We start from the raw sequence: 138,067 nt of genomic DNA on the forward strand, positions 1-138,067 counted from the left end.
CTTGTGTTCATTTCCCACCTTCAGGTAGAGCACTGGTTCTCAACCTTAGTTCCTCATGCTGTAGTGACCTCAACCACAAAATTACTTTGTTGCTATTTCATAACTGTAATTTTGATACTATTATGAACTGTAGCATAAATATGCAGGATATCTGATATGATTCTTCTGAAAGGGGTGGAGACCCTTAGGGTAAAAATAGCTAAATTAGATGGAAGGGAGGTGGGAGGTGCGTTAGTGTTTAGGAGTGGAATTAAGAGGTACTTGTCTTAGCCATGCGGAGGTTGTGTTTTTAATCCAGCACTCAGGAGACCCTGTCTCAAAAAACTAAAGAAGAAAAAGAGAGGAACAGATGCTGTTTTAAAAAAGCATCCGTGAACCCTGATGAAGTTCTCTGCCTGATTGAACTGATCAGACACTTCAGTGGCCGCTTCAGCCACACCCTTCCCACAACAGGGAAGACAGAGACCCAAGGCCAGTCCCCAGCTTGGGAACTCCAGACAGAATGCTTTGGATGTCTGGAGGAACTGCTAAGAAATAGCTCTTTCTGGGACAGGGTTATTGGGTAGAAGACAGGCAAGGAGGGAGACAGTGTTGAGTTGGGAGCCGTCACAGTGATCAGTAAGGAGCTCATCCTCTGACTTCAGATCAGCGTCTCAGCTTGTCCTACAGTGGTGAAGCTTACCCGGGCGCAGGCTTAAGGGGCTGCTGACAGCAAAGCGCAGCCTGTTCATGTGTCCAAGGCAAGCAGTCAGCAGTGGGGCTGACAAAGTTGACCTTGTCCATCCGTCGGGGAGCCATTGTGTCCCAGTGGAGGGTCCCTTAGCACCACTTCACTCTACATTGTCATGCTCCAGGATGAAACCCTTCCCTTAGCCTCTGACAGGGCTAGTAATCAAATTAAAAAGAGAGAGATGGGGCTGGAGAGATGGCTCAGTGGTTTAGAGCACCGACTGCTCTTCCAGAGGGCCTGAGTTCAATTCCCAGCAACCACACGGTGGCTCACAACCATCTGTAATGGGATCCGATGCCCTCTTCTGTCTGGTATGCAGGCATACATGCAGATAGGACACTCATATAAATAAATCTTTAAAAGAGAGAGAGAGAAAGAGAGAGAGAGAGAGAGATTTGTCCAAATTCATTGTAACTCCCTGTTGGTGTAACGTCTACCCAAATTGGCTGTGTGCTTCAGGCCTTTCTCTCTACACACACATACAATGTTAGTTATGGCGAAGGTAGAGTTGAGGATTGAGGAACTTTGAAATGGCGTTGTCAGGTGTCTCCTAACTTAACCTTTTCTTTTTCTTTTAAACAGGTTTAATCTAATCAAGAAATTCAAGCTGGAGAAATGTAAACTTGGTTCTGTATAATTGATAGTCACACGTGTGGATCCTTATTGGCATTTACTGAGGCTTGTAGTGTTGGTTACTGGGCAAGTGTTTGGCTTCCTTGAACTAACTGTATTGTGATTGAGTTAAATAAAGTGTGTTATTCTCAAGTGCGTGCTGGTGTCCTGCTGAACATAGAGGCATCCGCATCCATAGGAGAAAAGCCATTAGGCCAGCCTTTCGTTCACCTCCTCAGTGGTTCTCAACCTTCTAATGCACCGATCCTTTAATACAGTTCCTCATCAAAAAGCACGTGTTTTTGGTCCAGGTCTTGAGGCATAGAGTCTATGAAAAGCTTAGGCCCAGGCAAGGTCATACATGCCTTTAATTCCAGGAGACATGCAAGCAGATCTCTGAGTTCAAGACCAGTCTGGGACAGTAAGTGTCAAATAAAGAGTAGTTTAGGTCTAGGCTCAGTACCGCACCCCTTTAATCCTGCCATGCCTTCTGCTGGAGGCCAACCTCAGGACAATAGAAGGCAGGGTTTGCCTGCATATACACTTGCCAGCACATCTGTTGGCGCCCACTTGAGGATTACAGCTTATACACAATGCCAGCTGAAGCAACTAGCCTTGTGGGACTGAGCAATGACTGGATTCCCATTCACAGCTGCCTGTTGCTGGCTTAGTTAGACTGCAGACTCATTCCAGTAAGTTCTGTGACTAGAAAACCTTGACCAGTGCGATCATATTTATTTAAACGCTTCTAGCTGCTCCAGTCCCAGGTTCCACAAAAGTGTTAACCTCTGCAGAAGAGGGTGCATAGCAGTCCTGAGTCCTTCAGACAAGCATATTCAGCTCTTTTTATTTGCAAAGGGGTCCTGTGCCTCTGGTCAGAGCATGGTCTCGTACTGTTAAGAATGGCACAGCATTGGGCTGGAGAGATGGCTCAGTGGTTAAGAGCACTGATTGCTCTTCCAGAGGTCCTGAGTTCAAATCCGAGCAAGCACATGGTGGCTCACAACCATCTGTAATGGGATCAGATGCCCTCTTCCGGTGTGTCTGAAGACAGCTACAATGTGTTCATATAAATAAAATAAAATATAAATATAAAAAAAAAAGGCACAGCACATGGTACAACCTTGAGCACATTAGTTTTTCAAAAATGCTATTTTTCAAGGGGTTTTGATTTCTGCCAGTTGGCTTTTTAACAAAACAATTTTTCACATTATATCTTTATCGGATGTGTTTGCCTAGGTGTATCTAAGTGCCCCTTGTATTCGTGGTGCCCTCAACAGACCCGAAGACATTAGATCCCCTGGGACTGAAGTTACAGTCAGTTGTGAGCAACCATGTGGATGCTAGAAGTAACCCTAGTCCTCCGAGAATAGCAGTCAGTGCTCCTAACCACTCTCTAGGCCCTCCATTTCCATGGGGGTCTTGGATGACTGGAACCGAGATATTCCTGCCTCTGCCTCCCAAGGCATGCGCCATGATGCCCTGCTATGGAGGGTCTTAACCCTTTGATGTTTTTTTTTTTTTTAACTTTTACTACATGCTAATTAAGATGTGTCAGGATGTTGGTGTGATACTCAGCGGCAGCAAGCTTGTCTAGTACTCACCAGACTCTGAGTCCTGTTTTCAGCCAAACCATGTGGGTAAGTGGTAAACAGGTAGACATTACTGAGGCCTCCTATGACCTCATACTGTGTGTCTGCACAGTGGGCAGAAGCTTTTGGGTCTCCCTATTTAGTCCAGATCTGTATAAATGGCCTATCCCTGCCTCAGCCTCCCAAGGCCTGTGCCACCATACCCAGCTTAAAAACCATACTGTGGCTAGCCAGGCATGGTGGTATACACTTTTATTTAAAGGTTTTACATATGAGTACACTGTAGCTGTCTTCAGACACACCAGAAGAGGGCATAGGCTCCCATTACAGATGGTTGTGAGTCATCATGTGGTTGGTGAGAATTGAACTCAGGACCTCTGGAAGAGCAGTCAGTGCTCTTAACCGTGGAGCCAACTCCAGCCCCAATGATGATGCACATTTTTAAAGTGAACTTTTTTTTTTTCTTTTTTCTTTTTTTTTTTCCGGAGCTGAGTACCGAACCCAGGGCCTCGTGCTTGCTAGGCAAGCGCTCTACCACTGAGCTAAATCCCCAACCCCAAATAAATCTTTTTTTTTTTTTTAATTTTTTTTTCTTTTTTTCCGGAGCTGGGGACCGAACCCAGGGCCTTGAGCTTCCTAGGCAAGCGCTCTACCACTGAGCTAAATCCCCAACCTGTGATGCACATTTTTAATCACAGCGCTCAGGAGGCAAAGGCAAGCGGATCATTTAAGGCTGGCTTGGTTTACAGAGAGTTCCAGGACAGATGGGGCTACACAGAGAAACCCTGTCACAGGAAAAAACAACCGAACAACATCAACAAAAACATCCTGACTTCAATTCCCAGCAACCACATGTCTCATAATCATCGATAATGAGATCTGGCGCCCTCTTCTGGCCCGCAGGCAGAACACATAAGTATTTAAAAAACAAGAAACAAATCCCAACAACATTGTCTCTATACACATGGTTTCCCTGTAGTATTTGGATATTTCTACTCGTGTTAAACAAGGCTAAAATCAAGCCCTTTTATTGCTTGGGCATCGAACCCAGTACTTCAGGAAAACCTTGCCACAATGCTCCAAACTCTACCCCTATTCCCTCAGGGGTTGCTCCAGGTTTAAACCAAGCTGGGCTTAGCAGTACATGTAACTCCAGTACTTGGAAAGCAGGCAGGAGGATTGTCACAAGTTTGAGTCAGTCAGTCTCACACATGGGTGAGTCAAACGTAGTTGTGAATCAGAAATAAAAGGTCATTGCCACCCTGGGTGTTACACACCTGAAATGCCAACACACAAGCAGGGGCAGGAGCTCAAGTGAGAAGGCATCCTGGTCTGCATAGTTCCTGGGTAGTCGGAGTTGTGTAGTAAGACCCTTGCCTTCAAAAAATAACAGTGCGTTCTTTCAAAGCTGGTATTGCCAGGCCGGGGAGATTCATGGCTCGTGTTAAGAGCACTTGCTGCTCTTTCAGAGGACCTGAGTTCAGTTTTCCATACTCCCATAGTGTCTCACAATAGTTATAACTCCAATTCTAGGGGATTGAATGCCCTCTCTGACATCTGAGCGTATAAGACAGGCACATACATACTCCCGGGAAAAGACTCAAACACATAAAATCTCAAAACATGGGGCTCATTCCTTAAGATAAACCGCTTTTCCAGAATTTGATCTCCAGCACCCACAGGTAGCTACAATCATCTCTAATTCCAGCTGCAGAGAGACCCAACACCTCTGGCTTAGGCAGGCACTAGTACTCGTGTGCACATACAGAGAGATATGCTGTGATGGTTTGTATGTGCTTGGCCCAGGGAGTGGCACTTTTTTTTTTTTTTTTTTTGGTTCTTTTTTTCGGAGCTGGGGACCGAACCCAGGGCCTTGCGTTTCCTAGGTAAGCGCTCTACCACTGAGCTAAATCCCCAGCCCCGGGAGTGGCACTTTTAAGAGGTGTGGCCCTGTTGGAATAGGTGTGTCACTGTGGGCATGGGCTTAAGACCTTTGCCCTAGCTGCCTGGAAGTCAGTCTTCCACTAGCAGCCTTCAGATGAAGATGTAGAACTCTCAGCTCCTCCTGCACCATGCCTGCCTGGATGCTGCCATGATCCCACCTTGATGATAATGGACTGAACCTCTGAACCTGTAAGCCAGCCCCAACTAAATGTCCTTACAAGAGTTGCTTTGGTCATGGTGTCTGTTGACAGCAGGAAAACCCTAGCCAAGGCATATGTACTTATATGTAATTAAAAGTTTGTTTTTTCTTTCTTTGTTTGTTTTGTTTTTCCAGGCCAGGTTTCTTTTCTTTTCTTTTTTTTTTTTTTTTTGGAGCTGGGGACCGAACCCAGGGCCTTGCGCTTGCTAGGCAAGCGCTCTACCACTGAGCCAAATCCCCAACCCCCCAGGCCAGGTTTCTATGTGTAACTTTCTGCCTGTCATGGAAATCACTCGGAACTCTAAAAATCTACCTGCCTCTGCCTCCACACTGGAGGCGCTTTCCTCAGCAAAAGCCATTTGCTTTGTCCCAATTCACGTGTGTTTCCCTCAGCCTCCGCCAGGTGTCACCCCTGATGTAGTTTTGCCCCAGGCCTATCCCTCCTGGACCTTGGCCTGCATCCCAGGTTTGCAGTTGTGATTTATTTTTGGCAGACCGGCCTTCCATCACCAAGTACCAAAGTCCCAGAAGAGGAGCAAGATAGCAACTCTAACAAGTGTCTGCTCAGGACACAGCTTCAATCCTCTGTGACAGTCCGCTGTCTCCCAAGGGCTCCAGGAGCTTTGGAATTCCTGTCACTTCCATTCAAGAGCCTACAAGAACCTAACTGTAAGTAGCCAGGCAGCAGTCGGGGAGCAATAGGGTTATGAGGCAAAAACAAGACCCCTTCCCCAGGTCCGTTTGACCCATTTCTCCTCAGACCTGGGAGAGCACAGATTCTCAGAACACCTGTTGGGCAGTTATCTACAGATCATGCATGTGGCTGTGTCCTCTGACTAGCTTTCTGGGATATCGAATTCCAAAACGTTGGACCATCTACTCATATTTAGAACTCCCTCACACCTCCAGGGAGTCTTGGAACAAGCGTAAGGGGCTAATGGAGCGGTCAATAAAGATCCATGGTTGGCTCTAGTCGGGCCTGAAAAACAGGGAGATCGACACACGTATATTCTCAGGAAAGGTGAACACAGCCAGATTTCGACCAGCCTGGCTCAGGATGGCATCCTGGTAGGGGCCAAGAATTGCTCTGTACCCACGCAAGGGGTCTGGTGTGGCTGGATAATGGGTGAGGGTCATACACGCCCATCTTGGGATTTTAGAATGGGCTCTCAGCAAACAGGCATGTTTTTTAACGGATACTAACAGGTTCGGGCTCTGCTGGCTGTTGATACGGTCAGTAAACAGGCCTGGTTCCTCCTATTGGCAAAGGAGACAGTTGTTATTCTAAACCTCCCTCTGGTAACCAGGCACCCAGTCGCTGGACACCAGGCCTCCTGCAAAGGCCAGCTTGAGGCAGTCAGAACTGCTGCTTGGCTGCTCAGCAGACTGGGTCCCTTGGGAGACCAGGCTTTCTTGGAAGTGGAGAAGAAGCATGTGCCCTTCGCCTGCTTGCCTCTTCTTATTGCTGGGTGATTTTTCTGCCTTTCTCAAACCCTGGGTCTGAAGCAGGAGTTCAATTTCCTGGCAGGAGCCTCTATGTTTCTGGAACAAGATGGGTCAGCTTAGCTTCTCCACGTCCAAACCGGAGCACGCTGACTCTGACCTGGCTTTGGGCTGAGGGTGTAACTCAGCCCAGTCCATAGCAGAGTGCTTGCTTAACATACTCAATACCCTGGGTTCTATCCCTAGCACCTAAAAATGAAATTAAAAGGGGAGCCAGAGAGATGGCTCAGTGGTTAAGAACCCTGGCTGCTCTTCCAGAGGACGTGGGTTCACTTCCCAGCCATGACGCAGCAACTCATTGCTCTCTTCCTCTCCAGTTCCAGGGGATGCGATACCCTCACCCAGGCGTACATGCAGGCACATAAAATTAAATTATCTTTTTAAATAAAATTGAAAGAAGAATAACTGACTCATGCCAGGCACAGAGAACCATGCCTTCAATGACAGCACTGGGGATGCAGAGGCATGTGGATCTCTTCTGTGAGTTTTAGGCCAGTCATACCGACATAGTGAGAGCATGTCTCAAAAACAAACAAACAAACAAACAAACAAACAAACCCTTACTGTATTGTCCACTCTGCTCCAGGACCACTGAGGTCTTCTTGCTGGTCATTGCTAGGTAGGATCTAGAGGATTCCAACGGCTAAGGTCTGTACAGTGCATCACCTCTCCATGGACTCACACCCAGCACTTGCCACACTCCTGTACTGGGCTGGGCAGAAGGCACAGAGACGCCTAGGTATCACGGTCTAATGGGAGGTAATAGCAGAGGTTGAGACCAAGAATCACTCACCCAGCTCTGGTACAGTGCTTGGCTTTTTTTGGTAAGAATATTTTGATTTTACATGTATGGCTGTTCTGCCTGTGCACCGCTTGTGTGCCTGGTCCTGACAGAGGCCGATAGAGGGCACCTCATAACCCGGAACAAGAATTAGAGATGGCCGTGAGCTGCTCTGCGGGTGCTGGGAAAGTGAAGCTGGGCCTCTGAAAGAGCAGCCAGTGCTGTAGCCACTGAGCTTTCTTTCCAGTATTCACACCTCCTCCTTTTTTATTAATACAAGGTCTCATGTAACCCTGGCTGGCCTAGAATTGCTATGTAGATCAGGTTAGCCACTAGGTCTGTTTTCTTTCTTTTCTTTTCCTTTCTTTTCTTTCTTTCTCGATCTCTCTCTTCTTTCTCAATAAACTGTCTCTATTGTCTAAAAAAACAAAAACCCTTCCCTCAAAAACAAAAACAAAAACAAAAAAACCCCACTAAGGGCACCAGACATGCATGTGGTACACAAATGTAATACATAAGGGCAAAACACTCATACTCATGAAATAAAAATAAATTGAGGGGCCTGGGTAGATGGATGGCTCAGAGGTTAAGAGCATTGACCGCTCTTCCAGAGCTCCTGAGTTCAAATCCCAGCAACCACATGGGGGTTTGCAACCATCTGTAATGGGATCAGATGCCCTCTTCTGGTGTTTCTGAAGACAGTTACAGTGTACATGAAATAAATAAATAAACCTTAAAGAAAAAATAAATCTTAAAAAAAAAATCAGGAAATAAAAGGCACGGGTGTTTTGCCATGTGGGGAGGAGCTAAGGGCTGAGAAATGGGACTGGTGCAAAATACAGCATGTGGGCGTGACAGCACAGACCTCAAGCCCTGCACTTAGGAAGTAGAAAGATCAGGAGTTCGAGACCAGTTTCAGCTACACAAAAGTTCGGTGGCAGCTTGGGCTCCATAAGACTCTTTTTTTTTTTTTTTTTTTTTTTGGTTCTTTTTTTTGGAGCTGGGGACTGAACCCAGGGCCTTGCGCTTCCTAGGTAAGCGCTCTAACCACTGAGCTAAATCCCCAACCCCTCCATAAGCCTCTTAAGCCGAAAGAAGAAAAAAAGTGGTCGCAGTCAGCAGAATGACAGCAAATACAGATGGGGTGGTGGCTGACCTGATGGACAGATGAGTGAGGAACGGTGTGATGTATGCAGAAGTTCGTCCCGGAAGGAGAGGCAGGAAGGGAGTCCAGAGGGATGGAAGAGTACCCTGGGGATGGAATTGTACCAGCAGGAAAGTGGGAAGCTATCCTTCTTTGCCACAAGTGCAGAGAAAACACAGAAGAAAAGCGAGGGTTGGAGAGATGGCTCAGCAGTTAGCAGTGGAAGCCCTTGCAGTCGCCAGAGTTTGGTTCCCAGCACCTGCATGGTGGCTCACAACTGCTCTAATCCAGTATCTCGGGCTCCTTCTTTATCCATCTTCTCTCCTCCGCAGGCATCTGCATTCGTGCGCACATGCCCACAGACAGCATTGTGTGCCTTAAAAAAAAAAAAAATATTTCAAGACAGTGCTTCTCTGTTTTAGCTCTGCCTATTTTGGAACTACAGCGGTGGCCCAGGCCTTTAATCTCAGCACCCAGGAGGCAAAGGCTGGCAAATCTCTGTGAGTTTGAGGCAGCCTGGTCTACAGAAATAGTTCCAGGACAGCTGGAAGTAAAACACAAAAAACCCTGTCTTGGAAAAAAGAAAGAAAGGAAAAGAAAAGAAAAGAAAAGAAAAAGAAAGAAAGGAAGGAAGAAAGAAAGAAAAGAGAGAGGAAAGAAAGAAAAGAGAAAGGAAAGAAAGGAGGAAGGAAAAGAAAAGAAAGAAAAAGGGGGAAAAAGGAAGGAGGAGTGGGAATTTGCCTGCTTCTTTCTGAATCCTTTTCAGAGGTGCTTGGGATCCCCTGAGATCCAGCTGACCATGACCCGGGATGAGGCCCTCCCTGACTCTCATTCTGCACAGAATTTCTATGAGAACTACGAGCCCAAGGAGATCCTGGGCAGGTAAGACTCGGACCACCCGGGAAGTCCTGACCGCACCTCCTGCTCTGATCGCTGATTGGCTCCACCCTCTGCTCTAACGGGATTTCTGACCCCTTAGCTCCTCCCCTTAGAATGAGAAGGGAAGTCTGTGTTACAACCCAGGGCCTTCGAATTCCTGATTGATTTAATTTCTGTTTTCTGAGTACAAGTGTTTCGGCCGTATGCATGTTTGTGCGCCACATGCGTGTCTGGTGTCCTTAGAGGTCAGAGTAGCTGTCGGATCCCCTGGATTTCCAGACAGTTGTTAGTAGCCATGTGGGTGCCGGGAACTGAACCCAGGTTCTCTGAAAGAACAAGTACTCAGTCTCTGAGCTTTCTCTCCAGTCCCTTTGGTAAGGGAGTATGGAGTATGGAGTCCCCAGGCCCTCTGTTCTCTGCCCACAAGGGGAGTCAGCAGCGTGGTCAGGAGATGCATTCACAAACCTACGTGCCAAGAATACGCAGTAAAAATCATCGACATCACCGGCGGAGGAAGCTTTAGCTCCGAGGAGGTACAGGAGCTTCGGGAAGCCACCCTGAAGGAGGTGGACATTCTGCAGAAGGTCTCAGGACACCCCAACATCAGTAAGTGTATCCTCCAAACTCCCCAACTCCCCTGGGCACAAAGCAGGGCAGCGTGCTTTATAGTGAATGATTCTGCCCTAATAACTTAGCAAGTCAGGGTGTGAGGAGTCACCTTGTGACCAGCTATACCCATTCAAGGGCTGCTCGATGGCTCTGCCAGCCCATTATTGAGGTTCGAGGCGCCTCCCTCGTTACTCTGAATGGGTACAGCCAGTGTTGGGAGGTGGGAAAGCAGAGTATGAAATCCCTGGTTCTTCCCACACCACAGCCATTGCCTTGGAACCCCATCACATTCCCACCCCTGTCTTTGAAGCCAGCCTGCCTGGTCTGTGTGCCTGTGGCCGGTACCAAGGCTCCTCTGCTCCTTGAGACCAGCTAGCCTTTTCCGTTTCAGTACAGCTGAAGGACACTTACGAGACCAACACTTTCTTCTTCTTGGTATTTGATCTGTAAGTACCCAACCCTGGAGCCACCATTAGCCCCGAGGCTTATAAAGCCCTCCAGCAAGTCCCACCAGGCTGTCAGGGGGCAGACCAACATCAGACCTCAAGGTGAAACACCAGGCAAAGTCAAGGGTTGATTAGGGCCATACTGCCAGGAATACCACTTATGGATGGAGTGTGTGTGTGTGTGTGTGTGTGTGTGTGTGTGTGTGTGTGTGTGTGCGCGCGCGCGCGCGCCAACGCATGAATGTGTCTTTTCTTTTAACTAAAAAAATTTTTTAAAGATTTATTTATTTGTTTATTTATTTGTTTATTTATTTATTTAATGTATACGAGTACACTGTAGCTGTCTTCAGACACACCAGACCTCATTACAGATGGTCATGAGCCACCATGTGGTTGCTGGGAATTGAACTCAGGACCTCTGGAAGAGCAGTTGGAGCTCTTAACTGCTGAGCCATTTCTCCAGCCCCCTAAAAAAATTTTTTGAGACGGTTTTTCTATGTAAAAGCCCTGGCTGTTCTGGAATTTACTCTGTAGATGTAGACCAGGCTGGCCTTGAACTCACAGAGATCCTCTTGCTTCTGCCTCCCAAGTTCTCGGATTAAGGGCATGCACCACCACCACCAGCTTTATGATCAGTTTTTATTAGAAAAAAAAAATTCCAAGCTGGGTGATGGTGGCCCATGCCTTTAGTCCCAGCACCTAGGAGGCAGAGGCAGGTCAGATATCTCTGTGAGTTTCAGGCCAGCCTGGTCTACAAAGTGAATTCCATCACATCAGAGAAACCCTGTCAAAGAAAAAAAACAAGGACACTTTTCTTTTTTTTTTTTTCTTTTTTTTCTTTTTTTTTTTTTTTCAGAGCTGGGGACCAAATCCAGGGCCTTGCGCTCGCTAGGCAAGTGCTTTACCACTGAGCTAAATCCCCAACCCCAAGGACGCTTTTCTAAGGTTGACAAAAAAACCAGTTTTCTAAGGTTGAAAGAAAAATTCTGGGGCTGGAAAGATGGCTCAGTGGTTAAGAGCACTGACTCCTCTTACAGAGGTCCTGAGTTCAATTCCCAGCAACCACATGGTGACCCACAACCATCTGTAATGGGACTTAATGCCCTCTTTTTTTTTTTTTTTTTTTTTTTCATCTTTATTATCTTGGGTATTTCTTATTTACATTTCGTATTCCCTTTCCCGGTTTCCGGGCCAACATCCCCCTAACCCCTCCCCCTCCCCTTCTCTATGTGTGTTCCCCTCCCCTAATGCCTTCTTCTGGTGTGTCTGAAGAGAGTGTCAGTGTACTCACATACAATATAAGCAAATCTTTTTAAAAAACTCCTCTGAGTGAGGCCATACATGCCTTTAATTCCGGCACTTGGGAGACAGAAACTTGGTGAGTTTGGGGCCCATCTGGTCTACACAGTGAGTTCCAGGCTGGCCAAAGTATATACAGAGACCCTTTTTCACAAGAAGGGGATGGGCGGGTGGGGAGTGAGAACAGGAGGGAAGAGAAGTGAGGGGGAAGAGTGAACTGCACTTCAAAGGCTGCCTGGGTGGTCCACATCTGCAGTGCCAGCCTCACTCTGGAGACTGAGGGGAGAATGTCAAAAGTTTGAAACCAGTTTGTGCCACACAGTTGCACCTCATCTCAGAAAACAAACCCCACCCCCAACCCCAAAGAAAATCAATCTTTGTCCCTTTCTGATCTAGAACATGGTCTCTGCTAGAGCAAACTAGTTTTACCCTGGAGGGCTTCCGGGGACGCCAGTAAAAATAGCTTTTCCAAGTCACCTCGCTAAAGGTTAAAGACATTTGAGCTGGCCCCAAAGGTTACCCAGGACGGAGGCCTTCGAATATAGCAGGATGGCTGCCACTGGGCAGGGGAAGGGGCCTTCCTAGGGCCAGCCCTGTGGTTAAATAGGAAAGGATAAAACTGGGCACCTTGGTACAGTCCTATAGTCCAACTCAGGAGGGTAAGGGAGGATGATTATTGCCACGATTTAAGGCTAGCCTGGGCAACAGTATGAGACCTTGTTACACATTTTTCTTATGTAAATTATGAGAAAAGAGGAAACAGAAAATATTGGAGGGCTCGCCAACTGCTATATGAAAAGTTTCAACACTACAAACCTATTGCCATAATTTCCTCAAGTAAACTCTCTCCTTAAATTAACTGTGATATACAGGGTGGCACATGCCTTTAATCCTGGCACTTAGGATGCAAAGCCAAGCAGATCTCTGTGAGTTTGAGGCCAGCCTGATCTACAGAGTGAGAGAGAAACCCTGTCTCAAAAAACAAAAACAAAACAAACAAGAAAATTGTGAGGTATGGAGAAGTCAAGACTCCCAGTATTGGCTAGTTTTATGTCAACTTGACGCAAGCGAGAGTCACAGGGGAGGAGGGAGAGCCTCAGTTGAGAAAAATGCCTCCATAAAATCCAGATGTTGGGCTGGAGAGATGGCTCAGCGGTTAAGAGTACCCGACTACTCTTCCAGAGGTCCTGAGTTCAATTCCCAGCAACCACATGGTGGCTCACAACCATCTGTAAAGAGGTCCCATGCCCTCTTCTGGTGTATCTGAAGACAGCTACAGTGTACTTATATATAATAAATGAATAAATCTTTAAAAAAAAAATCCAGATGTTGCAAACCTGTAGGGCATTTTCAAGTGCTGGGGCTAAAGGTGTGTGCCACTAGATCTGGCCTGTGTCTTCATTATTTAAGCCATTTATTTTGCTTATCTTTAATGTGTTTGTGTGCACGTGTGCGTGTACACACACAACCCTGTCTGTATGTGGGTATGTGCGAGCGTGTGCAGGTGCCTCTGCAGACCAGAGACTGTCTTGAATCCTCTGGAGCTAGAGTTATACACAATTGTTAGTGCCTTGACATGAGTGCTGGGAACCAAACTCAGTTCCTCCGGAAGAACAGTATGTGCTCTTAAATGCTGAGTCATCTTTCTGGCCCTATTTCTGTTTGTTTGTTTTTTTTTAAAGATTTATTTATTATATATAAGTATACTGTAGCTGTCTTCAGACACACCAGAAGAGGGCATCGGATCCCATTACAGATGGTTGTGAGCCACCATGTGGTTGCTGGGATTTGAACTCAGGACCTCAGGAAGAGCAGTCAGTGCTCTTAACCACTGAGCCATCTCTCCAGCCCTTGTTTTGTTTTGTTTTGTTTTGTTTTTAAAGATTTATTTATTATATATACAGTATTCTGCCTGCCAGATCTCATTATAGATGGTCACGAGCCACCATGTGGTTGCTGGGATTTGAACTCAGGACCTCTGGAAGAGCCACCAGTGCTCTTAACCACGGAGCCATCTCTCCAGCCCCTGTTTCTTTGTTTTTGTTTTTGTGTTTGAGACAGGGTCCCATGTAGCTTGAGCTAGCCTCCAGCTCACTATGTAGCTGAGGCTGGCTATGAACTCCTGATTTTCCTATGTCCACCTCCCAAGTACTAGGATCATAGGTATATACTCCACAGCTGGCTGTTAAACAAATGACGGGCAAACTTTGCTTCCCCAAAACTTATACTGTTGATGCTTTCCATTTGCTTTCTGGCAAATATTCCCAATACCCCTAGATCTGGCTTTAGGGGTCCTGGGCCAGAGACTCAGATGTCTAACTTCTGCCCCTAAGCACCAACAGATCCAAGGGTGCCATGTGTTTTCTTTTTTCTTTTTCTTTTTTCCTTTCGGAGCTGGGGACCGAACCCAGAGCCTTGCGCTTGCTAGGCAAGCACTCTACCACTGAGCTAAATCCCCAACCCCGCCATGTGTTTTCATAGGCAGGGACATCATATTTTCCCAGCTTCTTGTTTTTCTTCCGATTCTTCCCAGACAACTCCTTCACTCCCTTCACAGGTTCCTTTCCTCAGGGAACAGTCCACCTTGCCTTCAGCAGCAGCGGGTGGGAACACAGGTCTGGGGGGACAAGTAAGGCGCTGTTGGTCTTGGAAACGCTTTGTTCCCACAGGATGAAGAGAGGGGAACTCTTTGACTATCTCACAGAGAAGGTCACCTTGACTGAGAAGGAAACCAGGTAAGGCGCATGCGCCATCTTTATGCCGTCTTCCTGTACTAGCCCCGAAGCCGTCTGGTAGGAGGCTTGGCTTGCACGCTTTAGCTGACGACACGCTGCCTTCTGGGATCTCTCGGCTCCTTGGCACAATCTACACTCTAGATTCTAGACCGTCCCAGCCTATCGTAGCTCCAACATCGTGAGCAGTGTGGTTGGCATGTGTGCTTTGGCCTCCCTGAGTCTTCTCTCTGCGGAGTGGAAGAGGAGTAGGGAAATACTCAATCCTGTGGTATGGAAAAAGTTTTGCCTAATTCTAGAATCAAAAATTAAATTGGAGAGATGGCTCAGCAATTAGAGCGCTTGCTATTCTCATTTTTTTAAAAAATTAATTTACTTTAAAAAATATTTATTTATGTATTTTATATATAAGTAGCTGACTTTAAACACATCGGAGGGCATCAGACCTCATGACAGATGGTTGTGAGCCATCATGTGGTTGCTGGGATTTGAACTCAGGACCTCTGGAAGAGCAGTCAGTGCTCTTTACCACTGAGCCATATGTCTAGTCCCTTTGTTCTTGATCTTTTGAGACAGGGTCTTCCTATGTAGCCCCGCCTGGCCTGGAACTTGTTAAGAAGGCCAGGGTGGCCTTGAACTCACAGAGATCTGCCTGCAGGGTGTTGGCATTAAATACTTGCACCACCATGATTGGCACACTTGCTGTTCTTTCAGAAGACCTGGGTTCAGTTCCCAGCAGCCATACTGATGGCTCACAAATGTCTGTCATTCCAGTTCTAGAGGATGTGAGGACCTGTTGCCTTCTTCTGACCACCTTGGGCACTACATAAATACGATGGGTATATGAACACTCAGGCATGTACATACACATACGTTAAATAAACAAATGCATTCTATTAGGAAAAAAGAGCCAATAGGCTAGATGTGTCCCTTAGGAGTACAGTGCTTGCCTAGAATGTATAAGGCCCTGAGTTTCATCCCTAGTATCTGGGAAAAATACAAACAAAAACTTAGGGGGTTGGAGATTTAGCTCAGTGGTAGAGCGCTTGCCTAGCAAACGCAAGGGCCTGGGTTCAGTCCCCAGCTCCGAAAAAAAGAAAAAGAAAAAACAAAACAAAACAAAACAAAAAACTTAGAACAGATTGTGGTATGGTGATGAATATCTATAACCTCAATAAGAAGGGGCCTGAGGCGGGAGGATTATGAGTTCAGGGCTAATCTGAGTTTCATGTGACACCTTGTTTCAAAAAGTAAAAATAGGGGTCAGCCACAATTCAGCTGCCTAGCGTGCTGGGACATTTCACCTTCCGGCACTGCATGAACTGGCTGTGGTGGCACCTCTAATCCCAGCATTTGGAAGATGTCAACAGGAGGATCAGGAGTTCAAGGTCATCCGTAGCTACATAGTAGGTTAGAGGTCAGCCTGGGCTACAGGAGACCTTGTCACAATAAAATAAAATAAAATAAAATAAAATAAAATAAAATAAAATATAGAATAAAAATAGCAGGATATGGGGCTGGAGAGATGGCTCAGCGGTTAAGAGCACTGACTGCTCTTCCAGAGGTCCTGAGTTCAAATCCCAGCAACCACATGGTGGCTCACAACCATCTGTAATGAGATCTGATGCCCTCTTCTGGTGTTTCTGACAGCTACAGTGCACTTATATATGATAAATAAATACATCTTTAAATAAAAATAGTAGGATATGGTGGTATGAGACTTTAATTGAAACATTTGGGAGGCAGAGGTAGGCAGATTTCGGAGTTCAAGGCCAGCCTGGTCTGCTGTGAGTGTTTCAGGATAGCCAGGGTACATAGAGAAAGCCTCTCTGGAAAAACAATAACAGTAGCAACAATAATAAGACAAATAAAATAAGCCAGCGCCATGATCTCCCTCCAGAAAGATCATGCGGGCCCTGCTGGAGGTGGTCTGCACCTTGCACAAACTCAACATTGTCCATCGGGACCTGAAGCCGGAGAACATCCTTCTGGATGACAACATGAACATCAAGCTCACTGACTTCGGGTTTTCCTGCCAGCTGCAGCCAGGAGAGAAGCTCCGAGGTCTGGTACCATGGCCTTGGCCCACAGAGGGGCCTCAGGGATGGAAATTGCATGATGTTCTCCCTAGAATAACAATTCTAGCATGTCAGTGGCTAAGGAGATGGCTCACTGGGTAAAATGGGATACATGAGCATGGGGACCTGAGTTCAAATCCCCAGAGCCCACGTAACTCCAGCACTAGGCAGACAGCTAGGGGGATCTCTCAGGGTTGCTGGCTGGTCTACCTGAATCAGTCAGCTCCAGGCCAGTGGGAGATCCTGTTTCGAAGACAAGATGGAGGAGGCTGGAGAGATGGCTCAGTGGTTAGAGCACTGACTGTTCTTCCAGAGGTCCTGAGTTCAATTCCCAGCAACCACATGGTGGCTCATAATTATCTCTAATGAGATCTGGTGCCCTCTTCTGGCAGAACGGTGTATACATAATAAATAATAAATAACAAACCGAAAAAAAAACAAAAACCAAGATGAATCCCAGAGATGATGATGTGTGTGATGATAATGATGATGATGATGATGATGTGTGTGTGTATGTGTGTGTGTGTGTGTGTGTGTGTGTGTGTGTGTGTGTGTGTAGCCTTAGCTGTCCTTTGTAGACCAGGCTGGCCTCAAACTCAAAGAAATCTGCCTGCCTCTGCCTCCCACATATCCCACACGGATTCCTAGGTCCTTAAAAGAGCATGTGTTTATTGTTTCTTGAGGTAAGTTTTCTTCCTAGGACTTCACGGAGTCAGGTTCCCACCGCCTGAGCTCCATGAGCTCCATGTCTGGTGCCTAAAAGAACCTAGGAATCCACGGTGGCCCTCTGAGCCTGTGTATTCTGCTGTTACTACTGAGTGTAAAACAGCAGAGCCCTACTTTGTCGTTTGGCTTTCTTGGGTAATTTCTTCCAAGGGAGAGTCTCCCTGCTGTCCCGTCCTGAGAGCCGCTCTTCCTGATGCAGAGGTTTGTGGGACTCCCAGTTATCTGGCCCCCGAAATCATCCAGTGCTCCATGGACGAAGGCCATCCTGGCTATGGAAAGGAGGTGGACATGTAAGTGATATGGTAGGTGGGGGGAGTGGAGGGTGGGGTGCTCACAACCTGAGCCGAGTGAAAGTAGGAACGATGGCCCACCACTCCTGCATGCCTCCCCTACCCGTGAGGCTAAGGGCAACACGAGGCCCCGCCCTCCCCCCAGGTGGAGCACAGGAGTCATCATGTATACGCTGCTGGCTGGCTCCCCGCCCTTCTGGCACCGGAAGCAAATGCTAATGTTGAGGATGATCATGGATGGCAAATACCAGTTCGGCTCACCAGAGTGGGATGACTACTCAGATACCGTGAAAGACTTGGTGAGAGGCCATGGCTGCCAGTTCCCTAAGGAGAGGAAAACACCCCAGTACAGGAAGCATGTCTCAGAGTGGAGGAATCTCCAGAAGGGACCGGTCCACTGTCTTGTATCTGTCTCAATGGTGTTAATAAAATACCTAGCAAAGGGTTGGAGAGATGGCTCAGTGGTTAAGAGCACTGACTGCTCTTCCAGAGGTCCTGAGTTCAAATCCCAGCAACCACATGGTGGCTCACAACCATCTGTAAGGAGATCTGATACACCCTTCTGGTGTGTCTAAGACAGCTACAGTGTACTCATATATACTAAATAAATAAATAAATCTTAAAAAAAAATACCTAGCAAAAACTACTTAAGGAAGGAAGGGTTTGGCTCATGCTTTATGAGCTGCCTGTGTGGAACATCCGTGGTCAGGAAGCAGAGGGAGATTAATGCTGGGCTCAGTTTGTTCTCTCTTTTCCATCCCTAGTTAACTGGATCCACCCACATTTAGGGTGTAACTTTTCACCTTCTACTCTTTTTTTAAATATTCTTTTTTAAAAAATGTGTTTGTTTATTTATTATAAATTATTAAATATATATTATAAATTATATATATATTTATTATATATAAGTACACTGTTGTCCTCAGACACACCAGAAAAGGGCATCCGATCTCATTACAGATGGTTGTGAGCCACCATGTGGTTGCTGGGATTTGAACTCAGGTCCTCTGGAAGAGCAGTCAGTGCTCTTAATCACTGAGCCATCTCTCCAGCCCCCTCACCTTTAACTCTTGTAAACAATTTCGCACAGACAGGTCCACAGATCTGCTTCCATAGTGGTTCTAAATCCTATCAAGTTGGCAATCAGGACTGACCTCCACACCCCCTAGTTTTCCAGAACGTTGTCCTGGTAGCCTCAGGTCCCTTCTGCTCTCACAGGTATCTCGCTTCTTGGTGGTGCAACCCCAGGACCGCTGCTCGGCGGAAGAGGCCTTGGCGCATCCTTTCTTCCAGGAGTACGTGGTGGAAGAGGTGCGGCACTTCAGCCCTCGAGGGAAGTTCAAGGTACTGATATCGAACCTCCCCCAGGCTCTTGGGGGGAAGCTCCTCTTGCCTCCTGAGGCACTCTATACCTGCCCGCACCAGGCTCCCAGAGCCTTAAACTATGGCACCTCTTCTTGTACCCACTGTTCCAATTCATTTTCTGGCTGCAGAGAATGTCAGCTAACTGACCCTGTTAGCCTAAATCTTTGTAGATGCTTATAGCCTGGCATCATGAAAGGCAGCCCCAAAGCCATCTAAGGTTTCCCGACAAGCTCCGCTGCGGGCCGAGGGCGCTCAGTGCTGCCTCCTGCAGGTCATCTGTCTAACTGTGCTGGCCTCGGTAAGGATCTACTACCAGTACCGTCGGGTGAAGCCGGTAACCAGGGAGATCGTCATCCGAGACCCCTACGCCCTACGGCCATTGCGCAGACTCATCGACGCCTATGCTTTCCGCATCTACGGCCACTGGGTGAAGAAAGGGCAACAGCAGAACAGAGCTGCCCTCTTCGAGAACACGCCCAAGGCAGTGCTCCTCTCCTTGGCTGAGGAGGAGGACTTCTGAGGGGTGGCGGGGCACAGGGGAGAAAGCAAACAGGGTACGCGCCCCCAGAACTGTGAGAAGAGGATGCCTCAAGGAGGAGGCTTCTGCAAAGGAGCTGTGACCCTACTCTGCACTCTCAAAGGCTCGCCACTAGATGCGCAGGGCGTTCCCATTAAACAGCAGTAATAATAGCTGGAGCTGGGTGTGCTGTCGCATGTGCCTGTTGCCCTGGGACAGTGGGATCCCCGGTTCTAGGCCAGCCTGGGCAGCTTAGTGATGCTTATTTCAAAATCAAAACAGGGCTGGGAATGTAACTCTGGTGAGTGTAAGGCCTCCAAATTCAACCTCTGGTATGGCAAAAATAGATAATTAAATAAATCCACTGCGGATGAGGCTGTGTTAGGCAGGAATGAAAGGACAGAGAGCGCATGTATTCTGGGAGCTATAAGCCTTCTGGCTTCTCTGCTGTGCACCTTTGTCAAGGTCCCTAGTTTTCTTTCTTTCTTTCTTTTTTTTTTTTGAATTTTAGATTTATGTATTTTATGTCTGATTTGTTCGCATGTAACCCACATGCATGCAGTACCTGTGGAGGTTACAAGGGGACGTCAGATCCCCTGAACAGAGTTGTACAGGTAGATGGGACCACCTAGTGGGTGGTAAGAATTGAACCCCTTCTCTGCAAGAACAAGCGCTCATAACCACCAAGCCGTCTTTCCAGCCCTATTTCTCTGTATGGGCCCAAAGGTTATTGATAGTTGAGGAAGTGGATATATATATATATCTCCCTCAGGGACATGTTTGCATGGAACACGGAAGGCATTTGTATTCCTAGAGGAACACTGGTAGCATTCTCTCACAATGCACAGCTTCACCTTGTAAATCGTTTGCTCTACTGGAGCCTTTTAACAGTGGGTATTGTATATAATCCCAGCACTCAGGAAGCTGAGGTAGGAGGACGGAGAGTTCGAGACCAGTAGCCACACGAGTATCCCATTTCAAAGGACATCGAGGCTAGGTTCCAGCAGCAAGGCAGGCTTTGGTGCCATCTCACAAAGGAAGCATTTTCCTTCTATAAAATTTCTCGGGAGAAAGCAAAAAGGGCAAGACTTTAAAATGCTGTCTTTTGGAGAACTGCTCCAGATACCAGAGCGTTTGGTTCCTTTGTCCTTAATACTGCACTTAAGAGACAACCCAGCGCCCAGCCTTGGTCATCTTCCAGGCGATGGCAGTCCCTTCTTGGGGTCTGAGTGTTCTTCTGTCCTTAGGAGGTTGTCTGTCAAAGGGGAGGGGCTCAAAAGGCCATCCCTCAGACGGATGAGCTTGGTGTCCAGCTGCCTCTGGAATCTGGTCAGGGAGAGACAGTACTGAGGGGGTGCTTTCTCCGTCTCTGTCTGGCCGCTCACAGATCCTCCTTCAGCCTGCCTTCACTGGAAGCGCAGCGGAAGCCCAGGTTGTCTGAGGCTGAATCCGGAGTATTGCCCATCCTGTACAGAGGAGGGAGAGAAGATGCATGCTGTTGGGGGTGGGGTCGGTTGAGAAAAAGAGTTGCTGTAGTGGTTTGAATGAGAATGGCCCTCTTACGTTTGAATGCTCAGTCATCAGGGAGTGGAACTGTTTTGGAAGGATTGGGAGGTAGGTGTGGCTTTGTTGGAGGAACTGTCACTAGGGATTAGCTTTGAGGTTTCAAAAACCCACGACAGGCCTAGTGTCTCTCATTGCTTGCTGCCTGTGGATCACGATATGAAGCTGTCAGTACTGCTTCAGCTCCATGATGTTCTGCTTCCCACCATGATTATCACAGACTAGCCCTCTGGAACTGTATGAAAGCCCCCGATTAAATGCTTTCTTTTGTAAGAGTTGCCTTGGTCACGGTGTCTCTTCACAGCAACCGAATCGTAACCAACACGGTTGGTCTGAGGGCAAGTCCAGCCAGTGTGCCACTAGGGGGAAGGGGACAGAGTGGGGCGGTGGGTGGCCACATAGGATTACAATAAAGGGTGATCTTAGTGACCACTGATGAGCAGCTCCTACTCTAAGTATAGCATTACAGCTCAACACACCTGCAGGTCAGACATGAGTTTCACAGCCTGTGATGGCAATTCTTGGTCATCACCTCAACTACACCTTTCCAGAAACCGAAGGGCACACCTGTGAGGGCTTTTGCTCCATTTGATGTGGGAAGACCCACTTTTTTTTTTTTTTCTTTTTTCCGGAGCTGGGGACCAAACCCAGGGCCTTGCGCTTGCTAGGCAAGCGCTCTACCACTGAGCTAAATCCCCAACCCCGGAAGACCCACTTCTAATCTGAATCTTTGAGGTGGGAAGACACACCTTTAATCCAGATCTTTGAGGTGGGCCCTCTATTCTGGGCCACGCCTTCTGCTGGAAGAAGGAGGCTTTAACTCTTTGCCTGCTTGCTCTCGCCTTGCTAGTAAGTCCACTCCTACACTGGCATTAGAGCCTACTTCTTTGGGATTCCAGCATCTACTGAGGACAGCCGAGACATCCGGTCTCATGGACTGCACCATTACTGGTTTCCTGCACCTTCTATTCATTAGCAGCCATTGTTGGATTAGCTGGACCACAGCCTGTAAGTCATTCCAATAAATCCCCTCTCTCTCTATAGAGAGGAATTCATTCTGTAAGTTGTGTTATCCTAAGAGAACCCTAAATCGGCAGTAAGTCTTCTCTGATAAGCAGGGGCCTCACCATCTTCCACACCCACAATCTGAAGCCGTAAAGTCTGAAGAGTCTTGGCCAAGGCCCACCAAACTAAACCTATGGAGATGAAAGCACGAGTTCCAGAGACTGGAAGTCAGTGATGGGGGAGCAGCCCCAGCACCTCCCTCACAAAATGATTCTAAGCGGTAACTTCTGCATCCGGCAGCTTGACGAGTGGGTTAACTCAGATCTCCTGGCTGTGGCCGACTAATGAGCACCTCAGTCTCCTTCCCTCTGCCCTGCTAGGTGTGGGACGGGTGCCTACAGAGGAAGTTGCCACCTCCCTCTGTCCCCTTAGTGCTGCTGAGTCTCGGGCAAGGGTCCCCAGGCTGTTAGGGACCCATATCCACTTCCCACAGTCGGCAGTGCTAGCTTGCTTCTCTTACAACTTTGAGTAGAGGTCGGATCTGCAGGAAGGGTGAGAGGAGTGTGAAATGGATACAGAAAGAGCTCGGTGAGGAAGGGGTTGGAGTGAAAAGCTGAGATGCGATGCAGAAACAGCTCCTGTCCCAACTCTGGGCCATGGCTGCCGAGGCCTGTGGTCCCCAGACCCTTACCTGGTGGTGACCCGAGCCCGGTGATTAGCAGAGCCGTCTGCGGTGTCGATCCATGATGCCCCCCGGAGGACACGCATGTCCTGGCCAGCAGCTTGGTATGTGGACGCTGTCCATTCCCACACATTGCCCATGAGGTCATATAACCCTACAGGAGCAGTAGGCCATCAGCTGGAGAAGCAGGGCACTCTCTCCTCCCCACCAAATGCCCCGGGGACGATGGGGGAAGAGTCTTCCTCTGCCACCTTGTCAGGCACTGTGTATGAAAGGAGGTCTTACCGTAGTTGTTCTGTGGGGGGAAAGCGTTCACTGGTGACAGTCCATGAAAACCATCTTCAGCTCTGTCACCCTTGGGGAACTTTCCCTGACAAGGACAATAAAAGTCAAAGAGTTATCTGTCTGTGCTACGGCAGGTGCTCCAGTCTGTCCAGAGGAAAGCCGGGGTCACTCCACTTGGCTGCTTCATGGGGGAGGACAGTGACCTCAGGTTCCCTTCCATGGTGCTTTGGAAAGAGCGCTGTCTCCGCCCATTCATCCTGCCAGGGATGGAGCCACTGACGTCCACGCTCCCCCACTGCCCTTCCTGGCTTTACTGAAGCACACCATCTGTATTTGCTGATGTGACTGGTTCAACTCCATTTTCCTTCTCACCAAAACTGGGGTTCAGGGGCTGGGGAGATGACTCAATGGTTAAGAGCACTGACTGCTCTTCCAGAGGTCCTGAGTTCAAATCCCAGCAACCACATGGTGGCTCACAACCATCTGTAATGAGATCAGATGCTCTTTTCTGGTGTGTCTGAAGACAGCGACAGTGTACTTACATACATGAAATAAATAACTCTTTAAAAAAATAAAAAGAACCCAAGTTCATATGCTGAGAACTGTATAAAATCTGGGCATGCTGGCATGCATCTATAACACCAGTGCTGTGGGGCAGAGAGAGACAGATCCTGGGGGTGGTTGGCTAGGCAGTCTATGAAATACAGAGCTTCATCTCCCACTGAGGTGTCCTATCTCATAAAATACTGTGGAGTGGCTGGAGAGATGGCTCTGCAGTTAAGAGCACTAGCTGTTCTTCCAGACAACCAGGGTTCAAATCCCAGCACCCGCATGGCAGCTTACAACTGTCTGTAATTGCAAGATCTGGCATGTGGAAAGCCGAGATAGCATTCGCCCTTACAAGATGGCGCTGGCTTCCGCTGCGCCAGCCCGACTTCCTTTCAGGAAACTAGCTGTGTGCGCATGTGCAAGAGTGTGTTCGTGCCAAGTCTTTGCCCACCCCGGGGCGTGCCAATGAGATCATGGGTAAGCGACCAATCAGGTGTGGACACGCCACATTAGGGTGTATATAAGCAGCACCATTCTGGGGCTCGGGGTCTTCCTCTTTAAGATGCAATAAACGCTTTGCTACGTCGCGTCGTTCTTGCTGGTGTCCTCGCGTCGTTCTTGCTGGCGAGACGTTGGGCGCGCGACACTGGCACCCTTACACAGACATGTGGGCAAAACACCAATGCACAGAAAAATAAATAAATCTTAAAAACAAATACATGCACTGTGCTCGCAGAGGACCCAAGGAGACCAGAGTTCCATTCCCAGCCCCCCGTGTCCTGGAACTTGTTCTGTAGACCAGGCTGGCCTTGAACTCAAGAGATTTGCCATCATCTCTGCCTCCTGAGTGCTGGAGTTAAAGGCATGCACTACCACCACCTGGCTAAAAATCCTATATATTTTTTAATTTATTCACTTTTATTTTATGAGCATTGATTGGTTTAAATTGTAAGATTATAAAGTGAAGAAGCAATTGAGAAACTGCCCATCCATGAACTGCTGACTTCCATGCACACCTATGTGCACACACATGCTGAGATCACACACACACACACACATCTGACACACTGTAGCACTACACTGGAGAAACTCTTCCTACACAAGGGAAGACCAGTGGGCTGTGATTTGCTCAACAACATGTGATAGTCTGTTACACTTATTTGTTTCTCTTTTTGTTGTTGTTGTTTTGTTTTTAGAGACAGGGTCTGTATAGCCCAGGGTGTCAGCCTGGCCTCGAACTTGCAGCAATCCTCCTTCCCCACCCCCACCCCGCCCCCTGGCGGGCCGCCTCTGTCTCCAAAGTACTGGGATTAAAGGTGTGTGCCACCACCGCTTGTCTGTTCTAAGTGAATGTTTAATAATGTTGCAAAGGTATTGGGGAGATGAAGGCGTTTGTTGCCAAGGCCTAGGACCTGAGTTCAAGTCTCTGATCGGCATGGTAGGACGAGAGGACCAACTCCCAGAAGGTGTCCTCCACCTCTCTTCCACAAGTGTGCCAGGACATGGGCACACCCACGTGTTACACTTTTTACTTCTTTTTATTTTGAGACAGGGACTTGATACTGTACACTCATTTTTTTTTTTTTTTGGTTCTTTTTTTCGGAGCTGGGGACCAAACCCAGGGCCTTGCGCTTCCTAGGTAAGCGCTCTACCACTGAGCTAAATCCCCAGCCCCTACTGTACACTCATTTAATTTCTGATGGGCTGGAGAGATGGCTCAATGGTTAAGAACACTGACTGCTCTTCAAGAGGTCCAAAGTTCAATTCCCAGCAACCACATGGTGGCTCACAACCATCTGTAATGAGATCTGATGCCCTCTTCTGGTGTGTCTGAAGACAGCTACAGTGTACATATATATAATAAATAAATAAATCTTTAAAAATATATATTCTGGGGGTTGGGGATTTAGCTCAGTGGTAGAGCGCTTGCCTAGCAAGCGCAAGGCCCTGGGTTCGGTCCCCAGCTCCGAAAAAAAGAAAAAAGAAAAAATATATATATATTCTGAGTCAGATGCCCAGGAAGGCCTTGAACTTGTGATTCCGCCAGAGAGGGCAAACTTGTCTCATCCAGCCACGCTAAGCACTGTCATCAGTGCCCTTGGCCTTTCAGTGTTCCACAGAGCACAGAGTCCTGGCAGGGATGGAAAACAGTTCCTTCAGTCTTACCTGCCACAAGTTGGTGCGGTTTAGCTGGAACTGGTTCCCCCACGGGTAAACCTGACCTGCAGGATGGCAGAGACAAAATAGAACTGGGTGAGAAGGGAGAAAAAAAATGGAGGAAACTGGAAGGAAGGCAGGAGGGGGTGACATCACTTCCTTTCATTCCATCCAGGTCCCCCCAGCCCCCCAAAACCAGATTTTATTACACTGCTGGACACCACGCAATGTGAATCCTGAGTGTGGGGGATGCACACACAGACGGTGGGGGAAAGGGAGGAACTTGTTAGCTGGACTTAAAGTGCAAACATCAACAGGTAGGAAGAAGCCTCATCAGTTAAAAGCTGATTAATGGTGCTGGAGAGATGGCTCAGAGGTTAAGAGCACTGACTGCTCTTCCAGAGGTCCTGAGTTCAATTCCCAGCAACCACATGGTGGCTTGCAACCATCTGTAGTGGGACCCGATGCCTTCTTCTGGTGTGTCTGAAGACAGCTACAGTGTATTCATATACATAAAGTAAATAAATATTTAAAAAAAAAAAACCCGGGCTGGAGAGATGGCTCAAGGGCTGGAGAGATGGCTCAGCGGTTAAGAGCACCCGACTGCTCTTCCAGAGGTCATGAGTTCAATTCCCAGCAACCACATGGTGGCTCATAACCATCTGTAATGAGATCCGATGCCCTCTTCTGGTGTATCTGAAGACAGCTACAGTGTACTTATATATAATAAATAAATAAATCTTTAAAAAAAACAAAACAAACAAACAAAAAAAACCAAGTGTGTAGAAGCACTTAGGTTGGGAAATCGGTTTCCATTCTAAGAACAGTTTACCTTGTCAGGGCTGCAGGATGACAGACTTAGGACCCAAACCAGTGATGGATCTCTCAGTGATTCGCTCTCCTTCCCACTTTTGGTGATGCTCCTGCACTCAGCCTCCTGAGTGCTGTAATCCCAGGCATGAGCTAACACGCCTGGACAATAACAGGGTTTCTCTGTGTAGCCCTCGTTATACTGGAATTAGCTCTGTAGACCAGGCTGGCCTCAAACTCAAGAGATCCACCTGCCTCTGCCTCCCAAGTGCTGGGGTTAAAGGCCTGGGCCACCACTGCCTAGCTAAGCAGTCTAAGTAGCAACTCTTTAAACTGTAGGAAGGGGGTGAAATTTTGTTAACTCTTCATTACCCTTAACCTATTTTGTTTTAGTTATGTGTGTATGTATGTGTGTGTGTGTGTGTGTGTGTATACATATATATGTATATATATGTATGTATAAAACATTTATTTATTTATTATGTATTCATCATACAGCTTTCTGCCTGCATGTATGCCTGCAGGCCAGAAGAGGGCACCAGACCTGATTATAGATGGTTGTGAGCCACCATGTGGTTGCTGGGATTTGTTTTTCTTTTTTCTTCCCCCCCCCCCCCCCCCCCCCCGGAGCTGGGGACTGAACCCAGGGCCTTGCGCTTGCTAGGTAAGTGCTCTACCACTGAGCTAAATCCCCAACCCCTGTTGCTCAGGACCTCCGTTAGAACAGTCAGTGTTTTTAACTGCCCCTGCCTCTGCCTTCTAAGTGCTGGGATTGAAGGCCTGTGCCACACACCTGGCACTTGGGAGGCTAAGGCAGGAGGATTTCTGTGGTTACATATTGAATCAAGGCTAGTCTGGGCTACAGAGGAAGAACCTTTTTCATTTTTTTTCTCTCTTTTTTTTAAAAACAAAGTATAGAATAGGGTTTGTTCGGGACATGGGGAGGGGAGTTCTGAGGGTAGTAGAGCAGAGAAAGGCAGAGAGAGAGAAAAAGTAGAGGAGTAGAGACGGACCATGAGTATGTGGAGAGAGAGAGGGGAGAGGGAATGGGAAGAGAGCTGGAGCAGGAAGGCAAGAAGAGCAAGAGACTTCTCTCCTGCGTTTGCTTTTTAAAGATTTATTGATTTTAGGTGGTGCTCCCACATCTCAGACTGCGTTTCCCCACCCCGGGAGTGGTGTCTTGGTGCTTCCCTATAGCCCAGCACCTGCCCAGCAGCAGAGTCCCCGAGTTGTGGCTCTGATCTGAGGTGTCCTGGCAATCAGGAGACGAGGAATACCAGAAACCCACTCCACACAATGAGGAGAGATTGGGAGGGAACACCCAGGAGTGCTGCTGCCTCTGCTGGGGGTGGCGGTGGGGGCAAGAAGTAGCAGGAAGGCTTTATATACCATGGTGGGGGTGAGGGGGTGCTTTCCAGAGTGGAGATTTCCAGTGTGAGGATTGGTAAGTTTTCATTCAATTCCTGAGCTTGGGTGAGCTCAGAGATTGGTGGGTTTTTAAACTCAGAGATTGGTGGGTTTTGAGTCCAGAGATTGGTGGACTTTTGAGGTCAGGGATTGGTGGATTTTTGAGCTCAGGGATTGATAGGTTTTCTTTTTTTTCTTTTTTAATTTTTTTAAAAGGTTTATTATATATAAGTACACTGTAGCTGTCTTCAGACACACCAGGCATCAGACCCCATTACAGATGGTTGTGAGCCACCATGTGGTTGCTGGGATTTGAACTCAGGACCTCTGGAAGAGCAGTCAGTGCTCTAACCACTGAGCCATCTCTCCAGCCCTTGATAGGTTTTCTTTGTCCTTTTATCCTATACTATGACCCATCACTACTATAGTTGGGAGGTGGTTGCTTTATCCCAGTGCTCAGGAGGCAGAGACAGGCAGATCTCCTTGAGTTCGAAGCCAGCCTGGTCTACAGAATGAGTTCCTGGACAGCCAAGCCTACATAGCAAAACCCTGTCTCAAAAAAAATTAAACAAAACAAAATCCCTCCAGGAGGGGACTCGGACTGGCCCCATCCTTTCAAGCCAGTGCGGAGTAGGTCGGGAAGGTGATCCACATATCCACATACCCTTCAAGCCTCCTCGCGCTGCAAACTCCCACTCCTCTTCTGTGGGCAAGCGTTTCCCCCGCCATGCGCAGTAAGCACCAGCGTCATTCCAGCTCACGTGTACCACCGGAAGCTCCAGTTTCTCTCGGATGCCAGAGCCGGGACCTGCAGGCTGACAGGCAAGGTGAAATGAGACAGGTTTCTGGGATCTAGGGAATGACTGAAAAAAGGCTTGGCGTGGGGTGACTCAGTTCAGCTTTTTTTTTTTTTTTTTTTTGGTTTTTTTTTTTTTTTTTTCCGGAGCTGGGGACTGAACCCAGGGCCTTGCGCTTCCTAGGCAAGCGCTCTGCCACTGAGCCAAATCCCCAACCCCTCAGTTCAGCTTTTACATTAGGTAGAGGAGGGAGATAGGGAACGGTAGCTCGGTGAGGGAGAAAGAGAAGAGACAGGGAGAACAGTGGTAGCACACACCTGGAATTTCAGCACTCAGAAGGTTGAGGAAGGAGGAACCTGGGCTACAGAGTGGGATGCCGTGAGACAAGAGGGAGGAGGGAGACAAAAAGATAGATTCTTCAGTAAAGAGAGCAGTAGGAAATACGGAAAAGAGAGCAGAGGGAACAGGGTTACTCCTGAAATGTCCTAATCGCTCGCTCCCTTAAAACTCATCATTCCTGGCTGGACAGTCAGTGGTGACACATGCCTTTGACCCCATCACTCAGAGGCAGAGGCAGACAGACAGGTCTCCGAGTTTGAGGTCCCCCCCACCTGGTCTACAGAGCCCGTTTCAGCCCAGTCACAGCTACACAGAGAGACGCTGTCTTAAAAAAAACAAAACAGGGGTTGGGGATTTAGCTCAGCGGTAGAGCGCTTGCCTAGGGAGCGCAAGGCCCTGGGTTCGGTCCCTGGGTTCGGTCCCCAGCTCCGGGGGGGGGGGGGAGAAAAACAAAAACAAATCAAGCTGGAAAGATTGCTCTGTGGTTAAGGGCAATGACTGCTCTTCCAGAGGTTCAGAGTTCAAATCCCAGCAACCACATGGTGGCTCACAACCATCTGTAATGAGATCTGGTGCCTTCTTCTGGTGCGTTTGAAGACAGCTACAGTATATTTATAATAAACAAATAAATAAATCTTTAAAAAAATATCAATGTACCTCACTATTCCTGGAAAAGTTAGGGGTTTAGGGAAGCCAAGTTTCCAGAATGAAACCCAGCAGTGTTAGGAAATGAGGCAGAGGAAGCAATACTCACCTGCCTCCAAAATGCCTTTTGCACTGGTAGCCACCAGAGAACAGCCTGTCAGGACAGAGAAAAGCATCAGGGCAAGACGGTCTGACCCAGCAGAGCATTTCTCCTGACTCACAGGCGGAGGACTGTGTCTTGGTTGGTTTGTTCGTTTGTTTGTTTGAGACAAAGTATCACTATGTAGCCCTGGCTGTCCTGGAACTCACTCTGTAGACCAGGCTGGCCACAAACTCAGACGTCCTCCCTCCCCTGCCTCCAGAGTGCTGGGAATGATCGTATCCATCATTACACTTGGCCAAAGATGGACTCTGTTAAAAGTTTAAAGTCTGGGGGTTGGGGATTTAGCTCAGTGGTAGAGCGCTTGCCTAGGAAGCACAAGGCCCTGGGTCCGGTCCCCAGCTCCGAAAAAAAGAACAAAAAAAAAAAAAGTTTAAAGTCTGGGCTTTTAGGTCAGTTGCCAGAGTGCTTGGAAGAAGCTCTGGGTTCGGTCACCAGCATGGCATGAACTCAGTCCAGTAATGGACACCCATTATCTCAGGACTTAGCGGCTGAGGCAGGAGGATTGGTGTTTACGATCATCTCTGACTGTACAGTGAATTCCAGGCCAGACGGGGCTACATAGTGAGTCTCTGAAAGCCAGGGTGAAGCTGGGCAGGGGTGGCACACGCCTTTAATCCAGCACTTGGCAGGCCAAGGCAAATGGATCTCTGTGAGTTCAAGGCCAACCTGGGCTATAGAGTGAGCTTTAGGCCAAGAACCAGGGTCTACATAGTGAGACCTTGTCTCACAACAACAACAACAACGACGACAACAACAACGACAACAACAACCACCACCAAATTTCCAAACAAAATAAGGAAGACCAAACAAACAAACAAACAACAAAACAAACAACAATGAACCACAATACCCCCTCCCATAAACCCTCAAGTCAAAGCCAAAGTAGAGAGAGCTCTTTTTCCTTGTGCTCCTCACCCGGACGAAACAGAGGGCAATCCTTCTGCCACTGACCCACATCTTTAGTCCTTTAAAAAAAAAATCCATTTGGAGACAGGGTCTCCGTGAACTGTTCATGCTAGCCTTCACTTGCTACTCTGCCTCGGCCTCCCAAGTAACTGGGCTTACAGGCAAGCATCACCAGGCTGGGCCTTCACCACTCTGGCTTCTAAGTGAGCAGTGAGCTTTCTCTGTTGCTTCCCAAGTCACTCCTCCAGGATGGCCCCCAGGTGACCTTTCTCCCTCAGCAGACTCCGTTCAGCTCCCACCTCCCTCCCCTCTGTGACCAGGCTCTCTCACCGGCATCTCATTTGCTTGCTTCCTGAGCTCAGGGGAGACAAAATCCTCAAAGACGAAGCTCCACCCGAATGCCTCAGCCTCGGTCTGGTACTTCTTCTCCCTGACAAACTCCCTGGAAAGAGAGAGTTCACTTGGCTCCATGGCTAGGATTGCGCATCCCATTCCTGATGCCTGTCCTCTGCTCCAGGGAGCCTCGTGTTCTGAAAGAGTTTTCACAAGCTTCAAGAAATTAACCTGGGGGGTGGGGAGGCTGGCAAAAGGGCTCAGTGATTAATGGCTGCTCTTCCAGTGGTCCTGAGTTCAAATCCCAGCAACCACATGGTGGCTCACAACCATCTGTAATGAGATCTGATGCCCTCTTCTGGTGTGTCTGAAGACAGCTACAGTGTACTCATATAAATAAAATAAATATTTAAAAAAAAAAAAAAGAAAGAAAGAAATTAACCTGGGGCTGGAGAGATGGCTCAGTGGTTAAGAGCACTAGCTGCTCTTCCAAAGGCCTCAAGTTCAGTTCCCAGCAGCTCACAACAATCTATTATAGGATCTGATGCCCTCTTCTGGCATGCAGGTATACTTCCAGACAAATCACAAATAAATTATTAAAATAAATATTTTTTTAAAAAAGAAATCGAGGGGGGTTGGGGATTTAGCTCAGTGGTAGAGCACTTGCCTAGCAAGTGCAAGGCCCTGGGTTCGGTCCCCAACCCCAAAAAAAAGAAAAAAGAAAAAAAAAAAAAAAAAGAAATCGAGGGCTGGAGAGATGGCTCAGAGGTTAAGAGCACTTGGCTATTCTTCTATGGGTCCTGAGTTCAATTCCCAGCAACCACATGATGGCTTACAACCATCTGTAATGGGATCTGGCACCCTCTTCTGGCCTGCATGCGTACATGCAGGCAGAACACTGTACACCTAACAAATAAATCTTAAAAAAAAAAAACAAAAAACAAACAAACAGAAATTGATACCCGTGAGAAACTGTTTTCTTTTTCCTTCTTTCTATGAAAGGTAGGGTTTTTTTGTTTGTTTGTTTTGCTTTTTATTTATGAAAGGTAGTTAGGTTTTTGTTATTATTCTGGTTTGTTTCTTCCTATCAGAGGAGTTATGCCTGCAAGGTCTCAGTTCCTCAATCCTCGCCTCCCAGCTGATCAGCTAGTCCTGTCAGCATGTAAGGTCCACCTCCAATAAAGTGCATGAGATGCAGTTACCACCCATAAACAGCAGCGACCGAGGATGGAAACCATCTCAGCCAAGTGTGCCTGACAGCCGGGTTTGGGGCCCAATGCATCATTTTTGCGGAAAAACAATCACCTTGACAAGGTACTTCCAAACTGTGTGTTCCTTTGTGCAACACCAAGACGATTCTCTGTTTCTAACACACCCGACCCAGATTTTTTCTATAAAAGTAAAATCTATGCCAGTAAAAAATCTCTCGAGTATATGTAGTTCTGGGAGGTTTTGTTGTTTTGTAAAGATGGGGACCCACTGTATAGCAGTGGTTCTTAACCTTCCTAATGCTGTGACCCCCCCAAACCATAAAATTATTTTGGTTACTACATCACAACGGAATCACCCCTATAATTTATGTGCATATGTGTGTTAGGGATTTTTCTGATTTTTAAACCGCCCCCCATATCTCTCTCTCTCTCTCTCTCTCTCTCTCTCTCTCTCTCTCTCTCTCTCTCTCTCTCTCAATAGGGTTTCCCTGGGTAGTCTTGATTGTCCCAGAACTCACTCTGTAGGTCAGGCTGCCCCTGAGCTCACAGATCTTCCTGCCTCTGCCTCTGGAGTGGTGGGGTTAAAGGCCTGCATCACCACTGCATGGCAATTTTCTGATTTAAAAAAAAAATGTTCTGGGCTGGAGAGATGGCTCAGTGGTTAAAAACACTGACTGGGGGGTTGGGGATTTAGATCAGTGGTAGAGCGCTTGCCTAGCAAGCACAAGGCCCTGGGTTCGGTCCTCAGCTCCGGGGGGGGGGGGGGAGCACTGACTGCTCTTCCAGAGGTCCTGAGTTCAAATCCCAGCAAACCCATGGTGGTTCACAACCATCTGTAATGGGACCTGATGTCCTCTTCTGGTGTTCTGAGAACAGATACAGCGTACTCATATAAATAAATCTTAAAAAAAGAAAAAATTCTACAGCTCCTTCATTCATACCCTCCCACCTATGCCTCGCCAATGCTAAGATTGTAGGACTATGGAACTGTTAGTGCTTTCATGGAGGTCTGACCCCAAATGGAGGATTTGAAAAGTTTAAAATTTTTAAAGATCGATTTTTTCCCCCAGTGCTAGGGAATGAACCAAAGGACCTGCTAGCTGAGTTCTTCGCACTGAGTTTGCTCCTTTAAAAGCTATAAAAGCACGAGTCAAACCCACACTAACGCAGTCTTGTGTCCTCCAGATGTATGCGTTACAAACCTCTTAAAATGGGGAATCAGGGCTGGAGGAATGGCTCAACACTTAAGAACATTTGTTGCTCTTAAAGAGGCCGTGGGGGGTTGGGGATTTGGCTTAGTAGTAGAGCGCTTGCCTAGCAAGAGCAAGGCCCTGGGTTCGGTCCCCAGCTCCAAAAAAAAAAAAAAAAAAAAAAAAAAAAAGAGTGGGTTTGGGGAGGAGGTGGTGGCCCACATCTTTAATCCCAGCACTCAGGAGGCAGAGGCAGGAGGAGCTCTGAGTTCACAGACAGCCTGGTCTACAGAATGAGGTGCAGGACCGCCAAAAAAAAAAAAGGGGGGGGGGGGCTGGAGAGATGGCTCAGCGGTTAAGAGCGCCCTACCGCTCTTCCAGAAGTCATGAGTTCAATTCCCAGCAACCACATGGTGGCTCACAACCATCTGTAAAGAGATCTGATGCCCTCTTCTGGTGTATCTGAAGACAGCTACATTTATTATATTATTTATATAATAAATAAATAAATCTTTAAAAAAAAAAAAAAAAAGACTGGAGTTTGACTCCCAACACCCACCTGGCAACTCACAACCTTATGTAAGTCCCATTCCAGGGGATCCGATGCCCTCTTCTGACCTCTGAGGGCACCAGGTATGCACATGGGTGCACACACTAAATACAGGCAAAGCACTCATGTACCATCAAATAATAAAACAAATATCTAAAATTGTAAAAATAAAAATCAAGATGCTATCTCTCGTGATTTGTAAGCTGCTTTTCTATTCAATCTCTCATAGCTGTTTCCCTTGTTGTGATTAATTTATTTTTTGGAGACAGGGATATAATATTAGGAATAAAGATTAGTATTAGAAAAGGTAAGAAAGAACCTTTACCCCTGCACCCAAAACCTTGAAATACCTGAAGTCTTTATTGGTGATGGGAAATACGTCAATGGCAAAGGGTTTTACTGTCACTTCCCGGGCAGGCCCTTCACCATCTCTGCCGTCTGGAGCATTGGTCCCCATCAGAAACCGACCACCTGGCAGGTGCACCATGGCAGGATCCTGGGCATGTCCTGCAGAACAGGACAAGTACTAGTAATACAAACAGATACATTGGGCTGGAGAGATGGCTCAGCGGTTAAGAGCACTGACTGTTCTTCCAGAGGTCCTGAGTTCAAATCCCAGCAACCACATGGGGGCTCACAACCCTCTGTAATGGGATCTGACGCCCTCTTCTGGTATGTCTGTGGATGGCTATGGTGTACTCATAAAAATAAATCTTTAAAGGGAAAGAAAAAACAAAAATAAAAAACACAAATATATGTACATAGATAAGGTTTGATTTACCTCATTATTTTTTATTTTACTATAATTATAGTTATTATTATTTGTTTTTTGAGACATGGTTTCTCTGTGTAGCCCTGCTGTCCAGAGTCTCACTCTGTAGACCAGGCTGGCCTCAAACTCACAGAGATCTGCCTGCCTTTGCCTCCTGAGTGCTGGGAATAAAGGTGTACACCCCCAAAGCCACCCCTAACCCCACACACATACCCTGATTCTTTTTAAAAAAATTTATTGTTCTGTTGAAACAGGGCCTCACTGTGTGGACCTGGCTGGTTGGGAGCTCACTATGTAGACTGGGCTGGCCTAATGGGGTTCCACTTGCTTTTACCCACTGAGTGCTTAAACTAAAGACATTCACTAATACACCCTGCTTGCTTGCTTGCTAGCTTGCTTTCTTTTTAAGACTTAGTTATTTTATGTATATAAGTACACTGTATCTGTCTTTAGACACACCAGAAGAGGGCATCACATCTCATTACAGATGGTTGTGAGCCACCATGTGGTTGCTGGGATTTGAACTCAGGACCTCTGGAAGAGCAGTCAGTGCTCTTAACCGCTGAGCCATCTCTCCAGCCCCACACCCTGCTTTCTAAAACTGCATTTATTTTATGAGTGTGTATCTGCATGTATATAAGTGCACTATGTGTGTGCTTGGTACTCACAGAGGCCAGAAGAGGGCACTGAGTCCTCTGTAACCAGACAGATGCTAGCTGCCACGTGGGTGCTGGGGACCAAGCCTAGGTTCCCATCCTCAACAGACTCAGCAGTGCTCTTAAGTGCTGAGTCATTTCTCCAGATCATACGTCATTAGTTATATACCTCTCTCTCCCCAGATCATATGTCATTAGTTATATACCCCTCTCTCCCCAGATCATACGTCATTAGTTATATACCCCTCTCTCCCCAGATCATACGTCATCAGTTATATACCTCTCTCCCCCAGATCATACGTCATTAGTTATATACCTCTCTCTCCTCAGCTAGGCAAATTTAGAAACTGTATCCTCAGATACATTTACGTTTTCACTCACACTCCCTCTACCCGGGCTACCTGACCATTGGAGGCAAGGTCTTACTATATAGCTCAGGCTAGCCTTGAACTCATAGAGATCAACTTGCCTCTGCCCGCCAAGTGCTGGGATTAATGGGTAAGCCAGTACACCACTCACACTTCATGCTGTTTCTATCCCTCTTCCTTTGTGTTGGTGAATACTTTATTATTTTATTTTTGAGATGAGGTCTCCTGTAGCCCAGGCTGGCCTAGAGCTATGTATCGGAGGATGCTGCTGAACTCCTGACTTCATTGCCTTAACTTCCTGGTGCTAAGGTAACAGGTGTGTACCGTTTGGCCCAGTTTCTGTGATGCAGGGGATGGAAATTAGATTCCATGCTAGGCATGCGCTGTACAACTGAATCACCCTCATAATTTATGGGCATGTGTGCTAAGAATTTTTCTGAGTTTAAAAAAAATTTTCGGGCTGGAGAGATGGCTCAGCGGTTAAGAGCACCCGACTGCTCTTCCAGAGGTCATGAGTTCAATTCTCAGCAACCACATGGTGGCTCACAACCATCTGTAAAGAGATCCGATGCCCTCTGTATCTGAAGACAGCTACAGTGTACTTATATATAATAAATAAAATAAATCTTTAAAAAAAAATTTTCTCTCTCTCTTGTGAAATACGGTTTTTCTGTGTAGTCTTGGCTGTCCCGGAACTCACTCTGTAGATCAGGCTGCCCTTGAGCTCACAGATCTTCCTGCCTCTACCTCTGGAGTGGTGGGGTTAAAGGCCTGCATCACCACTGCATGGCAATTTTCTGATTTAAAAAAAAAAAGTTCTGGGCTGGAGAGATGGCTCAGCGGTTAGGAGCACTGACTGCTCTTCCAGAGGTCCTGAGTTCAAATACCAGCAACCACATGGTGGCTCACAACCATCTGTAATGGCATCTGATGCCCTCTTCTAGTGTCTGAAAACAGATACAGTGTACTCATATAAATAAAATAAATAAATAAATAAAAAAAAGAAAAAACTCTATAGCTCCTTCATTCAACGGGACCCTCCCAACCTTTGCCTCGCCAATGCTAAGATTGTAGGACTATGGAACTGTTCCCCAGCTCAAGAACTTTGTGTGTGTCACAGGGGATGGAGACCAGAGTCTCACAACATGCTAGGCAGTGCTCGACCCCAGCCTCTCATTTTAAAATTAGATCTTTTTTTTTTTTTAATTTATTTTACTGTTTCATGACTAGGTCACCCCTCCCCCACCTTTCTCCAACTCTGGGCTGGCCTGGCTTGGCAGTCACAGAGATCTGCCTACCTTTGCCTGTCAAGGGATTAAAGGTGTAAGCGCCCAAGCCTTTCAGGGTCTTACATTTACCCCTCTTCTCATTCTGACACAATTCTACCCATCTCAGGAATAATGCTGAGAGGGGGAAAAAAACGAGTAAGCAGGGAGATCTCAAAGGGGAACTAAATATTAAACTGTAATATAAACTAGCTTGATTCTAATTTAATAAGCAAACTAGCATTTAATAGATAGATATAGATATATAGATATAGCTGGGCAGTGGCGGCCCTTTAATCCCAGCAGTTGGGAGGTAGAGGCATTTCTCTGAGTTTGAGCCCAGTCTGGTCTACAGAGTGAGTTCCAGAATGGACAAGGATACACAGAGAAACCCTGTTTCTAAAACCAAAATTAAATTTTTTTTTAGAGACCGGGTTAAGCCTTCCCTCCTTTGCCAGTATCCGAAACACTCATGGCACACAAACACATAAATGAAAAAGAAAAATTCTTTTCAGGTCATGTTTGGTGGTGCACACCTCTAACTAAGCCCAGCATCTGGAGGCAGAAACAGATGCATCTTTGTGTTTTGAGACCAGCCTGGTCGACACAGTGAGATCCTGTCACATAACAAAATACAATCTGAGACCATATTTTGTGCCTTATAATTCCAACCCTTAAGAAGGTGCGGCAGGAGATCACAAGCACAAGACTAGTTTGGGCTACACAGCCAAGACCTTTATAACAAAAAAACCTTATAATGAATTCGAGGTGAGCCTGGTCTTAAGGTTCCAGGCCAGACAGAGCGACGTAGTTGAGACTCTGCCTCAAAGATAAAATAGCGTGCTAGCATATAAGAGCACTTGTTGCTGTTGCAGGGATCCAACGCTCATGGTGTACATACATACAAGGAGGCAAAACCCGCATACACATTCTAAGAAAAACTTAATCCATAAGTAACTAGCGATAAAAGGTGCATTTAAACAGACAATATTGAGTACTGTTAAAGTAAGGTGGGAAATGGCATCGGATTTCTGTGTATGTGGCTTAAACCAATCTTGAGCTTTTAAAGCTTTGTACAAATAAAAGATATGCATTACACTGGTGTCCCAGCTCAAGACGGGGGAAGTGGGAAAGGGAGAAAGGAAAACCAGAATGCCTTACTCTCAGTGCCCCGGGCAGGGCTGCATACCAGAGACCCTGCTTCAAGAAATAAAGTGCAGTTTCATGGTGGCTAGCCCCAGCAAGTAGCCCGAAACCCCGCGAAAAACCCTCCGAGGCGGGGGGTGGGGGCGCAGCACCTAGAACGCAGGGTACAGTCACTTTCAGGTGCTCAGGGATGCGGGAAATAGGCACAGGGCCACACACTGACCTAGCTGAAGCCTGGGGCAGGACAGGAGCCACAGCAGCAGGACAGGGAACAGGGAACCCATGCTGAGGAGCCAGAACTCAGGACGCATGCGTCTTTTCCGGGCTTCCTCGCGCCTGCGTACTTGTTGCTAAAGCATACATTCAGTGACCAATGGCAGGGTGCTCTTTGGGAGCTTGCCTGTCAGGACCGCCCATGAATGAATTAAACACCGGCCCACACCCATTTTGATTTTTTAAAAAATCTATTCTGTTAACAAGCCTGTGCAGGCCCACGGTGCTACAGCCACAGCTGGTCAGAAGCCGCCCAGGGTGCTGGGAACTGAACGGCCTGTCTGCGTGAACTAGTACTTCTAGGTAGTTTAGCCATCTCTCTCCTCAGATGTCCTCTTTTTCAGTTGAACTAATCGCAAAACCAGCTTTCAAGTCTTTCACTCACTGTGGAATATCGAGACACCCCACCCCTAACATTATCAAACATAGAAACCAAGAGGTGAGAAAAAAACTGATAGGTAAGAGGCACAGGGTTGGGGATTTAGCTCAGTGGTAGAGCGCTTGCCTAGCAAGCGCAAGGCCCTGGGTTCAGTCCCCAGCTCCGAGGGGGGAAAAAAAAAAAAAAACCCACAAAGAATAGTTTAAAAAATCTTGTGTTCCACCCAACCCCTTAATTCTTCAACCGTCTTTCTTGGCTGTTATATTTGTAACTTTCTGCCTCTTGTGTTCCCATACTTTCTGGAGGGGTTGGGCCGCAGAATTCTGATCCTCCAGTGTCCTCGTAATAATTTGGCTTAGCTTCTGAAGCAGTTTTGCAGTTATTTCAAGTGTGAATGACCCAGTAGCTTCACTCTTAAGTATTTATTAGAGACACTATGAAACCCATAAATTACCCATATGTGTTTTACACTGGCAAGAATCTTACATGTATAACAGGGAGTTGGGTAGATAACATCAAATACATCCACAACAAAATTATTCTTTTGAGCCGGGGTCTCCTGTAGCCTGAGTTGGTGCAGAACTTCTGACTTTATTTCCAAAGTGCTAGGCTTACAGGCAGGAATCGCCATGCCTTATTTAGGAGAAAACCATTATAAAATTTCAAAGAACACTTGAGGAACAAGGTAGACAACAATGCTTATTATGTAATTTTGTATCACTGTAACGAAAACATCTTGTTCAGTGGATTTAAAAAGACCTGCTTTAAGTGTATTCACTCAATGCAAAAAAAAATTAAATAAAATTTACAGTATTATAATTTGAATAGGTGCCAAATGTCCTGTTCCTTTTCTCCAATCAGGAAGAGAAAATTCTTTTCCAAATCACTTGAAGCTTGGACAACCCCCCCCCCCCCCAACATTCTGTAGCATCCCAGGCAGACTTCAGCCCTTCAGAGAGGACATCCCAGCTCTCATGATCTCGTCAACCAGGAGAATGTTGGTGGCGATCACAGTACTGTAAGGGAAGAGAAAAGGACAGCTCAGATTTCAACCCAAACTGCTCTGTGTCTGACCAAGAGTCATCTTGGGAGTTCAAACTCACCAGGAGTGAAGCAGCTGCTTCTTCACACAGTAGTTATCCCACACACCCATTTCTGCGGCCACCATTGGCTCACCTGCAAATAGCCAGAGCACCAAAAGCTTTTTATCAAGAAAACACATTCTATTTTATGAACCCTACCAATTCTAAAACAAAACCAATGGCCAATTGAGACCATTTTTTTAAAAGATGTTTTTCTGTACTACAGCCCTAGACAGCATCCAGGCTGCAGTCCTGCTGCCTCACTTCTGGGATCACAGGCTGTACCTTGTCAGCCTCAGGGTCTTTATGGCTTATCCCTGACCAGTCATCCAAGAGTCTTCCAATCACTGCTCTTATCCAGAACATGTCTGACGTGTGGCTGATCTCTTTAGCAATGCTCAACTGCTTACCAGACATTTGCACACTGCTTGGCACACACTGCTGTTGACCCACATGTGTCTTTGACTTCCCTCTCTCTCTTTTTTTTTTTACTTTCCTACAATGGTATGCTGTGAACGTTACTCCCACGATATTTTTTTTCTTTTATAAGATTTCTTTTTATATTATTATTATATAATTTATGTTTATTTTAATGTGCATTAGTGTTTTTGCCTGCATGTATGTCTGTGTGAAGGTGTCAGATCTTCTGGAGCTGATGTTACAGACAGTTGTGAGCGTTGTGAGGGTGCTGAGAATTGAACCCAGGTCCTCTGTAAAAGCAACCAGTGCCCTCAACCTTTGAGCAATTTCTACAGCCTATCATTATTATTATTAATCTTCTTCCTCCCCCTCCTCCTCTTCCTCTTTCTTCTTCTTCTTTTTTTTTTTTGGTTCTTTTTTTTCGGAGCTGGTGACCGAACCCAGGGCCTTGCGCTTCCTAGGTAAGCGCTCAACCACTGAGCTAAATCCCCATAATCTCCTATAAGTTGCCGACACAGGCTTTCTGCTTTGTACACAGCACTGGCACCAAGATCCTCCTGTCATCCACCTTCCCAGTCCCAGCTTCACCCCATCTAGTTTTACCCCCACAAATAAGGTGCAGCACTCTCACCTGTGTTTAGATCCACACCCACAAGCTGACCGGATTCTGAATGTTCAGCTTGAACTTTAACTAATGTTTCCTGAAGGTCAAAACCAGAGTTCTGCGCAAGAACCTAGAGAACAAATTAATTCTTGAAAAGACATGCTGAGAAATGAGGGTTAAGCCAGAATAAATGAGCAGTATTCCCAATTTTATAAAATGTCTTCTGACCATACAAGAGCTGCAGCATACCCTTCCTGCCCCTGCCAAACAAACAGGGGTGGGGTTGCATGCTTTGACCGAAGACAGAACCGTTATCCATGTTCCCTGATGAAGAACAGGCAGAGGTGTAGTTGACCAACTGACACATCCCAAACCTAGCCAATCAAAGCACTGGTCATAACCCTAACCTTTACTGAGTACCCAATGGAGACCAATAACAACTGATCTAGGCAGTGGTTTACTGGGCTGGTGCCACGCAGCTGTGTTAATCTGCCCATTAAAGACTCCCCTTCCTACCACGTGGTCCTTAATTTGTGTCTGATCTCTAAGCTGGTTTCCCCTTTTTTTTCTCTCCTGTCCAGCTACAGAGATTTCCTACTTGCCTGTCCCAGGATGTGGTAGGGTGGATATTCTTTTAAATTCTACCCACTCAGGGCTGAAGCAGTATCCAGACAAATACCTTTGGCTGGCATGAGCTTCACTATGTACCAGGCTGGCTGAAATCTGCCTGCCTCTACCTCACATATACTAGGATAAAAGGCGTGTGCCACCACAACTGGCTAGTTTTCTACTGTAGGAACAAACTAACATTTACAACTGACCATAGCTAAAAGCTGAGCGCAAAACTAAGTTTTTTTTTTTTTTTTGGTTCTTTTTTTCGGAGCTGGGGACCGAACCCAGGGCCTTGTGCTTCCTAGGCAAGTGCTCTACCACTGAGCTAAATCCCCAACCCCGCAAAACCAAGTTTTAAGTAAGTATTCAAACCTTGGGAATGATGAGCAAGGCATCTGCAAATGCCTGGACCCCAAGCTGAGCTCTGCCCTTCACACTGGGCTTGTATTTAATCAGAGCCTCTGCCAGTGCCACTTCAACTGCACCTGCACCCGGGACAACACAGCCTGTTGGGCATGGGAAGAGAAAATGCTATGTTACAGAGAAAGATACAAAACCTACCAAATAAAAAATAAAACAAAAGGGACAACAGTTTAGAACTCATTTTAAGGTAATATATTATTAGGTAATTAACTTAGAAATTCACTATGCTTGTGAACACATACACAGACACACACACTCACGTGCATGCAGTTTTTACAGTAACAGAGATGGAGGTACAGGTCTCAGTTGTGTTAGGCAAGTGCTGTATCAATAGGCAATACCCCTTGCACAGACTTACTTATACCACAGTATAAGCAATCAATAGCCAGCAAAAAGGTCGAATCTTACCATAAGCAGTAATCAGTAGCTCAGGAGCCACCAGCCTTAGCCACTTACTTGTACTCACTTTTGATAATGATATACCATACAAAATAGCATATCAGCCATCTAAAACGGAAGCCTTTACTTTTGCATGGTGTCTGGCTGTGTAAATTACTGACTAAAGAACACAGTATTCAGCCATGCCTGTTAGACCAGCAACAAGAACACAGTTCAAATACCGAGAGGTTCTTACCATCATCAATAGCATTTTTGACAGCCCTCAAGCCATCTCTGATTGCATCCTTGATCTGAGTCAGCGTGTGCTTGTTTGGTCCTTTAACCAGTAAAGTGACAGAACGGGGATTGTTACATTTCTCAATAAAGGTGAACTTCTCCTCACCCTGTGTAGAAGAGAAATTATTGTCAGTAACAGGTTACCCACAGTCATGACGGTCTCTAACTCTATGACAGAGGCAAAGGTCTCTGAGTTCCAAAGCTATACAGTAAAACCTTATCTTAAACCGAACAAACACAAAAACCAACTTATTTCAAACCAACCAACCAAACCCCATAAAATTGTTAACCATCTAATTTTGAGTTTAAAGTTTCCTACTCGACCACTGATAAACAAAAAAGTCTTAGAAAGAAAACACTTACCAATGTATACTCATAGACAAGCCCTGCATGTCCCAAACAGTCAGGATTCAGGTCATCAAAGGAGTTCAGAGCTATCCCACCACAAGCAAGAGTCAGCCTGCAACAGTGAAACACATTGGGGAGATTACAGTAAGCCACGGTGATCAGGTGCAAGCAAGGAGATTCTCAGAATGGCATGAGAGTGTATCTTAAAGCAGCCCCCTTCGCATTCATCATAACCCAGTGGGTAGATGGCCCATTAAACCTCAACTGAAACCTCCCTGCCAGGTCATCAAAATACCAGTCACAAAGAAACCAGACTACAGATGGGGTTCTGTGGGAAGATTATTCCTTAGGAACCTTCTTCCTAGCTTTTTTTTTTTCTTTTTTCTTTTTTTTTCGGAGCTGGGGACCGAACCCATCTTCCTAGTTTTTAATACTGAATGTTTGGTTGAGCCATGTACACAGGCCAAGAGCCTGCCTCCACTCCGTGAGTGGTGGTGGGACTACAGTTTGTGTGCAACCACATCCAACATACTATCTTCTTGATGTTCCTCTAGGCAAGAAAAAACAGGTCTCACTTATGTCATGGTTGAAAAAAATAAAACACATGTCTGGGCATGGTGATGCTTGCCTTTCATCCCAGGGTTCAGGAGGGAGAGGCAGGGTTAATCTCTGAACTGGAGGCCATCCTGGTTTATTATATAGTGAGTTCATATTGAGACCCTGTCTAAAAATAAAACGTATAAAGTAATGTTCATAGAATTTCGTGTAAATCTCAGAACCAACAGGACAACATATACGCAATGGAGCACCAGCCAGCTTTCCTTTGACTTCCTGTTATAAGATATGCCAAGCGAGTGAGATACGCCAGGCTGTCGCTCCTGAGCCCCTCCACTCTATTCCACAAGTGTACTTTTCATGTCAGCTGCTTTCTCTAAGACCAATAAAAACAATGTGCAGGAGAGACAGCGCAGCCATGAGCACCTAGCGTCTCATACACAGGACGAGGCTCAAACCACAACACCCACAGGTTGACTGAGCTTCCCTAACTCCAGTTCTAGGGGTTCTAATGTCCTAAACTGACCTCCACGGACACTGAACGCCCATGGTAAAGACATAAACAGGAAAAATACAGATAGCATGGTGGCACAAGCCTTTAATCTGAGCACTCAGATGTCAGGCAGACAGATAGGTCTCTTTGCTTCTGAGGCCACCTGGGACTGTCTTACAAATAAAATCATAATAAAAAATGTAAAGACGTGGAAAAAGACAAATCTCTTCCATCCACTTTTTGATGGTGTCAAAGGCTAGGAGAAGAAAAAAATAGTGTAATAGTGTAGTGATAGATGATGACCAGTGGGAACCATAGTTAATGAATTGTACTTTATATTTTTTTCTGTGAGCCCACAGAGGCCAGAGGGGGACTTCTGAGCTGCAGGTGGTTGTGAACCATCATTTGGGTGCTGGTAATTGAACTCAGGTGCTCTGTAGAACAATTATATATTTCTAATAACAGAGCCATCTCCCCAGCTCCTGGCACTAACCATATACTCGGAAGGCTGAGGAATGCCAAGCTCAGACAATAGAGTGAAATTAAATGGTAAACTTGGGGACCTGTCAACCAGAGTTCAACCCCTGGGATCCACATGGTAGAAGACACTGTAAGCTGTCCTTGGACCTTATATGCTGTGGTACGCACAAGCCTGCACATACACAAAAAAGCTTTTAAATGTAGATTTTTACAAAGGTAAGACTGCCACAGTAAAAGCAAGAGTCTGTAATCTAGGTCATTTTTTTGAGTCAGTTTCTCTGTGTAACAACCCTGACTGTCCTGGAATTAGCTTTGTAAACCAGGCTGGCCTCAAACTTAAGAGAGCACCGTTCCTCTGCTCTCCCAGTGCTAGGATTGAAGGTGTGTGCCATAGCGCCCACAGTGCCCAGCTAAAAACGGACTATGTGCTAACAGGAGCCAGCAGTAACAGGAAGGGAAGGAAACCAGAGACTCAGGGAGTGTGCAAGTGATCAAAGTGCATCATATGCCTGTATAATAAAGAAATCAGGGACTGGAGAGGTGGCTCAGGGGTTAATAACACCGAATGCTCTTCCAGAGGTCCTGAGTTCAACTCCCAGCAACCACATGATGGCTCACAGCCATCTGTAATGGGATCCGATGCCCTCTGCTGGTGTGTCTGAGACATACAGTGTACTCATATACATAAATAAATCATTAAAAAAAAAAAAAGAAGAAAATCAACAAGTCTGTTGAACTAAAACATGCCAGTAAAATGAAAGCAAGCAGAAGCACGAAGGGAACAATTGTAACTTTCTTAGGTTGGCACCACTCACCTCTCCATGTTTCTCCTCTTGGCTCTGCGCAGAGCTACGATGCCTTCTTTCGCGAGGGCATCTAAAGAGAAGGGGTCAATCCCCTGCATAGAAACAAACATTCTTCAATCGCTGTCACCTTAAAAGTAAGTGAGACTCATTCATAATTTTAAGTTCTTACCTTTTGATTAATAACGACAAATCCTTTATCTGAATCACCACAGACTTTCTTCTTCAGTTCTACGATTTTTTTAACTCTATCTTCAATGAATTTTCTTTCAGCCTTTACTAGTTTCTCTCTCTCTTCTGCACTCTTGTAAAAAAACCCAGAATTCACTTCTCTATTTAAAAAAAAAAAAAAAGAGAAGAGATCTCCATGTTATATGAGCTTTTTAAGGGCCCTGTATTAGGCTCTAAAAAGCAAGTGCTGCACCAGTGGGCTCCACATCACCGAGCCCCCATGTCTCATTACTGTCTGTACTGTAATGAGATGTGCGGACGGTAATGAGACAAACACTAACTTCCTCCCACCCAAAGGGGCCACACTCACGTCTTCTCATACTCCAAGGACACGTTGCATGTGAGGATGTAGGCATTTTCTACTCTTTTCTTCATATCAGGATGCCGTGCTCCATGATCCAAAACAAGCCCTCTGATTAAGCTATAAAACAGAAAATTTATCCCACTTCTGTTAGCAAACAGAGACGGGAAAGTGACACATAATAAAGTAAAATCAAGTAATTCCTACAGTGCTAATTTTTATACAGGTCCACTAGCTTCTAAAGTCGTTCAATAACTTTTCAGTTAAACCTAAGGTCAAATGTGAAAAAGGAATGCTCTAAGACACAAGACAGGCCACCTAGGCAAAAACAAGCTTGCAAGTCTACAACTAGCAGGCTATCCAACTGTGATCACTTCAACTCCTTAAAGAAATGTTTTCAGGGCTGGAGAGATGGCTCAGAGTTTAAGAGTACTGGCCATTCTTCCAGAGGTCCCGAGTTCAATTCCCAACAACCACATGGTGGCTCACAACCATATATAATGGGATCTCATGCCCTTTTTTGGCATGCAGGCATATACACAGATACAGCACTCATACATGTGCACTGTAGTCAAGCGTATCAATACATGTTCACATTTCAAATCACACCGACCACAAACACAGCACAGCCTTCCCTCATCCCCACAGTGCATACTACTTAGAGTAAATGCCATACTCAGCAACCTATCCAGTATGAACATGTCTCAGGACTGGGGGCTGGGGGGAAGCCCGCAGCTCAGTGGTAGAAAGCACTTCAAAGCATTCTCTTGCCTACCTTGTATCAGTTTCAGATTTATGCTTCATCTCCATGATCTCAACCATGAAGAGGTCAATGGGCTCATCTTTTTTCCTAATGGCCAAAATGGAGTCCACCACAGCCTATGAGATAACCATTAATAAATTTAATGTGCAGAGCCTGACACACTTTATTTAGCTGTTGTTCAGAAGAGTGGAAAAGGCTTAAGAAAATTGTCTCTGAAACCCCACAAGTGCTATTTTATGGTGGCACAGGTCCCCAATCTCAGCCCTACAATTCATACTGTATTGTGGACTAGCAGACCAGTTCCCCAAAGTATGACTAGAGACATTTTGGAGGAGTGTCAATTCTTCCTAAGCCTGGCCTGTTACTAACTCCATCTTTCCAAGCTGAAGACAGATTAGATCATTACTGCCCAGGGAAAACCCTAACCCCTTCCTCTACACAGACTTTCTGTGAAAAGCCTACACATGCACGCTTAGAACAGGTTTTTACATCAGACTTTCCCCATGCATTGCACCACACGAGGCCGATACACACCTCTGTCAAGACATCTGCAAGCTCAGCATGAACTTTAGTCCGCAGAGATGTCCTGGCCACATCGATGAGTGTTTCTCTGTCCATCTCTTTGCTTACTTTGACTTGTTCCAAAAACTGGAGTGCCTTTTCCTTTGCAGCTTCAAAGCCTTCGGTTATTATTCTGGGATGGAGACCCTATAATCCAAACAGCTATAAAGCCAGTGCCAACACCTGCATCTTCAACAGGATACCACTGAAACCCAGTCAGTCAGTAATCTCAAGGGACACCCTGGGGCCCTCCTATTCACTACAATTAAGATGGTGTGCTGATTTTCTGAATACATTTAAAAGGACACAGTACTCCTTTCAATGCAGAGGAAAAGAACAGACTTTACTCTAGCACAGAGTCAAGGCCAAGGGAACTACAGAGCACACTTGGGTGTTCACTGTGCAATCCACGAACTCAAAACTGGCTCCTAACATTTTGCTGTAAGAGCTTGCTTCTCTTGTCTACAGGTAATCTGAAACTAATTCACATCATTTTGAAATATTTTTAAAAAGAAACCAGAGTAGGCTAGTCCATTAAAAATATGTAATCATTACTTAGAGGTGATTTTTTCCCATTCATTTCAGACCAGTGACAGACAGGCAGAGGCTCTCTGAGCTAAGCAGCTCAACCGTTCTACGGTGTGCCCTCAGCTAGCATCACATCAATTAGCACCATTAGCCCACCAAACAACAAGCAGAAACTCAGAAACATGAATCATTGTGTACTTCAGAAATGTAGAGGTCCGCTTGTTTGAGCAGCTCTCCGATGATGAGGACATTGGATGTAGTGCCATCGCCGGTTATGTCATCCTGCGCTGTAGCCACTTTTGCTATCAAAGAGGCTGTTGGGTGTTGAATTTGCTGCAGGTAGAAAAAGAACTACTTAAATGACTTATGGTTACCTAGGGTAAAACATAAGAAAGGCTTCTTTTACAGCGTCCCACTCAAGATTGCACAGCATGGCTACATTTTGGTTGGATGTTCAAGACATTCCCTTTACTGGGATGTGAACTACAGGACCTGAAAGTTCTGGTGAGGGAAATGGGTAATTGGGTCAATTTAATATGATCCCAGGGACAAAAATAACAACTCTAAGGTAGCCTGGTGTGAGGCGCACAGCTTTAATCCCAGCATTCAGGGAAAGAAAGTAGGTAATCACTGAGGCTTACACAGTGAGACTCATCTCAAACAAAGTAAGGAGATTTTTCATTTCTCCTGCAGTTGAGTAAAAAGATGATCATTCATTTTTGCTTTTCTTTCCCACTGCCCTGTTTTTGCATATGTAGCTCTGTCTGGCTTTGAATCCTGAGATCTAGTTGAGTACTGGGATTAAAGCTGTGTTACAAGATTTAGCTAAAGCAGACATAGCGATCTTTTATACAATTATTGTTATTATTTTTTTTTTAGCCCAGACTATACAAAGTAGGCCAAAACCAAAACAAAATACCAAGGACCCAAACACACATTTGAGACTCTACAGAGTTCCTCACCCACTACAGCACTTCCTATATTTCTGCTTGAAACGTACGATGAAGAATTTTATCCAGAAGGAACAGGTCAAAAGTTTTTTTTTTTTTTTAATACCTAGCACGGCAGCTTCTTACCATTTCATGAAGTAGCACATTGCCATCTTTAGTAAGTTTGATGTCTCCAGCACCAGATACAAGCCTGTCAAACGGGCAGGGATTGATGAGCAAGAATGTGACTTTCCAATAAAAAAGCAAGTAAGAATTCCACAAAGCAGCCAAGGGGTGATGTATATCACCCAACCCTCTCTTAAAGTCATGCAAATCTCTGGGAGTTCCAGACAAACCATAACTTATCAGTCAGACTCTACCTCGACTAATTACATAATGAAAAGACCCACGAAAGCGAAAGAGGAGTAAAGGGGACAAAAGGAGGCTATGAAATAGGACTCCAAAGCAGGCGTAATTTGAGGAACGGATACGAGAGGCGTGACTAAGAGTATACTTAAAAATCCAAGCGCTACGTCTCAGGGAACTTCACTAATTTGCTGGCTAATAAGGTAACAAAAACAGATCCTCCTGAAATTTGGGTCTTATTCCTACATCCTAGTAAACTCGGGGGGGCTGGGTTCAGGAAGGGTGCACACGCCATCCTCTTCCTCCAAAAGAAGTGGGTGCAACCCGCAACCCCGAAAGGCGCGAATCCGGGTGGTTTGGATGGGATGCAGCACAAACATTGTAGAAAATGCTAGTGCGAAGGCCTGGAGGCAGCGACTGGAGTTTGCGGCCATTGACCCGCCAGGCCCTCCCGCCCGCCAGCCCGGGCTTACATCTTCATGGTGCCTTTAGGGCCCAAGTTGGTCCTCAGAACATCCTGCAGGCCCCGTGCCGCGCTGATGTTCACCGCCAGCGCTGCCTGCGCCCGGGCCACCTCGGCTTTGGGATTTAGGGTCTTCACCGCCGCCATGGCTGGTCGAGCTCAGGGAGAGGCCGAGAACAACGTGCTCTATGCGGGTCTTCTCGAAAAGTCTTACGCATCTGGCCCGCCCCCAGCGTGCCCACAGAGCACCTCCATTGGATTGTGGCTCTCTTGGTGCCCGCTGATTGGCTTATCCTGACGCTGGTCTCTCTGGGCCCGCCCACACGCCAAGTCGCGACGTCATTGCGCATCCGAGAAACTTGTTCTCCGGTAATCCGCACTCCGAATTCTAAGGTTCCGTTGTGCTCGCCTCACAACGTTGCGGTTCCGCGCTTTAAGGATTACGGCGTGGCGGTTGCGCGGCCAGTTTTGCAGGAAAAGCACTACTGCTCGTGTGTGAGGGATGCTTCGACCTCGGCACTCGACTGGGCGTGACAGGAAGCAGAGGTGTCGGCCTCTATTTGCGGGGTGTCTCTAGCTACTGGACTCCGGGATGCTTCCCTCACACTCTCGCGAGGTTTCCCAGGTTCATTTGTCTTGCCTATTTTTATCCGTGAATGTGGGAACACAGAAAATGGACCCTTCCCCTCTACCCTGGTCATTTAAAAATCCCGGAGTTTGACGGGAGCATTATTGCTAGGCAGAAAGTACTAGATGGCTTTAGGAGTGGTGCGATGGGCGTTGAGGAGCCTCAAGAATCAGTCTATTCTTAGGGCCCAGGTCATTGAGGCAGTTTTGTTTTCTTAATTTTTAAAAATATGAAACAAAGATTCACTCTGTGTCCCGGCTAGACAGCTCACTGTCTAGCTTCGGACTCGTAGCAATCCTCCTGCCTCAACCTCCAACGTGTTATGAACTAAGCCTGCTAAAAACTCAAATATGGCTGGACAGTGGTACCCAGTCTTTGAAAGCATTCCTTTAAACATTAAAAAACAAAAACAAAAACAAAACCAACTAAGCGTATAGATGTTTCCCCTGCCAGTATGTCTGGGCACTTAGGTATAGATACGATACGTGCTGAATTTTTTTGAGTCACTTCTCCACACAGATGACAACTCATAATGCCGTTGGATGTATTCTACTGAGCTATACTGAAGGTTTTGCCATTTTGATAGGAATAAGAAATTCTCATTCCCCTCAACATCTGTGTGATACTCATTACAGAAACGATACATAGCCAGGCGTAGTGTCATATGCTTTTAATCCCAGAACATGGGAGGCAAGCAGATCTCTGTGCCTTCAAGGCCAGCCTGGTGTGCATAGCAAGTTCCAGGCCAACCATGGCTACGTAGTGAGACCCTGTCCAAAGAAAACAGAAGGTTTAGCAGGTGTATAGGTTCGAAATACAGAAAATTTAAAAAGGAAAAAGAACTAACCAGTCATCGGACTGACATTCCCAAACCTCTTGCTATTCTGGCTACACTAAGTATAATGTTTAAAGTAGCTTTGGAGATTTGAGAGATCGCAAAAGCTGTGCATATGATATTTGGCATGCAGAAGACTCGTGTTTACGTTTGTAGACCACTTGGCAGTTTCATCATCACTGCTGGTAAAACAAGGCAGAGGGAGACTGCAGAGTCAGTCGTCTGCTTACAAAGTAGAGAACAGGGCAAGAAAATGTTGGATCGAGTTGGAAAACTCAAGACTGCCCAGGAAAACTCGGTGCTGACACTGGAGATAATATAATATTCCCTAAAACATTAGCGAAGCGTATATTGGAGCTGCTTTTTCTTTGTTTGTGGCTTGTTTTCATTTTGAGACGAGGTCTCACTATGCAGACAAGGTTAGCCTTGAACTCCTGATCCTCCTGCCTCTACCTACCTCCTATTTATTTGTTTGTTTATTTCATGTGCATAGCCATTCTGTCTGTGTGTATATCTGCGTACCAGAAGAGGCCTCCTAGGGCTATAGTTGTGAGTTGTCATGTTAGGTGCTGAGTGTGGTACACAGGACCTGTGGAAGAGCAGCCTGTGCTCTTAACCGCTGTGCCCCCCGCTCGATCGATCTGCCTACCTCCTAAATGCAGGCAGTACAGGCATGCACCACTAGACCCACCATTTTGGGTGGGAGCTTAACCTCTGAACTATGTATGTCCCAGTGACTGTCATTCTCAACAGGGGATATCAGAACGTCACCACATCTGACTAGACTGGTTTTGTTTGTTTTTTCGTTCGTTTTGTTTTTTTGAGACATGTTTTTTCTGTGTAGCCTTGTCTGCCCTGGAACTTAGTCTGTATATCAGACTGGCCTCGAACTCAGAGATCCACCTGCCTTAGCCTTCTGAGTGCTGTAAAAGTGAGTGCCACTACATGGCTTGGTTTTTTTTTTTGTTTGTTTGTTTGTTTGTTTTTTGGTTGTTGTTTTTGTTTTTTGTTTTGTTTTGTTTTTACAGTGGCCTAATTCACTAAATGACTACATTATAATTTATTTCACCAATTTCCCATTGGGTCAAATTTATTCTGATATTTTGCAACTAAAAATTTCTGTGACATTTCACATACATGCTGGGATGCCTGTAAGATACATTTGAGATATGTGATTATTACATTCTTTGATCTACCCCCAACAACTGCTTTCCCATCTTTTTAAAGAGTTTTGTGGTTGTTTGAGACAGAATCTCAAAAAGGTTTTATTACACTCATTTGTGTGTGTATAGGTGTTTGCATCTATGCCAGAGTATATTTAGAGAGGTCAGAGGACTACTGTGTGTGTGTGTGTGTGTGTGTGTGTGTGTGTGTGTGTGTGTGTGTGTTTTCCTATGGAGCCCTGGCTATTCTGGTACTTGCTGTAGATCTGGCTGGCTTCAAACTCACAGAGATCCACTTGCCACCACCTCCTGGACCATGTGGGTCCTTGGGATCAGATTCAGGCCACCAGGCCTGGAAGCAAGCACCTTGACCATTGAGCCCATCATTTCCAGACAGGGGTCTCATGGAGCCAAAACTGGCCTCAAACTCACTGGTTGAAGATGACCTAAAGTCCTGATCCTCCTGCCCACTCAAGAACTGGGATTTGCTTGACCACCACACCTTTAATCAGCACTCAGGAAACAGAGGCAGGTAGATCTCCAAATTTGAGGCTAACCTGGTCAGTCTACAAATCAAGTTCCAGGACAGCCAGGGACATCAAATCAGAGATACACAGAGAACCTGGTCTAAAAAAAAAATTAAAACATTATTTATTTATTTTATGATTATGAGTGTTTTACTGTTTGTCTGTATACCACTTGCATGCCTGATACCCTCAGAAGTTCGAAGAGCGTGCAGGATCCGCTAGAATTGAGTTACCGATGTACTTTTCTTGGCTCTGTGGGCGCTGATTGCTTGTAGACTGTCCCTAATACATAACTAAAACTAATTTGAAAATCTTTAAAAGACATAAGAGGGCCACAGAAATGGCTCAGCAGTTCAAAGCATGTGCTGCCCTTACAGAGGGCCCCGGTTGGTTCTTAGTACCCAGATGGGGACTCAAAACCATTCTTCACTCTAGCTCCAGGGGATCTGAATCCCTCTCCTCACCTCGGACGGCACCAGGCACACATGTGATGCTCATGCATGCATTCAGGCAGCAACATTCGGGCTTATTAAAAAGAAATCAAAACCCAAACAAAACGAATTAATCATCACTTAGCTTGAGATTCCCTAGCCATGGCTCTGATGTGTTGCTTCTGTCCTAGGGTCTTATCCAGGATTGTAATCAGTGTCGTGTCCTTCAGTCTGAAGAGGTGCACGTCCTACCACTGAACTACAGTCCCAAACCCGGACCTCATTATTTTCTTAATTTATATCTTTAAAAAAAAATACAAAACTAACAGGGTCTCATGTAGCCCAGGCTAGCCTCAAACTTAGTATGTTGCTCAGAATGACCTTGTGCTGATTCTTTTGCCTCTGTTTCCAGAGTGCTAGAAGTATGGCCATGTATTGCCACACCAGATTTTGTTTTGTAGCCCAAGATGACCTGAAACTTGTTGTGTAGCCCAGGCTGGCCTCAAACTGGCAGTCCTCTCACCTCAGATTCTAGAGTACTGAGATTAACAGATCCGTACCACTTTCTCTGCTTGAACTTGGCACGAGTATGGAGCGGTTATTTTAAAGACTTAGTTCTGTGTGGTTTGGTGTTTTCTAGTGATTAAATTTATTTTTGACAAGAAATATTACAGAGATGGTGTGTCCTTGTGGCTTAAGGAGAGTCATGTGATCCCAGTTTATCCAGTTGTTCATGTCGTTAACTTTGATCGTTTATTTGAAAGTCTCCAGATGACTGGAAAGCTGTAACTTTTTTCTCTTTGGAGTTGGAGGAGGGATGGCTCAGGGTTAAGAGGACGTGCATCGCTCTCACAGAGGACCCGGGCTGGGCCCCCAGCACCAGAGCAGGCAGCCCACAACCATGTGTAATTCCTGCTGCAGGGCCTCTTACGCCTCTGTCCGGCCTGCACTCACAGACACATGCTCACATGCAGACATATAGCCCACTACAGAATTAAAAATAATAAAAATAAGTCTGTAAAAGTAAACTTGTTCTTTTCTATTCAGTCAGTAACTTGTGAGGAGTTCTATAAATATCCTGGTTTTCACTATGCTGCACATTTCTAGCCCAGTGGTCCCAACACTGCGACCCTTTAATACAGTTCCTCACGTTGTGGTGACCCCCATCCATAACATTATTTTCATTGCTGCTTCATAACTGTAATGGTGCTGCTGTTTTGAATTGGAGTATAAATATCTGATATACAACCCCTGTGGGGTGGAAACTGTGGGTTGAGAGCCACTGTCATGGCATTTGTTCATGATTTGTTGTCGCTGCTGTTTCTATGACACTTGTCTGTGTGTTTTTATGTATGTTTGTTTGTTGTTCATTTAGATAGTCTCACTGCATCTCACTGTGTAGTCCTGTCTGGATTGTAGCTCATAGAGAACACCCGTCTCTGCTTCCCAAGTGTGGGGAGTGGCATTTTTTTAAGATGTATTATGTGCTCTGCCTGAACATCAGCACTGCCATCTTGTGCCCAAACGTGGTGCAGGCACAAGATGAGGAGGCTCTAAGGACCAGGAATAGCTGATATGTTTTATTTAAATATCTGGAGTTGGGGTTGGGGATTTAGCTCAGGGTAGAGCACTTGCCTAGCAAGCGCAAGGCCCTGGGTTCGGTCCCCAGCTCTGGAAAAAAAAAAAAAAAGAAACCCAATCTAAATATCTGCAGTTTATTTAATAAACATGTAAAGTAGGAGTAATAGCACAAATGAACTCATGTAATCATTCATATTTGTAGTAGTTTTCCATTTTGAAATAAAATTCCCATTGCCATATATATATATATATATATATATATATACATATGTATATATATATATATATGTGTGTGTGTTGTATCCTTTAGTATACTTCTTTTAAAGTTACTACCAAATGTTATTTCAGAACTCGTAATTTGCCTATGTTTTCACCTGGCATTAGGCTTGAACCTAGGCAAGCACCCTCCCTCATCAGAGCCATCTCTGAGAATTGCTAGATGGCTCAGCTGGTAAAGGCATTGGCTACCAGGCCTAATATCAGGAACTTGATTCCCCAGGACGCTCATGGGGAAGGAGAAGACTGACTCCATGAAGTCCTCTGTCTTCACATGCTCACTGTGGAACCCCAGCCCTCAGTAATTACATAAATGGATGTAAGGCAATCCCATCTCCAGCACACACAGGAGAAGTTATTTACCCCACCTTTACGGCCATTTTGGAGCTAGTGGACTCTGGGAATAGTGAGCTTCAAAGTCACCTCTGACCTCTGATCAAAGACGATGATGGGAATTGTATAATGGTTTTGCTTGTTTTGAGGCAGAGTCTCACTCTACATCTGTAGCCTGGCCTGGAACTCACAGACATCTACCTGCCTCTGCCTCCCTCCTGAGCACTGAGGTTAAAGGTGTGTGCCACTGGCCTGAGAGCGTCTCTGGCTCAGGACGTGCCAGTCATGGCAGAGGCCTGGCTTCAGCCGTGGTGCCTCCTCTGCTTGGTGAAACAGATGGTCAGCACCGGAGGCTCAGGTGGCCTTCATTCCCTGATGGTGGCCAGCCTCCTGCAATGTAAATATTTGGGAAACACACTCCTTACTGGATATGCTAAAATAATGGCTGGACAAGTGACATCTGGAAGGGGACAGGTAGGACAGAATGCAATAGGTGCATGCTGGGCCGGTGATCCAGACCTGACATTTCAGCCACTCAGGAGGCTGAGGCAGAAGGATCAGGAACTGACAAGGCTGCAGGGTGACTGAAGGCTAACTCTGGCAATGTAGACTCATTTTCAAGTTATGAAGTAAGGAGGCCAGGGCTGAAATGCTCACTGGTAGAACATTTGACTAGTATGTGTACAGCCCTAGGTTCTAATTCCAAGCCACCTTGCTCAAGCACTCTCTCTTTTGCTCTCCCTCCCCCTCTTCTCTCTTTGTCCCTCAACAACCCCCTTCCCCCAAAACCAACCAACTATACAGAGAAAACAAATGGGTACAGGGACTAAAGGTGGCTCGGTGGTTCAGGTACTAGCCATTCAAGCCCAAGATTGGAAGTTTAGATTCATGGAACCCTCATAAATTCAGGGTGGGAATGGAGGCCTGTCTGAAATTCACCACTGGGAAGGCAGAAATGTGGTCCTCAAAGCAACACTGAGTTCAATAAAGGGATCCTGCCTTACAAATAAGGTGGAAAAAAGCAATAGAGAAAGACACCTTGGGCCTCCAGCATACACACATGCATTCATCACACACAGGAAAATGCGCATGCACACGACACAAGTAAAGGCATGAGGGAAAGATCGATTGCAAAGATTAAAAAAACAAAAAGATAGGAGCTGGAGCGGTGGCTCAGTGGTTAAGAGCACTGGCTGCTCTTCTAGAGGACCTGGGTTTGATTCCCAGCACGCGTAAGGCAGTTCACAATCTCCTGTAACTCCGCCTCCAGTGAATCAGGTGCCCCCTTCTGGCCTCAACAGGTACTAGGCGTGCAGGAAATGCCAGACGTCTATGCAGACAGAGCACACAAACATATTAAATAAATAAAAATTTTAAGGCAGAAGCAGGAAGATCTCTTTGAGTTCGAGGCCAGTCTGGTATACAGAGCAAGTTCCAGGATAGCAGGGCTACACAGAGAAACCCTGTCTCCAATCCCCCCTCCCCACACACATTTAAGTTAAAAAGAATTATTTTTACTTATGTATATGCATGTTCCTGCACGTGTTCTGATGCTCTCAGAGGCCATCAGGCAGTGACCTCACCGAACTAGTGCTGGGCCCAAACCTGGATTCTCTCTGCAAGAGCAGCACGCACTCCATAACATCAGGGCCTTTTCCCAGCCCAGCAACGATTTTGACATGACTTTTTTTTGGGGGGGGAGGGGTAAGGGGAATTTGAAGTGTGAACAAAGTATTTTTATTCGGCAGCGTCTCTCCTGTGTTCAGGCTGGCCTCAAATTCATAATGTCAGGATGACTGAAGGATAGATTCTCCTATCTCTGCCTCTTGAGTGGTGGAATTACAGGCATGTGTAATCCGGGTGTATGTTAGCTCCCTGAGACAGGGTTTCTCTGTGTAACAGCCATGGCTGTCCTGGAACTCTGTAGACCAGGCTAGCCTCGACCACCTGTCTCTGCCTCTTGAGGGCTGGGATTAAAGGCGGGGGCCACCACTGCCCCGGCGGAACCCAATTTTCGCACGCTAGGCGAAACATCCTGCCAACTGAGTTACTTTGCCAGCGAGTCTGTAGATTTTGTAATTTTCTTGGCACCTGCATTCCTGCAGGGGTAGCGTAGAAAATGTGGGTTTCAGAAAGGGCTCACAAGGAGCTTCATGCATTGCAAAATCAGTACAGAGGTCCCTCGCTTCTCTCCCGTGCAGGGATCAGGCACTGGGAAGCAGCTTCTGAAAGTCTGGGAACTCTTTCGAGCCAACTCAACAAAGTAGGGATCGCAGATCTCACAGTAAGTAGCTCTGTCCGCGCCCAGCCCCTTGGAAGGGAAAGGGTTGGGGGCGGGATCGTGAAGCCCCGCCTCTGGGGGGCTGGACCAAGGCGCCCTTCCAACCCGGTTTTGCAGAGCTGAGATCTGGCTTCTCCAGTTGGAAGCACACATGCCAAACTGCTCTGGAGACGCCGGAGGCATCGGCAGATCCCAGACGAGCGTTGAGTGAAGGCTGTGATCTGCCTTACCGGTCACCTCACTCAGGACACAGCGCTCGCACGTTGCAGCAGCTCCAGACCCCACTACTACCGGAAAGTTACAGGTACCGGAACCAAGAAGACCAGCGCGGCCCAGGAACAGCGGTGAGTTCCCGGCTCACGCCAGTCTGCCCAGTGTCCAGCTTTCTGATGCACCGGTATTCGCTCTCCCAGGGCAGTCTCCTCTCTGATTCTTTACTGGATAGGTAGATTATCCCCTGGGAGTCCAAGGCTTCCCTTTTTTAGGTCCTTATTTTAGATAGCTTCACTTTTTTTTCATACTCCACGACAAACAGTCTGAATGAATGATGCAATCTGGCACAGCAGAGATAAGAAAATTCATCAGACCGGGAAATGACTTTGCTATACTTTTCATTAAAAATAGAATTTGAAATAACCATATACAGTTAGAAGGGAATAGCTTTAATTTGGGTGTTAACTCATTCATTTAATTTGTTCGTTTTCTTTAAGTGTGTGTGTGTGTGTGTGTGTATGTGTGTGTGTGTACCTTCAGAGGCCAAAGGTGTCAGATCCCCAGGAGCTGTGAACTGACCCCTGTGACCCGGGTGGGTGCTGGGAAGCAAACTCCTATTCTCTGGAAGAACAGCAAGCAGGCTTAACCACTGAGCAATCTCTCCAGCCCAGATCACCATCCTTTCTTTCCATGCATCTTGCACATTATAGTGTGTGTGTGTGTGTGTGTGTGTGTGTGTGTGTGTGTGTGGTGTGTGTGTTGTGTGTTAGCACAGGCTGACCTGAAATCTGAAAATTAAAGGTAGTCCAGGCTGGTTTGAACTTGCAGTGATCCTGCTGCCGTAGCCTCAGGTGTGTTAGCTTTCTTTGGTATTTCAAGACAGGATTTCTCTGTGTAGCCCTGGCTGTCCTGGAACTCCCTCTGTAGGCCAGGCTGGCCTCAAAACTCAGGGATCTGCCTGCCTCTGCCTTCCGAGTGCTGGGATTAAACATCTGTGCCACTACTACCAAAGTCTTTCTTTTTTTTAAAGACAGGGTTGCTGACTTGCTTGGAACTTGCCAATTAGGCTGAGCTGGCCCAGGAACCTGCACTTCTCCTAGTTCTCTGCAGTGGGATTATAAGCCTGTGCACTCTGCTTCGCTTTTTTTGTTTGTTTGTTTGTTTTGTGTGTGTGTGTACCCTTGTGCACACATATGCAAGGTCTATGGTGCTTGTGTGGAGGTCAGAAGACAACTTTGGAATTAATTCTTTTTCTAGGCTAGTCTAGGTTCTGGGATTTGAACTAGGGTCATCAGATTTACACAGCGAGGGGTTTCTACCCACTGAGTCATTTGACCATCCCCTAGCTTTATTTATTTATTTATTTATTTATTTATTTTTTTTTAAAAAAAACCACTCTTCTACCAATTAAACTTAGGTTGGACTCTTACTATGTGAGCCATCTTCCTAACCCCATTTGGATTTTTTTTTTTTTTTTTTTTTTTTTTTGAGTCAGGCTCTAGCAGCAGCAGAGCCTGGGTTTAAGTTGAACTCCTCTGTGCTTTATCCTCATGACTGCTGAGATTCTGGGTATGTACTCGTGTGCCCGGCTAATGTTTGCAGTTTATTTATTTATTTAGAGACAGGATTTCTCTGTGTACCCCTGGCTGTCCTGGAACTTACTCTGTAGATCAGGCTGGCTTCAAACTCAGTTATCTGCCTGCCTCTGCCTCCTAAGTGCTGGGATTAAGGCTGTGCACCACTACCGCCATGGTGCACCTGTGGAGATCACAGGACCTTTCAGGAATCAGTTCTCTCCTTTCACCAAGGTGTCCAGCAGCCACCAGAGTCTCATGGCATTTTTATCCACGGAGCCATCTTGCCAGCCCCGGAATCATTTTCTGGCTCCTCCTCCATTGCCCTTGACTTTGTTTCCCCAATTGTAAGTGATTAAGTTATTCTGTGGTATTGGGCGTGGCCCGCGGGGCCGTGCGCTCCGCTGCTGAGCCCCACCTACAGTTTAGCTCCTCTTCCTTTATTCTGTATTTTCCAGTTTTTGAGACAGGATTAAAACTCAGAGCAGTTCTCCTGCCTCAGGCTTCCTTACCTCCTCTAATATTGATCTTTCAGATATAAGGCACCACGCGCATGTGCGTCTCATATTCCCGCACCTTTTCTTTGTAATCGGCTCCTAGGGATGGTAACTCCTGGATGTGGCAGAATGGAAGCCACAGGCAAAGCCGTAGCTTCTTCTCTGCAGTGCTCCAACATCTATCTCCCAGGGGAAGCAGTTTTAGGAAACCCTGGGTTTGAACTGTTGTTGGAACAATCTCACCAGGAGGTCAATGAGCCCCCTCCTCCTTTTCTTTTTGATAGTCTCAATTAATCCAGGCTTGCCTTGAACCATAAACTCCCTATGTAGCCTTGAACGTCTGGCCCTCTGAACTGATTCTGCCCTGTAGTGCTGGGATTACAGGGCTAGGTCATCAACCGTGGTTTATGGGCTTCCGAGGGCAGAACCCCCGGCTTGCCGTGTGCTAGCCAAATGCTTTACCAGCTCGGCCATGATCCTTAGCCCCTCTACCACCTTACCAGTCTGTTCCTGGTTGTTCATTTTCTCATGTTTTGTTTTTTTAAGTCTCTTGCAAAACCCACAGATCTTCCTTTAAAAACCTCTAAGTTGAGGTTTATGGTGCATTTTTAACCAACAAGGGAAGGGGAAGAGAGAACCCAGCACTAGAGAATCGTGAGTACCAGGCGTCTCCATGCTTTTGGTCCTTAGGCTTGCCTGTAAGCGAACCTTCTCACCTAGGGCACACGCTTTGCCAGTGTCTTACCCATGTGCATTTTTGTGCACCACTTGCATGGCTGGTGCCTGCAGAGGCCAGAAGAGGGATTAGATCTTCTGGGACTGGAGGTGTAGTCAGTTGTGAGCAGCCATATGGGTTCTGGATCAAAACCATAGCCCCCGGAAGAGCAGCCAGTGCTCTTTACTGGTGAGCCATTTCTCCAGCTCCCGAATTTTATTTTTTATTTTTATTTTTGGTAGCAAAGTCTCATTTTTTTAAAAGATTTATTTATGTATGTGAGTACACTGTCACTGTCTTCAGACACATCAGAAGAAAGCATCAGATCCCGTTACAGATGGTTGTGAGCCACCATGTGGTTGCTGGGAATTGAACTCGGGACCTCTGGAAGAGCAGTCAGTGCTCTTAACCACTGAGCCATCCCTCCAGCCCCGCAAAGTCTCATTCTGTATTCTAATTTGGTTTGTAATTCACAGTAACCCTCTTCCTGATACGAATTACACATGGTGTGAATAGCTAGCTTTCTTCCTCAGAAAGATTTGTTTTGCCTCTATGATGGTGCACACATTAATCCCAGCACTTGGGGTACAGAGGCAGGTGAATCACTGTGAGTTTGAGGCCTGCCTGGTCTACATAGTGAGTTCCAGGACAGCCAGGGCTATGTAGAAGTGTTGGCTTATTCATTTTATTATTTTATTATTTCTCACACCTACCCCTTCCAACTCCCCAACACTAGGGAGGAGCAAAGGAGGAAGAAGGTTAGAGTGGAAAGGGCATGTAGACCTCTATGAGCTACTTCTGTGGATTGGGGTTATTGAGCTTCTAGGGGCAAGTCCAGTGTTTATTTTTAAGATAGATAGATAGGTTTATTTATAGGAGTACCCTGTAGCTGTCTTCAGACACACCAGAAGAGGGCATCAGATCTCACTACAGATGGTTGTGAGCCACCCTGTGGTTGCTGGGATTAAACTCAGGACCTCTAAAAGAGCAGTCAGTGCTCTTACCACTGAGCCACCTCTCCAGCCCGGCAAGTTCAGTCTTTGTCGTTAGGATATCTTTAACTTTGTCTTGTCTTCTTGCTCATGACCACTTGACAAACCTCAACAACAGCAGCCAGGTGTAGCATCAGGAAGTGGCAGCCGTCTTCTTCGTCTTCTCAGTGCCTCTTGCCCCTCTTGGAGCTCTGGCATTTATACCCTCTCCAGAGTTCCCAGAATCAAACTATGTGAAGCTGGCAAAAATCACACCCCTGCTAGAGCAAGAGACAAACTAAAGCAGCCCCGTATTCCTCGCCTGGGATTAAATCACGGACAGATTTCTGTAACGTAACTGGGTTTTTAAAGAAACAATAATCCCCACTACACAGTGGGTCCATATCTCAGGGAAAAAAAGACCTTTCATGTGTATAAGTGTTTGCTTGCCTGAATATATGTGTACAACTTACACTCAGTGCCCACTGAAGTCAGAAGAGGACGTTGGGTCCCTGGAATAAGAGTTAGGAATCACCATGTGGATTGTGGTAACTAACCCTGGTCCTCAGCAAGAACAGTGCTCTTCACTGCTAAGCCACTTCTCTGTTTCTTTTTTAAATTTACATTTTAAAAAGTGTGTGTGCATGCGCACTTTTAACCCTGAGACCTCCCTCCAGCCCTGGTTTTTTCCTCCTTAAACGATTTATTTATCTAAGCATTTTCCCATTGATTGATTGATTGATTGATTGATTGTGTGTGTGTGTATGTGTGTGTCGGTGGTTGCACAGGTGCCATGGTACATTGTGGAAGTCAGAACACAACATTAGGGAGTCAGTTCTCTCCCTGTGGGGTATCGGTCCTGGAGAGAGAACTCAGGCTGTCAGGCTTGGGTGGCTGCAGAGTCCCGTATCTCCACTGTGCCCTCTCGCTCACCCACAATAGCTGTTTGTTTAATCATAAAAAGGAAATGGCCAGGTGTGGTGCTGTCTGCCTTTAATCTTAGCTCTTTAACTGAGGCATGAAGCCCCAACATTCAGCATAGGCTAGGCAGCTTGCCCGAGGAGTTCCGTACCAACCAGGATACCTGACTAAATCTTCTGCAACAGCAGACAACAGCCAGAGCTGGCCAATAACCTTTCCCCTACTCCAGAGTGGGTCTGGAAGCTTCCCATAATCTATTTTGCATTGTTTAGGGATCCTGATTTTTTCAGATGTGCTTAGCCTCTGTGGCCATTTTAAAGATTTACTTATTTTTATTTTATGTGTGGATGCCACACTCATACTGGTGCATGAAGAAGCCAGAAAGGCAGCACTGGATTTCCTGGGAGTAGAACTGCCACATGGGTGCTGAGAACTGAACCTGGGTCCTCTGTGCTTTTACCCATGAGCCACTGCTGCTCTATCCTCACTGTGCTGACCTTTAATGCTACCCCCCTTTTAGGATTTTTTTATTTGATACAGTACACTGTAGCTGTCTTCAGACACACCAGAAGAGGGCATCAGATCTCATTACAGATGGTTGTGAGCCACCATGTGGTTGCTGGGAATTGAACTCAGGACCTCTGGAAGAACAGTCGGGTGTTCTTAACCACTGAGCCATCTCTCCAGCCCCCCAATGCCCTTTATTTTTGAGACAGGGTTTCTCTTTCTAGTCCTGGCTGTCCTGGAACTCTTTCTGTAGACCAGTGTAGCTTCAAACTCAGAGATTCCCCCTGCCTCGGCCTCCTGGGTGCAGGGACTCACAGCGTGTGCCACCCCTGCTTGGCAGACCCTGATCTCCTGCTCCTCTCGTTCACCTTCCACTTGCTGGGATGATGGACTCACACCAGTACCCCGCTGTTATCTGTCTTAATGCAGATAAAATCCATCTTTGAAGATAAGAGGTCAGTGAGGCAGATGGTGAAAGAGGTGATCCTCCCTGTGGAAAAGCTGCCAGGTGTTTGAGCAAGGAGATTATTTTTTCCCCTCTCACCCACTGCAGGCCTAAATCCAGCCATGAAGAAAACGTGTGTTTTCACTTTGGCGCCCTGGTTAAGGAGGGCTTATCAGCACACTTTAAAAAATAAAGTCGGGGTTGGGATTTAGCTCAGTGGTAGAGTGCTTGCCTAGCAAGCGCAAGGCCCTGGGTTCGGTCCCCAGCTCCGAAAAAAAAGAAAAAAAAAAAAAAGTCGAATGGGCCCATGGCCAAGCTGGAGCCCAGTCTGCCCCACAGAAGGCCAAGCAGCACAGAAGCTATGGGCGGGCCTGTGTTTGAACACAGACCTTTTCTGCCCACACTCTCTCCAGCCCCCCAGCCCCAGCCTTCCCTTCCCCCAAAAGCCAGGTTCCCAGCAGCGACTTTTCTTTCTCTCTGCAGAGGTCTAATGTTTACTTTGAAGGAACTGAATTTAGCAGGTCGCTTTCCCTATAGCCAAGGGTTTCTTTTGTTTGTTTTGTTTTTTTTCTTTTTTTTTCCGGAGCTGGGGACCGAACCCAGGGCCTTGCGCTTGCTAGGCAAGCGCTCTACCACTGAGCTAAATGCCCAACCCCCGGTTTCTTTTGTTTAAAGATTTATTTTGTTTTGTTTTATGTGTATGAGTGTTTGCCTGCATGCACAGATGTGTGCACCATGTGCGTGCCTGGTGCCATGAACCCCTGGAGCTGGAGTCACAGACAGTTGTGAACTGCCATGTGAGTGCTGGGAATCGAACCTGGGTCCTCTAATAGAGCTCAGCCAGTGCTCTTGTTTATCACTGAGCCATCTCTCCAGACCCCACCCCCTTATTTATTTATTTGTTCATTTGTTTATTTAACTAATCTTAGACTAGTCTCATGTGTAGCACCAGCCTAGCTTTAATCTCATGATCCTCCTGCCTCAGCCTCCTTAGTGCTGGGTTTCACAGTGTGTGCACCACCATACATACCTGCTTATTTATTTACTTATTTTCTTATTTATTTAGAGTTCGTATCTCTAGCTCAGGCTTGCCTATACCTTATTAACTCAAACTCATCATACACCTAAGGATAGACCTTTAGCCCCCATCCCCCTCCCCTCCCTCCTGAGTGCTGACACTGCGAGCACAGGCATGCACGGCCACGTCCAGCATCTCTGAAATACTGGGGATGGCTTAAGGACGGTGTTGTTTCCTCCAGGCTCCATGCCTGACCTGGCTTCCTTTTCTCACTGGTTCTGAGTCCGGGTCCTGTCAGTTATTCTGTCACTGTCTCACTTCCGTTCTTACATAAGGCATCTTCCTGGCTCGCTTTCCCTCAGCCTGGGGCTCCCTGTCCTGCGCGGTTGACTCACATAATGCGTTTGGGGAGCACACTTGCCCACCTGCCCGCCTGTCTGCCTGTTTTCTTTCTTTTGTCTCCTTCCTTCCTTCCTTTCTTCCTTTCTTCCTTCCTTCCTTTCTTCCTTCCTTCCTTCCTTCCTTCCTTCCTTCCTTCCTTCCTTCCTTCCTTCCTTCCGTTACTGTGAGTGAGGATGCATGTGTAGCACAGTGTGAGTGTGGGGGTCATAGGAACCTTTTGCGATTCCTCTGCTCACCTCCACCATGTGGCTTCCAGGCACGAAGGTTTGGCTGCAGGCTTCTTTCCCTATTGATCAATTCCCCACTACCATTTTTGTTTGAGACAGGGTTTGGTGTAGCACGGGCTGGCCTCAAACTTGCTATATATAGCTAAAGATGATCTTAAACTCTCTCTCTCTCTCTCTCTCTCTCTCTCTCTCTCTCTCTCTCTGTGTTTGTGTGTGTGTGTGTGTGTGGTGTGTGTGTGTTGACACAGGCTGTCTTAGAACTCACTCTGTACACCAGGCTGGCTTTGAACCTAAGAGATCAGCCTGCTTCCACCTCCCAAGTGCTGGGACTAGAGGTGTGTGTAACCATTGCCCAGCAACTCTCGTTTTAAAACCTTATTGTTGCTATTTTTATTTAAGTGTGTGTGCTCCCTTGGAGCTGGAATTACACGTAGTTGTGAGCTGCCTGACGTGCGTGGATGCTGGGAACTGGACTTGGGTCCTTTGGAGAGCCACAAGCACTCTTAACTACTGGACCATCTCTTCAGCCCCAGTTGTAAACTCTTGATCCTCCTGCCTCAACTCCTGAGAGCTAAGATCACAGGCATACACCACTGCGCCCAACTTATATGGTCCTGGGGTGAAACTCAGGACTTCATACACACTGGTTAACACTACTACTGAGCCACATCCCCAACCCCTTTAAGTTCATTTCTCTTTTTCTCCTATAGGAGGAAAACTCTTCCCAGGATGGTCTCCCACTCAGAGCTGAGGAAGCTCTTCTGTTCGGCTGATGCAGTGTGCTTTGATGTTGATAGCACAGTCATCAGAGAAGAGGGAATCGATGAGCTGGCCAAATTCTGTGGTGTGGAGGCTGCAGTGTCTGAAATGTACGAACTGTCTGTATTCCCTTTATGATGTGGTAAAGAGTTCACCTTTAAAAACAAAACAAAAGGAATGTGACTGGACGGAAGGCTGGGTTAGGTCTCAGTTCTGGGTTCTGGGTTTGGCCCAGTGCTAAGACAAAGCACTAGGCATTCCCTCCCGCTGCCTAGGACTGAATTTACTAGAGCCCCGTCTTCATTATCCATCTGCAAACATTCCAGCAAGAACAAAGGAAGCAAAACACGGTTGTCTCTGCCGATGAGACACATTCTTAGGCAGGCTGGGAAAATGATTAATCCAAGAAGGTGGCCCCAGGCTCTAAACATCCAGTGCCTCCTGTCATGGTTGAAAGTGCAGCCTTACTGCTTCAGTGGCAAGAGATCTAGGCTAGAACCTCTGTCCCTTCTCTTTGCCGTCCCCACTGTGCAGTATTGACACCTTAGCTGCGGCTGTCATCTGCTCAGCTGTTTCCTGCAAGACCTTTCAACCTTTGCTTTCTTTCTCGGTTATAAAAGTCCACGGTTTGCAAGCAAGGTGCTATGTGTGGGGCGCGTGGGTTTCTGACGGTGTGTGGGCTCGAGGTACATGACCTCCGAGTGTCAGTGGGATTCTCAAGCGGACCCCTGTACACATCTGTGTAGAGTCGGGTTTATGGCACTGCCTTCTTCCTGATGGTTATCTCAAAGTCCTGGCTCAGGAAGGCGTGTCGACTTCTCAAGGACACCTCTGACAGCTGGCCTGATCCTTGGGTCTTCCTCCTAGGACACGGAGAGCCATGGGAGGAGCGTTGCCTTTCAAAGATGCGCTCACTGAGCGCCTGGCACTGATCCAGCCCTCCAGGGATCAGGTGCAGAGGCTGCTGGCTGAACACCCGCCACACCTGACCCCGGGGATAAGGTAAGCACGACTCGCTCGGCTCTTAGCGCACCGGCTTCTTAGCAGCTCCGGGCTGGTGAGGCTCTTTCCTCCTGAGAGGATGCTGTTGTTGGGCTCCCTTCTCTGTGGCTGTCTCACTTCTGTCTGCTCTTACCGCACCCTCTGGTCTTGCTGCTGTCTGTCCTCCCGCCTTCTCCAAGCCTCTCTAGGGTTTCATGATCTATCTTAGTGTTGGTGCAATGGTTACCCAAAACAGAAAAGTTTCACCCATTAGTTGCTAAGTGCAGCTGAAAAAGCACACATGAAGCAGGGAATGGTGGCGCCCCTTTGTAATTCTATGACCCAGGAAACTGAGACAAGAGGATCTTGAGTTCAGGACCAGCCTGGGCTATAGAGTGAGACCTTGTCTCAGAACACACACACACACCCCTACATACGTCATCTCAGAATACACACACACACACACACACACCACTACCTCCCTCATCTCAGAGCACACCCACACATGCACGCATGCGCACAAGCTGGATGTCGGTGTGACATATCCTTGTACTCCTAGCACATGGGAGGTGGGGGTAGGTTATCAGAAATTCCAAATAGTCCACAGACACATGAGATCCTATCTCAAAAGCAGCCAGCAAAACAGACAAGCCAACCAGAAAGCCAGGACCAGCTGTGGTGGTTCATGTCTGAGATACTCATCCTGAGAGGTCAAGGCCAGTCTGGTTGTACACAGCAAGAATCTGTCTTAAAAACAACAGACAACCAAGGCGAAGACATTGAAAATGGCATCCACACAACAAAGGAAAACAAAAGCGGGTACATAAATGAAAAGGGATTTGGTAGTAAAAGTGCAGAGAGATTTCTGACCTCAGAACGACCGTTCTGACCAGCTACAAGTTCAATAAAGTAATTTTATTTAAACACACACACATCCCAAATTTACAACACCCTGCCACCAGTCACCCCCACAGCCAACAACAAAAAAGAAGAAAAACAAACAAAACGTTATCCTCATAGGTATGATCCTTATAGACGGACCACCAGCATTGGATGGGGGTGGGAGTGGGGAACCCCTAACATCTTTTCCCTGTTTCCTTCCTGGAGTAACTGATGTGCTTGGTCTTGTAGGGAGCTGGTAAGCCGCCTCCAGGAGCGGAATGTTCAGGTGTTCCTCATCTCCGGGGGCTTTAGGAGTATTGTGGAGCACGTTGCTGCAAAGCTCAACATCCCCACAACCAATGTCTTTGCCAATAGGCTGAAATTCTACTTCAACGGTAAGACCTTAATGGTAGGACACTCCCTGCTTTTCCCTTCTGCTATTTAGTATATCCTGTATACTGGACTGGTGGCCCTGGAGTTAAGACTTACATGAATAATAATAACAAAATAACAACAATAATAATTAATAGTCATCCTAAAGGTTTATTTATTTTTATTTCATGTGCATTGGTATTTTGCCTTTATGTCTGTCTGTGTGTGTGAGGGTGCTAGATCCCCTGGAACTGGAATTACAGACAGTTGTGAGGCTATCATGTGAGTGCTGGGAATTGAACCCAGGTCCTCTGGAAGAGCAGCCAGTGCTCTTAACCACTGAGCCATCTCTCCAGCCCCACATGAATTGTTCTTTTGAAGACATTTTAATGGGATCTTGAGATGTGGTTTAGGGGTTCAGAGCACCAGCTGCTCTTCCAGAAGACCCTGGTTTAACTTCTAGCACCCATATTGGTATCCACGGCTACCTGTAACTCCAGTTTCACGGTATCCTTCTCCCTCATCTGGCCTCTGAAGGCACCAGGCACGCATGTGGTGCACAGACAAGCACGCAGGCAAAACACACACATACATAAAAGCAAATACATCTTCAAAACAAACCTGTGTGACAAACAAGTGACCTTGGAGGCCGGAAGAGGGGATCAGATCTGCAGCTGGAGTAGCAGGCTGTTGTGAGACACCTGACCTGGGTGCTGGGAACTGAACTCAGGTCCCCTGCAAGAGCTGTGTACACTTTGGAGCCTTGTCTCCAGCCCTTATGAACGGCTCTTTTGACTGATATTGTCTGCACCTTGGTATTCTTTGCTCTGCAGAACAGGCTCGGGTTGTCACCTGTCCTTGTCAACCCTTTGCATTTTTTCCTTACTGTAGCTGGAGCAATTTATACCCAAGAAAGACTTGGGCCAGTGGGTAGCAGCTTTACCACCGCCCTTGGGTCACCTGCGGTCATAGCTACATCTTACATCATCTCAGGAGGCTCCAGTTATGCTGCACTCTTGAGACACTGAGGCAGGAGAATTTCACATTGTAGTCCAGTTTGGGATACAGAACAAATCCTTGTCTCTAAAAACCAAAAACAGGATGAGACATGGCTCAGCGGTTGAGTACAGGCTGTGCATTTAGAGGACCTGAATTTGTTTGTAAGCAGAGTGTGTGGAATCCAGACCATAGTGAGCTGCCAACCAATACACACACACACACACACACTCTCTCTCTCTCTCTCTCTCTCACTCTCCCTCTCTCTCTCTCTCAAAACAATAAAAATAATCATAATAAATACATAATAAAAAATGAAATAAACAGGAAACAAAAGCTCTCGGGCTGGGGTGGTGGAGGTCTTGCCCTGCCTGAAGCACTAGGTGACACATAAGCCAGGCAGGATGGCCCCTACCTGTAATCCCAGGTGTGAGCAGGAAGATCAAGGTCTTTGAACATAGTATACACAGTAAATTCAGGTCTAGCCTGGGCTATGTGAAACTGTGTCTCAACACACACACACGACTCTTGGCTATGTCCTAGGGTAGCTGGTAATCTTTTGTGTTTGTTTGTTTGTCTGTTTGTTTTTTGAGACAGAGTTTCTCTGTGAGCCCTGGCTGTCCTGGAACTCGATCTGTAGACCAGGCTGGCCTTGAACTCAGAGGTCCTCCTGCCTCTGCTTTTCCAATTGTGGGATTAAAGCCATGCACCACCATTCCCTCCTTGGGTAGCTGGTAATCTTAAAATCAAGCCAGTGAGACGGCTCAGCAGATGAAGGCGCTCCCAGAGAAGCCTGACTCAAATGCAATCCCACATGTAGACGGAGGGTGAGGTCTGACGGCTAGCTTGCTGCTGCCAACCGCCACACAGGCCACTCCATGCCACTGGCTGAAGAAAGCTGGACGCCTGGGAAGGGAAGACCCACGTAATCCCAGCATTTGGGAAGCAGAGGCAGGAGGATTAGGAGTGGCAGGTCATCTGTGGCTACTTAGCCTCCATCTTTAAAAATAAAAAACAAGGTCAATAACAACAACAAACGAAACAAAACGGATGAGTGAACCAGACATGGGGACACGCTCTTTATACCTGGGAGGCTGAGGCTGGGGAATTGCTTCAAGTCCTACACCAGCCTAAGCTACAAAGTGACACCCAGTCTCAAACACACCAAACCAGCCCCAGACCCATTAGTGAATGTGTTAACTGCTGTAAGAATAGAAATAAATTTGGAGCTGGGGATGGGATTTGGGGGACAGAGTGCTCTGCGGTCTAGCCCTGGGTTCCGTCCCCAGTGCTGCAGCCAGGCATGGGTGTGCATGCACACCTGGGATCGGGGCACCCCAGATTTGGGAGCTGGAGGGTCAGCATTTAGGCTCATCCTAGGACATTGTAAGTCCAAGGATAGCCTGGTCCACATGAGATCCTACTTTAAAAAAAAGTGAGACTAAGTTGTATTTCCTTTAGGTGACGTTAGCAGCACGTTAACGTGGTAAACTAATTGCTGTATTGTGATGCTCTGCTAGCTCAACAAAGTTTAGAGCCCTGCACCGGAAGCTTAGAGGATGCACCTGAAGCTGACCACTAGAGCGACCTCCGCAGGAGCAGGGGTCAGGTTCCGTGCTGTGTGACTGTGCCCAGGGCTATTTTAGACTCAATACTGATATTTAAGTCCAGGTATCAGCTGTATAAACCAGCTAGCCGGAGTAAAAGGACTCTGAATCTAATCATGTTACCCCATCTCTTCAGGTGAGTACGCAGGTTTTGACGAGACGCAGCCGACAGCCGAGTCAGGTGGGAAAGGAAAGGTTATTGGATTTTTAAAGGAAAAATTTCACTTTAAGAAAATAATCATGATTGGAGACGGAGCCACAGACATGGAAGCCTGCCCTCCCGCTGTATGTATTCAAGAGCGCTGTTGTTTTACGTTGGCTGAAACTTTCCAGCAGAAGTTAAATAAGAGCATAGATATCATAAGAACACGAAGCAGCGAAAAGACAGTCAGTCTAGCAATATCTGTGAGTGACTACCTTAAGTCAGTGTTCTACTGCTGGGAAGAGACACCGTGACCAAGGCAACTCAGGAAAGGAGACATGTAACTGGGGCTGGCTTATGGCTTCAGAGGCTCAGTCCACTGTGGTCATGGCAGGGAGCATGGTGACAGGCAGGCAGGCAGACAGGCATGGCGCTTGAGCAGAAGCTGAGAGCCGACATCAGCAAGTTGGAGGCAGAGAGAGTGAGACTGGACACACACACACACACACACACACACACACACACACACAATATGTACACCCATATGCATATATATGTATGATATAGATAAATTTTCCCTTAAGTATTTTCATATTTTTTATGTTTCTGGGTGTGCCATTTTAAGAGTCGCTAATTGTCCCCCTTCCTTTCTAGGATGCCTTCATTGGCTTTGGAGGCAACGTGATCAGGCAGCAGGTTAAGGACAATGCCAAGTGGTACATCACTGACTTTGTTGAACTGCTAGGAGAACTGGAAGAATGATCTGGACTTCCCGGTCACTCAGAACAACTCCACCTTCTCGACGCTACACAGTTGGGCTCCTGGAAGAGTCTAGGAGACAGCTATTTTTTTCTACTGTAGTTCCAATATTAATATGACTACTAATTACATGGAGAGTTTTATATTCTGAATTCTTTGTGTATATTCCTCGGAATATTTTACCTGGAGCTTTCTGAGGTGCATAGTAAATTAAATGCCTTTACTCTTGCAACATGGATTCAGTAGCTCTAAGTGAATTTGGGTTTCCTTTTGGTATATAAAGAACATTTGTACTGGGTGATGGTGCCCTCCAGTTTTAGCCTCAGCACTTAGGAGGCAGAGGCAGGGGGACTCTCTGAGTTCCAGGAAAACCTGGTCTACAGAGTGAGTTCCAGGACAGCCAGGGCTACCCAGAGAAATCCCGTGTTGGGGAAAAAAAAGTTTTCAGAATAGATTTGTTCGATTTTCTGTTTTCTCTTTTGAGACAGGGTCTCATGTAGCCTGGGCTTGCCTCGTGTTCATAGAGCTCCTCCTGTCTCCCAAGTACTGGATTAAAGGTGCATGTCACCACAGCCAGCTGATTTGTTTAATTTTTAATCCTGCCTCTTCGGAATTCCTGTGTCTAGTGTTTCAGGAGCTGTGAGTGTGTAAGTACAAACCACCCCACACTGGGGAGAGAGTTGTTGGTGTTTCTCCGTCCACAGCACTGGCACACTGCCTGCCCCCCTCCCTCATTACAGGAAACACTGGCTCACAGGAGGAGGACATCTTTTTTCCCCTCACAGTGGCTTTGTTTTATGTGGCTGGGTATGGTGGTATACACATGTAATCCCAGTACTTAGAAGGCTAGGGAGGAGGATGGAGAATTCCAGGCCAGCCAGAATAAGAGCCTATATCCTAGAAAAGGAATAAAAAGAAGTGTTACATCTTATTATTAATTAATTTTGGGTTTTTCGTTGTTTTTTTTTTTTTTTTTTGATATAGGGTTTCTCTCTGTAGCCCTGATTGTCCTGGAAGTCGTTTGTAGACTGGGCTGGCTTCGAACTCGCAGAGATCTGCCTGTCTCTGACTCCTGAGTGCTGGGATTAAAGGCATTTGCTGCTCTTAAAAAAGACCTGAATTGGGGTTGGAGATTTAGCTCAATGGTAGAGCGCTAAGGCCCTGGGTTTGGTCCCCAGCTCTGAAAAAAAAAAAAAAAAAAAAAAGAAAAAAGACCTGAATTTAGTTCACAGCACCCACAAGTGATGGTTTATAACTGTCTGTAACTCCAGCTCCAGAGGGATCTGATGGCCTCCTGAGGCACCTGGGTTCATGTTCCCGGACCCACCTGCAGAAAAACATATACACGTAATTGAAAATAATAAAAACAAACATTTTAACGAGTAACAATTGAAACTTAAATAAAGGTACCAGTCTTTTTTAAAAAAATTGATTTTGGGCCAGAAGTGATAGCTCCTGACTGTAATTTGAGAACAACCTTGTCTATTCTACAGCAGAACCACAAAGCAAGATTGTCTGAAAAAAACAAAACAGGAAGTAAAGGCATGTTATGTTTGAAAGTTACATCCAACATATAAGGTTTAAATCATGAAGAGAGAGGAACGTTTTCCTAATAATGCAGTTCTTGCGTCTAAGAGATGGATGGCTCAGTGGCTAAGAGGTGCTTGCTGCAAAATTCTGACCATTTGAGTTCAATTCTTGGAGTTTACAGTAGAGGAGAAAACTCAAAAGTTGTCTTCTAACCTCTATATGTGTGCCGTGGCTTGTGTGCACCTGGCCCCTAAACGACACACACACACACACACACACACACACACACACACACACACACACACACACACAGAGGAATATACACTGAGTTCATTTCATTTTCACAGATGAGTTGGGAAGAAAGAAGATGGGAAAGGTTTATGGTTATTTGAATCAATATGAAGAGAGGGAGATAATTGCTTTAAAAAGATGTGATTGCTGAGAGTTTGGCAGAGGGGAAGGATGTGGTTTAGGAAGACACATGTAGAACCCACTATTGGACGATTAAGTAGGGAAGGCATACAGGTCTTAGGAGTTTTATTGCTTTTTATCCCCCACCCCCACCCCCACTAGTGCTAAGAACAGAACCCAGGGCTTTGCAGTTTTTTCTTTGTTTCAAGACAGGGTAGCCTTTTGTACTACGTAGCCCTGGCTGTCCTGTAACTCTCTCTGTAGACCAGGCTGGCCTCGAACTTACAAAGATCTGCCTGGCTCTGCCTATGCCACCACTGCCATGAAGGAGCCTCGCATCTGAGGTAAGTACTCTTTCTACCCCAGGGCATTTTATTTTATTTTAGATGATAGGATCGTGTGGATCTCAGCTATCTCAGTACCTGAGGATGACCTTCAATTCCCACTCATGTGGCCTCTACCCACTGAGTGGTGGGGCCACAGGGGTGCGTCTTTGTGCCCTGGGTTATATAGGCTGAGGACTGAATGCAAAGTTGCAGGCATGCAAGCCGTCTACCAACTGAGCCCTAGCCCTAGCCTACACGGCCTGAAGTTTAACTCGCGCAAATTACTTGAAAAAAATGATACCTTAGCCAAATAGATCAAATGTGTCCAATTACAAAATCGGTTGAAGGTGGCTGGGCATGCCACATGCCTGAAAACATCACTCAAGAGGCTGAGGCAGGAGGACCAATATGGTGAGCTGGCTCAAACAAACAACAACAAGCCCAAAAAACCAAAAAAACAAAACACCAAAACAACCACCAGAACCCCCCTCAGGTTCCCGTGGAGAGGCATGGAGGAATATCTTTGGCAGCGATCACACAGGCATCCAAACAACAAGGCTGTTGTTCCCCGTTGTAAATGCTTCCTGGCAGCTCTCCTAGATGCCGCTTTGTGGGTTTGCACATTTGAGCACAGCAAAATGGGCAGGACCAGCCAGGCATGCCGGGTCTCGCAGAGTGCCGCTACAAAGGGTCTCAGTCTTCTGTCACCACTCAGAGCACGCAAGCCTGAACAGAGGTGGAGGAGGTGGCCCTGTCCCCGGGTTGGTTACAAGAGCCTGCTTTGCCAGGGCAGTGACCCGCACAGGTGCACACTGAGTTTGCCCGGAGGAAATCTGACAGAGACGCCGTTGAGATTATGATCTGAGGGAGGACAGTTTACAATTCTATCACTGGTTCTGTGGGCCATAGGCTCTGCGCTCAGTTCCTGCCCCCAGTAGTACAATGTCTTCTTTGTTGTGTCAGGGGTGAACATGAATGAGGCAAGAACCATACTGGCGTCTTTCATGCTTTTCCAAGTGAGGACTGGCTGGAAGCAGCCAGCAAGGACTTCTCCCAGAGGTGATAGCCGTATGGAGATACAATAGGCTGGGTACCCAGGGTGGCAGCGGCCTTAAACAGCTCCTGGGCGGGGTGCCATTTTTCAATCTATGAAAACGGTTTCTATGCCCAGAGAAAGTCAAGGAATTGCAGTTTGTCTTTGTATTGACTTGAAGCAATACAAGCCATCGTAGCTAGGTATAGTGGGATATATTTGGAATTCTAGCACTCTGGGGCCTGAGGCAGGGGGATCCTGGGAAGAACAGACTCTGAGGCAAGATACTATATCAAAAAAAAAAAAAAAAAAAAAAAAAGAAAAAAAGAAGCAGGTGGGCATGGTGGTGTTTGCCTGCTGTGATAGACTGTATGTGCTCAGCCCAGAGTGGCACTATTAGGTGTGGCCCTGTTGGAGTAGGTGTGTCACTGTGGGCATGGCTTTAAGACCCTCCTCCTAGCTGCCTGGAAGTCAGTCTTCCACTAGCAGCCTTCAGATGAAGATGTAGAACTCTCAGCTCCTCCAGCACCATGCCTGACTGGATACTGCCATGCTCCCACTTTGAAGATAATGGACTGAACCTCTGAACCTGTAAGCCAGGCCCAATTAAATGGTGTCGTTTATAAGACTTGCCTTGGTCGTGGTATCTGTTCACAGCAGTAAGACCCTGACTAAGACACCTGTGATGTCAGCAAAGTAGGAGGAAGAGGATTTCAAGGCCTGCCTGTTGAGGCCAGCTTGCATAAGCAGCATGAGACCCTGTCTTAACAAGGCTGGGATGGGTCAGTGGGTAAACGTGTTGGCCATGCAAGCCTGGTTCGATCCCCAGAATCCACAGAGGTGGAGAGGTACCCACTCCACAAGATAGTCTTCTGACTTCACCACACATACACCCAAAACAAAAACAAAATAAAAAACCAAACATTTTTCATGGTTTACTTAAGTATATTTACTGCTCTTAAAGAGGCCCTGGCTCCTAACACCCATATGGGGTTGCTTTGTAATTCCTGTTCCAGGAGATACAATGTTCTTTTTTGGTCTTTGAAGGTGCCCGCCCACGCACACAGACACCTAAATAAGAAAGGGTGGCAAGGGGGGCTGGAGAGATGGCTCGGCGGTTGAGAGCACCCGACTGCTCTTCCAGAGGTTCTGGGTTCAATTCCCAGCAACCACATGGTGGCTCACAACCATCTGTGAAGAGATCCGATGCCCTCTTCTGGTGTATCTGAAGACAGCTACAGTGTGTACTTATATATAATAAATAAATGAATCTTGAAAAAAAAAAAAAAAAAAAAAAAGAAAGGGTGGCAAGGACCAGTGTCATGGCTCAGCATGTAAAGGCTCCTGCTGTCAACCCTGATGAGCTGACAAGTGGCGTTTGATCCCAGAGACCCACATGGTGGAAGGAGAGAACGGACTCTCGCAAGATGTCCTCTGGTCTCTTCATGCACTCCATGACATGTGCACTCATACAGACACACAGATACATTTTATTTATTTGTTTATTTGTTTGAGATGGGGCTTCTCTGTGTTAATAGCCCTGACTGTCCTGGAACTTACTCTGTAGACCAGGCTGGCCTTGAATTTATGGAGATCCACCCTCCTGTGCCTCCAGAGCGCTGTGGGATTAAAGACATGTAGCACCACACCACCTCTGGCCATGTTTTTTAAGGGTGAAGAACTGAGGAAGCCCATTCGGTAAAAGTGCTTGTCTAGCATGCACGAGACCCTAGGGGTCCGTCTTCAGCAGCACAGAACAGCAGATGGGCTTACACAGGCCAATAATCCTAGCATGGGTTTTCATTAGAACCCTAGGGAGTCAGATTTCCTGAGTTGTATTAATACGTTAATATTGCGGCCAGTGTTAATAAGTATTAGGCTGGGGTGGATAACCCTGGTTTAGGTAAATTGTTAACTCTAGTAATGCATTAGGTAATGAACGAATGCCGTGGAAATCGCTTCAGCTCTGGCATGACCTGTGGTAGAGACTAGTGAGCATCTCTCTCTGTTGAGGACAGCGATTCTTGTGCTGCTGACCTCAGGGCTGTAGGAAGCACACAGGGAGAACTCACATGACCTGTGGAGGGGTCACTCTGAATGAATCCAACTATTAAGATTCTGAGGCCTCTACAGGCAAAACCATCTCTGCCATCGCTAAGGTAGCTCCTTGAATCCCTGGAATCTCGCTCACCGCTGTCGCCGCTCTTGTGGAATAGGGGCTCCCTCCCTACCCCCCTATCGTGGAGAAATACTGATGCATGTGGGGGAGGGGTCATGCAGAAGATTCATTAAAGCATCAGGTCATCTGGACAGCGAGTGGGAGTGGAGCATGATGGGAGTGGAGCATGATGGGAGTGACGTCATGCTTTTTCGTTTGTCTCGTCTCTTTTGGAGACAGGGTTTCATGTAGCCCAGGCTGGCTCCAAACTATTAGGTAGCTGCAGATGAGGCTGAAGCCCAATACCCCCAGTGTATGTGTGCAGCTGGGACTGACTGACCGAGTGCTTGTGCATGCTCGACCGGCTATCAGGTGAGCTGCGTCCTCAGCCCTGGTCTTTTTTTTTTTTTTCTCTTAAAATCAAAAATCATGGGGTTGGGGATTTAGCTCAGTAGTAGAGCGCTTGCCTAGGAAGCGCAAGACCCTGGGTTCGGTCCCCAGCTCCGAAAAAAAGAACAACAACAACAAAAAAAAAAATCAAAAATCATAGCTAAACCTGTCAATACATACCTGTAATCCCAGCACTCAAGAGTTTGAGGCAGGAGGATTGCTGTGATTTAGAGTTAACCTGCGTACAGTGAGACACTGTGTCAAAACAACCATCCCAGTGAGATGATTCAATTGCAAAAAGACAGACTGCCAAGCCTCTAACTGCCACAGACTGTGTACCCATGAAAGCGCGTGCGCGCGCGTACACACACACACATACACACACACACAATTACAATAACAGTTACAAAAAATTTAAAGATTGTAATTTTCACAAAAACTTAAAGAGGAATATAGCAAATTTTCCTCATGCTAAAGATGAGAGAGTGGGTCTTGTGGGTCTTGTGTGTCTTAGAGGTTGAAAATTGCTTTAAGCTTATTGGCCAATCAATAGAATCGTTGCAAAAATAGGGAGGGGTTAAGGTGTGGTGCCTCATGCACCCAGGGAAAGGAAAGGCCAGGGGGTTCTGAATGTTCCGAGCCAGCCTGGGTTACAGAGTGAAACTCTCAAACCACACCAAATCAAACCAAGTAAACAGATAGCCCCTGTCTCTGTGCCAGGCCCTATCTCCCTCTGGTAAAAGTCCTTTGAAGCACAAGTTCATAGCAAAATGGCTTAGTGGGTAAAGTCACCTGTGGACAGTCTGAGTTCAATCCCAGAGGTGCGCATGGTGGAAGGAGGAACCCCAAGTTGTCCTGATTGCCACAGGAAATAAACAACAGAGGGGCCTTGTGAGCGCGCGTGTCTCCTAGCAATGCCTGGGGAGGCAGGATTTAGAGGCTGCCCTCCACTACACACTTAGACCAAAAAAAATCAAATGAGCTAAGAAAGCAAACAAACAAAAAGGTCTCAGTCATGCAAAACGTGAAAATTAAGAGGATTTTATTTAATATGTTCTTGGAGAAAACCATTTGCCTGTAAAAATTAGACATCTGATAGGAGATTTAGTTATATTTTATTTTACACAGATCAATTTGTAGGGCAGACACAATTCTTCGGTTCAGTGGGGCTTTCACATGATTACAGTCACAAAATTGGCACGCTCTATTAAAAAACAAAACCAAACAGAGACGGACAGAATATGAAGCTTTATGCCAACTTAGACCCAGTGTGCACTGCCCTTGGTACGAGATCTTGGAAGTGTCTGCTGGGAGCTTACCAAAATAGAACCAGAGGTTGGAGGTCAGAAACGGTGGCTTGGAAAATAAAACCTCTTTTCCAAGAGCTACGTGTTTTATAGAAAAATATTGCAAATAAAATTAGTGCTAGTTGAGGTGTTTATTCAAAATCACATGTGGCGCAGGGCTTCATGCCAACCTCTTGGCACGCAGTGCCTGGTGGAGGGAGGCTGCATGGCTGGCTAGGTGCACGGTGGCCACCCTTCCGGCCTGCTGACCCACTGACCAAAAAAAAAAAAAAAAAAAAAAAAAAAAATCACAAAATCATAGCATTCGCAGCCATTGGGTACACCCAGAATTTGTTCCTCGTTTGAGACTCAAGAAAAATTGCTCAGGAAACATGATTTCATTTGTATTTCTTCCTGAAGGAAGGAAATTTGTAAAAATCTGTAATCGTGAAACAGATTTTTTTTTTTTAATAGCAAGAGATAATAGCTGATTCCTTTTCATAGCTGGGATTTTACTCTGAGAGAATTCGGACTTTAATTTTGGTTATTCAGACAGGGTCTCACAAGGTCCAAGCTGGTCTGAAACTCTGTAAGTAGGCCAGATTGGCCTAGGACTTACTGTAATTCTCCTGCCTCTGCTCCCTGAGTGCTAAACTACCACACCCGGCCTCAAAAGATCCTGTTTTCCTGAAGGGCCGGAGGCTAAGGAGCGTTTGGTGAGCAGAGACGGCGCCGCTTCTGTGAGTCCAACCCTCCTGAGTTTCCATTGCATGATTATTAAATTTTAAAGAAAAGACATCTTACAAGCTATGTACAGCAGTTTACACCTCGGCTTGCTTTCCACTCGATGACTGGGTGAGATGAAATCATGACACACATTCATCACGGGAATCTGCGTAGGCACACGGAAGCGTCACTGGAGCGGGGAGGTCTTGAGCGGGATCATGATCCTGGACTCCATTTCCTGGATGAGTGGGACTGAAAAGAGGCCGGAGGTTACTGCACTGCCGGCCTTGCCAAACCCACCGAGTAAAGAGGGACACTGCGCCTGCTCAGACCAGAAACGCGCAGGCGGTTAGGAAGCCGGAAGTCTGAGCAAAGGGGCTGATTACCGAGCCAGAAATCACCGCTCCACCAACTAGGATGTTAGAGAGACTGAGAGTTGATGGGAAACTAGAAAAAAAACAAAAACAAAAACAAACAAACAAACAAACAAAAAAACGCTTTCACAAAGGTTCTTTACACTAAAACAAACAAAAACCCAAATAATACTGGATCTAAATGTATCCCATAGAAAGTGAGATGGCTCAGTGGATAAAGGCACCTCAAGGATTGTCGCCAAGCCTTCCGACAATCCCTGGAGGCAACGCTGTAGGAGAGAACGCACTCCCACAAACTGCCCACTGACATCCACATGCCTATCCCTGTCCCCAACCTAAGAGCAGCACACATGGAAGTAAATGGAAAAGAAAAACATTTTTTTTTTCATTTAAAAATTTTGTAAAAATGACTTCTGTGGACCAAAATACACTCTGGAAAGTGACAAGAAGGTTAGGAGGAGACGACCGTAAGGAGGCACGGTGCTCACACCTGTCATGCCAGTGTGTGGGAGGCCAGCCTTGGCTATAGTGAAAGAGACCTTGCAGTAAAATGACACAAGAATAAAATGCAACATTGCATATAACCACAGTCACGGGGTTTTGTTTCTTTTATGACTGGCCCTCACTTTCTTTGTGACCAAGGAAGGCTCTGACCTGTAACCTCGCACCTGCACTTCCGGAGGGCTGAGCTTGCCGGCCTGCACCAGGCCTGGCTCAATTATGCAATTTTGTTTTTTAAACTAAAAGACAAACTATTTCTACTTCGTAGGCTGCTTGTTCTCATACTTTCTTAGTAACACCCATCAGAGTTAACTTTATGCCAATCTCTGTGAGTTTGAGGCTAGCCTGGTCTACATAAGTGAGTTCCAGGACAGCCGAGGCTACATAGTGAGACGCTGTCTGGGAAAACCAACCAACCAGTCTGATTACGTTTGGTGTTTTTTTTTTTTTGTTGTTGTTGTTTTGGTTTTTGTTTTTGTTTTTTTTCTTTTTTCTTTTTTTCGGAGCTGGGGACTGAACCCAGGGCCTTGCGCTTGCTAGGCAAGTGCTCTACCACTGAGCTAAATCCCAAACCCCTACATTTGGTTTTGAGGGCCAGGGTTGAGTCCTGCCCTAAGCTAATTATCAATGTCGTTATTCTTCTTGCTGGCATTTGTCCTCTGAAGCACAGTTTATCTCTGAGCAGTCTTTTAGGCTTAGCCTTCGAAACATGTGTGCCACCAAAGCTATTTACAAAAATATTCTTTTTAATTGTGTGTTAAATTATTTTGGGGAGCTGATGGTTTCAATGAAGAAAATTTTAGAAAAAAATGTAATGTTCTTTCAGAGAACAAAAAACTAAAAAAAAAAAAGTAATATTAAAAAATTAAGCTATCCCAGTATGGTGGTGCACTCCTTTGATCCCAGACCTTGGGAAGCAGAGGCAGGTGGATCTCTTTGAGTTGGAGGCCAGCCTGGTCTACATAGTTGAGTTCCAGGACAGCCAAAGAATAACATAATTAAATTTAAAAAAATTAAGGTATCCACATGTCTAAAAACTCTACTTTGTAAACTAGGCAATATAATAGAATATTATAAAATATATGTAATAGAATCAATTCTCTTAGTTATCTGTCCTCTGCTTTAAAATATAACTTATTAATTATATGCATATGGGTGTTTTGTGTTTGTATGTCTACACATTTTGTGCCCATGGTGGCAAAAAAAAAAAAAAAAAAGGAAAGAAAAAAAAAGGCACTGGATCCTTGACCTGGAGTTACAGGCCCTTGTGAGCTTCCATGATGGCGCTGGGAACTGGAAGAGCTTTTCCAGGGACTAACTCTGTAGCCAAGGCTGGCCCTCAGCTTACAGTTTCCCTACCCCAGCTTCCAAACCTGCTGGATCTATAAGCGTGAGCCACCATGCTGGCTTAAAGAATCAAAATTCTTATTTTGAAACAAAGTCAAGTCAGCATTTAATAAAAAAATACCAGTCTATCTCACACCTTGCTAGCCTTCTCCTCACACCCTAGACTATCACATCTACATTTTCACAAATGCACACTCACAGCAGGACGGTGTGAGGGGTCACTAATGCTTACCCGTATAGTACACAAGTTCCTCCCAGCCATGTTTGTGCCAGGCTGCGTTCCGTATGTCCTCCCTGGTCTGAAGATCTTTATAAGCTTAAACAGAAGCACAGGGAATATGGTCCGAGTCAGCACAACACCCACACTCTAGAAGCACAGTCCTCGCTAGCCAGACAAACAGTCAACAGCCTCAGACTCACAGTCCCTCCGTCTTTGCCTCTCAAGGGCTGGGATTCCAGGCATATGCAATGCATCCGGGGAGAACATGTGCTTTTGTTTTGGTTTTTACATTTAAATCCATGTGTAAGGATGGTTTGCCTGCCTCTGTGTGTGTATATATGTGTGTATGTCTATATGTATGTATGCATGAGCAGTCTGTGCGGGCCATGGAGGCCAGAAGAGAGCCACAGCTGACTGAGTCACCATGTGGGTGCTGGGAACTGTAGCGGGTCCTCCCCAAGAGTGTCAGTGCCCTTAACCAGTGAGTCATCTCACCAGCGCTAGAACACACGGTGGTTTTGTTGTTGTCTTTTGACACTGGTTTATAAACTCTGTGCCTTTGAAAACTCTGGTCTTTGTGGGCTAAATTTCTGCTCAGCGGACCTTGCCCCATTCAGGACAGGGCTGAGTGGGGGCCGTGAGGACAAAGGGTTACTGGGATAATCTATCATTAGTGCAGGGTTTCTGTTCTTAAATACCGGGCAAGCTCAGTTGAGAAGAGCCCTGGCTGCAGCAGGGGGTTCTGGGAGGGATGAAGAATACTGAACTTAGGCTTTTTGCCTCAATGTATCTGCTGAAGCTCAGGCCCCACCCCCCAAACCCCCCTGCTATGTAACCAGTCCGCACTGTTTGTGGGTATTTGTTTGTTTGCTTCCGATGAAGGTTGAACCCAGGGCCTTGCTCATGCTAGGCAACTGTCCTGCCACTGGCCCATATCCTTGCTTCTTTTTCATGTATTTACATGTATGCTTGTATGACTTACATGTGTGACCTATGCCGTGTGAGTGCAGGTGCCTGCAGAGGCTGGAAGGGCGTCAGGCCCCTGTGAGTTGAACTTACTGCACTCGGTTCCCTGAAAGAATCCTGAGTCCCTGATTGCTGGGCTCTCCCTCCAGACCCTGGGGGTTGTTGTTTTTCCAGGTTTAATTTTTATTTACATACATGCATGCAATGAAATATAATGATCTCCACCTTCCCATTTCCCCTCCAATGCTCCGTATCCACCCCAGCAGCCCTTTTTTCTGACCCTGTTTTACTTTATAGCTCAAGGCCGGTCCGGAACATGCCATGCAGTCTTTGCTGATGGTGAACTCTCAATCCTCCTGCCTCCGCTTCCTGAGTGCTGGAACTATAGCCACGTGCTACCACATCTGACTTCAGTCCAACCTGGACCTGTTTATAAGCTGTGAATCCACTACTTGCTATCAGCCTTTTTCTCTGGAGAACCCAGCATTTACCGTCCACCTGTGATGTCTGCGTTTCCTATGGTGTTCGAGGTTACCAAGGAGTCCAGACTTACCCCACTATTACAACTCAACTAGTAATGGATGCATCAATCCCAGCAAATCACAAACGAAGGAAAAGTACACGTACCCCAAAGATGATGCACCATATATAGCTGCCCAATTTGAGAGAAGAATCCCCCGACTGCCTCATTACTGTCTTGTCTAAAGCGGATGGCACGGGCCCTGTGAGAGAAGAGCAGCGTTCCCATAGTTAAGGAGAGTCAGGAGGCGCTTGGGGGAGCTCACGCACACCTGGACTCCCAGCACTTGGAGGCAAAGGTGGCAGGATCTGCAGTAGGTTAGAGAGCAGCCGGGGCTACACAGTGAGTCCAGGCTAGCCCCGCTATGTAGTGAGACCCTTTCTAGACACAGACTATATTCTCTACCCAGAACCAGCTGTTAGGAATGAAGACTAGTTTAACACATATCGAATTATTAAGTACAATCAAGTTTTCATTTTATTTAGTTTTGGGGTAAGATAGGACCTTATTCTGTACCCTGGGCTAGCTTAGGACTTATATAGCCCAATGACCTCAACTCGTGGTGATTTTCTCCCTCAGTACTTAGGAGGCTAATTATTTTTGTGAGAAGTAGATAATATTTAATCTTGATTTTTCAAAAATAAAAATAGCAACATAAGACACCTCTGCTTATTATCAGTCTTAATGAAATACATACTTCTAACACTTGATATAAAAAGGAAGGGTAGGAGACTTGTTAAAAGGAACTGCTTCATGGCTAACTTTGCAGTCTACACTAACTCTCCTTACTAGCTATGTCCACTGGCCTAATGGAGGCACCAGTGCTATGGGACAATCAGTCACTTCCTGGTTGGATTTGGAACAACCTGCTACTATTGTTCTGTTAAGTGGACACAGCAATAAAATGACTTCTAATGACTTCGGCCATGCCTGCAGATCAGTGCACTGCTCAACCCTCACCAGAGCTTTCCTTGTAGATGGCAGTTAATGCAGAGCCCCACGACTGGTCACCATGCAGAGAGTAAGGGACTCTGGAGTCTCTGTAAACATAAAAACCCCAAGGATCCATGCAGAAGAGGGGGCAGACAGATTGTGAGAGCCAGAGGCAGTGGATGACTTCAGGGAAACTGTCCCCTAGACATAAACTGGAAATGCGTGCACGAACTCACAGAGATGGTGACAGCGCGAGACCTGCAAAAGCTCAAGGCAGACAAAACCCCAGCACGGGGTGGGGCGGGGTATACGAGTCCACTCCTAGCTGGGCAGCAGCACTGGTGGCTGCTGAGAGGAGTCAGTTTTTAAAATTCTCGACACCCGCTGTTATCAACCACCCTGGAGGGGGAGGGCGCCTGGGTGTAGTTGGCCAACACAAAGTGGACTCCATGAACCCATTAGGAAAGAGATAAGAGAGACACCCGGAAGATGGGCTAGCAGGGAGGTGGGGGATGACAGGGAAGGGGGGGAGGAGAATGAATATGATCAAAACCCAGGGCATAAAACTCTCAGAGAATAAAAAGGCAGTGCGCACCTCTGAACCCAGGACTCAGGAGGCAGAGGCAGGAGGATCTCTATGAGTGTGAAGCCAGGCTGCTCTACAGAGTTCTAGGACAGCCAGGGCTACACAATGAAAAACTGGCTTGTGCCTCAAAACATCAACAGCGACAAATGGGGGGGATGATATCTATGGGGGACCCCACTCCTGTACGCTGAAGCAGCAAGAGGCTCTGAGGCCTTCTGGAGAGCACAGGAGGTCGTGTGAGGAGGTCCCTGCTTGGCCTCATGCTCTGTGCTGTAGTCAGGGCTCTCACTAATACAAGTGAAGCTGCCTGTAGCTTTCATCTCTTCAGAGAGAACCGTGGACTGTGGTTTCACCATCTCGCCTCAGCCTGCTAACTGCAGGACCACAGGTGCATCGCCATGCCCAGGAAGGAAGCAGGTTCTCCCGTGGTCTGACGAGTGCCTTCTCTTAATGGTGGGAAACCTTACATACTGGATTCAAACACCTTCAAGGGGCTCAGAACCAGAGGAGGGCCTTATCCTGTAGGTGACGAAGCCAGCCACCTATGGTTGGTGCTGAAGGCCACTTTGTACACCCCAACTCTCGTTCATGTGGACAGAGCATCCCCTGAGTGACCCCACCAAGGCTTCTGGTTTCCTCTGCTGGGAAGGACCCACGGATCATCCATAAATTATACAGATATCGCCACAAAAATTACAAATGTGATCAATTATCTTGAATTACAGAAATCAGTTGAACTGTGCACTGTGACTGCTCAGGAGGAAGAGAGGAGTTTTTCATTGATTGTGATATAAGATATTCTAGGTGATTCAGTTCATTCTGAAGTTTTGCAATTCAGTTACTGGAGGCAAAGGAAATATACTTGCCGTAGCCTGGTAATAAAGACAAGCGTGTGCTGCGGAGAACACCACCATCTTAATAGTTACCCTATATGCAAAATATAAATCAAATGCTCAACTCGCTATCCAGGAAGTTTAAAATAATTGAGCCTCCTCAACATGCCCTGTGAAGTCTGTGAAAAAAATTAATTAGTACCATCCTAGTTCTAGGACCGTCTAAAGTTGTAGGTTAAAACAGGGGTTCTCAGCCTGCAGGTGGCAACCCCTTTGGTGGTACTGGTGGGTCAAATGACAAAGGGGTCACCTCAGAGCACCAGAAAACACGAATATTTACATTACAATTCATAACAGTAACAAAATGAGTTATGAAGTAGAAATGAAAATAATTGTATGGTTGGGGGGTCACCATAGCATGAGGAACTGTATTAAAGGGTCACAGTATTAGGAAGGTTGAGAACCGCTGGCATAAAACGAACAGCTCAAAACATGAACAAAAGCCCTTGATAAAATGGTGCCTATCACAGCATATAACCAAATTATGTACTCGCTTTTGCTTGTTTGAGGCAAGGTCTCAGTAGCCCGGGCTAGACTCAGACTTGCTATGTAGCTAAGGATAGCCTCGATCTCCTGATCCTCTGGCCTCTACCACCCGAATGGACTACAGTATGCGCTGGGACACCTAGCTTGGTTGAGCATTTGCACGGAGCCTAAGGACTTGTGCTTGGTCCAGACTCATGCAGCCTCTCCCTAAGCTTTATTTAAAGGCTTCCTGCTTCAGTTCTTTCATTTAAAGCAGCTTTTATTTTACATGGCTGAGCATTCACCTGCATGGATGTGTGTGCACTGTGTATGCACAGTGCCCTCAGAGGCTGAGTAGAGGGCATCAGATCCCCTGTGAGCTGCCATGGGTGCTAAGAGCCCAACCTGGGTCCCTTACAAGAACAGCAAATGCTCTTCTCTGAGCCATCTCTCCAGCCTTTTGAGCTAGTTAGTACTTTTTTTTTCCATAATGTGAGGTAGGAGTGTAAACTCATCTTTTTCCATAGACTGAGTTTTCCCACCATCTTTTGATGAAATAATTCTCTTCCCTCATACTTGCCTATAGATGAATTGAGTGTTGATTTCTAGCCCTTCAGTTCTGTAGCACTGATCTATATGCTTGTCCGGGTGCCGAGCCTATACTTTCCTTTCTTTTTAAAAACGCCTTCCACCATATCCCAGGCTGGCACCTAACTTGTAGAAACCTTCCTGCTTCAGCCTCCCATGTGCTAACCTTACAGGCACAAGGCACAGCACAAGGCTTGCGATACCAGCTTTCAGGAAGAATGGTCAGTCTTCCTGCGTTGTCCATCTAGGCTTGTGCTGGTGCTTTGATCCTTAAATGACTAAACGAAAGACAACTGTTCTATCAGTGCCAACTGCTCTGTTAGTGTAAAACCCAGGTTCGTGAGGAGACAGCCCCCCTAAGAGGGATATAGGATAGTTTCACAGAATCCTGGGACTTTGCCTGCAAGCCCTTCTGTTGAAGAGCTTTATGCTGAAGTGTTATGGATTGAACAGTATGTGGTCCTGGTAATTCCCAAAAGTCTGGATTGAAGGAGTCGGAGGTAAGCAAGACTCCCCATGTGCTAGTGTGTGGTGGTTTTGTTTTTCATGAGACAGGAAGTGTCTTACTATGTCTTGTCATTGTCCTACATTAGCCCCCTAAATGCTGGTATTGTGTGTGGTGTGTGGCTTGTGTTAATAATTATGGGAGCTTAGGCCTAAGAATAGAGTGGGGATCTGTTATATTGTTCTCTCTAGTCTTGAGCATCTAAACCAGGGGCCAGCAAGGCAACTCAGGGGTTAAAGGCATTGCTGCCAAACCTGACGACCAGAGTTTCATCCTTGGGATACAGACGGCAGAAGGAGAGAGGCGACTCCTAGAAGTGGTCGTGACCCACATTCACCATATGCCTTACCAATAAACAAGCAAAAATGTACTAAAAAGAAAACTAAAGAAAACAAATCAGGCAGAGGCTGGAGAGATGGCTCTGTAGCTAAGACGACTTGCCACTCTTCTAGAGAACCCAGGCCATCTGTAACTCCAGTTCCAGAGGATCCAACATTCTCTCTCGGACTCTGTGGGCACTACATGCATGTAGTGCACATACATACATGCAGACGAAAGACTCAGGCACACAAAACAAAAAGGAAGGTGGTGTGTAGCTCAGTCCTGGTTACGTCAGAGGTAGATCTGACACCCTCATAACCAGGAAAAACACCAATGTGCATAAAGATAACTAAGTTATGAAAAGGTGCAGCATCAAGACAAGGCATTTATGCTTTTTCGTTTTGTTTTGTTTTGTTTTTTAACCTAAGGATTTACCTCATGAAGCAGAAGCAGGTACCTGTAAATCCAGGAACCTGGGAGGTAGAAGCATCCAGATCAGGAGTTCAAGGCCTGTCTTGGTTACATAGTGAGTTTGAAGATAGGCTGGGACATGAGATTGTCTCAAAAAAGCAACACAAACAAAAATAATTCACGATATGGCTTGAATAATCTATTAACAAGACCAAGAGACTCCACATGGTAACATACTTACCAGTAATTGCCCCATTCGATCATCGTTCCTGGCTGAAAGGGAAGTGAGATTTTGGTTAGTTGTATGAAAGAATCACGGGACAGGAATAAGGCTGTGACTATGTGCTGGGGTCCTCTGCCATGACTTAATATTTCATGGTGTCACGTATAAGTCATCCACACTGATTAAACCACTGTTAGTCCATCTGTGATGCTCTGAGAGACCTCTCCATCTCCCCCGTAGAAAGGCCATCGTTAGACTATCCTTTAATGCTGCTGCCACTGGAGGCTGGGAAGGGTGAACTGTGCACACAGGGAGAAGGTGGTCAATGGATACCATTAACCATGCTTTCTAAGTACAACTAGAGGCTGCCAGTAAAAGTGAGGTTGTATCTAGGCCACTCATTTTTAAGTTTTTTTTTTTTTTGTTTTTTTGTTTTTTTGTTTTTTTTTTTGGAGCTGAGGACCGAACCCAGGGCCTTGAGCTTGCTAGGCAAGCGCTCTACCACTGAGCTAAATCCCCAACCCCCATTTTTAACTTTTTTATTCAGTTCCTTTTTGGTGTTGTTTTGAGACAAGATTTTTCTATGTAGTCTATAGGTGGCCTGGAACGTGCTATATAGACTAGGGTGGCTTTGGACTCAGAGAGATTCACCTGCCTTTTGTTACATCGTGTGCCACTGTGCCCAGCTCACTGCCTCTCTCTCAGACAGTGCTGGGTCACCTGTGCCAACACTCAGTGTTTATAGACATTCTCCTTCAACAAGGGCAGTCGCTGTCTATTGCGCCTGGTTCTGCACGTTCTTGAAAACAAAATGTTACCTGGGGCTGAGGATGTAATGTAGCTCAGTTAAAAGTGTTTGCCCATGTATACTGGGTGTGGTGGGGCACACCCGTGATCCCAGTGTTCAGGAGGTACAAGTAGGAGGATCAAGAGTTCAGGGCTGGGGCTGGAGAGGTGGCTCAGCAGTTAAGAGCACTGACTACTCTTCCAGAGGTCCTGAGTTCAATTCCCAGCATCCACATGGTGGCTCACAACCATCTGTAATGGGCTCTCATGCCCTCTTCTGGTGTGTCTGAAGACAGCTACAGTGTACTCATATAAAGAAAATAAATAAATCTTGAAAAAAAAAAAAAGAGTTCAGGGGGTTGGGGATTTAGCTCAGTGGTAGAGCACTTGCCTAGCAATAGCAAGCACAAGGCTTTGGATTCGGTCCCCAGCTCCGGAAAAAAAAAGAAAAAAAAAAAAAACCAAACAAACAAAAAAAGAGTTCAGGGCTATTTCAGAGACCTAAAGTGCCAGGGTAGAGGGTTACCTAGGGGCCCCACTGCTCAAAGGAGAAAGGGAGGGGGCATGGAGGAAGGATTGTAGGAGGGGGTGATAGGAGAGGGGCAATGAGTGGGATGTAAAAAAGAAAAATTAAATTAAAAAAATTCAGGCTATCCCTGGCTATATACAATTTGAGGCCTGCTTCAAAAAAAGTTATTTTGAAAACTATCAAGTAATAAACATTATACATAATGACTTAAATACAAAAGAATTTGGCAGAAGGGATGGGAAAGAGGGAAAAAAGTAAAACAAAAAAGACTAGACAGGGGTGGGGATGGAGGGCTGTGGGGATGTGGGTATAGAGGTATCAGGGTGTAGGGGTGTGGGAGGGTACAGGGGTGTTGGGGTGTGGGTAGCCGGGAACGAATCAAATCAAAATATAAGGTGGTTGTGGTGGTAGATGTCTGTCACCCCAGCACTCAGAAGGCGGCATCAGAAGAAGCTCAAGTTGGAGGGCGGCCTGGGCTACCAGAGACCCTGTTTCCCATCACTGCCACCATTCCTCAGAAGTAAATGTAAGATGCTAAACACACAGCGAAATGCTCGCTTCTGTTTTCCGGCCTGCATCAGGACGAGGCCCGCTTGCGTCTGCTACTTACTCGGAGTTGGTAGGACCTGAGTTCGTATATATTGGGGCCTGATCTCGGCACCGGCTCATTCCAGAAACTGAACTCCAACAGCAGCTGATTCTTCCTGGAGAGAAGCATGTCGCTTCTGGCCTTACGGAAACTTACAAATTCCTTTGGGTGAAAAAAAAATATGCTCATGAAATCTTCAGATACTTACTTAAAGAGATACTTTAATAACACCTGCATTCCACATGATAGAGTTGTAAACAAGACTGTCTTAGTTCTTTGTTTGGTTCCAGAGACAGGGTTTCTCTGGGTAGCCCTGGCTGTTCTGGAGCTCTCTGTAGACCCGGCTGGTCTCAAGGTGTGTGTCACCATGTCCAGCTTCCATTGTAGTTTTTAATCTATCACACTGAAATAATAAACTGCTAACTAATGCATTCGCTTTCATTTATTTATTTTAGCCTGTAACTAGCAGTTAAAAGGGCCACCTGCAACGGGCAGACAGCCCCAGGGCCACCCATGATGGGCAGACTGCCCGTTATGCGCCAGCTCCCCAGCCTGACCCCCAGCACCAGGAGAAGGTGCGCCAGGGCTCACAGGCAGCGCCTGCACTCACTCTCTAACGTCTCCCAGGTCTGTTGTTTGTTTTCAAAGATTCATTTATTTTACTTCCTGTGTATGTGTATGCCCCATGCATATGCCTGGCACCCACGAAGGTCAGAAGAGGGCATCAGACCCCCTGGAAATAGAGTTATAGATGGGAGTAAGCTGAAATGTTAGTGTGGGAATCAAACTTTGGCCTTCAACAAGAACGAGTCCTTTAAGCCACGGGCCAGGGTCCAATTCCCAGTGCCACATAAGCCAGGTGTGGAGGTGCACACTTACGGTGCCAGCATTTGGGAGGCAGGAGAATCAGGAGCTCAAGGCCATCCCTAGTATATAAGGAATTTAAGGCTAGCCTGAGCTGTATGAGACTATCTCAAACAAACAAATGAAACTTCAAAAAGAAAACAGTGAGTGAGTGGCTGAGTTGCTGCTGTTACCCAGGGCTGTGTCTACCATGCACCTTAACTGGCGTTTAAAGCACTGTCCCGTCTGTTGCAATGTGGTACCATGGAGGAACTGCGATTTTGACGGTATTAAAACTGTCAATTTCGGGTTGGGGATTTAGCTCAGCGGTAGAGCGCTTGCCTAGCGAGCGCAAGGCCCTGGGTTCGGTCCCCAGCTTCAAAAAAAAGAAAAAAGAAAAAAAAAACAAACTGTCAATTTCATGCTTATATACAATGAAAGTTCTACTATGAAGACGGACTAGTTTAATAACAAAAGCTGGTAACAGTGTTGCCATGAAATTCTGTGTAATTACACCCCATACACTAGACTGCATAAGCACACACACACACGCATGAACACACACATGTATTTTTCAAAATTGTTACCTGGTTTTCTCTGAGTTTATTCATGACCTCCGTGAGGGCTGGATAGCCTCCCTCATACCTCCAGAGGTGGACTGAAATGAATTTTAAAGGACAGTAGACATTTAGTGTCAATGTACTTATACCTTGACAATATAGGTGCATGCCATGTGAACACAGTACAGCACTGTAGTCTAACACATTTACACCACACGGACATGGTACAGTCTTGTAGTGTGCCCTGTATACACCCTTGAGTTATATTACAACGCTTCCATAACAGACCCAAGCATTTTCCTAAGAAGTCATTTTACAGTTAGTGACTGAAGAAACCAGCCATTCGATCCATGAAAGCAGAATGACACTTGAGAAGGACGGCAAGAACGAGCATCTAGTGACAAGCTCATGGAGTGTAAATGACGCAAAGCTGCGGGAGGAAAGGTATCTACCCCAGACTCTGCTTCCTACCGGCTTGATCCTGCTCGCCGTACCACGTGTTCCACGTGCCCACCAAGGTGCAAGGGTACTGCTTGTCTTCATGGATCTTTGGTAACACTTCTTGACTTAAAGAGAAGAGGCAGTGACACCAGTTAAACAGGGGAGGGATTTCCCCCCAAGACAGCACAGAAGCATCATCTGGAATGCACACCACTGACTGTGCTCCACCTGCCCCCGCAGCACATGCCTCTTGTGTTTTAGATCCCAGAGTATTATCTGCCTGCACGTCCGTGTCCCATGTGTGCCTGATGCCCACAGAGGCCAGAAGAGAGCATTGGATCTCATGGAACTAGAGTTAGAAATGGCTGTAAACCATTGTGTGGGCTCTGGGACTCGAATCCAAGTCTTCTGGAAGAGCACTGAGTACTCTTAAGCCACTGAGCCATCTCTCCAGCCCTCTCCAGAAGATTTTTAAGAGGACGTCTGGAACTGAAGTGTCAGCCACATTCTGTGTATAACAGCACCCAACTTATCAGCAGCTCCGGTTTTAACCCCAGGTTATCTGCAAGATACAAGCAACTCCTGCACACTGATAGAGGTATTTACAAAAGACCAAAGGTCCCGGGGTCCAGTTTGCTATTTTAGGAGAAAGAAAAAGGCTATTTAGGAATGGAATGTTTACAAAAGTCAAGTTCTGCTCCTGTCCATAAAGAATCAAAGTCAGGAATTAGACACAAGACCATGGAAGAGATCAGAGCGTGGGGAGAAACTGTCAAGAAAGAGGGGAGCAATGGGCAGCTCAGCAGAGCAAGGCTTTGGGAGCGGGCCGTAGGGGAAACCTCCCGACACAGTGGTGTGGAGCAGCTGGGGTCGCAGTTCTCAAGGTTCCCAGTATGACCTAACAGTGGGAGACCCAAAATGAAACATACGTGTGAAGCCGTAACTCCACTTGGCCAGCTTATGTGTCTCAGAGGTCTTACAGTAAACACAGCAGCCAATTCAGGGCCACCAGGAACAGGACTGGTTAGTACCTGAGCCTTCACAAGTCATGGCCATGTGTGACTTTTAACAGACATCATATCTGAGTTTAATGCCACAAAAACCTTCCTTTGGTGCAGACAAGGTCTCATGGAGCCAATAATAACCTTAAACTGGAGACAGATTCTTCCTAGGGACTGGCATTCTAGGCATGTGCCACTATGTCTGGCTATACAGAACGTTAATACTAGATCCTATCTCAAAAAGAAAAGAAACGCTACCTGATCAGTGTATCTGCTGACAGCACGCTGTGTCACCAGTGTATCTGGTGACAAGTGCTACATGCTGCTGTTTAGTGTTTTGTTTTTGCTTTTCTGTTTGTTTTGTTTTAGATACAGGATTTTGTTGTGTAACCTTGGTCAGCCTGGAACTTGCTATGTAAACCACATAGGCTTCTAACTTGCAATGATCCTCCTGCCTCTGCCCCTACCTGCCTTTGTCCCAATGTCTGGATTATAGTCATGTGCTACCACATCCACTTAACTTTGTTGTTGCTTTTTTTTTTTTTTTTTTTGGTTCTTTTTTTCGGAGCTGGGGACCGAACCCAGGGCCTTGCGCTTCCTAGGTAAGCGCTCTACCACTGAGCTAAATCCCCAGCCCCTGTTGTTGCTTTTGAGACAAGGTCTTCCTACTACTCATTCCTGGTTGGCCTTGAACTTATGACTTGTCTCAGACCCTGGAATTCTGGACTTAAAGGCATGCACCAGGGTGAGTACATTTTTTTTAAGATTTATTTATTTTATTTATATGAACTTCCAGGACCTCTGGAAGATCAGTCAGTGCTCTTAACCACTGAGCCATGTCTCCAGCCCCCGAGTACATTGATTTTTAACTGAATATCTGCTATTAAATGTGCCCAATATATAACCCAGGACTGCTTAGCAACGATGCAGATCTGGGGTAGGAGAGGACGAATTGAGGATGGGGTGTGTGTGTGTGTGTGTGTGTTCCTACTGGGGAGGAGTGACATCAGTATGGATGATCGAGGTGGGGACCAGAGAGGTAGGGGTGGGGTGGGGTGGGGGTGGAGCTGAGAGCAGGCCCTAGGCTTCTCAGCTACACAGACTCACATATGGAGTCAGCCCATTCTTTTGCAGGGCCCCACACTTGCTCTGACAAGCCCTGGTCTTATCTAGGCAGGGGCTGTGAGGCAGGCAGCACTTGTACTGAGAACTGGATGGGTGGGCGGGCAGAGCCTCCTAACAGAGGCCTCTAAAGGTGGCCTCTAAAGGCAGTTACCTTATGGGGACAGGCGCTGCTCAAAGTTTTATAGGAAAGGAAAACAAACAAATAAAAGTAAACCACAGGGTTGGGGATTTAGCTCAGTGGTAGAACGCTTGCCTAGCAAGCGCAAGGCCCTGGGTTCGGTCCCCAGCTCCGAAAAAAAGAAAAGAAAAAAATAAAAAAAGTAAACCACAGTGTGGGAAGAAAACAGAACTCAAGCAGAGCGAGGTAGTGAGAATGCTGGATTCTTTGAAAGAACAGAAGTATTATGGGACGTTCTATTTCAGTCCCGGGGGGAGATAACAGGCTGCTAAGCACTGCTCACAGCAGGTGACTATGATTCGCCTCGTGCTCTAGCAGGGTGTGATTTTATAGCTAGTTTTTATAACTGTGTGATGTTTGGAATTCTGGGGACTTTTCAGAGGGTGTATGAATGGTAGGACCCCCAAGAGGTGGGTGGGTTCTTGGCTGTTTGCTGTTGCTGTTGGCTCCTGCTTGTTAAGTAGCTGTGCTCAAAGAAGAAATGAGAAGAAGAAAAATTTAGATTTTCAAACAGCGAAGATCAAACTTGCCCCAAGGAACTGGGCACCCCTAATCAGCAGGAAGCAGTCTAACGATAACGTTGACCCTCTCTCCTCTTTCCTTCCTTCTCTCCTATCTACAGTTAGGGGATGAAAGGGTGGAAGATGTGGAGAAAGGTGGAAGAAAAAAGAACCTACAAAGTAGCCAAAGTCTGGCCACAGATCAGTCTGACATACTTTGGGGTGTCACTAGGGCAACAAGGGACATGTTGTTCCAGCCAGGAATGCAGGCGGAAATGAAGTTAACTTGTGAGTGGCTTGGACAGACTGAGAGGGAGGAGGAGGAGGAGGAGGAGGAGGAGGAGGAGGAGCTTACAGGGTACCCTGACATAAGGCACATGAAGAATGGCTGTTCTCAGTGACTCGTCTCCAAGAACCCAGGAAAGGGTTAAATATAACATGGCAGGGACAGGAGAGATGGTCATTTGGGGTGTGGAGTCTGAAGTGAGAATAAACACATTAAAGACATGGAAGACACACAGTCAGGACACAAACAGGACAAGAAGAAGCCAGGGAGCAGGGCACAAGGGATATGTCATTTTGTGAGAGAAAACTAAGAGATAAACATCTTTGTTTTGGTCACATTTATTACTTTAAAAGTTCACTAGTGGGCTGGAGAGATGGCTCTCCCAGAGGTCCTGAGTTCAAATCCCAGCAACCACATGGTGGCTCACAACCATCTGTAATGAGATCCGATGCCCTCTTCTGGTGTGTCTGAAGACAGCTACAGTGTACTTATATAAATAAATGAATAAATAAATAAATAAATAAATAAATAAATAGATAAATAAATCTTTAAAAAATGTTCACTATCATTTCACTGTTGTTTTGAAACAGAGTTTCTTTGTGTATCCCTGGCTGTCCTAGTACTTTGTCTGTAGATCAGGCTGGCCTTGAACTTAAGAGATTTACATGCCTCTGTCTCCCAAGTACTGGGATGAAAGCCATGGCCACCATATGTGGCCAAGATTTATTTTTATTTTACCTGTGTGGGCAGCTTGGCCTGCATGTATGTCTGTGCACCATGTGCATACAGTGTCTGTGAAGGCCAGAAGAGGGCGCTGGATCTCTTGGAACTGTTGGAGATTTAACTGAGAATGGACCCCATAGGCTCATATATTTGAATGCTGGTAAAACTGTTAGGGAAGGATTAGAAGCTGGGGCTTTATTGGAGGAGGTGTGTCATGGGGGTGGGGGGTTGAGCTTCGAGGCTTCAAAAGCCCAAGTCATTTCCAGTTAGCTCTCATGCTTGTGAATCAGGATGTAAGCTATGGGCTACCGCTCTACCAGCTACCTACCTGCCCATCTGCTTACCATGTTCCCATCCATGATGGCCACAGACCCACCCTCTGAAACAGTAAGCCCCCATAAGATGTTTCTTCTGTAAGCTACCATGGTCATGATTGCATAGCACAGCAACAGAAAAGTAGCTAAGACAGTTATTGTCTACCATGTGGGTACTGGGAACCGAACCCAGGTCCTCTGCAAGAGCAACAAGCGCTCCTAATCCCTGGGCCATCCCTCTAGCTCCTTCATGCTTAATTTATTGGAAAAACCTTAGCCAGACAGGGTGTCACTGTGTAGCCCTGGCTGGCCTGCAATGCACAGAGTTCTGTCTACCTCTGTCTCTGAGGGCTGGCATTAAAGGCTTTTCTTTTTTTTAAGTTTTAGAAAGAATTTCATACCACAGCCTGAGCTGCCCTCCAGCCGGGAACTCACTGTGAGGTCAAGAATGACTTTCGACTCCTATCCTTTCTGTCTTTACCTTTGTGGGCTGGCATTCCAGGCCTTGTTAGCAAGCCCACCCCAGGTCCTCACACTGACCTTTGGGGTGGCATGTTTACTTAGGGAAAAACAGGGGATGCCTTACTTGTAATACTTCTAATTGCTAACACTCCAAGTTGGCCAGTGAGGGAAGTTCTTTCTGCACCCAGGAAGGCCAGAACAGATTCAGGTCACAGATGGTCCCGATGGGTGAGCTGTGAGTGCTTAAAACCAAAGTGCCACTGGCAGTGTGTCCCTCCCCCTCCCTCCCAAGTGCCACTGGTGGTGTGTCCCTCCCCCTCCCTCCCAAGTGCCACTGGCAGTGTGTCCCTCCCCCAAGTGCCACTGGCAGTGTCCCCTCCCCCCATTCCTCCCATCTGCCACTAGCAATCCTTGCTGCCCCTCAGGCTAACCTTTGAGCACTCAGCTTTAGGGGGATCAAAGATTTCTCCTGTGCTATAGAGTGTCAATGGAGCCAACCCATATGAACGTCATTACACTCATCCCTCCCTCCCGGGATGATAGTCTGAGATACTCACCAAATTTTGTTGTAAGCATCTAGGCATTCCGGCTTAACGTTGTGAACTGAAACGAGAGAAAATGCAATGGTAGACTTAATGGACAGATGGACGGATGGATGGACAGATGGACCGAGCCGACCACCAGGACAGCTACTCACACTGTAACTTGTACAGACTGCTTGTCTCCTTTTTGGCTAGGAGGTTGGAGTGGGCGTCTTTTCTCGGATCGACCTTTCTGACAAATAAGGACTTTAGCCAGCTGTCTTCCCGAGCTCGGTGACCCGAGGACGTCACTCTCCTAAAGAAGAATAAAAACAGCGCACTGAATCTCTTCATGAGTGTGGAGGCTTTCAGGTTCTCAAGCACTGTCACACTCCCAGAAGCCTAAGTCCCTACCCCTGGGGATGGGGTGGGGGAGGCAAGCTGGGGAGAAGCAAGACGGGCAAGACACAAGGATAAATACGGGAAACCCATCATTAGAACAAAAGAAATGAAAAATGAAACTCGCTTTGTACACAACTAAAAAAAATACTGATTAGAAAATAGTCCTGGGGCCTTTGGCTCAGCAGAGATGCCAGCCACAGGCCTGGTGACCTGAGGTCAATTCACAGGTCCTAACCATGTAGCAGCAGAGAACTGACCCCAAGGGTTGACCCCTGACCTCCACTCACATTCACAAAAGAATGAGGGTACTGTTGAAGCTGGGTATAGTGGAGCACACGTGTAACTACAGCACTTGGGAGGTAGAGGCAGGGACAGCAGGGGTGTAAGGGTAGCCCTGGGGTCTATCAAGTTCAAAGTCAACCTGGGCTACACAAGACTGTGATGTCAGAAACCCAAAGGAAAAAGAGATAACTCTACACGCACCAATGATGTCCTCGATTGGAATTCTGAGATAAATTCAGTGAGAATTAACATCTTTCCCCTTCCTCTTATAATCTTGACTTTGTGATAAATGTGTGAATATGTATTTTATGTGTACAAATATGTGTCTGTATGTTTACATGTCTATATTTACATGTAGAAGTCAGAAGACAACCTTGGATACCCTCAGGTCCTCCCCCTCACCCCCTTTTCAGTACTAGAGACTGAATTTAGGGCCTCACAAATATTAGGCAAGTGGTCTGACCCACAGCCCCAGATTGCTTTAAAAAATTCTTTTTTTTTTAGGGTGGGGGGCAGGGTCCCATTGTATACCCCTGGCTGGCCTGGAACTCTATATAAACCAGACTTGCCTTGAACTCACAGAGATCCTCCTCCCTCTGCTTCCCAAGTGATGGATTAAAAGTGTACATCACCTGGCCCAGTCTGGTTGGCTTTGTTTGTTTGAGACAGGGTCTTTTGCTGGCTTGGAATGCAGGAAACAGCCCAGTGGGACTGACCAACAAGACTCAGAACAGCTTGTCTCTGCTTCCCTAGTGCTGGAGTATAGGACCTGCCCCACCTGACTGTTAAAAAGAGAACGTGGGGAATGCTGGGTGTGATGGCCCAGGCCTTTATCCCAGCACGTGCAGGCAGTGGCAGGCAGATCTCTAGTTCGAGGCCAGCCTGGTCTACAGAGTGAGTTCCGGGACAGCCAGGGCTGCAGAGAAAACGTCTTGAGAACCAAAACAAGAAGAGTGGGTTACTCTTCCATTTGACTTATTACGTGTCAAAGCTGTTATGGGCTAATGCCACTGTGACAAGGACAGAAGGTGTCTGTCCCACATAGTTCCGTACTGACTTCCTCACTTTTGTGCTCTCTCTCTTTTATTATCCTATTTGTTTGTTTGCGTGGATGCATCTAAGAAGTCCGTTCTCTCATTCCGCTGTGGAAGACGGAAACTCAGGGCGTCAGGTGTGGTAGTGGGTACTTTACCTTCTGGGCTGTCTCGTCAGCCTGCTTCGTACGTACTTCAAAGTTTGTTATGGATTATTCTGTGTTGGTGTATGTGAATGTAGGGGTGTGTGTGTGGTGTGTGTGTGTGTGTGTGTGCCTGTGTGCCTATGTGTGTGTGTGTGTGTGGTGTGTGTGTGTGTGTGCCTGTGTGCCTATGTGTGTGTGTGTGTGCCTGTGTGTGTGTGTGCCTGTGTGTGTGTGTGTGGTGTGTGTGTGTGCCTATGTGTGTGTGTGTGTGTGTGTGCCTGTGTGTGTGTGTGCCTGTGTGTGTGTGTGTGTGGTGTGTGTGGTGTGTGTGTGTGTGTGGTGTGTGTGTGTGTGTGTGTGTGTGCCTGTGTGTGTGTGTGTGTGTGCCTGTGTGCACGCTGGCCTCATTCTTGTACAGTTTTGAGTGCAAACACGTGCGTGCTTCCAGATAACACACCTTAGACCTTAGAATAGCATCTCATCTATGGAAAAGGCCTAGAAAGTTGTTTCTGAGGTCTGCAAATACAGCTCCATGGTTAAGAGGACCTGAGTTGAACCCCAGAGTCCACATTAGGCAGCTCCAGGGCACTCTGTGGGCACTGCGCTCACTTGTACACGCTCACACACAGCTACATCGATAAAAATGGTAAACATCAAATATTAGTTTTTTTAAAAAAAATCCTCATTTTATTTTGTTTAAATTTTTTTATTAATTTCTATTTACATAAGTACACTGTAGCTGTCTTCAGACACACCAGAAGAGGGCATCAGATTCCATTACCAATGGTTGCGAGCCACCATGCGGTTGCTGGGAATTGAACTCAGGACCTCTGGAAGAACAGTCAGCACTCTTAACCACCGAGCCACCTCTCCAGCCCCCAACATCAAATATTAATTTTCTCAATCCTCCAGAGGCTAAGGCTGGCAAATGGAAAGCTTGAGGCTAGCCTGGGCTACATAGAGCTTTTTTGTTTTCCTTCAAAGTCATACAATGTTTGCTTCTATCATCAATCCATTCTTTGAATACAAAAAAATAAACTTATTTTGAAGAATCTGAGTGAATGATAGCACATTTTATTCCAACAAAAAATTAAAAATGTAATTTGTATAACTTTTTTTTTTTTTTAAAGACAGTCTTTGGCTAGCCTGGACTTCCTTATATAGACCAGGCTGGCTTCAAATTTGTGGCAATCCACAACAGGTGTTTATCCTCCAGTACAAGCGTGTGTATCACAACACCCAACTTGGTTCTGTTATATGAGACATGGTCTCACTATGTGGTCCTGGTGGGGCCTGGAATGTGCTGTGTAGACCAGGCTGCCTTTGAACTCAACTCAGAGACCCACCAGCCTCTGCCTCTTGAATGCTAGGATTAAAGGTGTGTAGCACCATGTCTGCTTTTAAGTGTTTCAAACACAGAATCCTTTTTTTTTTTTTTTTTAAGTTTGAGAAGAGATGGCTCAGCAGTTAAGAGCACTGGATGCCAGCACCCATATGACAGCTTATACCCTTCATAGAGCTAGAACTCTGGCTTCAGGGACCCTGAAGCCCTTTTGGCCTTCCTCCATGGGCACAGGCATGCAAGTGGTACACAGGCACACATGGAATGCATATATATATATGTATGTATATATATATGTATATGTATATATGTATATATATATACATTTTTTAAAATAATTTTTCTAAAGTTTTGTTTGTTTGGTTATATCGAGACTCATGAATGTGTCTGAGGTAATCTGAATACTTTCTTCCCTATTCTTCAAAGTACAATAGATTATTCAGACGCAAAGGAGGCCATGACTGGGAAGACAGCTGGTTGGCAGGGGTCTTGCAGCCGCTCAGAGGAAGCACCTGTTCCAATGGCTGTCTCCTCACTGAAAGCAGGACAGAGACAGCCACATGGGCAGAGGGTGTGGTGAGAAACTATGTGGTTTAGATGACTGGAGTCATCAAATCTTGACTGCACCAAGACTATGCTCACACCAGGAAAAGCCAACAGATTTTTGAAGGATCATTTCCCCTCCTCCTTTGGGAAGTTTGTGGTATTCCACTGTCACAGTCTTTTGCTGCTCCTCTCGTTCACCTTTACATAGGACACTCATTGAAAGCACTCTTGGGTGGGACCTCTGGCACCAATAGTTGGCTTAATGATCATCAGCCCCCGTCCTGGTTCCCCTGTGAACTGTACACAGTGCGCAGAATCCATCCTTCTGGCCTATGCCTCTCCTCAGGCAGACAGGCCAGCTAACTCTTTCCACAGCCTTTGTTTATCTTTCCAAAAACTGGACTGTCTGGCCAGGTGGTGGCGGCACGTGCTTCAAATCCCAGCACTCAGGAGGCAGAGGCAGGTGAATCTCTGTGAGTTCGAGGCCAGGCTGGTCTACAGAGCTAGTACCAGGACAGCCAGGGCTACATAGACAAACCCTGCCTCAAAAAACCAAACCAAGCCAAGCCAAGCCGGAATGCCCTCTCTAGATGCTTTCCAAAGTGTCACCCCTAGCATACATCCTGGTTCTGGTTTTCATGGACTTACTCCAGGCTACAGAAATGGTGGGAGGCAACCTCATCTTGACTCCTGGCCACCTGGCCACGGTCCAGTTGTAGAGAGACTTCGGGGTGGTCATGTTCAACTCTGCTTCATGCCCACTATCAGGACCTGTGGTGCCCAGCACTTACTTGCCCAGGTCTCCTGGCCCCACGATCAACAGGAGCCTGCCTTTGAGAGTGGCAGGTCTGTGACCTGCCCACCCAGCTTCTTTTTCCCACGTAAGTTAATAGTTTAGGCCAGGCATCATGCACACACCAAGTATTCCAGCACCAGGGGGGCGGAGGCAGGATGATCAGCAAGTCTGAGGCTAGCCTGAGTCTATCTTATAAACAAAATATTTTATAGATAGGGTCTTACTGTGCACCCCCAGCTGGCCTCAAGCTCTCAATCCCCCTCCTTAGTATCCGAAGTTAAGATTACAGGTGTGCACCATCATACCCAGCCTGGAACATACCACGTTTTAGATGTTTGTATGACGCTATGATGTAGCAAATGGCAGACCTATGAGTGATGGGGCTGGAGATGACGCTTCAGTGGTTAAGGGGACTCGCTCTGTAATCATGAGGGCTGGAGTTTGGGTCCCAGAATCTGAGTCACAAGCTGGACATTCCCTAAATATGCCTAGGACCCCAGCGCAGAGAGAAGTGGAGACAGGCCTGCTGCATCCAGCCTAGCTCAGATGCAAACCCCATGTTCAGGAGGGACTCTGCCTTAGAGTGAGAAGGATGGAGGAGGGCACCGGATGCCCTGTTCCGGACGCTGTATGTGAGCACATAAGCAAGCGCATGTGCATGTATGTGCACCCATGTAAATTCAGGGGCTCATGAAGCCTCACCTACTAGACAAGGAGCCACTGGTAACCAAAGCCTGCTAGAGAAGGAAGAGTCAAGTGTTGTTTTCGTTTGTGTTGGGTTTGGTTTTATTTGTTTTTGTTTATGGAGACAGGGTTTCTTTGTGTAACCCTGGCTGTCCTGGAACTTACTCTGTAGACCAGAGATCCACCTGCCTCTGCCTCCTGAGTACTGGGATTAAAGTTGGACACCACTACAGCCATCTGAATCAGTTTGTTTTGTTTTGTTTTGTTTTTCGGAGCTGGGGACCGAACCCAGGGCCTTGCGCTTGCTAGGCAAGCGCTCTACCACTGAGCTAAATCCCCAACCCCCAGTTTGTTTTTTATAATTTTTTATTTAGTTAATATTTTGAAGATTAAAAATGATCTCAAATATGAGTGTTTTGCCTGCATGTGTATGCATGTATACCATGTGTGTGCCTGGCGCCTAAAAGGATTCAAAAGAGGGTAGCAGATCCCGGGAACTAGAATTATGGATGGTTGCAAGTACCATGTGGGTGTCAGGAACCCATCCGTGTCCTCTGCAAGTGGTTTTCACTACAAGCCATCCCTCTGGTCAGCTGTCTGCAGGCTGGCTCCAGTGGGAGCTGTTTGGGTGTTACTGGATGGGGCACAGTCAGGTGCATGTAGGGAGCACTAACTGAACTCAGTAGAGTGGGAATAAAAAAGATGTCATACAGTCGGGAGGACCTCGGGGCCTGGGTAGAGTGGGAAGGGGGAGATGATAAAACACACTGTACCCTTGGGCTAGAGAGACGGCTCAGAGGTTGAGAGCACTGACTGTTCTTCCAGAGGTCCTGAGTTCAATTCCCAGCAACCACATGGTGGCTCACAACCATCTGTAATGAGATCTGGTGCCCTTTTCTGACATGCAGAACACTGTGTATATAATAAACAAATCTTGAAAACAAACAAACAAAAAAACACCACTGTACCCATATGGCAGCTTACAACTGTCTGTAACTCATCTCTGGGAAGCTGATACCGTCTCCTGACCTCCAAGGGCACCAGACACATGGTACACAGACATACATGAAGACAAAACACCCATATACAAAAAAAAATGAAGTAAAATTTTTACTAATTAAAAAAATTTTTTTGTATCTGTTGTAAGAGGTTAGTATTTAAAAGTATGGGCTGCGCTGTGTGGCAGTGCACACCTTTAAGCACATCACTAGGAGGCAGAGGCAGGCAGATCTCTGAGTTTGAAACCAGCCTGGTCTACAGAGTGAGTTCTGGGACAGCCAGGGCTACACAGAGAAAGTCTGACTTAACAAACAAACAAACAAACAAAACCAAGTGTATGACAAATTAAGAAAAGAACACCTAGAACCTAGCTGGGGCTGAGCCAGGAAACTGCTTTAAGTTTGTGGCTAGCCTGGTCTATTCTGTGAGTTCCACACCATGCTGGTCCAAGGTGTAGACTTTGCCTCAGTAGTAATATAACCCAAAACTGAGTTTATTTTCTTCCCCATCACCAACACTTACTGAGCACTTCACAGTATATCTGCTTACTATTTTTAGATCTAGTCTCATGCAGCTGAGAATGACATGAGATTTACTATGCAGCTGAGGCTAGCTTCGAACTCTTGATCTTTCTGTCTTTGCCTCCACAGTGCTCACACTCAGGTATGTGCCACCATGTCCTACTCCAGTTGGTTTTAAGGTATCCTTCCAAAATGCAGACAAGCATGCATTATATATGTGCAAATATGACTAGTTTTTATTGCATAAAATGCTTTCTACATGTGAATCTAAGAATTATTCGCAGACTAAATATAGAGCAGAAAAACCCAGCAAACTTTTCTCTTCTCCCTTAAGGCTCAAGGGTATTAAGAGTTAATAGGGACACATTTCTTTCCATGGGCTGCTTGAGGTCATTTGCCTAAGTCATCTCATTAGAGCCTCAAAACAGCACCAAGGTAGGTCTTGGGATGACAGACAGGCTCAGAAGTTTCCAAGAACAAACAACATACAAAATGTTTCTACTAATCGGGGACTTCTCCCAAACCTACATCTCCGGCTGAACCTGTGAGCCTGGCTTTGAGGGTCAAACTTTGAAATCTTGTTTAAGTGTCAGGTTTAGCTGACAAACGCTGATATGATATGCCCAGTCCTGGGCACAGGATGCGTGATACGTTGTCATCCAGTCTCTCTCACTGTCTAAGCCAAATATGGAGAGAGCTATGCCAACAGCTGCCAGTGATCCAGTGATTGAATCCAGGAAAGGCCTGGGTTCTTACTGACAGACACAGACACACATACACACACAGACACAGAAACATACATACGTACACACACAGACATATTCCCCACACAGACACATACACAGAGACAGAGAAACACACACACACACACAGGTTGGAGGCAGGGTTCCTACTTTCTATCAAATACTGGACTTGAGACTTAAGCATTGTAGGCTCTGTTGCTATCAAGTTCTACCAGATGCTAAGTCAGTTCAATCTCCCCGGGGAAAAGCCAAAATGACCACAGATCCCAAAGCGGACACAGAGCTCAGGAGAATGAATCACCGGCTTGGACTCAAGAGAGACTCCAGTGGAGAATCTGTAGCTCCATGCTGGAGGCCAAGCAGGACAGATGGACAAGGCAGGTGATAATCTTAGTGAGAGAGAACAACATGTACAAGGACACACAGAATTGTGGAAACGGACAGCACGCTTCTGTAAGGCGGGCAGCTCGACAAGGCGGGCGAACAGAGTGGGAAGGTGTGGGGGATGGTAATAGGCCGGCGTGGGCATGGGCTTGGGCGTGGAGGCTACACTGTGGCAGTTATACCTGAATAGGGCAAAATGCCAGCAGATTCAAAACCAGCAGGAAAAGCAGCCTGAAGTACTGAGCCAGCCCCGAGGGCAGGGAGTGCAGTTCCTGGACTCTCTCCGGCCAGGAGTAACCGAACCTTTTTTTGAAGGAAGCCTTAAAACAAAACAAAACAAAACAAAACAAAACAAAACAAACAAAACCCCCAAACCAAACACTCAGTGAGGGGAGGTGGCTTACTCCTTTAATCCCAGCAATCAAGAGGCAGAGGCAAGGGCTGGGGATTTAGCTCAGTGGTAGAGCGCAAGGCCCTGGGTTCGGTCCCCAGCTCCGGAAAAAGAAAAAAAAAAAAAAAAAAAAAAGGGAGAGGCAGGTGATCTCTGAGTTTGAGGCCAGCCTGGTCTATGTTGTGAGTTCCATGGCCAGGGCAACACAGAAAAAAACCCAGTTTTGAAAAACAAAAAGAAACAAACCACCCAGCAGATGGGAAAAAGGAGGTCTACTGTTCAGAAGTTGGATAGAGAGATGGCGGGGAAACAATACTTTCTATAGACACCCCTGGGACTGGGTGGGTGGGATGTAGCTTAATGGCTTAGTATGAGTGAGACCCTGGGCTCCATTCTCAGTACTAGAGAAAAAGTCTGGCTATTGGAGGCTAGTTTGACCTACATATCAAGTTCCTGGCCAGCCAGGGTTAAACCGTGAAGCCCTGCCTCAAAACAGAACACGAACTCAACTGCAGCAAAACAATAGAAAACACACTCCCCGACCCCAGATAAAAACAACCCCCAAACCGGGAGGTGGAAACAGACACAGGTAAGAGACAGCATTTAGGTTTAGTCAGAGCAAACAGAGGAAGGGAAATAGATTTAACATTCAGACACGGCAGCAGGAGCACAGCAGGCCTAACCCACCCGTCTGACCCCCAAATATTTGCTAACTGCACCATGATGTGTATCAAAGGTTGGACTAGCTGTGGGAGGGCACACAGAGGACAAACCCAGTCCTGACCCCAAGAGCTGAGCTTGCAGACGAGAGCAAGGGAACACAAGCATCCTGAGATAAGCTCTCGGACAGAGGCCTGGCTGGAAAGCTGCAGTGGCTTGGGGTGGAGGAGGCAGGCTCTTGGGTGGCCGGTGTAGATCAGAGGTTCTCCACCTTCCTAACGCTGCGACCCTTTAATACAGTTCCTCAGGTTGTGGAGATCCCCCAACCAGAAAGTGATTCTCACCTGCTACTTCATAAAGGTAATTTTGCTGTTAAGAGTCATAATGTCAATGTCTGATATGCAAACCAAAGGGGTCTGGACTCAGGTTGAGAACCACTGAAGAGAGGACGAGGAAACATCTGTCAGTTGGATATCCATCGGGGACAGAGCGTTTTAAGAGCTAGTAATGGCAAAGCCAGGAGTAAAGACTGCAGTGAGGAAGCAGGGGAGGGGAGCAGGTGGGGGGGGGGCGGCAGATCTATCCTTGAGATGTCGCATATTAAACAATTCTCTCATAAACCTAACCCCTGCACAGCTGCTACAGAGACGCTGCTGCCCAGTTTTCGCTTTGAAAAGCTTCAAACACGGAGAGGTTGAAATAATGTACGCACTCCACGTAGATCAAAAAAAAAAAAATTGACTTGTTACGTAAGTTAAGAAAAAAACTTTCGTACGTTTGGAAATTGTATAGACACACAGAACTTTAACACTTCAGCGCACGCCGCACGCGGTGGCTCAGACCTTTAATCCCAGCACTTAGGAGGTAGACTCAGGCAGAGCTCCGAGTTTAAGGCCAGCCTGGTCTACACTGACAGTTCCAGGCTGGCCAGGGCAATGGATGAGACCTTGTCTCAATCAGTAAGGAGATGAATATCTTTAACATATATCTCTAGAAAACAAAGATAAACCCACTATGCTATCATCACGTCTAAGAAACACAACTTCTAAAATATCTATCTACTTCCACATTCTATTAACTGTTTGCACTGTCGTCTAAGTGGTTTTTCTTGGGAGGGATGTCGGAGAAAGGAAGGAGTAGGATACAGTCTGTATGGTGAGGTTAAGACGAGTGTGTGTGTGTGTGTGTGTGTGTGTGTGTGCGCGCGTGTGTGTGTGTGTGTGTGTGGTGTGCGTGCACGCGTACAAGTGAGTCTCTTTATGTAGCCCAGGCTAGCCCCCAACTCACAACCCTTATACCTCACTTTCCCAAGTACTGTCTATAGCCAAGTTTTTAAAGATTTATTTTCATTTTCAGTTATGTGTATATGCACGGGGGAGGGGAGTACGAGTATGTGATTGTGGTGCTACGCCCTTAACTGTGAGCCGCCTCTCCTGCCCGCACAGGTTGGTTAACGAGATTTTTATAATGGAAAAATGGCCCCTTAGAATTTTTTTTTTTTTTTAAATCTGTCTCCTTCAATGATGGGATCAAGTTCAGTCTTCAGAGGAATCCAGAAAAGTGCTGCTGATGGTTAAGGGTGATGAGAACAGAGACGTGGAGCCTAGACACTTGGAAGCAAAAAATGGCCGATCTGACAACCAAATTAGAAGGCAGGGAGAGCGGCAGATAGGCTTGGAGAAGGCCTGATTCCTGGCCTGGACCATGGGAGACGGCCCACTACTGGGAGGAGAGCAACCAGGTTTTATGGGAGGAACATGAATTAAATCCTTTGTACCTTAAAACCCTTTCCAGGCGACTGTCTAGTAAACAGCTGAGAACTCTGGGTTTAACACGATCTACAGCCAATAGGATGGCCTCGAGCAGTGGCTCTCACCCTTCCTAACGCAGCTCCTCACGCTGTGGTGATTCCCAACCTAACAGTTACTACACTGCCACTTCAGAACTGTAATTTTGCTACTGTCAGGATTTGTAATGTAAAGAGCTGATATGCAGGATATCTGATATGTGACCTGCAGGGGGGGTCTCGAACCACAGTTTAAGAATCACTGTACTAGAATACGCAAGTCTGAGGAGCCTACAAGGACCTCCTGATTCCTTTCTGAAAGTCATGTTGCAAGGTCACCCCGACATCCCCATAGGCAAATCTGTTTTTTTTTTTTTTTCTTTCTGTCATCTTACTTAACCTTTTAGCCAGGATCAGGCACAGCTGACTAGTCCAATAAATATCCCCTCTCTGACGCCTGTCGCACACACAATGATGGCTCTGGCTGCTCTTTGCCTGGCTTCCTTTGCGGCTCCTTCTCTATTCAACAGCCTGTAAATGTTGGCACGTACTAGGGCTTGTTTCTCAGCTTCCTCACTAGCCCCATCCTCTCCTTAAAACAATTTCATCCCTCTCACTGTGGCTTTAAAACAAAACAAAACAAACAAAAACAAGCCAGAAAAAAAAAAAAAAAAAAAAAACAAGCCAGGAGGTGGTGGTATACGCCTTTAATCCCAGCACTAGGGAAGCAGAGGCAGGCTTGACAGCCTGATATATAGATCGAGTTCTAGCACAACTAGGGTTACTGTGTCTCAAATCCCCATCCCCCGAAAAGACAAAAAAAAAAAAAAAAAAAAAAAAACCCTAACCCTCCCAAAAAAAACCAAAACCAAAACCAAAAAACCAAAACAAAAAACCAAACCAACCAAAAACCCACAGAATAACAATAAACCATCACCACCAAAAAAACTCAGTGAAAACACAGAATAATGAAATCCAGGTATCTATCAACATTCTTATATGCTAATTACCATCAGTTGCCTATAGCCCAGATATTTGGATTTTCTATTTGAACAGCCTACACCTCAGACTTTACAAGGTTCTAAACTACTCTGGACCCCCTTTTCTTCCTCCTCTTTGAACAGCTCCCAGAGAGGATTGGCAGAAAGGGAGAGAGGAGGGTGAGAGTGTCTTCAAGCACTCACAGGGTAGAGAGCATTTGGCTCCAAGTATGGGTACCTGGCAGGTCCAAATCTAGTTTACCAGCTTTACCACTTTGAGCATCAGGTCTTGAGCGAGCACCTTGAGTTTCAGCTGCCTGTTTCCCAAGGAACAAAATGCAAACTTTAGGGGCTCAGAGTGCTTGCTAAGTAACAACAGATAGGGAAGTTGTCTGTTCACTTCATTTGGAAACCATATTACAGGTGATTTAAATAATTTGCATCTACAAGTTGCATGGGTCCTGAAACAAAAGCGACCACACACACTTTTCCCCCAGAGATGTGTCTCTTGTCTCTATGTCTGCGTGAGATGCATACCTCACTATTTAAGATTGCCACTAAATTAGACGAGTCATATTATATGGTGCCCCCATTGTACTGGAGAGATGGCTCAGTGGTTAAGACCACTTGCTCCTTTCCAAGAGGACCAGAGTTCCAGTACCAGAACCCATGTGGTAGCTCACAACTATTTCTGTAACAGTAGTTCCAGAGGACCAGATACTTTCTTCCGATCCTTGTAGGCCCCCAGGCATGCATATGGTACACATACATATATGCAGGTAAAAACACTCATACAAACAAATCTTAAGAAAAGTTCCGGGGCTGTTGAGATGGCTTAAGGGGTAAAGAAACTGGCTTCTAAGTTTGATGAACTACAATTTCCCAGACCCACTTGGTGGGAGAAAAATCAATTACAAACACACGTGTGCATGCACGCAGAGATATAAAAAAAAAACCCAAAAAACAAAAAACAAAGGCAACATTTCAGTTAGCCAAGGCTGGCCTCGGTAGTGCACACCTGAAACTACAGTACTTCCGAGTCTGAAGCAGAAGGTTTGCAGAAAGTTCGAGGCCAGCCTGGATATATGTAGCAAGACCTTGTCTCAAATAAATAAATAAATAAATAAATAAATAAATAAATAAATAAATAAATAAACAAACAAATAAATAAACAAATAAACAAATAAATAAATAGGGGCTGGAGAGATGGCTCAGGGGTTAAGAACACTTGCTGCTCTAGCAGAGGATTCCATTCCCAACCCCGACATGGCGGCTCCCAACAGGCTGTAACTCCGGTAGTGGGGATCCAAAACCTTCTGGCTGCCCCAGGCACATATGTAATAGACGTCCAGGTAGGCAAACACTTATATACATAAAAAAATATATATAAATCCTGAAAACAGTTTAGAGATGAAAAACAATACAAAGGAAGGCAAGAAGGGAAAACAAATCTGGAAATTCGGATGGCCTTTCGTTACTTAATAAACGTGGGGATGTCAAGGTGACAGGTGGACACAACCGAACAGACTCCACCGAGGTTAGGAGAAGAAAAAGTTTCAACTGCGAACTCCGCCACCGTCGGTTACTTTTTTTTTTTTTTTAATCCACTCCGCTTTCAAATTTAAGGGCTGTCCCGAGTGGGGACCTCGGGGTGCAGCTTCCCTGGGGGGAACCCGCCATTCTTTCGCGACCTGGGGCGAGGCATCGCTACTGCGGGGGGCGCAGCGCGCGGAGGCTGCGGGCGGACATGGCCCGCGATCCCGGGCGTCCCCGGCAAGGGCGGCGCCGGCAGGACCGTGACCTTGAGCCCCAAGGGGCCCGGGGAAGGCGCTGCAGCCACGCCAACCCTCCGTCGCCTGGGACTCGGAGGCCGGCCCCCGGCGTCCCCTCCCCGCCCCGGGGACCCCGCGCCCTTCGCCCCACGGCGGCCCCTCCCCGGCCGGGCCCCGGAAAGGGCGGCGCTGCTCACCGGAGCCCGGGCAGGAAGCTGCCGGGGGCGGCTGGCCGCAGCAGGCCTCCTCGCGCGAGCAGCACCCGCGCCGCCATCTTGCTCCGGAGCCTGAAGCTCCTACCGCCTCGGTGTCGCTGACGCCGCCGCTGCCGCGACCCCTCCCCCGGCCGGGCCGACCAGGCTGGGGCGGGGCGGGGCAGGGCGCTAGGCCGCTGTAGTGCAGGGGCGCGGCCGCTAGGGGGAGCAGCGTGCAGCCTCGGGGCTGCCGCCAGGGGGCGCGCCAAGTAGTTGTTGAAGATAAGCTTAGATCTGCGAGGGGAGCTCAGTGTCCCAAGATGGGTGTGAGAAAGGAACCTGGTTGGCGCTGGATTGTCCACGGGGAGATCCACGAGAAAGGAATAGAACTGTGCATGGGAGAATCCAGAGCCTGATTTTATGGTTGAAGGTCCCCACAAAATGACGAACGTGTTAAAGTGTAGCAGCACCAGGAAAGCCGAGAACCTCTGGTCTAGGGGAAAATGTACTCTGTGAGGATAATAAAAGAACTACGGATACAAGCATGAAACTTCAGCAAGACAAGAGTAGGCAGAAACAGAGCTAGATCCCGAGGAAGCAGAGAAATGGGGAGCAAGTAGCAAAGGTCAAGAGACAGATTGGTGGCTGCCTGTGAGTTTCTGGTAAGAAGTGGGATGGGAGGTGATTCTCTACCACCTGTAATCTTGAAGTTCAAGAGGTATGGTTTTCTTTATCTTTTTAAAATTTCTCTTCCTAGTCTATGCGCATCACTAGTGTTTTGCCTGCACCTATGTCTGTGTGAGGGTGTGGGACCCCTGGAACTGGAGTTGCAGACAGTTGTGAACTGCCGTGAACTTCCCAAGTTAGCTGAGACAGGGTCTTTATGTGGAGCCCAATCCAGCCTCACAGCGATGGTTAACCACTCCTGAGGGGGAATGGAACCTGGGAGAATGGAGCCTAAAAGTGAGGTGGACTAAAGTCTCAAGCAATAGCCTTTATTCAGAGCATCGGACAAGTTATACTCCGAGGGTTTAGAAGAATCTCAAGAGTTAAGTGTACAAACACAAGGGCAAAGTGTACAAACACTCTTGGGTCCTGTTCTTGGGTCCTCTAGTTTTACCCTCCTGGATCTTGAGGTTACTTGCATGAGCCGTCATACTCAGTTCGTTTATTAACAGGATCATTATTCATCCAGGATAGCCTCAAACTCTCAGTTCTCCTGCCCCCACCACTTCAGTGCTGGGGTCATAGGTATACATTACTGCACTTGACTCAACTTTGTATGTTAAGAGTTTCAACTCTCTTGCATTTACGCATTTCTTTGATGACTCTGCTTTTGTGCTATTTAGCATTAGACCTCCCTTTTTTCTGCATCCCCACCTCACCCCCATTGCCATTTTGCTCTGGATTTTCATCAGTTCTTTAGTCCTGTGCTCTCCTCCTTTCCCAATGTACTTAGGGCCTGGTATATGCTAGGCATGTGCTCTACCAATGAGCTGTGTATCTTCAATCTATTTGTGAAATAGGTCCTACCAAGTTGCCTTGTCTTGTCATATATATATATATATATACATATATACATATATACATATATACATATATACATATATACATATATACATATATACATATATACATATATACATATATGTACCTGTACATGTGCAGGCCAGAAGAGGGCACCAGATCTCATTACAGGTGGTTGTGACCCACCATGTGGTTGCTGGGAATTGAACTCATGACCTCTGGAAGAGCAATCAGTGCTCTTAACCACTGAGCCATCTCTCCAGCCTGCCTTGGCTTGTCTTAAACTTGCTGTTCCCTGCCTCAGCCTACTGAGTGCTGTATTAAAAGTGTATATCAGTACACACGTGGCTTTAGGCCCTAAACCTGTGAGTTGAAACTCCATTGTAGTCCAGTGACCTTTTCAAGATAGGGTTTCTCTGTGTAGTCCAGGTTATCTTGGAACTCATACTGTACACAGGCTGGCCTCGAACTCACAGAGATACACCTGCCTGTCTCTGTCTCCCAAGTGTAGGGAATAAAGGCAGATGCCATCACCTCCCCTCCAATGACCTTTTCAAAGAGGTCTCTGAAGATGACCTTCGAAGATGAAGATGGGTTTAGGAACTGAGACAGTACTCCTCTATCCTCTTCAGCAGGTCTGCCCGTAGGCAGTCACACCCCCACACTCTTATCTAGAACTGTATTGAAGGGTCACAGCATTAGGAAGATTGAGAATCACTATGTAGCCTTGGCTGGCCTGGAACTCAACAATGTAGGCCAGGCTGGCTCCTGCCTGAGTGCTGAGATTAAAGCTGGGCACTATGATATTTCTCATTGCAAGAGTCTCCCTGAAGCCTAATTTTAAGAAATGAAATTTACAAATTACATTTCTTTATTTGTGCATGTATGTGGGCACTTGGACCATGTCAACAAGCATACGAAGGCCTGAGAAAGAATTCCGGGAGTTGGTTCTTTCCTTTTACCTTGTGGATGCTAGGAACTCAGACCCGCTCGGGTTGTCAGGCTTGGTAACAAGGTTGTTAGCTTACAGGTGAGCACCATGAGGGTGTTCTTCCTGTAGTCTCATGCTTGCTGGCCAAGCACTCTACCACTGAGCTCTATCTCGAGCCCAAGAGACTGTAATGAAAACAACACATGTGTATCAATCGGTCAAGTATCTTAGAGATGCTTGACCACCCAGCAGTACTTCCTGCCCTGTCTATAAGTTTTTATGGTATTTTATGTTATTACAAGCTGCCCCTGGGACAGACCCCAACCCAAGAGAGACATATAAGAAACTACTTAGAATAAGACTTCCATTTGAGTAGTGGTCTAGTGAAGTTCAAGTTCCCAAGACCTCTCTGGGAACTGACATCCTACTTGGCAGAAAGAGACATGTCCGTGGATAACTGACATACTGGTTGGCAATTTTTTTTTTTTTTTTTTTTTTTTTTGAGCTGGGGACTGAACCCAGGGCCTTGCACTTGCTAGGCAAGCGCTCTACCACTGGGCTAAATCCCCAACCCCGGTTGGCAAGTTTAGACATGAATGTTAGGCAAGCCCCATCCTGAGAGACAAGTTAGGACATGAATGTTAGACAAGTCCCCTGCCACAGTTGAATACCGCAACCAACGGGAGCAGGCTAAGTGTACAACAAAGGCATGTTCCTAAGGAAATCCACATCCCTGATTGGTAGAGTAACTTGGCGTGGATACTGGGCTTAAAAACCCTGTAGGATCATACCTTGGGGTCATGATTCAGTTCCCAAATCTGGATGGTGGCCCTGGTCAATTGGGTCTGGGGCACACACGCTCAATAAACTCTCCCCATCTGACTAAGATCAGTGTTTGTGTGGTTGGTGAGGTGATTCCTGAACCCAACAGTTCCTAACCACGGGGCCATCTCTCCAGCTTCACTAGCTAGGTTATTTTTCTCTGCTTGAACTGCACTCTCCATACCCATCTGTGATGGTTTGCATATGCTTGGCCCACGGAGTGGCACTATTAGAAAGTGTGGCCTTGTTGGAGGAAGTGTGTCACTGTGGGGGTGGGCTTGGAGACCTTCCTCCTAGCTGCCTGAGGATGCTCAGTCCATTCCTGGCTTCCTTCGGGTGAAGATGTACAACTCAGCTCCTCCTGCACCATGCCTGCCTGGACACTGCCATGCTCCTGCCTTGATGATAATGGACTGAACCTCTGAACCTCAATTAAATGTTGTCCTTTATAGAACTCATGTTGGTTATGGTGTCTGTTCACAGCAATAAAATCCTAATCTCTCTCTCTCTCTCTCTCTCTCTCTCTCTCTCTCTCTCTCTCTCTCTCTCTCCCCCTCTCCCTCTCTTCAGGAAGAAGATAGTCTTCTTCTGGTCTCTTGCTGTTTACCCTCCATGCGTCCTGTCTGTCATAAGGGCACCTAAGCGTCCTCTCCACTCTGGGAGTCTGATGATCCATGAGTGCCTGGGCTCATCACTGATACCTTCTTCTAAACTAGGCCCTGTGGCAAACACCTACTAACCCCAGCTACCTGGAGCTTGAGATAGGACGACATAAATCTGAGGCTCACCTGGGCTTTACACTGAGACAAAAGTTCAAAACAACAAAAAACCAAAGAGACACGTATACAACATACATATTAGCTCAAGTTGAAATATACCCCAGGTCTCCTTTTAAGAGTCAGAAAACTGAAATACACAGGTCGAAGTTTCTGCAGTAAAAATCTTCATAGAATGTAAAACGCTTCCTCTTAGGAGTTGGTGAAATCAGAGGGGAAAAAAATTAAACTTACTAGCCAGTAGTGGTGACACATACCTTTAGTCCCAGCACTTGAGAGGCAGAGGCAGGCAGACCTCTGTGATTTGGAGGCCAGCCTGGTCTACAGAGCAAGTTCTAGGACAGCCAAGTCTACAAAGAGAAACTTTGTGTCCAAAAACACCCCACATTTAATTTACTTTGAATATGAACTATTAAAACTCAGTGGCAGCAGGATGGCCCAGTGGGTGGAGGTGCTAGCTGTCGTCTGAGTGTGACACCTGGAAACCGTGTAAGAGTGAAAGGAGAGAGCTGACCCCACAAAACTGTCCTCTGGCTGACGGAGGTGTGCGGTGGCGCACATGTACCCACGCAGGCATTGTGGACACACACGATATATTTTGAAAAATTCAGCTATCGAAACTAAGTTTAGCCTTTTCTGTTATTATCAAAAGGTTTTCTTCTTTTAAAATAAAGGTGCAAAGTCCAAGATTTCTTTGAGTGATGGCAAACAAAACAATACATATATGATCTAGGACAGTGAGCTTACGGAATGACGCAGCACGCTTAGGCATACAGAGTACTCGGAAGGTAACTTCAGGGCAGAGAATCTGAAAAAGGATGCGAACCTTTATGGAACGCTAAGCTCTTTACTCTGTTGAATACTTCTAATGTCACAGGAGAAACAGTATGAAAAGCCACTGAGCAAACAGACAGACATCCATCCTCTGGCTCCCTCTTCCCCAGGTTCAGGAGGACTTGAGCTCTTCTCGAGATTCGCAGGGGGGAGTGGCTTCTGAACTGAGGGGGCTCTCCAGGTAGGCGGTTCCTGCACAGGGCTTTCCTGTGACGGGGTCGATAACTCGGCCCACTTTGAAGATGATCTCTGCCAGTTCGTGTTTCACGTGCTTTGCTCGTGGGACGGGCAGAGCTCTGAGGAGCACGATGTCCCCGACGCTGCACTGCTGAAGGGCGTCATGAGCAAAGTAGGTTTTCCGCTTATTAAAGTACTGTGGAGAGAAGGAGAGGCGCAGATCGGTAACTCCCATCTGCGATGTGTGGTGCAAAAAGAACACCAAAAACAACTCCCAGCAAGCTGCCCCTCTCCTGATTCCTCTACCCAGCCACAGCTTTGGTTCTTCTCCCCTGGGTCTGCCCTGCCCACCCCATTCCCGATGCTGCCACTGTAGTTTAGGTCCTTATGGTTTCTACTCCACAGTTTTGCAAAAATCCCCTTCCTCACTCCTTACGCTGGTCCATATGGACTGCCTATAGTGCTGAGAATAGCGATGCATACCAACGGCAGAGGCAGGAGGATCTCTGTGGGTTCAAAGCCAGTCTAGTCTACATATGGAGTTGTAGGACGGCCAGGGCTACACAGAGTGACCCTGTCCCCAAACAAAGCAGAGCACCAAAGCACAGTGGATCCTTTCCAGTCTGTCTCCAACTGTCCTGGATTCCTTAAACTGGAATACCAACTCCCGGCCTCAATGTGTGGAACCACTCGCTTTGTCTGCAGGAGGCTATGCCCTATCACAGCTGGAAGAACCACGACAATGGATTCACCCGACCCAGGAATAGAATTGTACTGGAGGGTCAGCTCAAACGTCTCTTTACTGGGATGGAGTGTCTTGTCCTGTTCCCGTACTGTTCTGCCCAGCTAGTCGATACAGGAAATATCGGAATGAACTTGTGTGTTCCCGAAAGCCTATGAACCAGGTTACACCTACAGGTCAGCAGTGGGTGACGCAGATTGCCACAGATGTTCAACTTATCTTTTACCGACAGGGAAATGCTTTTCCGCTCAGACCCTAAAGCAATGGTTCCCCAACCTCCCCAACACTGCGATCCTTTAATACAGCTCATGTTGTGGTGATCCCCAGTCACATTATTTCTGTTGCTACCTCATAGCCGTAATTTTGCTAGTTATGAATCATAATGTAAGTATCTGATATGTGACTCCCAAAGGGATTGAGACCCACAGGCTGAGAACCATAGCAGTAGCACGTTGATGACCCATCGATGGCACTTTAAAGCAAGTGTGAATCCTCACCTTTAGTAAGTAGGGATCCAAAACAAGTCTGGTCGCTCTTACTTTAGCAGTTTTTACCATTGCTGTACCAATCACCTTCCCCACAACCCATTTGGCGTGGACGGCTGAACGGACTATTGACATTATGTGTCTGTGAGCGCCTAAAATGGAAACAAACAAAAAAAACCCCTTAAAGGTTAGTACTGTTAAGACACAGTCTTGCCCCCTTTCCCGCTATCCATTAACAAACCAATGGCTCGGTTTCTTTTTTCTTAAGTTTACCTTTCTCCACTGTAGCCCAGGCTTGCGTTAAACTGGGAGAGCCTTCTACATTAGCCTCCCATGAGCTGGGCTGGAGAGACAGATGCCTAAGCAGCTAAGCATTGGTTGCTCTTCCAGAGGACCTGGGTTCAGTTTTCAGCACCCTTATGGTGGCTCGAAACCTTTGCAGCACCAGTTCCAGGGGATCCTCTGAAATTACACACAGGCTGGTACCACAACACCCCATTTAAACCAGCATTCTGGTGGTTAGGGCTTACCAAGAGAATTTCGTTAGGAGCAATGCCCGTGTCCAGCAGTCATTTTTCTACTTTTCTGAAACAGCCTGGTTAAAGATGCTTACAGGACTTATCTTTATAATGTTTACAAAGTAGAAAATGAATTTAACCTTCAGATTCCCTATACAGAAAGTTAGGAATAACATGGCCTGAGTAAAGGTGTTTTGAGGAACTATTAGTGTGCAAGCACACAATTAAACTGGTCACACTGGCGTCCCTCTCTCCAAATGAGGAAGGATACAGCGGGAAAATAAACAGTTAAGGGTCCCGCCTCAGTGCGGCTCTAACCTAATCATCCGGAAAATTCCCCTGCTACCGATCACAGATGCTCTACAGACCAAAGCTCTTCTACCTACAGGTGCCTACTAGATCACTACAAGTCACCTTATTTACCCTTTACCCACTATTCTTTATTCTGTAACCATTTAGAAACACCTCGTCCGTGTCACTTGGTGTCCTTTCTTGGAACTGGTTCCCAATTAGGGAGTATTATAATAAACGATGCTGTTTGAAGCGCTCAACTCCCGAGTCTGCGAGGTTTATTTCTTGTCGTTAGCAGGGCACGTTCTCGAGGTCACAGCATTTATTGCAGTTCTCTGTCTCAATTATAGACAATACAGCCCGCTACCACACACACAAGAGCTCACTGCAAGACCTCGGCCGGTCAGCCAGCTTCCTGTACAGGAACAACGAGACTTTGACTCGGAGCCGCTTTGGGAATCATTTGCTACCGAAACCACCAGGGAGAGTAACAGGAGACGTAGCACTGCCGAACCCAATACCCAGATCCGTAGCCCTCGCTCACCTCCAAAACCTACAACTCGGACCAAGGCCGGAGGAGCCTGGGCGCAGCATGATGACGCACATGGTGCGCTAGCCCCACCCCTCCCTTTTCCCAGGCGCCAGTCCTGCCAGTCTTGGGCGGGGCTAAAGATAAGACCCCGCCCAATCTATTTGAAACCGCACCTTGGGCGGAAGTCCTGGGGTTAAGTGTGTCCCGCTTAGACTTTTTCCATAGGCACTGCTGGAGATGCGCAGGAGGATCCTACCTTTTCCTATTTAATTTTGTTTCTTGCTCCTTTGATTTCCCAGGAATAGCCTGAACATGTTTTCAAATCAAAGGACCTTGTATTTGTCACAGAAACTCCTTTTCTTATTTTTAACAGTCTCACATTGTACATTTGGCTTGCCTCTGCCTTTCCAGTGTTGGATTACAGACTTGATTTACAATAATTTCTAATGTCTTGTTGCGTAGTGTAATATTTGCATACGTCAAAGTAGCAGATACAGGTGCTTCTGAATATTTTTAAGGCAAAGATGTGGTAAGCGTATGGATATGCCAGCTACCCTGACGTTGCTGTCTGTGTGCGCTGCAATATCACACTGTATCTCATAAATATGTATAATATGCAGGTCAAAAAATGTTAATATTAAAGGTGGACGCGGTAATACAGAAATACAGCCAGATGGCCAAGGGCTTTTCTTTCATGCACCGTGTTCTGGAAACGATCCCCAGTATTAAAATAAGAACAATAAAACAAAACATCAATCTGTCCAGCCCATTTTTTTTTTTTTTTGGTTCTTTTTTTTTTTTCGGAGCTGGGGACCGAACCCAGCCATTTTTTTTTTTTAGCAAACATTTATGGAACATACATTATAAGGATCTGTGTTAAGTATTGTAGGGAAAAGATTAATAAAAGGGAGCCTCGCCCACAAAACCACAAACCAGGTATGAAATAGGTAGTAGAAAAGTGTAAATACAGAGAACATATCTTTACACACACACACACACACACACACACACACCACACACACACCCTTCGCCACCACCTGAAGGTTTCTTTACACACACACACACACACACACACACACACACACACACACACACACACCCTTTGCCACCACCTGGAGGTTATTGTTTTTTCCTGGTTAAAGCTGAACTGGAGTTCCTCTCCAAAGGATGGTGGCAAGGCAGTTTCCATAAGAGCAGTCCCCAGTTCCCAGTTGACCTCAAATTGCTCTGCTTGGGTCTCCAAAGAAAGATACATTGAATTTCCCGGGCAAATTAGTCCATGGGATTTATAAGAGTTTCCAATTCATCAGTGCAAAGGCTGTGAGAAGAGAGGGATGTTCTATTTAGCTTTTCCAATTAAGGAAATGTGTGTGTGTGTGTGTGTGTGTGTGTGTGTGTGTGTGTGTGTGTGAAGGTTTAACTACGTATCCTGCACTGCCCTCAAACGCTCAGCGATCTTACTATCTCCACCTCCTGAGTGCCTGGCTTAGTCAACTATTTTAAAATGTAAAGTGTATTTTTATTCTGCTAGAGAGCAGAACAAATTTTAATTAGTATAGCAAACTATTAAGTTCCATAAATATTTATTAGTCTAGGCTAAAAATCTTATGTCCTTTAAAAAAGTATTAAGACTAAATATAGGAAAAACTTTAAATAAAGCACAAAATGACTAACATTTGGGAATTATTACTCTGTTTATTCTATTTTATCTAACTGGCTATATTACAGTGTCACCTTGTTTAATCAATATCCATACAATTAAACAGTATTATAGAATACATTTAAAGGTTAGTAATTATATGTTAATGCCACTTTACATTGTTATGGTTTTTTCCCCAATTATTCTGTTTTTGTTTGAAAAACAGGGTCTTAAGTACTCCATATTGGCCTTGAAGTCCATCTATAGTGGAGGGTTTTCTTAAATTCCTAGTCCTCTCTCCCCACCATGTGCTAGTGTTACAAAGAAAACACTACCAACAGCATTCCCGAGTGCATGTTATCTTTGTAAATATAATAATGTTCACTATTTATAAGACCGCCTGTGAATATTATAAACTACTAAATTTAGTTACAAATTCGATTTCACTGGTAGATAAGCATTCTTTACGCCAGGAATCATTTGATCGTGAATGAAAAGACTGAATTTGAAAACTTCTCATCTCTGTAAGTTCATGTTTCCCCCCGCTGAGTTACATGCCACTAAGGATAGGACTTCAATTTGAGGTTTTCCTCGCGTCTATAGTCACACGATTTCTCACGGCTGTGGAGTTTCCCATGTTGGTTAAGGTGAGCGCTCTGGCTGAAGGCTTTCTCACATTCACAGTGTTTCTCTCTGAGAATACAATTCGTAAGAGGAGGAGGCCGACTGAAGATTTCCCCACACTCGGTGTATTCACGGGGTCCGCTCTCTTACGTAGTTTCCACAAGACACAAATCTGAATGCCATCCGCTGCTCTTTCCTTGTGTGTTATGGCGGAGAGGTTTCTTTATGGGAGGGGTTCCGTGGTGCACAAGGTTTGAGTTCAGGTTATAGTTTTCCTCAAAGTTATCACACCCCAGGCTTCTCTGTGCAATTTTTCGGTGGGTGAAAGATGCTTGTTCCAAATGCTTCTCCTGCTTTGCTTCGTTCAGTTCTAACTGCCAATCAAACTCCCAGAGTCCTTCTAAGATGGAGGACCAGAAAGTGCTCCCGTCGGTCTCCGTTACGACCCTCGAGGAGCTGATTTTCATCGGACGCATTGTGCAGGAGCAACGTCTTCTTCATTTCCGGTCTGGAAACCCCACCTCCCCAATCTAAAAGAGATTCAGAATGTACAGATCCTTGCTGACATTATGCTTTAAAAAGATAACCATTACGTGCAGAATTACCAGATGGCCCTAACAAGTCACACAATGGACATTTTACAATGTGGACATAAAACAAGCAAGAGCCTAAGAAAGGAGGCGACAGTGAGCCTGGAGACATCGAAAACAGGACTATGGGAGCTAGAGCAAGATAATGGTCACCCAGAAGTAGCCATGGTTGAAAAGGATAAAAGAAAAAGAAATGCCAAAGGACTATGGGAGATACCGGAGGGACGTCTGTGCTTTCAGAAGGCAGATAAGAGGTCCAGGCCCTACAAAACATATTTGCAGATTGTCCTATGGTAATGCCAGCTTGTTTATTTAAATATTACTCTTTCCTCTTTTTTTTTTTGTTTAAAATGATACAAGCAGCGCATAGAGTAACATATTAAAATAAATGTAGGAATGCATGAAGGAAAGAGTCCGTTGGGGATGGAGACTCTGCAGTTAAGAGCATTGGATGCTCCTGCCGAGGACCTGGCGTCCATCCCAGCACCTACACCGCGGCTCACAACCACCAATTCCAGGGCATTTGATGCCCTCTTCTGGTTCTCATAGGTACTGCATACACATGGTGCACTGACATACATGACTCCAAAAGTCCACAGAAAACAAATACAAGGAAAAGCTAAAGCTTTCAAATAGTCACATCTGTTGAGGTTTGGTCTTTGGCTATGTATTGTAATGTTAACTGCAGGGCCCCAAGACCTGGTTTCCCTAGAGACGCGTAGACTCAAGTGACACTATGTGACCTTGTCCCCAAGTTATTTTTGATTGGTAAATAAAGATGATAACAGCCAATAGCTGGGCAGAAGAGACATAGATGGGTTATAGGGTTCCTAGACTTGGGGGTCGGAGGAGAACCATGAGGGAGCGAAGGTGAAGGAGGAAGAGAGGTACCGTGGCTTAGGAGTCAAGAAAACATGGCCCCGAATCAAGAAAGCATGGCCCCGGGGTTGGGGATTTAGCTCAGTGGTAGAGCGCTTGCCTAGGAAGCGCAAGGCCTTGGGTTCGGTCCCCAGCTCCGGAAAAAAAAAAAAAAAGAAAGAAAGCATGGCCCCGAGGGCTGGCCAATTGGAGTCAAGAGCAGCCCAGATAAACATAGTAAGTAATCACTCAGGGTTATCGATTGGAAGATAGATTCTAACAGCATGGAGGGTAGGTTTCTGCCCAGCTCTTGTGCTATTTAAGGCTTATTGTAAATATGAAGGTTGTGTGTCTTTTAACCGGGAACTGAATGACCTAGGCAAGGCAGAAACCCTGGATTGGGATTAAAAGTTTCCAAGACACACATCCCCTAAAAATAATCATAGTTAATATTTTAGAAGTTACCCTGCCTGGTTTTATATGAAAACCATATTTTAAACAAGTATTGCTTGTGAGTATGATCATTTCATTTTGCTTTCCACCCACTTTTTTTTTTTTTGTTATTTCTTTGAGATAAGAGTCTCACTGTGTAGCCCAGGCTGGCCTTAAAACTGATGATCCTCCTGCCTCAGCTTCCCGAGTGCTGGGAATGCAGACAACTGCCACTACCCCTAGCCGCAGACATAACTGTTTTTTTTTTTTTCCAGGAGCTGGGGACCGAACCCAGGGCCTTGCGCTTCCTAGGCAAGCGCTCTACCACTGAGCTAAATCCCCAACCCGCAGACATAACTGTTCAGGCACTCACAAGCTTCCTTGGGATGACCCCCACAGCTCTGACATTTGTCTCCTGTGGTTACGAGAACAAGGCTATGCTTCGCTCACCTCTGAGAGGGCCAGGACAGACTCCCACTCCAAAAGCCCAAGCCTCCAATGTAACTAATGAGTAGCTTCGATGGGTGAGATTGGAGAAAGCTGTTGAGACAGGACGAATCTGCACTACCTGAGTTTTGCTGGGATGTATAACCCTGAGTGTTTCTTCTAGGTCAACTGGTATACATCTAAGCTTTGACACAGGAACTGCTACACAATTCCTGCCCAAACCAGAAACGTAAGTCTAGCTATGTTTTGTTCATTCAAAGAATCTATAGTGCTAAATAAGTTGTCCAGGAGGGAAGCCCCCTGATCAGTTCCATTATGGTAAAGTAGGCCACTCTCTTTTCTTAGATAGGCTCTCCCTATGTAGCCAAGGTTGGCCACCAACTCCTCATTCTCCTTCCTCTGCCTCTTGAGTGCTGGGATCACAGGTGTGTTGTTAATTTGGAGACAGGTTCTTACTAGGTAGCCCAGACTGACCTTGAAGTCTTTATGTTGCCTGAGCAGTCTCGTTTCATGCAATCTTCCTACTTGAGCCTCTTGAGTGCTGGCATTATGACTGGTCTGTACCACCGTGCCCACCAGCTTTTAATTGGTACACAGGCCGAGACACATGTTGCGTGTGGAAGTCAGGAATCACTCTCTCTTACTCTGTGGGTTTTGGGGATCAAACTCCGGTTGCCATGGCAATCACCTTTACACACCAAAACCTTCAAACCTTCTTGCTGGTTCTGGCTGTTTTTTTTCTTTATAAAGATTTATTTTATATATAAGGACACTGTAGCTGTCTTCAAATACACCAGGAGAGAGCATCGGATCCCATTACAGATTGTGAGCACCATGTGGTTGCTGGGATTTGAACTCAGGACCTTTGGAAGAGCAGCCAGTGCTCTTAACCACTGAGGCATCTCTCCAGCCTTGTTTTTTATTTTAAACCTTCAGTTCACACTTAGAAACAGACTGATCTAATTACTCTATCATCTCTTTCACTAATATAATGATCAACTCTGTTACACCAGATACATTTCAGTTCCCTTCTTAGCTACTGTCTTAGTTAGGGTTTTACTGCTGTGAATAGACACCACAACCAAGGCAACTCTTGTAAGGACAACATGTAATTGGGGCTGACTTAAAGGTTCAGAGGTTCAGTCCATTAGCATCAAGGTGGGAACATGGCAGCACACAGGCACGCACGGTGCAGGAGGAGCTGAGAGTTTTACATCTTCATCTGAAGGCTGCTAGAAGACTGACTTCCAGGCAGCTAAGATGAGGGTCTTAAAGCCCACACCCACAGTGACACACCTACTCCACAAGGCCACACTTTCTAACAGTGCCACTCCCTGGGCCACGCATATACAAACCATCACAGCTACGAAGACATTTTAGATAAACAGGTACTAACTGGGCAGAGTCGATAACCATGAATTATGTGATGCTGCAGAGGGCATGCGGAATTTAGCAATGCAAGGCATAGCACCCTCTCAGTTCCTTAAGAGGAACCACTGAAGCTCCAGGAGTTAGCTCAGTTTGTACAGCGCTCGCTATGCAGTCATGAGGGGTACAGCGGATCCCAGCATCCATGCAAATGCTGGGTTGGCATGATGGCTCACCTGTAATCCTAGTGCTCAGGAGGCAGAGGCAGGGGGATCCCCACAGCAAACTGGCTAAGCAGACTAGCCCAACCTGCAAGCTTTGGGTTCAAATGTGAGTCCTTGCAATTAAGGAAGACACCTGATGTTAATTAACATCTGGCCTGGCCTCCATACAAATAAATGTGCACATGTGTGTGCCCAACACACACACACACACACACACACACACACACACACACACACACACGCCCCATGTACAAATAAAAAGAAAAGACCCGCTAAGATAGTTCAGCTGGTGAGGATGCTCACCACCAAGCCTGATTGCCCAATTTCAATTCTCACAATCCACATGGTGGAAGGAAGGAGTTAATCCCCAAAATTGTCCTTCAATTTCTACTTTGTGCTGTGGCTCATGTACACACATAAACACACATACACACACACTATATATGTACACACACATACATATATATACACACAATATATTTATATATACGCATACACGCAACATATATATACACTATATATACACACATACACAATAAATATACATACTATACATATATACATACACACACTATATATATTTATATCCACATGGTTCCTCTATCTTTAAAATACATATATACATGCACACACTATATTGTATAATGCATAACCACACATATATACACATATATAAATTTATATATATATACACATATATAAGATATATATATAAAGATAGAGAAACAACTGAACAGGTCTCTGAGAATAAATGAAGAAGTGCAGTTAGCTTCCCAAGAAGGCAGCTGGGCAGCCCATCCCTGACGAGAGATAGGAGAAAAGTCACTCCTGTGAATCAAGAGCTTGGGCATCTCATAAAGCTACATTAGGAAAATGGTTATTATTACTATTATTATTATTATTATTATTATTAATTTATTTATTTTAAGATTTATTTATTTTATATAAGTACACTGTAGCTGTCTTCAGACACACCAGAAGAGGGCATCAGATCACATTACAGATGGTTATAAGCCACCATGTGGTTGCTGGGATTTGAACTCAGGACCTCTGGAAGAGTGGTCAGAGCTCCTAACCACTGAGCCATCCCTCCAGCCCTATTATTATTTTAAGTTAGAGTTAGTCTTTTTTCTAGTTGGAGTCCTTTAGGCAGGGGCAGAGCCAGTGGAAATGGGAATGAGAAAACCCAGGGTGCTGAAGGCCAGAGGCTCACCAAGTCAGGGTCATCGGGAAAAGCTGAAGTTTGTAAGACAGAAAACCAGGTCCACACAGCAAAGCCAGAGGCTACGGCAAAGACTCAGGGTGGGAGACGGGCAGGATGGTCTGGCAGAGGGGACCTGAATACAAACCTGTAGCCCAGGGCTGGAGCCATGGCCCAGTGGTTAGGAGAGCATACTGCTCTTGTAGAGGACCTGAGTTCAGTTCCCGGCACTACTATTAATAGGCAGTTCACAACTGCCTGTAACTTCAGCTCCGGGCAGGGGATCTGGCCCCTTGGCTTCCACAGATACCTGTATTCATGTGAATACCACCCCCCACCCAAGTACACATAACAAAATTAAATCTTAAAACTTAAAATTGCCTGCATGCATGTATATGTTCTATATGCAGGTCAGGTGACGATATCACGTGCCTTGGACTAGTGTGATGTCCACGCCAGCTCTCTCTGTTCCTATGTGTTCCCGCTGATCTCTCTTTCTCTCTCTCTCTCTCTCTCTCTCTCTCTCTCTCTCTCTCTCTCTCTCTCCACACACACACACACACACACACACACACATTTCTCTCCTTCTCTGTGCCCCATTCTCCTCTCTGCGCTCATGGTTCTGTTTCTGTCTGTCTCCCTGTCTACATGTCCACACGTCTGTCTCTGCTCCTGCTCCAGGTCCTCATTCTGCTCCATCCGCTCCCCCTCCCTACGCCCTCACACCAGAAAGAAAAGAAGAGCCAAACACCAAGTCCAGAGGAAAGTAAACGGGAAGAGACAGTGAGGGGACAGAGACCCGAGACAAACTAGAAGAGACAAGTGGGAGACGACTTCTAGACTGTCAAGTCTACGTTGTCCAGTCCGACAGCACATTACTGCCACACGCCAGCCACTGGCTTTGAGGGAAAGGGCATCAGCACAGGAAGTGCAGGAGTCAGGAATCAAATTATTAGGGTGAGCACGGGGATCGGAAATGAGGCTCGGGGCTAGGGACAGTAAGTGTAGAGTTAAATAAGAAGAGGGAAAAGAAAGATGGAAAGTAGAACAGAGGTTTTGATATGAAAAGATTTAAATACTGAAAGGAGGGACTGGGGACATGGCTCAGTGGTTAGGAGCAAAGGCTGCTCTTGCGGAGGACCCAGGTTCAATTCCTAGTTCCTACATGGTGGCTCGCAACTGAAACTCCAGAACCCGGGTATCTGCTGCCATCTTCTGGCCTCCGTGGGCATCGCATGTGCTTGGCGCACAGACAAATGCAGGCCAACACCCACACATATAATATAAAATGGAAAAAAGAAAAAGAAAAAAGAATACGAAACGGATATATAGAGAAAATAGAGTAAACGCTAGGGGGCGATCTGTAACAGTGTTTGTAGAAGTTGAAACTTTCACATCCAGAATATCGGTTTTTTTTTCCATAATAAGTGTAATATTTTCTATTTTATGGGGGTGGGGAGGAGACAGCCATTTCCACTTTGTGTAAATAATACAGTGTGAACAGATAGCCAAGTGTTTGAAATATTCTTTCCGTCCCACAGAGAACACTCTACTGAATCCTTGAAGAGGAGCTATTTTTCCTTTCGGGCTCATATCTCACCTGGAAAAGTGTATTTAGTTGGAGGCTCTTTTTCAGTGTCTACCACACCTCCTGTTCTAACTGCGTGATCATGTCTGGCTTATAATGCTGGTGTCCAGGTCACAGGGTGTGTGTGTGTGTGGAATGTGGATCTTACATGTCTATAGGGAAACGTTTGTCTTTTCTGGGACCCCTTCCAAATCAGGCATGCTGGCCTGATCATTACCCACTGTCTCAGCACTCGGTGGGTGGAGGCACGAGGGTTGCCACAAGTTTAAAGCCAGGCGAGGATATATAGTGAGACCTTGTGTATAAAAATTAAAAAAAAAAAAAAGAAAAAAGAAAAAGAAAACACTCGATCTTAACAAAGTTAGTCCTTTTTTTTTTTTTTTGGAAGATTTTATTTATTTACTTCATGTATGTGAGTACACTGTAGCTGTCTTCAGACACCAGAAGAGGGGATCGGATCCCCATTACAGATGATTGTGAGCCACCATGTGGTTTCTGGGAATTGAACTCAGGACCTCTGGAAGAGCAGTCAGTGCTCTTAACTGCTGCACCATCTCTCCAGCCCCCAAAGTTAGTCTTTTACTGGAGGGAAAAGAACAGCAGACAAAAATCTGTCTCCAGAAATGGGTCAGCACTCAGCTGAATGTCGGCGGTGAACCCCACCTTTAACCCCAGCATTTGGGAGGCAGAGGCAGGCAGATCTCTGAGTTCCAGGCCAGCCTGGTCTATAGAATGAGTTCTGGGACAGCCAGGGCTACACAGAGGGACCTTGTCTTGAAAAAAGAGACAAAAAGCTGACTGGCATTCTTCTAAATGGCTTAAATGTCACCAAAGTGTTTGATGCCCCTTACAAACTAAAGAAATAAACTCAAGTGAATGGTCTCTCCTGTCACGACAACTCCAAGGTCACCCAGTGAAAAAGAAAAAGTACTTAAAATGTCCTCATTTTTTTATTATTTATTTATTTATTTATTTATTTATTTATTTATTTATTTATTTTTTTAGAGGCAGGATCTCAGTCTGTAGCCAAGGTTGGTTTTAAACTCTTGGTCATCTGAAGTGGAAACTTCTAGTTCTTTGGAAAGTTATGTCAAATGATGGTTTGCTGGGGCACACAGGTGAAAGGCTGTTCTCCTGAAGCAGACACAGGTAAAGAAAGGACGCTTGATCAAGGAGTGTAACTCTGACCCCACAGACAGAGGGAGAGGAGCACTGAGCCTTGGTTTGGTTTGCTCCGGCTCACTATTCTTCACTAACGACACACGTGTATTGGTTTAACCTTACGTAGCATTGTTGAGCTCGACTTGTGGTAATGCAGCCATGGAAAGAAACTCGCCCAAGAACTGCTTGAGAGTTTCATGGTTTCTTCAGAATTGAGCTGCAGTTGCTGGTTCAAGCCTGGTGTCTCGCCCAGAAGACTGGTCTGCAGTCACTGAGTCATATTTGGTGTTTGCTACGGGACTGAACTGCTGCCAAAGAAGACCAAGCTCGCCTCAAAGAACTGTTGCTGAACAGGTCCACTTCCCCCGTATCCTAATAGCTTTTCTCTTCCACCACCTCTGCTGGGTGGTGGGCAAAGGAGAGGTTGAATCCTTATTAAATGTAGATTGCAAAAACTTTATGCCTACAGGAATCTTTCTGCTTCAGTCTCCCCAGTGTAGGACAGGCATGGGTTACTACCATTCCGGGGCTGTTAGATAACTGATTCACAGATTTTAAAACCAGAGGTTGCCAGGCATTTGGGGTGCAAGCCTTTGATCCCAGCACAGGCGGGTGGATTGGATCTGTATGAGTTTGGGGCTAGCCTGGTCTATAGAGCGAACTCTGCGCTGGCCAGGGTTCCATAGGGAGATCTGTCCCCCCAAAGCAAAAAGAAACAAAACCCCAGAGGGCTATACATGTTATCAACTTCAGAGCCGACATTACAGTGTCCTTGCCTAATTAATTGAAAGTCTAGAATGTTTTCCCCTTAGAAAGGGAGGAAACCAGCCAGGTTGTAGTTCAATCAGGAGAGCACTTGGCCGGCAGTCACTAAACCCCAAGTTCCATCCCCAGCACCTAATACACTGGGCTTGCTGGCAAGACCTGTAATTCTAGCATGAGGCTCAGGAGAGTAAGGTTATCCTTGACTACATAGCGAGCTGGAGTCCAGTATGGGAAACATAAGATTTTGCCTCACATATGGAGGGGGAGAAAGAAGCAGAAGAGGAAGAGGAAGAGGAGGGTTAAGCCAGGCATTTCGACAGCAGAGTGAAATATATGGATTTGCTAATTACATGAAGAGCAGTCTGTCTGCTCACAAAGACGCTCTGGAAAATCCTCTCAACAGCCAGGGGTGGAAACGAAGGTGCCGTTTCTTTTCTTTAAAAGCTTTTTTAAAAAAATCAGCATATATTAATTCTAAACAACAACGGATTTCATTATTGCATTTTCTTGTACTCCCCCACCTCCACGAAAGCATTTCTGTAAAGCATTTTTTTTCTATTGAGAGAGAGAGAGAGAGAGAGAGAGAGAGAGAACCAGCTGTTTGAGTAGAACAGCCCCGTTAGATACAGAAGCCATTCACTTGCTGCCTGAGACATGACACCAATCCTAAAACTTCAGGGTTCATTCACCAAGAGGCAGACCTTTGCAGATTAATCTAAAGGCACTTTAGGAGCCGGGCATCCTGGTGCATACTTATAATCCCAGCACTTGGGAGGCAGAGGCAGGTGAATCTCTGCGAGCTCACTGGTTTACAGAGCAAGTTCCAGGCCAGCCAAGGCTCCAGAGTGAGCTCTGTCGGATAAAGGGGGCGGGGGGGGGGGAGGACCTTATGTGCTAGCTCAGCTGGGTAAAGGCATGTCCTGCCAAGGTTGGTGGCTTGAGTTTGCTTCCAGAGTCCTATAAGTTGTCCTGATTTCCATACATACATTAAAAAAACTTTAGGAACTAGGTTCTTATTTTACCACATGTAAGCTCTAAAAAAATAGCCAGATAAAAATTAATAAAAAAAATCCTTAAGTTTCAAACTCAGTGATCTTAAAGCCAAATGGGAGACCAGAAACTGCATCCATCCAGGCTGGAGAGATGGTTCGGTGGTTAAGGACACCAGTTAAGTTCTCAGCATCCCCATGGTGGGGTGCAACTATCTGCTGTTCAAGTTCCAGGAGATTTGGCACCCCAGTGTGGCTTCCGCCAGCACCAGGCATGTACGAAGTACACACCCATATGTGCAGGCAAAACATTTATATGCGCAAAATACAAATAATTAAAGATTTATTTATTTATCATATGAGTACATTGTAGCTGCCTTCAGACACACCCGAAGAGGGCATCAGATCCCATTACAGATAATTGTGAGCCACCATGTGGTTGCTGGGAATTGAACTCAGGACCTCTGGATGAGCAGTCAGTGCTCTTAACCATTGAGCCACCTCTTCAGCCCACAAATAATTAAAAACAACAAAAACCCTACAAGTCAGTCTCTTAAGACAGTCAGGGCAGAGTCTCTCCTTAATATACACAAACTGAAAAGGCCTGTGAGGTCACTAAGTTAAGGTTTTCCCAAAGCATGCTAAATAACACCGTGCTTTGTGTTATGAAAAGGTTCCAGATGACGTTAGGAAAACGCTGGCCCCAGCTAGGCGTGGTCATGTGCACCCCTCATGCCAGCACTTGGGAAATTAATACAGGAAGAAGACCGAAAGTTTGAGGCCATCCTTGTGTACAGAGCAAGTTCCAGGCCAGCCGAGGATACACAGTAAGATCCTGAACCCACCCGCCAAAAATGTCGTGGCTGGAGAGATGACTCAGCCGTTAGTTAGGAGTGCTTAGTACTCTTCCAGAGAACCTGGGTTTGGATTTGGTTCCCAGCATCCACGATTACCTGTGATTCTAGCTTCAGGAGATAACTGCATCCTCTTCTGGTCTTTGAGAGAACCTGAACTAATGTGCATATCTCCACAGAGATGTACACAAATACACATAATTAAAAAGGAAGATGCAGGGGCTGGGGAGATGGCTCAGTGGTTAAGAGCACTGACTGCTCTTCCAGAGGTCCTGAGTTCAGTTCCCAGCAACCACATGGTGGCTCACAACCATCTGTAATGGGATCTGATGCCCTCTTCTGGTGTGTCTGAAGACAGCTACAGTGTATATAATAAATACATAAATAAGTCTTTAAAAAAAAAGTAAGATACAGAGTTCGCTGGAACTCACCACGAAGCCCAAGCTCGCATTGAACTCAAAGAGATCCAACTGCCTTTGCCTCCTAACTGCCATGCCAGCCTACATCTCTTTAATTAATACACACACACACACACACACACACACACACACACACACACACACACGTATGTGGTTTGCCCTGGATGCCTTGGAGCTAACCCTGTAGACCAGGCTGAGTCACAGAGATCTGCCTGCCTCTGCTTCCTGAGTGCCGGGATTAAAGGTGTGTTATCATCCATGCAAAAAGAGCGCAAAAAGCACTCTTTTTTTTTTTTCTTTTTTTCGGAGCTGGGGACCGAACCCAGGGCCTTGCGCTTGCTAGGCAAGTGCTCTACCGCTGAGCTAAATCCCCAGGCCCTCAAAAAGCACTCTTAACCACTGAGTTTTATCTCCAGCCTCATGTTTGTTTTTCTATTTCTTCCCTCCCCTTTCTTTCCTTCTCCTCCTCCTCCTCTTCTTCTTCATGATATTTTCAAAACAGGAGGACTCTCTAAGTTACCCAGACAGGACTTGAACTTGCCATCCTGCTTCAGTCTCTTTTTTTTTTTTTTTTAAGATTTAATTAATTTATGTGAGTACACTGTAGCTGTGCCCAGACACACCAGAAGAGGGCACCAGATCTCATCACAGATGGTTGTGAGCCACCATGTGGTTGCTGGGATTTGAACTCAGGACCTCTGGAAGAGCAGTCAGTGCTCTTAACCTCTGAGCCATCTCTCCAGCTCCTGCTTCAGCCTCGTACCTGGCACTACATGCCTGCAGCATCCGGCTTAGCTACAATGCACTCTTTAGCTAGAATCCACAGCGAATGGCTCAATGTTCCTTCTCTTCCCCACACCAGCCCCTCTCCCTTTCCCAGTTTGAGACAAGTTTTGTTTTTTTTTTTTTAAATTAGCCCAGGCTGACTTGGCATTCATGGCACTGTTGTTCAGCTTCCCCGGGTGCTGGGGTTACAGGTATGACCCACCAGGACCATGTGAAACTTCGCTCTCTTTATTACTAAAATCGAACATGAAGAGTGGCCTGCCAACTACACTAATCATAAACCAATTTTTACGTATTTCATCTTTGAGAAGCTTTTCAGGCAGGAACTAACGAATGCTGATCACAAGCATACAGTTTAACCTGAGTGTGTTCGTTGCTTGGTCTGTGTTTATGTAGCTCTACAATGTTCTTCTGCAGATGCTTGCCTTTTATTGATACGGACTAACGACGTCCACTTGAAGGTTAGGTGGGAGCTCCTCAGCCACAAAAATGGATTTTGAAACACCACAACGTCTTTCCAGTGCCTCAGAAGGCTGAAAACGGTATAAAAACTATAGTTGGAGCTTGAAAAATATTCTTTGTTCTAGACATCATGTGTGAATGCACGTGTGTGTGTGTGTGTGCGCGCGCGTGCGCACCTTACTCCCTTAAGGCTGTCTCTCGCTAAAACCGGAGCTGGCTGGTAGCCATTAAACCCCAGCTCTGTCTCCGTTCTCCCACACCGTGGTTAATGGGATCTGAACCGATCCTTCCAAATGCAGGACAAGCACTCTCATTCACGGGCTCAGAGTCTTCCCAGAACCTTCTTTAAAAAAAAAAAAATGAATCAACTCTACAGGATTCTGCAGTTTGAATAGTCAAACTATCTCTTGGTAAAAATATTTAAGAATCGTATCATTTGTGTTTGTGTTTTGCTGAATAACAATGTCAACTTCTCAGTAGCTCATAGTAGCAGATATATAATCTCCCTCAGGTACAGATTTACTGTAGCTTCATTGATCTTAATTTGGCCTAGCCAGGATTGTCTAGATTTTAAGGCTTCCCCTTGGGTTGGGGTCTTCTCCCATCTCTCTTCTATTGGAACCCCGGTTGAAATGGCTACTGTGAAGTGGTATTTTAATTCTGAGTAACAGGAACACAGAGGCTTGAATGGAAGTGAGGGAATACTTCCTTAAGCATGAATGGACAATGTGCACACACTGCTTTCCCATCCACAAGCCAATCCCCACAATGAGTCTCTTCTTAAAACAAACAAATGAACAAGTCAGATCTAGCAGCACGTACCTTTAATCCCAGCACTCAGGAAGCAGAGGAAGGCATATTTCTTGAGTTTAAGACAGTAGCTAGGTATACAGAGTCAGTTCCAGGACAGAGAAACACTGTCCTTGTCAGAAAAATCCACCAACCGATCAACTGACCAACCCACCAACTAACCCACCAACCCACCAACCCACCAACCAACCCACCAACCCACCAACCAACCCACCAACCCACCAACCAACCCACCAACCCACCAACCAACCCACCAACCCACCAACCAACCCACCAACCAACCAACCCACCAACCAACCCACCAACTCACCAACCCACCAACCCACCAACCCACCAACCAACCAACCCACCAACCCACCAACCAACCCACCAACCCACCAACCAACCATCCAACCCACCAACCAACCCACCAACCAACCATCCAACCCACCAACCAACCCACCAACCCACCAACCAACCCACCAACCCACCAACCAACCCACCAACCCACCAACCAACCCACCAACCAACCCACCAACTCACCAACCCACCAACCCACCCACCCACCAACCAACCCACCAACCCACCAACCAACTAACCCACCAACCCACCAACCCACCAACCAACCCACCAACCCACCAACCAACCCACCAACCCACCAACCAACCAACCCACCAACCAACCAACCCACCAACCAACCCACCAACTCACCAACCCACCAACCCACCAACCCACCAACCAACCAACCAACCCACCAACCAACCCACCAACCAACCAACCCACCAACCAACCAACCCACCAACCAACCCACCAACCAACCAACCCACCAACCAACCAACCCACCAACCAACCCACCAACTCACCAACCCACCAACCCACCCACCCACCAACCAACCCACCAACCCACCAACCCACTAACACACCAACCCACCAACCCACCAACCAACCCACCAACCCACCAACCAACCCACCAACCCACCAACCCACCAACCCACCAACCAACCCACCAACCCACCAACCAACCCACCAACCCACCAACCAACCCACCAACTCACCAACCCACCAACCCACCCACCCACCAACCAACCCACCAACCCACCAACCAACCAACCAACCCACCAACCAACCCACCAACCAACCCACCAACCAACCAACCCACCAACCAACCCACCAACCAACCAACCCACCAACCAACCAACCCACCAACCAACCCACCAACTCACCAACCCACCAACCCACCCACCCACCAACCCACCCACCAACCAACCCACCAACCAACCAACCCACCAACCAACCATCCAACCCACAAACCAACCCACCAACCAACCAACGCACCAACCAGCCCACCAACCAACCCACCAACCCACCAAACCACCAACCAACCCACCAACCCACCAACCAACCAACCCACCAACACACAAACCAACCCACAAACCCACCAACCAACCAACCCACCAACCAACCAACCGACCAACCGACCAACCGACCCACCCACCCACCAACCCACCCACCAACTCACCAACCCACCAACCAACCATCCAACCCACCAACCAACCATCCAACCCACCAACCAACTAACACACCAACCCACCAACCCACCAACCCACCAACCAACCAACCCACCAACCCACAAACCAACCCACAAACTCACCAACCAACCAACCGACCATCCAACCCACCAACCAACCATCCAACCCACCAACCGACCAACCCACCAACCCACCAACCAACCCACCAACCCACCAACCAACCAACCATCCAACCCACCAACCGACCAACCCACCAACCCACCAACCAACCCACCAACCCACCAACCAACCAACCCACCAACCCACAAACCAACCCACAAACCCACCAACCAACCAACCCACCAACCAACCATCCAACCCACCAACCAACCATCCAACCCACCAACCAACCCACTAACCAACCAACCCACCAACCCACCAACCAACCCACCAACCAACCAAGGTTTCATTTAGCTACAGTAGCCCTGAACTCAATAAGTAGTCAAAGGTGACTTTAACCGTCTGATCCTCCTGCTTCTACATCCCGAGTGCTGGGATTACAGGCATGTACCTCCATGTCCTGTTTCATGTGGTGCTGAGATCAAGCCCAGGGCCTCCCATATGGAAGACAAGCACCCTGACCAAGATTGTCCCTCTTCCTCCTCCCAAGCCTTTGATGGGTAGACCTGTTCTCAGGCCACCTTACTGCTCCAGCACAGAGCGGGAGATCCTTCCCGAGCAGCTCTTATCTTTTTTCTTCAGCACTTGCTTCTGCCGTAACTACAAATTGGCAGGTACTCCTTTTCTTTCCCAACTGTGCCTTTTGCTATATTCTTCTGCTCAACTCTTTGCCCCCTTTCACTCTAGACCCAGGCAAGCCCAGTAAACAATAGCCACACTGTAGCCTGAACGTTCTCCTGTCTTGATATTTCTTCGACCAAACCATCGGTCTGTACTTGGAAGTTCAATCTTCCTAAGTTCTCCAAGTGCTGGCAGAGTGCAGCCAGGGTCTTGGCTAGAATGTCACACAAATGGCTCCTGTGGTGTAAAAAAAAAGAGTCCAAACTCACTTCTGGGGTTTGAAAACCCAGCTATTGGGCTGCAGAGATGGCTCAGTGGTTAAGAGCACTGACTGCTCTTACAGAGGTCCTGAGTTCAGATCCCAGCAACCACATGATAATCCATGACCATCTGTAGTGGATCTGATGCCCTCTTCAGGTGTGTCTGAAGACAGCTACAGTGTACTCATATATAACAAAATAAATACATCTTTTTTAAAAAAACCCAGCTATCCCTGAGCATGAAACCCTATATAAGCCCACCTCCTAGTCAGTTCTTGGCTGCTTCCTGACTGAGCAGAGACAGCCACTCTCTTGTGTCTTTCCCAATAAATCTCTTGTGTGAGGTGTGCTGTGTGGTGTGACTTTGTGGTCACATTGCCTGGCTCAGGACTGCCAAGATACCTTTCTCCTTCGAGCTGCAATACTTCCACTGGGGAAAACCTTTTCCCTCAGAGCTGTAACACTTAACAGCCTCTAGCCCAGTTCCTCATGGAATCCTTGTTTCCCTCTGAAACCTCAAGAGATAGGACTACACTATTCGCTTTTGTCCTTGAACATTCTTGTCTTCTAAGCTACCAGAACAGCCCGTTAAGCTAGGCTTACAATAATCTAGGCTGTTTCTGGTCCAAAGTTCCAAACTCTGACACATTCTTCCGACAAAGGCCCAAGAACCACAAGGTCAAGTTTTAGTACGATTGTCCTGTGACTTCACATCGGCTTTCCATATTAGCCGGTATGTCCATTGCTGTGATACCTCACCCTGTGTTTAGCTCACAGTTTGAGGTTCACGATCAATCAAGATGGGAAAGCCACAATGCTAGAAACTTGAGGCAGCTGCTGTCACCTTGTACCTTGTAGTCAAGAAGCAGACACAGATGCATGCATGCATGCTGCTGCTGCGAGACCTTCCTCTTTCCTGTGCCGCTCCAACCCACCAGTGGCTAGGCAAAGGTGAGGCCCATTTTCCATGGGTCTTCCCACCTCAATGGCAATACTCAGAGACGAAGCTCAGGTAGATAATACAGCAGAGGCACCAACACAGGCTAACCTGGTTTAGATAATTAATCCCTTACAGGCACGGCTGTTGGCTCATTTCTTAGGTGGGTCTACATTTTGTTGGGGTTGACAATAAAAACCTTTGTCACCACGATGGACTGTACCCTCAAACGTGAGTCAAAACAAAAATCAAAACCACCCGGGGCTGGGGATTTGGCTCAGCGGTAGAGCGCTTGCCTAGCAAGCGCAAGGCCCTGGGTTCAGTCCCCAGCTCTGAAAAAAAAAAAAAAAAAAGAAAAAGAAAAAGAAATCAAAATCACCCAACCAAACCACCCTTAAACTGTCTTTGTTAGTGGACTCCACCCCTTTCCCCTCAGCGCTGAGGATTAAAAAGAAGGACCACAAGGGGTTTCTGACCACCTGTTCAGTTTGGAGTCAGACAATGGATTCCTTCCCAAGGCGACTCTGGCTTCAGCTCTCTGGAGCTTTGCTAGGAGAGGAGGAGAGACAGTTGTGCCCATTTTGGTAACTCCCCAGCCCACAAGGCTTGGGAAATGTCCCCAGAGCCGGAATCCTCCTTGTCGTCCTCACCAATGATAAGAGTGTTCTTAGACTCCCTTCTGAGCTTATCCTGCCTGGCCGAAGGGAGCTGCCCTGCTCGTCCAGATAGGGAGCGAGGATGGCAGATGCCAGGATGTACCCCTTCTGCATGTGATGGTAGTCCTGTTTCTGAATCTTATAAGCTTCCTTTCTCTTGAGTTGATGTCCTGTTATCTTCCAGGGTCATTGGCTTCATGTGCAGTTATAGGATTGTTGCCTTGAGTCTTCCTGGCCGAGGAGGAGGCGGGGAATGATGAAGCC

At 46.5% G+C, this 138,067-nt stretch overlaps 7 protein-coding genes, 1 long non-coding RNA gene and 3 other non-coding genes across 18 annotated transcripts in view; 4 read left to right on the top strand and 7 right to left on the bottom strand.

Moving 5' to 3' along the window:
- Positions 1-1,498, top strand: part of Chchd2 (coiled-coil-helix-coiled-coil-helix domain containing 2) — a 6,025-nt gene extending 4,527 nt beyond the window's left edge. Inside the window, exon 4 of the mRNA NM_001399018.1 lies at positions 1,313-1,498. Within this exon, the coding sequence (NP_001385947.1) occupies positions 1,313-1,323 (11 nt within the window). The 3' untranslated portion in view covers positions 1,324-1,498. The remainder of the gene's footprint in view (positions 1-1,312) is intronic.
- A 4,054-nt stretch (positions 1,499-5,552) lies between these two features.
- Phkg1 (phosphorylase kinase catalytic subunit gamma 1) lies at positions 5,553-21,284 on the top strand. Of its 2 annotated transcripts, none has more exons than XM_039089286.2 (10): positions 5,553-5,746; positions 9,272-9,387; positions 9,812-9,990; positions 10,385-10,439; positions 14,408-14,473; positions 16,371-16,534; positions 17,474-17,564; positions 17,710-17,863; positions 18,813-18,908; positions 19,201-21,284. In XM_039089286.2, exons 2-10 carry the CDS (start codon positions 9,305-9,307, stop codon positions 19,447-19,449), a joined length of 1,137 nt encoding a protein of 378 aa, XP_038945214.1. In that variant the 5' UTR covers positions 5,553-5,746; positions 9,272-9,304; the 3' UTR covers positions 19,450-21,284. The 2 variants fall into 2 exon arrangements, with proteins under 2 accessions (XP_038945214.1, NP_113761.1); NM_031573.2 differs by having other exon boundaries at positions 5,704-5,746; positions 18,783-18,908; positions 19,201-19,587.
- Sumf2 (sulfatase modifying factor 2) lies at positions 20,298-38,568 on the bottom strand. The gene is made up of 9 exons (NM_001025125.2): positions 38,469-38,568; positions 34,389-34,545; positions 31,085-31,196; positions 29,795-29,839; positions 28,569-28,719; positions 25,697-25,752; positions 22,982-23,066; positions 22,706-22,850; positions 20,298-20,912 (listed from the first exon to the last, which is right to left on the bottom strand). Exons 1-9 carry the CDS (start codon positions 38,554-38,556, stop codon positions 20,828-20,830), a joined length of 924 nt encoding a protein of 307 aa, NP_001020296.2. The 5' UTR covers positions 38,557-38,568; the 3' UTR covers positions 20,298-20,827.
- LOC120095933 (uncharacterized) lies at positions 28,620-39,833 on the top strand. Its single transcript, XR_005491908.2, has 2 exons — positions 28,620-28,731; positions 32,179-39,833. It is a non-coding gene; the product is annotated as an uncharacterized LOC120095933 (long non-coding RNA).
- Cct6a (chaperonin containing TCP1 subunit 6A) lies at positions 39,469-49,699 on the bottom strand. The gene is given in 14 exon segments (NM_001033684.2): positions 39,469-39,913; positions 40,001-40,073; positions 41,031-41,133; positions 41,988-42,121; positions 42,673-42,820; positions 43,077-43,173; positions 45,405-45,487; positions 45,565-45,724; positions 45,934-46,044; positions 46,700-46,803; positions 47,222-47,395; positions 47,975-48,109; positions 48,853-48,916; positions 49,545-49,699. Coding segments are annotated over 14 exon segments (1,596 nt in total). The 5' UTR covers positions 49,682-49,699; the 3' UTR covers positions 39,469-39,840.
- LOC134478781 (small nucleolar RNA SNORA15) lies at positions 42,493-42,623 on the bottom strand. The gene has a single exon (XR_005492137.1). It is a non-coding gene; the product is annotated as a small nucleolar RNA SNORA15 (small nucleolar RNA).
- On the bottom strand, positions 47,520-47,654 carry Snora22c (small nucleolar RNA, H/ACA box 22C). The gene has a single exon (XR_005492140.1). It is a non-coding gene; the product is annotated as a small nucleolar RNA SNORA22 (small nucleolar RNA).
- An 8,018-nt stretch (positions 49,700-57,717) lies between the features above and the next one.
- Positions 57,718-71,809, top strand: Psph (phosphoserine phosphatase). Its single transcript, NM_001009679.1, has 6 exons — positions 57,718-57,933; positions 65,790-65,948; positions 66,706-66,840; positions 67,951-68,096; positions 70,813-70,961; positions 71,473-71,809. Exons 2-6 carry the CDS (start codon positions 65,809-65,811, stop codon positions 71,578-71,580), a joined length of 678 nt encoding a protein of 225 aa, NP_001009679.1. The 5' UTR covers positions 57,718-57,933; positions 65,790-65,808; the 3' UTR covers positions 71,581-71,809.
- Positions 71,810-72,797: 988 nt separating this feature from the next.
- Nipsnap2 (nipsnap homolog 2) lies at positions 72,798-110,972 on the bottom strand. Of its 3 annotated transcripts, none has more exons than NR_172102.1 (11): positions 110,814-110,930; positions 97,325-97,464; positions 97,185-97,230; positions 92,069-92,163; positions 91,625-91,695; positions 90,216-90,356; positions 88,309-88,340; positions 83,473-83,567; positions 81,892-81,975; positions 79,516-79,689; positions 72,798-72,904 (listed from the first exon to the last, which is right to left on the bottom strand). NR_172102.1 is itself a non-coding variant. In XM_063271584.1 (11 exons), the coding sequence occupies exons 1-10, from the start codon at positions 110,888-110,890 to the stop codon at positions 79,850-79,852; spliced, it is 816 nt and encodes a 271-aa protein (XP_063127654.1). In that variant the 5' UTR covers positions 110,891-110,972; the 3' UTR covers positions 78,451-79,689; positions 79,824-79,849.
- LOC120096123 (small nucleolar RNA SNORA76) lies at positions 90,649-90,794 on the bottom strand. Its single transcript, XR_005492149.1, has one exon. It is a non-coding gene; the product is annotated as a small nucleolar RNA SNORA76 (small nucleolar RNA).
- Positions 110,973-115,261: 4,289 nt separating the features above from the next.
- On the bottom strand, positions 115,262-118,561 carry Mrps17 (mitochondrial ribosomal protein S17). 5 transcript variants are annotated; one of them, NM_001105923.1, is made up of 3 exons: positions 118,088-118,439; positions 117,117-117,256; positions 115,262-116,073 (listed from the first exon to the last, which is right to left on the bottom strand). In NM_001105923.1, exons 2-3 carry the CDS (start codon positions 117,237-117,239, stop codon positions 115,813-115,815), a joined length of 384 nt encoding a protein of 127 aa, NP_001099393.1. In that variant the 5' UTR covers positions 117,240-117,256; positions 118,088-118,439; the 3' UTR covers positions 115,262-115,812. The 5 variants fall into 5 exon arrangements, with proteins under 5 accessions (NP_001099393.1, XP_006249326.1, XP_063127235.1 ...); XM_006249264.5 differs by lacking the exon at positions 118,088-118,439 and adding an exon at positions 118,458-118,561 and having other exon boundaries at positions 115,443-116,073; XM_063271165.1 differs by having other exon boundaries at positions 115,443-116,073; positions 117,635-118,480.
- Between the last annotated feature and the right edge of the window lie 19,506 nt (positions 118,562-138,067).

Source organism: Rattus norvegicus, chromosome 12 (genome assembly GCF_036323735.1).
Source record: "Rattus norvegicus strain BN/NHsdMcwi chromosome 12, GRCr8, whole genome shotgun sequence".
In the NCBI taxonomy this organism is placed as follows: Eukaryota; Metazoa; Chordata; class Mammalia; order Rodentia; family Muridae; genus Rattus; species Rattus norvegicus.

What these genes read in the sequence shown, in the direction of transcription:
- Nipsnap2 (XM_063271584.1), bottom strand. Translation starts at nt 110,890, where the DNA reads ATGGCGGCGCGGGTGCTGCTCGCGCGAGGAGGCCTGCTGCGGCCAGCC. An exon ending in CAGTCTGTACAAGTTACAGT is followed by an intron (nt 97,231 to 97,324) that starts GTGAGTAGCTGT and finishes CTCTCGTTTCAG; the next exon opens with TTCACAACGTTAAGCCGGAA. An exon ending in ATCGAATGGGGCAATTACTG is followed by an intron (nt 83,568 to 88,308) that starts GTAAGTATGTTA and finishes CTTCTCTCACAG; the next exon opens with GGCCCGTGCCATCCGCTTTA.
- Phkg1 (NM_031573.2), top strand. Translation starts at nt 9,305, where the DNA reads ATGACCCGGGATGAGGCCCTCCCTGACTCTCATTCTGCACAGAATTTC. An exon ending in TTCTTCTTGGTATTTGATCT is followed by an intron (nt 10,440 to 14,407) that starts GTAAGTACCCAA and finishes TTGTTCCCACAG; the next exon opens with GATGAAGAGAGGGGAACTCT. An exon ending in GCCAGGAGAGAAGCTCCGAG is followed by an intron (nt 16,535 to 17,473) that starts GTCTGGTACCAT and finishes TTCCTGATGCAG; the next exon opens with AGGTTTGTGGGACTCCCAGT.
- Sumf2 (NM_001025125.2), bottom strand. Translation starts at nt 38,556, where the DNA reads ATGCGTCCTGAGTTCTGGCTCCTCAGCATGGGTTCCCTGTTCCCTGTC. An exon ending in AAAAGGCATTTTGGAGGCAG is followed by an intron (nt 28,720 to 29,794) that starts GTGAGTATTGCT and finishes CTTGCCTGTCAG; the next exon opens with CCTGCAGGTCCCGGCTCTGG. An exon ending in CCCCCCACAGAACAACTACG is followed by an intron (nt 22,851 to 22,981) that starts GTAAGACCTCCT and finishes CTGCTCCTGTAG; the next exon opens with GGTTATATGACCTCATGGGC.
- Mrps17 (NM_001105923.1), bottom strand. Translation starts at nt 117,239, where the DNA reads ATGTCAATAGTCCGTTCAGCCGTCCACGCCAAATGGGTTGTGGGGAAG. An exon ending in TGGATCCCTACTTACTAAAG is followed by an intron (nt 116,074 to 117,116) that starts GTGAGGATTCAC and finishes TTCTCTCCACAG; the next exon opens with TACTTTAATAAGCGGAAAAC.
- Psph (NM_001009679.1), top strand. Translation starts at nt 65,809, where the DNA reads ATGGTCTCCCACTCAGAGCTGAGGAAGCTCTTCTGTTCGGCTGATGCA. An exon ending in GAGGCTGCAGTGTCTGAAAT is followed by an intron (nt 65,949 to 66,705) that starts GTACGAACTGTC and finishes TCTTCCTCCTAG; the next exon opens with GACACGGAGAGCCATGGGAG. An exon ending in GCTGAAATTCTACTTCAACG is followed by an intron (nt 68,097 to 70,812) that starts GTAAGACCTTAA and finishes CCATCTCTTCAG; the next exon opens with GTGAGTACGCAGGTTTTGAC.